Here is a 111,672-nt window from a genome sequence, read left to right on the forward strand (position 1 = left end):
AAAAAATGACAAAATGACTCAGAAAACCCAAAACAGCAACTAAAACACAAAAATGTGAGATATAATTATGAAATGACTCCAAAATTACACAAAATGACAACAAAAATGCACAAAATGACTCTTAAAACACATCAAACAAGAATGAAAATGCGTAAAATTACCCTAAAATCACACAAAATGACTTTGAAATCACACAAAACAATTAAAACACAAAAAATATGAGAAATAATTATGAAATGACTCCAAAATTACACAAATTGACAACAAAAATGCACAAAATGACTCTAAAAACACATAAGACAACAATAAAAATACATTACATTACTCTAAAAACACAAAAAATGACAACAAAAATACACAATCACTCTAAAACACATAAAACTAGAATGAAAACACAAAATTAGTGCACAAAGTGAAAAGATGGGCCGGCTCAGAATTTTTTATACTGCATTTTATTTGAATTACAATTATATTTGATAAAGCGAAAGTATAAAATACAGTTGTTTAAAATTGTTTTGCGTGTGTGGTGTAATAATTTGAAAAAGTATTATAATAAAAAAATTTAAATACCTTTTTAATCAGTATTTCTTTTTTAATTTTTAAGAATTATTAGACATTTCAGGGACCGCAGTTGAATTCCAGGCAACCCCACATGGGGTTTGAACCCCAGGGTTACGTTATGTTTTTTAAGTGTGAGATTGAAGCCGGGCCAACGATACGACTGGCACACGGCTCAGAATCCTTCCTCCTTTTTCCTGGAAGGTCGACTAAAAAACAGTTTACCCACTATTGGTGTTCATGGACTTCCAGTGCTTTACGCTGGTTTCTAAATGGTTGTGAATGGTGGGTGTTCTTGTGTCACTGTTGCAGGGTACTCCGGTGTTTGTCCATGCCGGGCCGTTCGCCAACATCGCCCATGGAAACTCCTCCGTGCTGGCAGACAAGTTGGCTCTGAAGTTGGTGGGAGAGGACGGCTTTGTGGGTAGGAGGAGGCGCTCTGCATACAGATTGATCACATGACCAAAAACACTCAGAGAATCAACCACAGTCACAGACTCTTACATGCTAACCTGATGTCACGACTACAAATGTTTCAGACCATAATTTCAGATATTAACCGTTATGTATATAAATATATACACATACACCCGTTCCCCGCCCCTTTTAATGGGATGGTCACGACAAAAACACACAAAACAACAACTAAAATACAAAAAAATCAGAGAACTGTTCAGGAAACTACTCTAAAATCATGCACAATAACAAATAAAACACACAAAATTAGAGAAATGTTCATTAAATCACTCAAAAATACACAAAATGACAACAAAAATACACAAAATGACTCCAAGAACACACAAAATGAGAAAAAAATTCACAAAACGACTTGAAAAACACGCATAACTGCAAAAAACACAAAATGCAATGACAAAATGACTCAGAAATCACACAAAACAACAATTAAAACACAAAAAGAAATGTTAATGAAATGACTCCAAAAATTTACAAATTGACTAAACACGCACAAAACAACAACCAAAACACAAAAAAAATCTGAGAAATGTTCCAGAAATTACTCCAAAAATCACACAAAATGACTCTAAAAACCCCAAACAAGAATGAAAACACAAACACAAAATAAGAGAAAAAAAAATATTGGAATTAATCTAAAATCACACAAAATGACCACATCAACACACAAAATTAGCGAAGAAATTACGAAATGACAACAAAAATTAAAGAAATGGCTCTAAAATCACAAAAAACAACAATATTACTCAAAAAACATTCATAATTATTACAAAAACACTCAAAACTACAACAAAAATACACTGAATTTAGGAAAAAGGAAAACAAAAAAAAATAAATCAACATTGCAAACCCTTTGTTCTTTCCTGTATCAATGAATAGATTGATCATCATAGTAAATGCTGACATAAATATTGATCATGTGACCCTCAGATCAGATAAAAGTTTCCCATCTGTGAATAAAAAAACACCTTTTCTTCACAATTTAAATCTAAAGCAGTTTGTGGCTCCGTTGCCTTTTGTAGCATTCCAAGTCCCTGGTTGAAAGATTGTAATAAAACACACACACACACAGAGAGAGAGAGAGAAAGTGGAAGGATGCAGAGTTCCTGGAATGCCTTTACGTAAACCACACTAATCCCCCTCGCTGTCAAAGCATACTCTAATATTTCCATTTTTTTTATTATCGTTCTATCTCTCCTGCTGCTCTTTTTCTTGCTTTCATTTACTTTTCCTGCTGAAAAATGCTTGGAATGCTCATGTACGTACGTCTTTGGGGTTTTCCAGGTGTGTGAGGAGTACGTGCAAATCATCTCCAGGCTTACGTTTACATATACAACACACGTGTGTTTACTCAGTTACAACTTACGCTTGAAAACTTACCAACTTCTTCTTCTTCTTCTTCTTCTTCTTCTTCTTCTTCTTCTTCTCTCCCTTCCTCGTCTGTCTCTGTGTGTGTGTGTTTGTTACCTGACCTGGAGGTTTGTCAGGAACTCATCCTCCCTTCTTTTTCCTGCCCTGTCAGCTGGAATCAAAGTGTTTAATTCCTCACAAAAATGACAGAAAAATACACAAAACAAACTGATGATTACAAAAAATAACTGAAAAATATAGAAAATGATACCAAATATACACACATAAAACAGAATGACGACAAAATGACCCCGAAAACACACACAGTAACAACAAAAGCACGCAAATTTTCTCGGAAAATAGCTGCAAAATGTACAAAACGACACCTAAAATATATATAAATGACTCAAAAAAAAAAAAAAAACTCCAAAACTGGACTCACTCAAAATGACAACAAAAACACACAAAAAACATGCAAGATTATACAAAAGATTATAGAATAACACCAAAAACATGCAATATTATACAAAATACTATAAAATAACTCCAAATCACACAAAATGACAACAAAAACACGCAAAATCATGGAAGGACTCCAAAATACACAAAATAAAAATACAAAAAACATCTCCAAAATGACATAAAACAACAACAAAAATACACAAAATGACTCCAAAAATACACAAAACTACGGCGCTCCTAAAACTCACAAAAAGTCAACAAAATGTAGAGGAAAAAAAACTAAATTATAACATTTTCAGCTTATAATGATACATTTTAAGATGGATCACCATTCTAAATGCTGACATGAATATTATTGATGTGACCCTCAGATCAGATACAATCACCAGTGTTTGTTTGGCCCAGTTGTCTATAGCAGTGTTGTTATTATTATTATTATTATTATTATTTATTAGTTCTTGTCTGTAGTTCAGACTCGTCACGTTGAGCAGGAAGTTCTGAAACGTTTCCTCCTCGTCACATGTTCAGGGATCATTCTGCTGCTCCATGGGAATCCTGTTGTGTTTGCTGTTGTTGCTGCAAAGCTTCTTTTGTCTTGTCATTCTTCCTTATTTGCTGTGTCGCTCTAAACGGTTTGTGCTATGCGAACATGACGTGTTTTTATTCAAGGCTACCCTCACTTTGTTCTTCTTCTTGTTGTTGTTGTTGTGTACACTCGTTAAAATCACTACTGCTCTGTTATTGGTGAACGGATCAGACTGAAACCTGGTAGATATAATCTATGGATGTGTACGCATCCACGCTTGGAGGCTGATTTTTGATTTGGGGCCCAGGGGGACCCCAAAAGAAAAAAATTTCTCATTTATTTGCGAGTCAAATATCACGACGGTTAATTCAGAATAATGACAAATCTGAGCATCAACACAGGAAAGAACAAAGTGTTTTGCGTGTTTTTTCTCTTCATTTTGTATATTTTTGTTGTTTTGAGTGTCTTTGGAAACATTTAGTGTATTGTTTCTTAGTTTTAGGAGTTATTTAGTGTATTTTTTTAAATATTTAGTGTGTTTTTAAAATAATTGTGTATATTTTTGTTTCATTTTGTGTATTTTTTATTGTCTTTATGTATTTTTGGAGTCTTTTTGCATTATTTTAGTTGTCATTAATGCTAATGTTATAAAACTGCTATTTTTTTGTTTTTTTGTAACCGCCTTGTGTATTTTTCTTGTGTATTTATGTTGTCTGTGTGTTTTTGGAGTCGTTTAGTGTGTTTTTTTTTTTTTGCGGCTATTAATGCTAATGTTGTAAATTGGTTATTTATGTATTTTTCTTGTGTATTTCTGTCCATTTACAGTAAAGATAAGGTACCTGCTTAACCTATAACATCAATTTAATTTAATGTTTCCTCACATGCTTCCGGATTTCTCAGAATAATCATGCTTTTAATCAAATTTACTGTTCAAAGGGTTAGCTGCTGTTCACAATGTTCCTTATGACTGCCCACACACACGCACGCACACACACGCACACACACACACACACATGCACGCACACACACACACATGGATGGATGGAGCTGTTTTGTGTAATATCTAATGTCGTTATTTTACCAGCTATTTTCTGTTGGAGCATCTTTACAGTGAATGTTTTAAAATATTATCATGTAGTTTCATGCTGAAGTGTAATCCCACCCTTAATTTTATTGGATTAAAAAAACGTTTGTGCTCCTCCTTGGTCAAAGGCAAAGGCACATGCGACAAAATAAATGCAGAAATTAAATTGAAAAACATATACTAAAAAAACTCCAAAACACACATGCTGTACAGAAAAATTGACAATATGACATTAAAATTGCACAAATGTGTGAGAAAAAGTTAAAACCAGCAACATTATTACACAAGAAGATAGGAAATACATACAAGATAACTAAAATACACAAAATGACTCAAAAACCCACAAAAGGACAATAAAATGCTCAAAATGGTAAAAACAGGTACAAAAATAAAAGTAAAATCTTTTAGACAAAAAATTACAATAAAAATACACAAAAGGACCCCAAAAAGATTAAAAAAAAACATTAAGTCAAAAAAAAAAATGACAACAAAAATGCACTAAATGAGTCAAATAACACACTAAACTATAATAAAAAAAATAGGTGTGGAAAAATTAAAAAAATGACAACAAAAATGTACTAAATGAATCCCAAAATCAAAAAAAAGAACATACAAGAATAAAAGGAAAAAATACAAAACAACAAAAACACACAAACCCTGTGTTGTTTCCTGTGTTAATGCTAAATGTACTGACTGACAGGAAGTTCTGCTCCACTGAAAGGCTGTAATTAGTCTTCCTTGGTGGCCATCAAGACGTCATAAAGATTTATCTAATGTTTATCATGGTCAAAAATATCATTGCACAGCATTTAACAAATAAAAACCCAAAGATTTTAGATTTAATTTCCTACTTACACAAAACAAATGTGTTTTTTCTGGATGACAATAATGGATGTTCTCTGTGTAAACTCTACGTTAGAGCCAATGATGTGTAGTTGTTGTTCAGCTGATATTAACAGCGTTTGACAGCAGCCACATATTTTAGCGCCGTGGTACGAGAAGCATTGAGCAACAGAGAAACTTATCTGAACATGGCAAATTCTTCAAGGTGAAGTGTTTGTTTTGTTTGGATGAAGAGGCCAGTCTGGAGGACTATTCATATTAGTGAAGTCCAACTCACTGTCTGTCAGTGGTTCTCAACCTTTTCAGCCCACGGCCCTCCAAAATAAAAGTCCCAGAGAGCCGAGGACCCACACTGGAGCTGAAGGTGGTTGAACACAGACATGAACATTGGAGAAAAGTCATAGACATGTGCAAAATTACAATAACATTTCACAAAATTATCATAAAAATGCACAAAATGAAAATAAAATTTCACAAAATGACAATAGAACTGCACAAAATTACAAGAAAAAGGTAAAAACAGCAACATAATGCAAAAAATAACTCTAAAAACACACACTATTTAAAAAACAAAATACACTAAATGACTCCAAAAACATAGAAAGCAAAAAAATATTGTTCTACTAGTGAAGGTTTGTGGGGTTTTATTCAGTTTACTAGTACAACTATCAAAGGCAAAAATTCACTAGCAGTACTAGTAGGAGGGATTATTACTAAATCCAGCTTTGTGATTGGTTGTAATGTTTTCAAAAGCCAATGGGAAGCCTGTATTTTCTTTTCCCTGCCCTCTATTAGCATATGAGGCTAACTAGTAGTACTAGTGAGACTTTTTTCTTTACTAGTATAGTGTACTAGTAAACCAGTACTAGTAGAGTTTAACTATGGTTGATTATAATTGTAATCATGTAATATGGCGTAGTTATAACTGTCATTTTTTAAAATCAGTTGCTGTCGTAATCTTAATTAAATTGTAATTGTGTTTAGAAAAATGCCATGAAAATTCTATAAAAATTGTCAATTGTAATTTAACGCAAAACTGTGGAACCATGTTTCAGTTCTATGTTGTACAGTTCTACAAATATGTTGTTAACAATTATTAACATATGTTTCATATCAAGCTTTCTCACATTCTATTTCTTAAAAAAAAAAAAATATATATATATATATATATATATATATATATATATATATATATATATATATATATAAGGGTATACTGACAGAAAAAAAGATCAGACGTCCACGGCAAAAATATTAAAACCTATATTTTCATTGATTATGAACCCTAACAATGTAACCAATAGATAGGAAATAAATTAGATGATAGATCTTAGTTTTTAGTGTATTTTAAAGCTAATTTAGGACCCGTTAGCATTAGAGATGCTAACAGAAGGCTAACACAAGAGGAACTTTTATTAAGTTATTTATTTTAGGCTCAGTAATTATGATTGAGAATGTAATTGACTTTCTGAGGATAAAAACAATTGTAATTGGAAAATATGCTGGTCACTGTCACCGTAATTTAATTGTAATTGAACATTGGTTATTCAAAACGTAATTGTAACTGAAAAATGTAATTAACCCCAACCCTGATTCCTATATCTACCAAAGGAGATGATCAATCACTGGTTCACCACAGCAGCTGTTAGAAATGTTGACATGCTTTATGTTTATGTACGTTATGTGATGTTTTCCCGCAGTGACTGAAGCCGGCTTCGGCGCAGACATCGGGATGGAAAAATTCTTCAACATCAAATGTCGAGCTTCAGGCTTGAGGCCCAACGCGGTGGTGCTCGTGGCAACGATTCGAGCGCTGAAGATGCACGGCGGAGGCCCCAGCGTAAGCAGTTAGACGACTCTGACGTACTGTAGTGCAATTAAATATATTCTTCCACCACAATCATGATGAAGTGTTTGATCAATTACAATTACCAGTACATGATACGAGTCTGGAGGCTTTGTGTGGACGTTTGGGTTGAATACTACCAACCACATCAGCCACTAATAGACACAATGTACACATCAGAGATGGGCCACTTTTATCACAACGGGAGGGGCGGGGCCACAAGTGTGTGGTTGAATATGATTTGAGGGCCTCATTATCAACATTAATCTGACAATCTGAACATTATCACAGGAAACAACAAAAGCTTGTGTTTTCTTTTTTTTGTTGTGTGTTTTTGAAGTCCTGTAGTGTCGTTTGGCCTTATGGGTGTTTTTGTTTATATTTTGTGTTTTTTTTAGTTGTCGTTAAATGTTTGTCTTATAGTCGTCTTGTGTATTTTTGTTGTCCTTTTGTGTCTTTTTGTAGTTGTCGTGTGTGTGTGTGTGTGTGTGTGTTTTGTATTCATTCTTTCTGTGATTTTCTGCATTTTTAGGAGTCATTTTGTGATATTTACTTGTTTATGTTTTGAATCTGGTATTTTTTATTATTTTTTTCAATTGTCTTGTGTATTTTTGTTGTTGTCCTTTTTTGTATTTCTTCAGACATCTTATGTATTTTTGTGTGTTTTTCACTTACTTCGTATGCGTTATTTAGTTGTCGTTAATGTAAAAATTCTGTTGTTTTTGCAGTTGTTTTGTGTATTTTGTCACTTACTTCGAGTGCCCGTGTCTGGTATTGGATTAATTTTATACATAATACAGTGAAAACTAAAGTAGAACAGTTTAAAAGTCTTTCCCCAACTTTTTGTGGTCGTTTGGGAAACAAAATAACCAAAAAGTTTCATTTGAAGTTTCAAACTTTTCAATCATTGCCCGTTTCAGTAACAATTCTGAGTTGTTTCATGAAGTGTTTTTCTTGCTTGTGTTTCAGGTTTCAGCAGGAGCTCCTCTTCCCACAGAATACATCAGTGAGGTACCAGTTAATGCTACACTTTTCTAGTGAAACATGTGAAAATCACTTAACTCGAGTGTTTTTCTAAAGCGAAAACATAAAGCAGTAATGGGATTGACATGGAAACGTTTATAAGCTGCAGCCCACACATGTTGCATAACTGGCTTTCAGTACATTTACGTTTTACATCCTTAGTGTGGGATTCGTTCCAGGACAAACATGGGAAATGAAACCACATTCGAGCAGTTAGTGGGAACGCCATAAAGAACATTTAAGATTGTTTTGACCTAATGTGCCTTAAATGCCACTAAATTGCCCTTCCATGTGCACAAATAACTCTTCTGCTAACATGTTTAAGAGTCCTTCTGTGATTAATAGCACAAATAATAGATTAACATGTGGTTTGTGTGCGTAGAGGTCAGGGTTTGGAATCAATTACATTTTTCAGTTACAATTATGTTTTTATCCTCAGAAATTCAACTACAATTATGTTCTCAATTACTAATATTTAATTACAATTGACCACAATGACTGAGCCTGAAATAAATAACCTAATAAAAGTTAAGCTAGCTTTCTGTTAGCATCTTTAATGATAACTGGTCCTAAATCCGCTGTAAAATACAATAAAAAAAAAACCTAATATATACCATTTAATTTTTTTCCCATCTATTGATTTATTCTAAATTGTAAAATGTGGGAAAGCTTGATATGAAACATATTTTAATAATTCTTAACTACATGTGTTAGAACTTTAACATGGTTCCCAGTTTTGCGTTAAATTATAATTGAACATTTTTATAGAATTTTCATGGCAATTACAATTACAAAGTCAATTATTTAAATTAAATTACAATTTAATTACCATTATGACAGCAATGGATTTTAAAAATTACAATTGCAACAAGTTTCAGGGTTTTCAAGTCCTTTAAATTTGATTAAAAATCATTTTTGATTAAAAAACCAGACTTCCTGTGTGTTTTAGAACATGGCTTCGACAGACTTTTTTGTGCGTCTCAATAGATTCTATAAGAGGCCCGCCCTCCTCCCACCCACTCTGTAGTCGAGCTCATGCTGCTTTATAAACATGAGACAGAGCATGGGGGCGGAGCGTTCACCGGTACATACATAGACTGTAGAAAATACATACATAGCACTGTGTGAAGGACGCTGAAATGCTCACTTTCGTGGGCGTGTCTGTTTACATGTCAATCACGGCCTGGAGGCGCGGCTTCTCCAGCTCAGTGCCGCTTCAAATTCATCATCAAAGTTGGAACGCGTCATCAAATTGTAGCGAGATGTTTGTGCTCACCCTGCAGTAAGAAAGGAGCAAATCACAATCTAACTAACGATTCATGTGTATGAAGCCCTAATGGTACTGTAATATTGTTTAAAGCACAGAAAAGTTGATTTACCGTAACATGGGCCCTTGGTCTGAGGAGATCCAGATCCGCGAGGACAACAAACTGGAATCTGAATAGATGGGGTTCAACTCCCTACAGCGTCCTTGCTAAAAGCCAGAATATATGAAAACACAATAGTTTTACATTTCACAACAAATCTAAATGACCCTGACGTCCCCCCTTCAAACACATCCATGAAAAAGCTACTGAACCTCCCACTTTTCTATATGAATACATACTGCACTTCGTACGGGCACTGCACTAGTAACAGTAATAATAAGAAAAGTCAGTACAGAAACAATAAATATAATTGACCACAACCCTGGTGGGGACGCTATAAAGAACATTTAAGATGGTTCTGAACTAATGCTCCTCAAATGTCACTAAAGTGCTCTTCCATGTGCACAAATAACTCTCCTGCTAACATGTTTAAGAGTCTTAATGTGATTAACAGCACAAATAATAGGTTAGCGCGTGGTTTGTGTGCGTAGAGGAGGTTCATCTCTATCGTCCTGGGATCGCTGGTATAACTGGTCTCCTACGCAGTCACAGCTGAGTAAATAATGAAGCCTTGGAAGTTAATTGTGAAACCTGTAATAAGAACCAGAAGTACTGACGACAACAGAGTGGGGGAAATGGATTTATGGAACCTGGTTGACCCCACGACTCTGATCCTGCAGTGCACACACACACACCAGCACACACACACACCAGCACACATACTGTAGATTCTTGTGGTCAGACTTGGATCTGCTTCCATATGTGGTTGGAGTATCTGACATGGTTCAGTTTCTTAGTCACATATTTCAACTAATATTGTGCCGTCGTTTTGTAAATCATACACAGAACGAAGGAATCTATGGACGCACAGGTTGACACGTGTCATTTCTCTTAGTTTGGATAAATCTGAGCTAAAGGAGGAAATGATGGTGTTTAAACTGGAATCCCAGTGGAATCATGGATTTCCTGTCAAAACCTTTAAATTGCATTTAAGCAAAAGAGTTACCCATGAAGAAACCCATCGTCCTTATCCATATACGTACATGTCACTTGCACATTGCTTTTGTCATAATGAATTATTATTGGTTGTGTAAGAATGAATACATCAAAAGAAAAAACTACAGGACTTATTGAACAGCTTTTATCTGCACAAATAAAAGTGCAGTTAACCCTTTCAGATACAGCCAAATGGTTAGCGTAGCAGAGGTGCTAATATATAGATGATTATTGGTTAGAAAAGTAGCAGTTTGTGATTGGGTGACACTTTAAATACTTTAAAATAATGTTTTTGTTCAGTTGTATTAAAAGAAAATGTTTCTGCATCTGTTAAATTACTTACACTAAAAACTATATTTTGTTCCCTGGTTGAGTGACTGTGTGAAAGGATTAAAAGTTATTTCATGTTCATGAAATGGACAGAATAACATTTTCTATAATATATGAACTGTATAAATAGGTCAATGACGTGACGCCCGAATATTCTGTCCAATTGCATTTCTTTCAGTTAAAAAAAGGTTTAAATGCATAAAAAGGTGCCAAATATGTAGTAACTTAGTAAATATACAATTTCTTTCTTTTTTTTACTTACTGAATTACTCCTGTAATTTATTCTGTTATTCAAAGTATCAAAATATCATGACTAAATTTATTTTCTACCTTGTTTTACTTATATTATAGTCCTGTATATGATTTCATAGTATTTATATTTTTATTTATAAGATTCTTGCAAACTTTGATGATGCCCATTTTATTAAATATCATGAGGTGAAATCGTTATGCGTCATTGATTCAGATATTAAAATAATACAAAACTTGATAAAAACATAAATTCTTGCTTTGTCTGGACAGAAGCATCTGCTAAATGAAATTGTAGACATTTATGTAGAATAAATAAAATAGAAAAACACATGTATGCACCAAACAAGTGTCACAGCCCTATTTAATAAAAATAAATAATAAAATAAATCTAATAAGAAGAAACGATAGATTTAAAAAATACATTTCTTATTGTTTGCATTCGTTGATTAGAAGTGCTTTACCTGTAGGTTTGACTTTAGCACCTTATTTTTTATTTCATTTAATGGATTATATGATTTTTTTTTGTTTGTCTTTAGAATCTAAACCTGGTCTCAGGCGGTTGCCAGAGCAACCTTAAAAAGCAAATCCAGAATGCACAGCAGTTTGGAGTCCCAGTCGTCGTGGCGATCAACGTTTTTAGGTAAGAACGACACGTTGGCGCACAATAACGCAGCTTTAATCAGTCGTGGTGTTTGTTTCTGAGTTTTTCTTTGTGATCTCACAGAACCGACACCCCAGCAGAGATTGACCTGGTGTGTCAGCTAGCGAAGGAGTGCGGTGCGTTCGATGCTGTGCCGTGTCATCACTGGATGCAGGGGGGGAGGGGGGCTGTGGAGCTGGCCCAGGCTGTGAAGGAGGCCACCAGTAAACCCAGTTACTTCCAGTTCCTCTACGACCTCCAGGTGAGTGGGAAAGCTCCTCACAGCTCAGATTTAGAGTAGATCTTCACTAGTAGAGGGCAGTGGTGGCCTAGTGTTCAAGCTAGCGTGTAACTGGAGGGTTGTTGGTTTGAATCCACTGTGGGATGTTGAAGGAGTCCCTTAAAGCTGCAGTATGTAATAACCTTTGAGCATATTGTAATCTAAAGTATTCAAAGAGGATTCTGGATCTCTGCTCCTTCTCTCGGCTTTCTATTCAAGCTTCAAAAATCAAAGAGCGGACGCTCTTATATCAGCCAATCAGAGATCTTTTTACAAACCAAGTGCTCCATGAGCTGTTATGGGCATTATTATAGTTCACGTCCTACCGGTAGTGATGATCCAATGGTGGATGTTCCAGCAAGAAAAGTTCCCATCGCGGCATTAGGTACGATAGTTTAAACGGCAAGGCAATCCAATAAAAGTGAGTGATAACAGATGGAATAACAGACGTGGGAAACAGGAAGTAAGCCATGTTCAAAACAGGAAGTAAGTCATGCTTGAAACAAGAAGGGGAGACATGTAGCATATGTACTTACCTGTACATATATGACAATAAAGATTATTACATTATTATTGTTACTACTTGTTAGCCTTGTATGCTAATAAGGGGGCAGGAAAAAGCAAATTCAGGCTTTCAAAAAATTAAACCAATCAGGGAGCTGGATTTGGTTATAATCCCTCCTACTTCATTTGCATTAGGCCTACTAGTACTACTAGTCAGATTTTGAGTGTACTAGTAGTGCTAGTAAGCTATTCTTTCTACAAGTGCATTTTATTAGTTAACAGTAATAAGTGACAAGAGATTATGATTTGTTTGTTTATTTAATCATTTGGATACGTCAACAAAAACGCACACACACACACACACACACACACACACTCTGCAGGAAAATGTGTCCGATGTGTTAAGGACAATCTTACCAACACAATTCCAATTTTAATACTAATTTAATATATTTTATATTTCACCACTGTTGACTCTGACTCGGTATCCAAACAGTCCGTCATAAAGATGTAGCATCTTTATAACTATCATATCACAGTAGAGTGATATGATATGTAAGAAGTCCCAGTGATGTTGTTACTCTATATATCAGCACTACAAAAATGTAGAATAATAGACTTGGGAAAATGTTTAGTTCAGTAAATCAATGTTTTGCATTATTTCTGTGTGTAAAGTATCAGATAGTGTTTGTGTGGGACAACGTATATGAAATGAATATGAAAGTTGTGACTGATACTGTTACACTGTTGTAGCGTGAGTGGAGCTGCTTTTAAGATGCCTTCTAGTTTATTTTAGCAGCATCTATAATACTTTGGAGTATTCTCTTTATATGATGAACTTTTTATCTCGTAGATGCCGATTGTGGAGAAGATCCGAACAATAGCCAAGAGAATTTATGGAGCCGACGACATCGATGTGTCAGCAGAAGCTCAGAGGAAGATAGATTACTACCATGAACAAGTGAGCTCACCACTAGGGTTCATCACTGACTCATCCTGTGTCTTCTCCACACTCACACACACACACACTGTCTTCTCTGAGCAGGGTTACAGCACACTGCCCATCTGCATGGCTAAAACCCATCTGTCCCTGTCCCACCTGCCTGAGAGGAAGGGGGCGCCCACTGGCTTTGTGTTGCCCATCAGAGACGTCCGTGCTAGCGTCGGTGCTGGCTTCATCTACCCACTAGTGGGGACGGTACGTCATCCACACGCAGACACGCAGTGTTTAAGATGAGTTCAGAAAACGTTCCCCAAAAACCAAATGTCGCTACATTTACAAACTGCTGACTAATAACATTCTACGACACATTTTACACAATCAACAAGTTAAACTCATGAGTCACGATCCAAGCACTGTAATGACATTTTAAAGCTGCTGGAGACGATAATTTTATGTATATACTGTCTACTATATACTATAAGTATGGTTAGGATGATGAGCGTTCCCACTGAAGGATACTTCCTAGTTTCCCAAGATGCATTTGGAACCTACAAGGGCAAAAACCTGAATCACACTGAGGCTAAATATTTCTGTTGATTCTCCACCTTTACTTTAAAAGTTTTGAAAACCTTTGAAAATAGAAAGTGACCAAGTAGAACATCAACATGTGCTCATTTGATCCATAAAACATAAGACATTTTGGAGACCCTCTGTTGTTCTCCTGACTAAACTTCCTGTTAACTTCAAAATAAGAGCCCTATTCACAAAAGAGTTAAAAAACAAATGGAAGACAAGAAGAGATGCTTTTATTTTGAAAAGATGTTTGATTTTTAGCTTGAAGCCGGTCCTAAGACCATTTTACATTCCGCTCACAATGCATCAGTACACATCCGGATGTTTCTTGTGTACTCCATCTTTTCATACTATCTAATGTGAATGCACTACGTACTCATTTAGAAGTCAGACTTCACGACAACGTTTTCAAAACGATCTCTGTTTACATGAGACCGCTGGAAGTATAAAAAACAATGTAGTGAACATGCCAGGCCAATAGATGGAGGTGTGGTTTTGCAATGAACCAAAATAAGCAAACACAAGTAGGAGTGTTTGTGTGTGTGTGTGTGCGTCACTCTTTGGATTTAAACTGAATTCCTCCAACAAAGTGTTAATGACTAGTTTTTGACTCGTTGTGTAGCTGTGTGTGTGTGAGTCGTGTGTGTTACAGCATTAAACCGCTACGTAGCATCTGTAGCATCACATGAAGCTGATTGTCATGTTTACAGTTTAATGCAGAACTAGTGGCTATTAAATAAACCTGAGTTATTGAAGAAACTCACCTACATTCTGACACTACGGGCTAATTAAAGCTAGCAGCATCAGTGCTAGTTTTCCTGTTCACACGGCATTTTCAAAAACTTCCACTCTGGAGCCCGTTTTTAAAATGTCGTTGCCGTGTAAATAAATCACCAAAGCACAATAAAATTTTTGCGTTTTCACTAGAAAACATTCTCGTGTAAACAGACTTTACAGTGCAGATAAGAACAAACTTTTGTTGCATTGGCTCATATTGCAGAATAAAAAACCAACAGGATGAAAAAAACAGCAGCAAGGTAAATAAAATAAGTAGTATTTAAAAATAAGGTGCATATATAAATAATAAGAGAAAGAAAAAGGACAATACATTAAACAACAAAATACAGAAAGTGACAGAAAAATACAAAAAATTAGAACAAGAACACAGAAAATAACAAAAACACACATAATGACTCCAAAAAATGACTAAAAACTGATAAAACAACAAAACCAGACAAAGATGAAACCATTTTCCCCCTGTGTTAATGCTCAGATGGGTCATTATTCAAAATGTTGACATGAATGTTGATAATGTGGCCCTCAGATCAGGTACAATTACATTCTTGTGGCCCCTGCTGTGATACAGTTGCCCATCCCTGGCTTAGACATTGTCGGTTTTTTACATATTTGGTATTTTATGTATACATAGAAGTGTAAACTCGAAATAACTCGTTTTCCTGCATAAAATCTGTGGAGATCAAACTGTTCCATATTTGGCCCCTGAACTAAAATGAGTTAGAGTGAAGTGCTCTGGTTGGAGCTTCCTGTTTGATGATGGGCTTCCTGAGTGCTTTGCCTCCCTGCTGTTTCACCACAGCAGCCCGAGGGCTGGGCTCTGATTGGCCGTAACCGAGGGAGTGGCCAGTCCTGTCCTATCGTATCGTGGCGTCAGTCCACACACTTTGATGTTCTGGGGCCCCTGGAGCAGCAACACATTAACCCTGTTGGTTGTGATTGGATGTCAGATTCAATCAGGGTTGGGGTCAATCATACTTGTAATCACATAATTGATAATTCATTTAAATTATGGCATGATTATAATCATAATTGTAATTTTAAGAATCTGTGTTTTTGAATCTGAGTAATTTTGTGTATTTTTGTTGTAATTTTGTACATTTCTCTCTCATTTTGTGTTTTTTTAGTTGTTATTTTTAATGTAAATCTGTTATTTTTTTTTGTTTTTTTGTATTAATTATGTGTATTTTTGTTGTGCATTTGTGTATTTTGTAATTTTTTATGTTTTTGGAAGTCATTTTGTGTATTTCTGTTGCCATTTTGTACATTTTTGTGGTTTTTGTTTGTTTTTTGAGTCATTTTGTGTATTTCTCTCTCATTTTGTGTTGTTTGTTATTGTTATTTTTTATGTAAATCTGTTATTTTTGAGTTTTTGTTGTCATTTTGTGTATTTTTGTTGTCATTTTATAAATTTTGGTAGTTTTTTGTGTTTTTAAATGCAAAACAGGTCTATGGCTTACACATAAGTAGTTAACAAATACTGTATATAAATGTGTTTCATATTAAGTTTTCCCACTACCTGTCAGTGTATTTTCACATTAATACAGGTGGTCAGGGTTAGAAGAGTTAGGATATAATAGAAGGGTTTGTGTTTGTTGTCCTTTTGTACATTTCAGTTGTATTTTTTTCTGTATTTTTGGAGTAATTTTGTACATTTTTGTTATTTTTTATATTTATCTCTCATTTTGTTTGTTTTCTTTTTAGTTATTTTTAATGTAAATCTGTTATTTTTGAGTTTTTTATATTTATCTTGTGTATTTTGATTGGCCATTTGTGTATTCTGTAATGTTGGATGTTTTTGGAAGTCACTTTGTTTGTTCTTGTTCTCATTTTATAAATTTTTGTTGTTTTCTCTGTGTTTTAAGAGTATTTTTGCGTATTTGTCATAATTGAATATGTAATTAATTAAATAATTGAAAAATGTAATTGACCCCAACCGTAGAAGGGGAGGAGAACTTTGGGGTCTTCACTGGGTTGAGGGACCAGGAAGTAACTGATGTCATACTTTAGATATGTGAGGGTGGGGCAGGAAGCACAACAAAAGATCTTTATAGATCTATTCTACATGACTTACCAACAGGATAAACTTATCAAGAAAAAACATTACATTTTAGTTTTAATGTATTTGAATCGACTTCACTTTGTGTAACAAATACGCTTCATTGATTTATCTAAAGTTCACTCACCCTCTCCTCTTGTTAGCGAGTGTGATGTTTATTTTATTTGATCATTTAGGGTAATGAGCAGTTTTAGCTTTAGCACACGTGTGTTTTTGTCGTCCTTTTGTACATTTAAGTTGTTTTGTGTGTGTTTTTGGAGTCATTTTGTTCATTTTTGTTATGGTTTTTGAAGTAATTTTGTGTATTTTTGTTGTCATTTTGTATATTTTTCTCTCATTTCTATATTTCTCTCTCATTGTGTTATTTTTGAGTTTTTTTGTATTAATCTTGTGTATTTTTGTTGTCCATTTGTGTATTCTGTAAATGTTTTTATGTTTTAGGACGTCGTTATGTGGCCTTATTTTAGGAGTTGCACAAACTAATCACATCTTAGCCAAGAATGGCTAACAAGCTAGTTTAATTTTTTTTAAACTGTATTTACATTTCTATTAGAATTGGTTCCAGAATGACATAACACCTGCCAGTAATTGACCATCTTTTGATTTCGTAGCATCATGAATTCTGCATCAGAATGTGAAGTCATGCTGAGTAATGCTAATGTGGAATATTGCATTCCACTCCCTGCTTGACTCATAGATGGACAAAAGCAAACTGACGGACTTCTCGGAAACCCTTGTTGGCACTTAACCAGTAACAGTGAGCAGCTCCCATCTGATCTCAGATTACATCCAGATCCACAGCACGTCCTGGTTTTATGTGTTGGTTTCCATGCAGACAGGAAACTTTCTGCTCACTTCCTCCTATGTGTTTTTGGAGTCATTTTGTGTATTTCTCTCTCATTTTGTGTTTTTTAATGGTTATTTTTAATGTAAATTGCGTCAGATTGCGTCCTGGTTTTGTCTGGGTTTGTTTGGTTCTGTCCATTGGTTTTATCCATTGGTTTTGTCTGGTTTTATCCACTGGTTTTATCCATTGGATTTGTCTGGTTTTATCCACTGGTTTTGTCTGGTTTTATCCCTTGGTTTTGTCTGGTTTTATCCACTGGTTTTGTCTGGGTTTGTCTGGTTTTATCTGGTTTTATTCATTGGTTTTATCTGGTTTTATCCATTGGTTTTGTCTGGTTTTATCCATTGGTTTTGTCTGGTTTTATCCATTGGTTTTGTCTGGTTTTGTCCACTGGTTTCTATGCAGAACCACATTTTAGACAGGAAACTGTCTGCCCACTTCCACTAATAGGCCCATAAAACATCCCTCTGGGTCAGAAGAAGGAAGGCATCCAGAGAATGTTCCTTCCGTCTGTCTAATGAGAGACATCATTTACTGCTCGATGAGGAGGGGAAAGAAGTTTTGGAAAAGGAAACTGGTTTAATGAGACGCACAGTGGCCTTTGATCAGGTGTAGTGTTAAAAAAAACGCTGGCAGACATGACTAAGCGCTCACTGAAGAGTGGATGATGATGTCATGACCTTTCTTTCACATGCTCAACATGGATGAGGTCACAAACCTTCTTTCTTTCATTGTAGTTTATTGATGAACCAAATTGATACGATCACCAATCTTTAAAAAGCCTGACCTTCCAATCCCGATTTTTTGTTTGATGTAAGGGCCACATTATCAACATTCATGATCAACATTCATAATAATGACTAATCAGAGCGTTAACAAAGGAAACAACAGTTTTTATAGTGATTTTGTGTTTTTTTTTTTCTGGCATTTTGTGCATTTCTGTTGTCCTTTTGCGTATTTTTCCTGTAAAATGTATGTTTTTTTTAAAGTCGTATTGTGTATTTACTTTGTCATTTTGCATTTTTTTGAGTATTTCTGTTGTCGTTTTGGTTGTTTTTTTAGCGCTGTGGATTTGCTGAGTCATTTTTTGTGTTTTTCTTGTCTTTTTGTGTATTTTTGTTGTCATTTTCTGTAATTGTTGTCCTTTGTGTTTTTGTTGTTGTTGTGTAGTTTCCCGGTCATTTTGGATGTCTTGTATTTCTTGGTATGTATGTTGTTCTTGGAATTTTGTTATCCCATTGTGTGTTGTTTCTCCCTCTTTTTGTGTATTTTGTGTTGTTCTTTTGTGTATTTCTCTGTTAATTTGTATGTTTTGTTGTAAATTTGTGTTTTTTGTTGTAAATTCGGGTATTTTTTGCTGCCATTTTGTGCATTTACTTTTGGGGGTCGCTAGTTGCCCATGTTTGTGACCCACGCACAAGTTTTTTGTTTTGTTTTTTTAACCAATTTTAAAGCACTGTGATGTTATTTTAGCCTGTGTGGCATTTTGAATCAGCAAATTTAACCCAGAATTGTTTTTCTGGTAAGACTAAATTTGAATTTAAATGATTGAGAATTATATTGTATATCGCCATTTTGAGAAAATATATCAAAATGTGAATTTTGGTCCATATCACCTAGCCAACTCTTCAAAATGTAGCTTTGATTCAGTCTCACTCCACAGACTTTGCACTGCTCTCCACCCTTTTGTTCTCTGAATTATGAGAACAAGGCGACCATTTTCCCCAGCCCAGTTCATCTCCGCTAACAGCAGTGTCACATGGGGGCCAGATTATAGTTATTGAAGCAGCGTGGGCTGGTCCGCAGCAATTTAATTCACAAGTTTTTGGGGAGGGTACTAAATCCGAGCTGTTTCGTCTGTTGTTCGGCGCTGAGCAGCTGTGTTAGGATGAAGATTTTAATATGAGGTGCAGTTATTATTATTATTATATAGATTGGGATCTCGCATTCTTCCTTGATTTTTTTTGTGGCCATTGACAGTTTTATGAGATTTACGCAAAGCCAAGAAAGTGGAGGATGTAAAACAGCTGCTCATCCACACGTTTCAACTTCAGGAAATAATGAAACTATGACAGTGAATGAAAAAGATAAAATATGTATCTTTTATCTCTTTTTATTTACTTGTTTTACATTGTGAGTGCATGATAAACTACTGAACACTATCTTATATACTGTATCTACAAAACAAGGAAAGTCTGTGTGTGTTTGTGTGTCTGTGGCTCCAATATCTCTGTGGTTGAGGGACAGACAGAGCTGAGACTTTCAACATGGCTGCTGCTTGGTTCAAGGGTGTGCAACGTCAGATTTGTTTGGATGCGCACCACAAGTTTTTGTGTGTGCAAGCAGTGTGTTTGTGTGCACGCATCACAAGTGTTTGTGTGTGGGGGCACGAGTGATTGTGTGTTTGTGTGCGCGCGCGCACGCGAGTATTTGTTTGCGTGTGAGAGACACTTTTCATTGAGTTTAATCAGCTTAATCAAGGTTTAAATGTGCTTTATAGATAAAGTTTGTTTTAAAAAAACAAATCTGATTAATGGATTAATTTATTGATCGATTAATCGATTATGAAAATAATGGTTAGTTGCAGCGCTACGTGTTAACGTCTCATTTCTTTGCTGATGTTGATGTGTTTGTCCGTCCACAGATGAGCACGATGCCAGGCCTTCCCACCAGAGCCTGTTTCTACGACATCGACATCGATCCCATCACAGAGGAGATCTCTGGGCTGTTCTGAGCGTGCTCAGTAGCCACGTTGTCCTCCTCCAGGGTATCATCTATCTATCTGTCTAATCTGTATCTATAAAAACAAAGAGCTGCCTGGCATCGCATGTCATCAGATCAATCTAAATAATTGATAAGCAGTCATTGCCAATATGGTTTTTGTTACACGAGCCAACGTTGTCTCTAACAAAGAGTTTAGTGTTTACTACCTCCTGACCCAGTGTTCCCAATGTTCCCAGTGATGTCTCAGGATCTCTGTCTCCATGCAGACTCATTTATCCTCTGCACGTCTGACAGGAAGCGAATTAACCTGTTATGAGAAAAAGATTGATAGAGCATTACGTTTACACTTTATTTGCATGTGTCGTTGATGCTAAGTTCAATTTTTTATTCTATTTATTTTTCTTTTTTTCTCTTTTTTTATTTTTTCCTTTTTTTAATTTTCTTTCCAAATGTTTTTTCTATTTTTTTTCTCATTTTTCTCCTTTTTTGTTTTTTTTTAAAAAAAATTTTAAATACTAAATTTGATTCTTTTCTTTTACTTATATGCTAAATTCAATATTTTTTTTGTACGCTAATGATACTTCAGACACTGTTTCACTAACTGCATTTCACTCTTTAAGTTACAATGTTTTTACTTTGTGTTTTGTTTACCATTGGGGCTGAAAAATGCAACGGTATTTCAAGTGTGAATGAGATTTTTTAATCCGTTATAACATTTTAAATGAGAAGATACTGCAGCACAAGTCGTGTTTATTATGTTTCATTCGTTCTGAGGTTTTGTTCCATCATTAAATGTCAACTGAGGAGATTTGTTACACACTCTGACCTTTGCTGAGAAGTGCCTTTCCAATAAATATTTTAATTTACTTACCACTATGTGTTTGTTTTTCACTAATGCTAATTTTTAATGTACGTCACATTGATCAATAAATCCAAGGTCATTTGCTAGAAATAAAAGATGGAAAAGGTTGAAATTCCCACTTGAAAGATGGTATTCATCTCCACTGCAAAACACTCAGCTTTTTGATTTTGGTGCATTGCATTGTGGGATGTGGAGTCCCGTAAACGGACGCATTGAAATGTTTTTCCTTCATTCTTACTGTGATTTCTTGTGTTTTCCCCCCAAAAATTCAGCCAAAGTGACTTCCCAACACATTTCTGGTGATTTTCACTGAAAGTTGCGACAAGACAATGGTGGATGATTATTTTAGGGTTAACAGAAAGATTCGTATCCGGCTGAAATTGAATTTCTGGTGGAAGGAAGTGATATCACTGGGAATAAAAATGGAGTTAAGCCAATCTCCATGTCTGATGAAGAAACGCAAGAATAACAGTACTCACACTAAGAATGACGTAAAAACGCTTCTATGCATCTATCTACAGGACTCTAAATCCCACAATGCAATGCACCAAATTTTTCTGACAATGTCAATAAATGAAGTGTTTACAGTGGAGATGAAATAAAACTTTCAATCATAATCAACCTTTTACATCTTTTATTTATCTTGGATTTATTAATCTATGAGTCCAACACTATGTCTTCATCTAAATAAAATATCATCTGCATTTTTGCATTAAGTTGTTTATTTAAATGGATCCTCCACTGTTTTTACAAATGTGGCCTAAAACCTATAAAATGTCCTTATTAGTAGATTTATGCCTATCAAAATACTATTTTGCACCATATTCTTTTAATTAACTTTTAAAAATGGGACTATTTTACAGTTTTAGAGCCTGTGTTCCTCCATCTTGAAATCATGTGACTGATGATGTCACACGGCCCCACTGCCTGTAAACATCCCATTATTTTCTATTGGAGTGAAACATTCAGCCTGATTTTTTTAGGTCATTTCACAGCTTTTTATAACATTTAGAGGCTATTTAGAATATTTAGTAGCTTTTTAGATCATTTAGTAGCTTTTTTGGTCAAAATGACAAATCGTTTTGCTTTTGGTTATAAAGATGTCAATGTAAACCTCTTTTTTTTTTTCACAAAAAGAGGATAAAAACTACAGTCACTGATTTATTTTTTGGGTCACAACCATTTTTATTCTCAGTAAACAAGAGGTTTACATCGGCATCTTTAAGGTGCCGATGTAAACCATCTTCAAGATGAACACGGGCTCTAAAACTGTAGTCACATTTGTAAAAGGCAATGACATGAATAACAATAATAAGACATTAATCTTCTAATAAGGACATTTCAAAGGTTTTAGACCAAACTTGTAAAAACAGTGGAGGATCCATTTAACACAGTTATAAATGTTTCTTTCCCATCTCGTATTTAATACATTTGTTTCTCTACTTGCTAACTAATACAATACCCAAATGTGGCCCCTCAGTTGCCTAGAAGCAGATGATTGGGGGGCCCTGGCAGCACCCCGGGGTGCTGCATCTATCATTACAAGGTGTTTGTTTTTGCAACATGGAGCCAGAGTGCATGTGTGCACGTGTCATATCTGGCATTCCTCATCTGTTCACTCTGTGCGTTCAGGCCGTAGCGTAGCAAGGCTCTCATTTATTATTATTTTCACATACGTTAGTTAGAGCTGACGATGGATTTAACCACGACGGTGATGAGTAGTGGTAGTAGTAGTAATGGTAGTAGTAATAGTAGTAGTAGTAGTGGTAGTAGTAGTAATAGTAGTAGTAGTAATAGTAGTAGTAGTAATGGTAGTTGTAGTAATAGTAGTTGTAGTAATAGTAGTAGTAATGGTAGTAGTAGTAATAGTAGTAATAGTAGTAGTGGTGGTAGTAGTAATGGTAGCTGTAGTAGTAGTAGTAATAGTAGTAGTAATAGTAGTAATAGTAGTAGTGGTAGTAGTAATAGTAGTAGTGGTAATAGTAGTAGTAGTAATAGTAGTAGTAGTAATAGTAGTAGTAATAGTAGTAGTGGTGGTAGTAGTAATGGTAGCTGTAGTAGTAATAGTAGTAGTAATAGTAGTAATAGTAGTAGTAGTAATAGTAGTAGTAGTAGTAGTAATAGTAGTAGTAGTAGTAATAGTAGTAGTAGTAGTAGTAGTAATATTAGTAGTAGTAATAGTAGTAATAGTAGTAGTAGTAATAGTAGTAGTAGTAGGAGTAGTGGTAGTAGTAATAGTAGTAGTAGTAATAGTAGTAGTAGTGGTAGTAGTAATAGTAGTAGTGGTAGTAGTAATAGTAGTAGTAGTAGTAGTAGTAGTAATAGTAGTAATAGTAATAGTAGTAGTAGTAGTGGTAGTAGTAATAGTAGTAGTAGTAGTAATAGTAGTAGTAGTGGTAGTAGTAATAGTAGTAGTGGTAGTAGTAATAGTAGTAGTAGTAGTAATAGTAGTAATAGTAGTAGTAGTAGTAATAGTAGTAGTAGTGGTAGTAGTAGTAGTAGTAGTAGTAATAGTAGTAGTAATAGTAGTAGTGGTAGTAGTAATAGTAGTAGTAATAGAAGTAAAAGTAGTAGTGGTAGTAGTAATAGTAGTAGTAGTAGTAGTAATAGTAGTAGTAGTAGTAGTAGTAATAGTAGTAGTAGTAGTAATAGTAGTAGTAATAGTAATAGTAGTAGTAGTAGTAATAGTAGTAGTAGTAGTAGTAGTAGTAATAGTAGTAATAGTAGTAGTAGTAGTAGTAGTAGTAGTAGTAGTAGTAGTAGTAGTAGTAGTAATAGTAGTAGTAGTAGTAGTAGTAATAGTAGTAATAGTAGTAGTAGTCGTAGTAATAGTAGTAGTAGTAGTAATAGTAGTAATAGTAGTAGTAGTAGTAGTAGTAATAGTAGTAATAGTAGTAGTAGTAGTAGTAGTAATAGTAGTAATAGTAGTAGTAGTAGTAGTAGTAATAGTAGTAGTAGTAGTAGTAGTAATAGTAGTAGTAATAGTAGTAATAGTAGTAGTAGTAGTAGTAGTAATAGTAGTAGTAGTAGTAATAGTAATAGTAGTAGTAATAGTAATAGTAGTAGTAGTAGTAGTAATAGTAGTAGTAGTAGTAGTAATAGTAGTAATAGTAGTAGTAGTAGTAGTAGTAATAGTAATAATAGTAGCAGCCCTCCGTCACTGCTTTACAATGTGACTGTGTAGCTGTGGATGATCTCATTCATCGTGTGGTCTTTACATTTATATATTTTTATTGACTTCAGTACCAAGGACAGGTCCTTTTCAAACATAGATCTCAGATATAATAGTTTCAGCGAGATTCATTTTATTCTCTTTTTGAACAGTTTTCCGTTTATTCAGACAAGGTTTTTCAGGATTTTTTCTTGACATGTTTGACTGTCAACTGCCAGTCTTCCTCAGAGGAAGCAATAAATGACAATTCCTCAAATTTATGACCAAAAAATTGTGTAATTTTCTGCCATTTTTTGTAAAAAATTACAGGATTTCACCAATTGTGATAAAAACTTGAGATTAAAAATGACCAGTCAAGCAAATTTTTGTGTTTGCAGAAACTGAGATACTGTATCTACAGTATCTAGGCCAGATTTGGCCCCCGGGCCTCGAGTTTGACACTTTTCTTAGAGCAGGGGTTCTCAACCTTGGCTTCAGGGCCCCATTTGGGGTGGTGCGACACTGGGAGGGGGTTGCCTGATGTTTTTAAGAAACTAAGACTATTTTTCCTGAACAATTTGAGCCCATTTTTGCTTATTTTTGTCCTTTTTCTGCAACTTACACCAAACTTTCCATATTTTAACTTATTTTTTGTCGATATTTTTTCTCTTCTTAATGCATTTTACTCCCATTTCTGATACTTCTCCATCAAATTTCAATGCTTTTTCTGCACATTTGTTCCACTTTGAAGACATGTGCAGCACTTATAAACCCTTTCCACCACTTTTTCACCTAATGTCACATATGTTGACCATTTATTGTCACTTTTAACCTCTTTTCACCAGATTTCATGCTTATTTTTTTCCTATTTAACCACATTCACGCCCATTATTTGCCAGGTTTAACTAATTGCTACAATATTGATGCTTGGAACCCTTTTTTTACCATATTTTCTGTCTGTTTTTGCCGACTCTAATTTGCAATTTTTAACCAATTTCTGTAGTTTTTAAAATCCCCTTTCACCACCTTTTCCACCATTTTTGGTCACTTTTATTTTTTGTTTTATTTCTGATTAAAACAAGGATTTACATCTTAAAGCTGACTATGTACGATGGAACAAATAAGAAGAGAGTGTGTGTGTGTGTGTGTGTGTGTGTGTGTGTGTGTGTGTGTGTGTGTGTTTAATGCGTACTCGCGTTACAGTTTTATTGACACACACACACACACACTCTAAGCTTTCACTCTAATGAGAACCTTCTTCCATAACCTTAACTCCACTCCACACTACTTTTCTCAATGACATCATCAGCCTTGCTGCTGATTGGCCGATTGTGCTAAAAGGTAATTTATTGACAGATTAATCTGCCTTTGTTTTTATTGTTTCTGTTAAGTGTAGTAATGATATAATGTTTGTCTCTCTGATCGTTGGTTCTTGCAAATATAAATCTTTATATTAATTATGTATATAAGAAAGATAAATAGTCTACAGGTCATTTTCTTAGGTGTGTGCGTTCGAACTGACAGTTTAAGACGTTTTACTGAGCCTGAGAAATTTCCTTAATTATGCTACAACAATGTTCTTATTGAATAATGGACACACACACATTAAAGTACATTTAAGTACTTGAAAATCAAGATTATTGGGATTTTAATGTTTTTCTTCCGTGAAACAACCAAGCAATACATTCACGACAGAAAGGTTTTGACAAATCCTTTGCAGTTTATGATAAATAAACACTTTCAGTATTGATCGGTAAAGCTTTGGTTAACTTAATAATAATTGATTACCTTCACCAAAGAAGTCACATTTTTATTTTACTAAATTACGTCAAAAGTACTTTAACAGATTTTGACCAAATTTAAAGCAAAAATAGACCTTAGGCCAGACATAGGCAACTGACGGCCCGGGGGCCACATGCGGCCCTCGCTCTAATTTTGAGCGGCACTTAAAGCAAATGCACAAAATAACTTTAAAAAAAAACATTCAAAATTACAGAAATATACACTAGACAACATAAATACGCAAAATAATTCCAAAAACACACAAAAGGGAAACAAAACAGCAACACAAACTTAGAGAAAAATTAAAAACAACAAAAACACAGAAAATAATACAAAAAAATATCACCAATTACAACAAAAATGTACAAATTGACTTATAACACACAAAAAACAACAACAAAAGTACGGAAAAATACACAAAACAACATAAAAAACACACAAAGCAAAAGCAAAATGAGAAAAATACACAAAACAACCACAAAAAACTAAAACAAATTACTCCAAAAACACATGAAACGACAACATAAACACAAAATTCACATCCCCATCACTCATTATTGGTGAAATTTTAATAATATCTGGGTTTTTACTGACTGATCTTTATAAAATTTGGCTCAGTTATGTCGGATTGGTTCCTCAAATATCCCACAGAAATTTCATTTGATTGGATGAGTATTGTGCATTTAAATGCGATTTTTCTAAAATGAAATGGTGGTGTCCACATAAACGGACCTACTTTATGATTATTAATGAGGATATACATTTTTACCAACCCTTTAACGTGTGAAGGATCACCGTACCATCATCCAGTGCTTGTGTTTTAAGCTTTTAATTGTTTCTTTTTTTTTAATTTATTTATTCAGCAATTTAAAAACCATCCTTTCATAATACAATTGTAAGTCCTACTAATTCTGCTGAATCTGGAGCTAAAAGGGTTTAAATAATGAGAAAACTGTAAGTGTAAAACATCCTTTCTCTTTATTTGAACCTTGATGTTTCTAATAAAACTATTGGATGAAAACAATAATGATGGTTTCCAGTGTTTGAAATGTTCTGAATGAGGGGATTTTCTGCTCTATTTATTGTTGCTTGTGTTTGAGACGAAGCAGATGATCGTACCGTCATGTGTTTTTGGTAAATGTCATTTTTTTCACATGTATTTTGGTCTGGGATCTACAGTATGGAGGTAGGTTTATGTCTTTATTATTCTATTAAAAACAACAACAACAACAACCTTTTCAATCACAACTAAAGTTTACTTCAATCAAAAATAAATATTTTCAATCAAAGAAAAAAAAATGTTTGAGACCCAAATAATTGCATTTGTACAGAAGCCCATTTCCACCAGTAAAATAAAATTAAAAAACTAGGAAAAGTAAAAATAATAAAAATTGAAAAAAATATACAAGTCATAATTATGAGAAAGTATCTCATCATTATGAGACAGGTTAGTTTTACCCTACTGATGATGTGTTGTTGCAATAGTAATCATCATTATGACATATCTCATAATTAGGACTTAGGTGCACTTTGGTGCATAAATATTTATAATTATGGGATAGTATCTCATAATTATGACTTATGACTTTTTTATTTTACTTTTTCTAGTTTTACTCATCTTGTTGGGTTTTTTTCTTTCTTATTATGAATTTTATATTTTGATAAGCGCATTGAGATGACTGTTGTAAATTACGCTATACAAATAAAGTTGAGTTGAGTTGATTGATGTAAACTTATTTTTATTGAAAAGGTTTTTTATATTTGATTAAAGGGATTTTTTTTGATTGAAATTATTTTTTTTTTTTTTTAAGTAAACCTTTTTTTATTTTATTTTTTTTTTTTAAATAAACTGCTTTTTATTTAAAGGTTTTTTTTTTTCTTTGATTAAAGTGATTTTTTTTTCTTTGATTGAAAATGTATATATTTTTTTTAAGTAAACCTTTTTTTGTTTTTTTTTATTAAAGTGATTTTTTTTTCTTTGGTTGAAAAAATACTTTAAGTAAACGGTTTTTTATTTAATTAAAGTGATTTTTATTTTTTTTAAATATTTATTTTAAGTAAACTTTTTTGATTGAAAAGTTTTTTTTTAAAAATTGAAAATAGTTTTGAATTAATAATAAAGACATTAATCGAGCTCCATATTGATCACCTTCTCTCCTCCATCAGATGCAGCTGCAGGGCTGTGGTCATGTGACGCGGCGTGGAGGGAGGAGGGCGTCCCAAAACAGAGTGAGCAGGTCCCGGGTCCTCATCAGTCCAGCTCCACCTCAGGCAGGTCGGACGTTTTCACCGGATGGTCGCTTTGGTGAACTGGACTCAGGACTGAATTATTGCCAAAGAAGAAGAAGAAGCAGCAGCGCGTGTGTTTGTGCTGATTTGTTGCCGAAGAAGAAGAAGCAGCGCGCGCGTGTGTGTGTGGGCCATGGGAGCGGAGAGCTCAGCGCAGCGGGACGAGAAGAGTCTGGAGGAGGAGGAGGATGATGGTGGTGCACCAACCTCAGCTACATCTTTATCCGAGGAAAAGCAGCTCCAGGACGGCCTCCATAAGGTAGGAACAGACCCTCCTTTACCTTTAGCTACACCTGTGTGTGTCAGAGCTTTAGTTTTCCTGCTTTCTTGCTGCTCACGCACTCTGTAACCTGTCGTGAACGCGCATCAGTGCTGCGCCTTATTTTTGCTGAGTAACGATCTGCGGTCCCGCAGTAATAAAACCATCTTAGAGCTGGACTTTAACACACACTCTGGATAACATACATGCTAGGGATGTGCGTTCACTCAACTTTCTTTATCCATTTATTGTTTTAATTTGATTTATTGAGCTTGTTTTTCAGGGTCTTTGTAATGTATTTTCCTTTTTGTTTCATTCAGTTGTAGAATATTATATTCTCGGTTTTAAGGCTGTACATTGCCATCAATCTGGCGATACGATTCCATGTTGGCATGTCACAATACGATATATCCCCAATATGAAACGATACGATATATATTGAATATATCACAATATCAACAATGTCAAATTTCACCTTTGCATGGTATGGTATGAAATACAATTTATTTATTTATTTTTAAACTTGCGAGAACAAGTAAATGGTAACTAACTATTAATCTGTAATTTTTTTGATTAAAGTAAACTTTTTGATTGAAAATATTTTTTTATTGTATTTTTATTTATTTGTTTAATTGAAAATATTTTTTTTAATCTAAGTGATTTTTTGAAGTTGTTTACAATACGATATATCCCCCTGATATTAAACCATACCATAATATATATATATATATATATATATATATATATATATATATATATATATATATATATATATATATATATATATATACTGTATATAGTGATATATCGCAATATCAATAATTACAAATTTCACATTTACAAGTACCAAATGTTATGAAATTCAATTAATTTCATTTTTTTTTTTTTTAAACTTGCAAGAACAAGTAAATGGCAACTAATTGTAATTCAAGTACAAATCTTTTTTAAAAAGAAAATGGAATGTTCATTAAAGTGTCAGATTACATTTTTCAAAAAAGTTTAACTTTTGCTTTAACAACCGATTCTGATTCTGTTAAATTCTTAATTTAAAAAAATAAAAAAGTAAACACATACATCTATAAAAGTGTTGAGTACATTTTATGAAAATAAAGCTAAAATACATGAGGTAGTTTAACAAGGTCTGATGGTGCATTCACTGACACCTAGTGACTGGGAGTTTACATGCTATGCTAATGTTAGCGCAATTACAATGTTTTTGTTGTTGTTAAAATCATGATTGAAAAAAATCGGGTTTTGAATCAAGACAATAATTGCGGGGTGAAATATCGCAATATATTGCTGAATTGATTTTTTCTTACACTTTTAATATACAGTCTCATACACTCCCAACATTCCATATTTGCATCTACTGTATAGACATTATTAGTCAGAAGATATTGCAATCTATTATCACATGGAATGTTCTCTTACGATTAAACTGAAGCTCCATCCAACGATACCCAGTGACTGACGTGTACCTAACGATGTCATGTAGCTGAGCTCGTATGGTGACAAAGCACGCCCTCCACGCCCAGCACTGACTGTCACATTCTTCTTTTGTCGTCCATGCAACAATATTTATTGCATCACGCTCCGTGTCACACCCAAAGCAGTTTTGTGTGTGTGTGTGTGTGTGTGTGTGTGTGTGTGCGTGTGTGTGCGTGTGTGTGCGTGTGTGTGCGTATGCGTGTGTATGCGTGTGTATGCGTGTGTATGCGTGTGTGCGTGTGTGTGTGTGTATGCGTGTGTATGCGTCTGTATGCGTGTGTGCGTGTGTGTGTGTGTGTGTGTGTGTGTGTGTGTGTGTGTGTGTGTGTGTGTGTGTGTGTGTGTGTGTGTGTGTGTGTGTGTGTGTGTGTGTGTGTGTGTGTGTGTGTGTGTGTGTGCGTGTCTGTTTGTAGCCGCCTGCTCATTAAATGTCACTTTTAATTCACAACAAGAATCCCAAATGTAGGCGGGGAAATGTATTCTCACAGGTAGGCGCACCTCACCCATGGAGGATGTACTTTGATTACATTTTACTTAAGTAGGAGTAAAGTTACTGGTGTAAAAATCTATTCAAGTAAAAGTAAAAAGTATCTGACTTAAAAATGTACTCAGAGTAAACGTTACTTAGTTATTTATTTTATTTATTTATTTATTTTTTTTTGGGGGGGGGGGGCAATCTCTCCCATGCAATAAAAAAATAAAAAGACGTGTATACAGATCAAACTAGGTTCTTTTTTTAATTATTATTATTAGAGAACACCATTTGAAAATAACGTGCATGAGAACAAGACATGGTGTGACTAACCTGGATAAATAAAATAAAATAAATGTCAAGGATGTCAGTTCGATGAGTAGGGGTGAGTATTGGCAAGGATGTTGCAATACGATACGTAGGTGTAGTGGGTTCGATACAAGAAAATGATATGGCTTAGTCAGACTCGTGTTTGGGTGAATTTATTGTGCAGGTCCACCCAAAAAGTGTAAACAAAAAGATGACTTTGCTAACACCAGATCCAAGTGCAATTCTTTATATAATATTTACAATATTTACAGCCTGCTTCGTCTTTTCCCAGGAGTTGGTACCTTCCATGTACTCAGCTCCCCTTCAAGCACACACACTCCTCCTGTAGTGCTGAAGGCCCTTTATATAGCCTGAGGCCCCGCCCCCAACACAATGAAAAGAAAGATAACCAACAGTCTCTCTACACACAGAAACCAAATCACAAGATAAGTAATTTTAAAAAATTACAAAAAGAACTAGCAACAATAATATATTTACTAAAGGCTCAACATTCCCCCAAAAGAGAAAATAAAATAATTCTGTACTGAAACCGTGAAGTCACATGGCGTCCCGTGACGTCACTCATGCGCGCCCTGCAGCTGACGGGGCTACTCCGTCACAGTAGGTCACGATGCGATATTATGGCGAGATTGCGATATATTGTGATATTCTACCCAGTTAATATCAAAATTAAACGTAGAGATGACAAATCAAGTTGCTGTATATGTTCATCAGAAGATATTGATCATTCAGTGGATAAATTGAGTCAAAACATCCTATTTATTATTAGTATTTTTGCACATTTTCACTGAAAAAAGAAAACACAGTGTTACACACTGACATCATAAAATAAAGTGCAACAAGTTTCTTTTCACTAAACTACTGTGTAGAAGTAACCATGACAACATAATGATGGCATTGTAACAACTGTAAGTGAGAACATTGAGGATAAATCATCCTGAGTTACTGATAAAGCACAAAAATAAGAAAAGTTATCTTATTGTATCAGTTTAGCACTGATATGAACAGATATTATGAAAATAAAATGTCTGTACATACTGTACATTAATATTGCAGGCATTACACACTACCAAATATTAATAAAAACAAAAACAAAATCGATTTTTTATTTAAAAAATCAATTTTTTTTCCTCCAATGGAGTTTTCCACACCCTTCATTAATGGAGGGAATTTGTTCCCACTTGAAAGTCCAGCACCAGTGTAAACCAATATTACATTTAATTTCAAATATTGCCGATTTCTAAATGAATAAACATTACATTTCTAAAAAAAAAAACAAGATACATGACTCCAGAGCCTTTAATACTTTTTTAGTTTTAACAGTAACTCCTGATCTTTCTCATGTTCCATGTCCCCGTTTAATCATTTTTTTCACATGTAACTGTATTAAAGTTCCTCTGTGCTATTTATAGCTAACTGTGCACTGTTACCTCTGTGGAAATTACTCAGCATCGTGTGAATGAATATTTGTAAAGTACTCACTAATAACTATGATCGTCCTCTACCTGCTCCCAGATAACCTTCAGTGTGTCTCTCATATTTGTTTCATCGTCTTTACCTGTTTATTTGACTTTACTGGCTATTAAACTCCCTAAAATGTACCAAACATGCTAAATAAGGTTAATAAAGTCAACTGCTGTTATGTCACAAAACTTGCATGTGAGGCATTTCAATCTTATATTGGTGTTTTTATTTTAAACAAAACGTGGATTCCACGTAGGATAAATTAACCATTTCACACTCTGTCAGTGTGTTGAGTAAGAACACAGTGTACATGTTATTAGATGGTGACCCAGTGTTGAAGCTTTTCTATTTAATAAATGCTTGACAATTATCCTCCTCACTACACGGAGGAATCTTCACCCTCTGTGGCAGACGTGGGAAACTGGAGGCCCCCCAAGAAGAATACATAAAATGACTCCAAAAACACACAAAAAGACAGAGAAATATACAAAATGCACTCCAAAAACACAGAAAAACTTACAAAACTACAAAAAAATGCCTCCTAAAAGACAAAGTTACAATAGGAACAACAAAAAATGACTACAAAAACACACAAAATAAGACAAAATTTACAAAAACACAAACAAACCTAAAGAACAACAAAAAAAACCCACAAAAATAAGAATACACAAATAAACTTAAAAAATACACAGAAAAATACTGAAGGCAACAAAAATACACAAAAATGGTCCCAAAAACATAAAATCAACACATGATGATTGCAAAAATACTTTAAAAAAAAAAACAACTGATAAACACACAAAACAACAACACAAACGCACAAAATGAGAGAAAATACACAACATCACAACAAAAATACACAGGACACAAGAAATATACAAAACTACAACAACAAAAATTACTCACACAATCAACACAAACTCACAACTTCATCCTAAAATCACTCAAAACCCACAAAGAACAGAAAAAAATACCAAACAACAACAAAAATACCCAAAATGACTCCATAAACTCACAAGATGACTAAAAGAAATACATAAAAAAATGGATATACACACAAAACAACAACAAAAACACAGAAAATGAGAGGAAATATTAAAAAAATAACAACAAAAATTGACAAAATGACCCTACAAACTCACAAGATGACAAAAAAATACACAAAAATAAAAACATATATACAAAACAACTTGGGATGCACTGAATATTTGGCCGAATATTCTAAAAAATCCACATTTGGCGTTCGGTTTTGTGAGTTAAAATCAAGGCCGAATAGTTGTGTGTGTGATGCAATCAAGGATTTCCATTGGCTGCCAGGCAGTAAAAATGTAACTTAAGATGTGTGCTGTGCATCCAGTGGGACACGTGTATGTGTAGCAAACATGACAAACAACAACAGTGATAAATAGCCAAAGCCTGCATTGAGCTTTAAGCAGCACCAAAATTAATTTACTTAAAGTAAACCAGTTACTAAAATCACTGTAATGTAGTTAAACTGGTACATGAATTCAATTACTGGTATTTGCGGTTACATACAAGCACACTGTAGTGAGCATTAGCTTAGCATGTGTTAGCTTAGCCTGTGAGTCGTAGCAGAGCTGTGATGTCATTTTGTGTGTTTGTATCTTCTTCATTAATGGAATGTTGTTTCTGCTCATGTTACATTTGATTTGACTTAATGATGTAAAGTTTCCAATGGATTTAAAGGTAAAAAAAAAAAGTAACACACATGCAGGAGAGATGTATCGTGCCAACAGTTAAGCTTTAATGGGGCAATATTATGACAAAAATTAACTTTCTTTTTGCTACAGTGATAAACATTCCTTTAGCCTCATTCAGAGGCACAAAGTTGAAAAAGTTCCTCCCTCCCTTGTTATTCCACATTTTGTAAAAAGTCAGCTCCAAACGGGCCAGTTGGATTTTTCTCGCTTTATGATGTCATAACAGAAACTCTTCTTCCTGACAATCCTGGCTCCTCCTCCCCTATATAAGAATGTGAGTTCCTCCGTCTCAAACTTCCTCACAGCTAAAACAAACAGCGTTTTTTATATTTTATTGTCATATATGTAAAGCTACATACACTAAATGTGTTCTCTGCATTTAACCCCTCCATGAGGAGCAGTGGGCAACCACGATGTAGCACCCAGGGATGGGTTCCACTTTTAGTATCCGTTATATCGCCTTGTATCGCCTTTGACATGATCTGACGTGTCTGTGACCCAATGCGACTCAGCGGTTGGACATAACAGTCGACTATCGTCTTAAATGGAATAGTTCTGTGCTCAGAATAAGTGAGGATGACGAGAAAACGACGTAGCAGCTCTGGTGAGTGTTTGAAACATCTAACTGACTCCGCTGCTGCTGCTGCTGTGATAAACACACACCCTGCAACAGTGTTTGTCTGACTCACAATCACAATAGCCTCTTACATATCCATGTGTTTTACTGTAATGTGCAGTTTTTTGGCTGAAAGCAATAACAAGAGTGCGTGAATAGCAAAAGAAAATTGCCATGATCACCCTCTCAGAACAAGGCATGAAGTCAGCGTCTACAGACACGCCCACTCATACATATGATGCATGAAGGCCCCAAAACAGCCTGTTTTTAGAAGCGTAATTAAACTGACTTTTCAGAGGGATAAAACTCCAGAAAACGTTCTTAGAACAAATGGAGATGGGTGAAAAATAGCATAATATTGGACCTTTAACTCAGACATAGTCAACCAGGACCCGGTCAAGCCAACAACACCGTCTGATCATGCCCAGGACACGACTCAAAACAATGGGCGACAGGGCCTTTGAAGCCACTGCCCCCTGCCTGTGGAACGCCCTCCCAGACCACCGCAGGGCCCCACAAACGGTGGACATTTTTAATAAAAACTTAAATATCACCTTTTTACAGAAACTTATTTTAACAGTTAATGCCTCTTTTTGTCCCGTCTTTTAATATATGTTGTGTTTCATTTTTTAATCCTGTAGCACTTTGTGGTTTGGCATCAAATGTAAAGTGCATTACAAATAAAATTTATTATTATTATTATTATTATTAATAACTGGTGGCCCGTGGGCCATGTGTGACCCTTGGACTAATTTTGTGCGGCTCCCAAAAGTAAAGGCACAAAAACATACAGTACTAAGATCACGGCGAAATACAGAAAAGGACATCAACAAAAAACTCACAAAATGACTATATAAATACACAAAACTACAGTAAAATATACAAAGGAATAACAAGAAATTACTACAAAAGTACACAAAAATTATAACAAAAATACACAAAATGACTCATAACTCTCAAACCCAAAGGAAAATAAATACACACACAAAGAAAACAAAAGCACACAAAAATGACAGAAAACTATGCGAAATGACCACAAATTATACAAAATTACTCAAAATTACAGAACAGAGTCTCTAACTTAATCAAATCAAATGTTTTGCTGAAGATAATTATTTGCTAATTTTCGCTCCCTCTTAATAATTTAAAATTTACTGTAGAAAAATCAACGTCCATCACACGTGGTCATTCTGGTGTCAGTAGCAGACAGGTGACTCCAATGATCCCACATGATGTTAATGGTAATGTTATGTAACAGTGTAACTGTGTGCGTTCCTCTATAATGAGCAGTGGATGATCACACGCTGCTGTGCCTCTGATTATCCCCTTTAGAGGAGGGAGGAGGACGGCCTGAACAGAAGAGCCATTGATCATAGCGGAGATGGGGGGGCAATGAGCAGAAGAGCTGAGTGAGGATGTATTTTGGGTGGGTGGGCAACAGAAGAGAAGAAGAGAAGAGCCCAGAGAAAGAGAGAGTGGTAGAGGTACAAAGAAAGGTGCATGAATGGGAAGATTGTTCTCCTGGTTTTTTTTTTAGGTTTTTTTTTTTTTTTTTTTAAAGTAAACTGTTGACAGAGATTCAGAGAAAATGGTTGAGCTCCAATGAGCAGAAAAGCTGTGTGCTGAAAGTGAAGGAACTCACAAAATCTCACAACAAATGAAATATATCCACCAAACAAAGTGCTTTTATTTCAAAAATGTAGAAACGTCAAAAGTTTTGGAAAGTTGCACTTTTTAACCTGAACTTAGACCGAAAAAATGTGCCAGTATTTTCAAAATAAAATGTGTTTGTGATACTGTTTTCATCCACTAGTACAAAAAAACAGGAAGAACTAGTGAAACTAACTCTAACTAAAAGGATTCTATTCTACATCTACACGGACGCTCAGGAAAACAAAGAAATATAAACCTTTCCTAACTTTTTAGGCGGGGCTACCAGAATCAAAACGCCCTCACTTTGTTCTTTCTGTTGTTGTTGTTGTGTACACTAGTTAAAATCATTACTCCTCTGTTATTGGTGAACCGATCGGGCTGAAATTTGGTAGCTATAATCTATGGATGTGTACGCATTGATGCTCGGAGCTCAATTTTAGATTTGCCCCCCCCCCCTCGATTTTTCATTTATTTGCGAGTCAAATATTATGGAGTGGTGGCCTAGTGGTTAAAGACGCTGGGCTTGTAATCGGAGGGTTTCCGGTTCAAGCCTCACCTGGGCCGTCACTGTGGGATGTTGAGCAAGTCCCTTAACCCCGAACTGCTCCCCAGGCGCCGCAAAATGGCTGCCCACTGCTCCTCAGGGATGGGTTAAATGCAGAGGACAAATTCCATTAATGTACTAACATTACATGGCCAATTAAAGGCGAAAGCCCCGATTTAATCTTTAATGACAGTTGATGGTACCAAATCATTGGCACATATCAATATATAAATGGGGCCCATTACCCTGTACGTGTCACGGGGTCCCCATTTTCTAATGACTACTCCTCCGTTAGTTCTCGTTAGATCAGAATGCAGTTTGGTATGAATGAATATGATGAGACGCGCGGAATCCTTTTTTTTTTTTTTTTTAAATGGGGCACGGAAGCCCACCCCCCATTTCTGGCTATTTCCAAATTTATGGGAACATAGTCGTGTGATATATCGTTTCAAAGGTAATTCAACGTAGATTATGATTATGCCTCGCACAATTGGATTAGGGGCCCTTGTTTTTGGCAATTTTCATTAAAGTAATTTTCTCATTTATTTGTGAGTCAAATATTACGACAGTTGGTGGTACCGAATCATTGACACATACCAATATATGAATGGGGCCCGTTACCCCGTATGTGCTCCAGGGGTGCCAGGGAATGTATTCTCGGGAACGTGGTACGTGCTATTCGGTGTGGAGACGTTCCGTGGGCCCGGCCGTAGTTTATCCAAACTTGTTATGCTCAGATGTGAGAAAATTTAAGCATGAGTTGCAGATAAACATTCAGCTTCAATAATTCATTCATTCTTGTCCATTTGAAAGATGTTAAGTGAAAGGAGAACTTTCAGACGACATTAGTGAAGCTGTGTGACATTGCGACAGGACGACCATGTGCAGAACAAACGGAATTGATTTAAAGCGGAATTAAACGTATACAAGAAAGAGGAGTTATTTAATTTGGAATTAAAATCAGAATAAATAAGCCACATACTTCAGATTTAAGTTTAATTCGGAATGGCCATTTTCAGTCGGAATGAGGTCTTTACAAGGTTATTTTAAAGACCTGGTTTCAGTTTAATTAGAGGTTAAGGTAATAAGTTAGGCTAGCAGTGACTTAAAAAGGTAGGAAATGTTTAAGTTTCAACATGCAACACCGTATTACTTCTATTTTATTCAACTGTTTTATTTTCAACATTTCATAGAAAATCCCCATCTTGCTATTTTTACTAGCTACAAACAATGACTTTTAACTAATCGTAAAATGTGTAAAATCCACTTTGAGTTTAAATTTTTTTTTTTAATTTATATAATATTATTATATATTATAACATGCCACAACCCATACACCATATCTGCAACATTTAAAAACATTTGTCTCAATGTTTCAGTGAAAGTAAACATTTAAAGATGGATAATTTAATACTAAAACCTTACCACATTCAGCAGTATTTGACTTTACTAAGTACTAACTACATCTGTCATCTGTTTTTATGTTTGAACCCTGGAAAGTCAATCAGATTTTAGATGGAGCTCATTGGTGACTAGAGTTCCTGAGGACCCCTCACATGGTCAATGTGGACTGCCTGGGGTCCGCGGACACCGTGTTGGTGACCCCTGGTCTATTTTATCTGCTAACTTGTAAGAACCTGTAAATCAACTAGTTTTTCAACACGCTGAGGCTGAGCGTCACAAAGTATCCAGGATCCCGTTACTTTGTTCAACGTTTTGGCTCAAATCCACTTCCCAACAAAAGTCTGAAGCCTTTGAGTGAACAATGCATCTGTTTGTCTGTAGCGTCAGTTTGTAATTCTATATCATGTCGATTAGAGTTACTGTATGTTTGTAGAAAAGTCCTGGATGTTGATATCGTAGCTACTGTAACACTGCTGCACTCGTTCACCTCATCGCTCTATGACGTCACTTTTTCTGCACATCCATATTTCATCAGCTCTGGTCCTGATGCAGCACTAACGGCCTTCTCACAGCGTGCGTGCGTGCGTGTTTGTGTGTGTGTGTTGTCAGGGCGTTTAAAGGACAAACAGTGCGTCACAGCTGAGGTGCAGCAGCTGCTTTTTTTTGGTGCATCATGTCTGATCTGCAGCTTCACTGTTTCAACATGGATACAATGTTTTAATATTTAACACTTTACGTTTTCCATGTGTTTTTATCAGACATTCATTTATTACCATAGAAAGGAAAGACTGCTTTAATTAATATTGATATCAACACTTTAATAATGAATGATTTTACATTTTTTTGACCATCAGAACAAAAATGTATTCCTACTAATACTTTTAATTGCTTTTTAATGATTGCTCGCAGCTCCTTAACGTAAAGTAGCAATGAAAAGAAAACACTGATGTGAGCTAAAACACATAAAAGCGACTGTTTCATTTCGTGCGGCCCCAAAATAAGCACACAAAAAAACATAAATACACAGAATGACTCCAAAAACACACTTTACAGCAACAGAAAAAAATATACAAATTGCAAACAAAAATATATAAAATGAGAATTAAACTGCACTAACACACAGGACGACTACAAAAATACACAAAATGATTAACACATGAAGTGACGACGAAAAACAAAAAAAAAAAACAGAAAACAACAAACGCACAAAAAATGAGAGGAACATATACAAAAAAGTTGAGGAAAATACACAAAACGACAACATGAATACACAAAAAGACAGAATAATTAACCAAACGTCAACAAAAATACACAAAAGGATTTAAAAAATGCAAAACGATTAAAATAACATGAAATGACAACAAAAACACACTTAATGACTGAAAAAGAAAAAAAGCATACACAAAATGAGAGGAAAATAGCACAGCCAAAATACATAAAATGACAGAAAAATATTCAAAAAGATAAGAAAAATACACAAATTCAAAAGCACAAATGACGACAAACGCACACAAAACCCTTGTTTATTATTCTAAAAGCATAACATAAAATCTTTATGATCTGTTTTGATTATTAGATCAAGGCTGGAAAATGACAATAAATAGCAAAGATATCTGTTAACTCCTTTATCTTTATGAATTGTGTCTACCTGTGCTTTGAATCATAGTGAATAATATTGATATAAAAGTTGAAATGACTAATTTAATACCTTAGATCAGCATTAATTCCAGCTGTATTTGGGTGTAGACAGGATTCAGCAGCAGAAACACGTTTATTGCACTAAACACACAGTTACAGTATATAGAGTGGGTCTAATGATGATAATCAGAAACATGCGCTACAGTGAATCAGATAGTCATTATTATTATTATGACAGGAAACAGCTGCTCTGGCTTTTATTGACTTTCAGGGAAATGTAGAAGGAAAGAAACACAAAGAGGAAACATGTGAAACAAGCTGCGACATAATAAAATTCAGTGCTTTTCACGCCTCTCGTCCATGTGTTGGGTCCAGACGACAATAAAAACCCCAATAAACACCATTACGATTAGATCAGAGGGTCATGTGATCAATATTTATGTCAGCACTTAGAATAATGATCAATCTGCGCATTAATACAGGAAAGAACGACGACTTTGTGTTTTTCTTGTAATTTTTTCAGCTTTTTTTCCTCATTCATTGTACATTTGTTATGTTTTTTTTTAATTAATTTTGTGTGTTTTTGTTTTTGTATAATTTTCTCTCATTATGTATGTTTATTGTTTTCCATTTTTTGCCATCGTCATGTGTGTTTTTGTTGTGTGGGTTTTTCTTGTCGTTTTGTATGTTTTCCTCTCATTAGATGTGTTTCGGAGTCATTTTGGGATTGTTGTGTGTTTGTTGTTTTATGTTTTTTTTGTGTATGTTGCTAGTAACCTTTCTGTATTTTAGTTGTCGTTTTGTGTATTTTTCTGTTCTTTTGTGTATCTTTGTAGTCGTCTTGTATGTTTTGCGAGTGATTTTGTGTTTTTGTCATTTTGTAGATTTTTCTGTCATTTTGTGTATTTCTGTTGTCGTACTGTGTATTTTTGTTGTCATCTTGTGTGTATTTTTAATTTTATTTTGTGTATTTTATGTAATTTTCTGTGTTATTGGGGTCATTTTATTTATATATAAAATAAACCCTGGACAAACAATTAAGCAGAAAACAAGTCAAATCATTCATGATTTTAAAAACACATGATTTCGTGTTTATGAAGTAAATGTATACTATCCTAAAATTATGAGACAGACCCTCTAAAGTCATGTGGACCCCCAGGTTGAGCTGAGCTGCTTTAGGTGACATACTTGACCCTGAAGGTTGTTTTTGTAGCACAGCAGGGATCAGTTGTGTAGACATTAACATTAACAGAGAACTGATCTAAAACAAAGTCTGCTTTAAGTCCTCCACTAATTAAAATCAGACGTTCGGGACTTTTTTTCTGTCCACGTTGTATTTTTTCACTTTATCAAACCTCGGACACGCACACACGCACACACACACATTTGTTACTGTTTGGGAAAAGGCTTTGCAATTATTCAAAATTCAATTATGATTTTGATTATTACACTTAACGATTACAAAATAACAGTCAATGAAATAATTAATATTTAAAAAATTAAAAATAAGTTTTTTTCAATTTATTCATATTTTTTTCTTTCAATTATGCATATATTTTATTTGCTAAAAACTAAAAAATAAGCATTATAAAACCCTATATTTTTAATGCTTTCATTTGTTAATTTTTCTCTCTTAGGTACCCCCTGTAGCGTACCCCCATTTCAGTAATACTAGTTTAATGCACACGCATGCATGCGAAGCTTTCAAAGGATTTAAATGTTTAAAAAATATATTTTACATTGTTTTCTACAAAAAATAAATAACTTTTTGGTTGACAAATAATCGTGATTTCAGTTATGACTAAAATAATCCTGATCATTATTTTTTATATAAAGGAGCAGCCCTAGTTTGGGCAGCAAAGAAGAGGCTCCATTTGAGGCCCCCAGGGTTCGATGCTTGTGTACTGGGGGGTCTATGATTGTTGTTGTTTGTTTATGTTTAGATTGGGCACAGATGAAGCATGAGGGGAGATAAAAACAGACGAATGTGGGTGGTAAAGAGACGGAAGTGTTGGCAGCAAACAGGTGTGTGTGTGTGTGTGTGTGTGTGTGTGTGTGTGTGTGTGTGTGTGTGTGTGTGTGTGTGTGTGTGTGTGTGTGTGTGTGTGTGTGTGTGTGTGTGTGTGTGTGTGTGTGTGTGTGTGTGTGTGTGTGTGTGTGTGTGTGTGTGTGTGTGTGTGAAACGCTGTGAGGATTTTCATTCAATCCTCTTTAAAGTGTGGAAAAATGTCTTGAGGGCCGCTAGTATCACGTCCTCCCTCTGCCATGTCTTCTTTACAACATAAGAAGTGCACGCAGCGCATGCGTAGGCAGACTGGTAAACATCTCACGAGTTTCCCACACTGTGATATCAACCGCAGCGGTTACCATGGTAATACAAACAAAAACGGTCACCTTCACCGTCTGAATTTTTACCGTGATACCGGTTACCGTTACATCCATACACAAAAGACCACACGTGAGAATTGTTTTCACCTTTATTTTGATTGTAGTTTTGAAGTAGCAGTTCGACTATAACACACGGTTTTGCTTTGGCCCGCGGAGCAGAACTAATCTAAATAAACTAAACTAAATAAAGCCCAGTAAAACTCCGGAAAACAATAACAAGGACATATCATACACCAAACAACACTATAAGTAATTAATAAGTATTTCTAACTTGTACAAATACATGGCAGTTCATAAAAATAACTAGAATATTTGCATTTCCTGAAGAAAATGCAAGTGAGGATGCATGTGCTGAACCACGTCACACTACATTAGTCTAGTGTTAGCATTCGCCTAAAATTAGCACTAACCAAGAATTAGCATTTAGGTTGAAAAAGGTTGAAAAAAGAAGAAACGGGTTGAAAAATTTGAAAAAAAAAAAAAAATTGAAATGGGTTGAAAAAGTTGAAACCCTTAGCATTAGCCTAGCTTTAGCATTAGCCTAGGAATCTCATTCGTCGAGAATTCACATCAGCCTAACATTAGCATTAGCCTAGCATTAGCATTAACATTATCCTAGCATTAAGCTAGCAATTCAGTGCACTTCTTTGTGTAGTTACAATGTCTCCTGCAGTGGAAAAGACTTTCCTGGTTAAAAAAAGGTTAAAAAAAATTCATAATTTAAAAAAAACAAAAAAAAAACAAATCAATAATATGGATGCATTTTGAAGCGATCCGAGAATCGCGCGACGTAATGTGATATATCGCAGAATCAATTTTTTCATGACTCATTGAGCCCCGCCCCCCCAACCCCCTCCTCTGAGGGAGGGACTTTGGAAAGTTTGGAGGCAGGGCAAGAGAGCAGACCTCAATCGTTCACTGGTTGAGGCACAGAAAGACCTCAAGGAGAACAACTGCATCATTGAAGACCTCAGCAATAAGAACTCTGACCTCAAACATTTACTGGAGAAGTCAGAAAATTAATTAGAGGAGACAAAGAAGCAGTTAAATAAACACCTGAGTGAATTAAAAATACAAACCAACTGGTGGAAGAGAATAAAATATTAGAGGAAACTCACTCCAATTATATGAGCTAGTCCCAACAAAAGCTGGTGCAACTACAGACCAAGCTGGATAACGCTGAGAGAGAACTTAAGGCCAAAAATGTTCAAATGTCTGACCTAAAGGCCACCCTCACTAAAACAGAGGACATCCTTACTCAAACAGAGGACGAACTCACTAAAACAGAGGACAAACTCATTCAAACACTGCACACCCTCGATCGAACACAGGACCGTCTCACTAAAACAGAGGACATCCTCACTCAAACACGGAAAGCATTACGGAGCTTGCAACAGCAGGAGCAGGAGAAGGCTTCTAAAGTGGAATCATTCTTTAAACGGTTCCGTCAACGGTTAGTTATTCCAAAATAAATCATTTGGAATTATAGAGTTCTGCTTTGGGGCGCCTCACAACAAGAAGGTTCTGGGTTCAAGCCCTGGGGTGGACTCCTGGGTCCTTTCTGTGTGGAGTTTGCATGTTCTCCCCGTGCTGCGTGGATTTCCTCCGGGTTTTCCGGCTTCCTCCCACAATCCAAAACCATGAGTTTAAGGTTGATTAGAGTCTCTAAATTGCCCATAGGAGTGAATGAGAGTGAGTGGTTGTCTGTCTGTGTTGCCCTGCGATGGATGGCGCCCTGTCCAGGGTGCACCAGCGCCCATTGAGAGACGGAGATTGGCACCGGCAGACCTCCGCAACCCTGACAAACAGGAGTAAGTGTGTCTAAAAATGGATGGATGTGTGTAATGTCGGCACACTTATTCTATGCCCACTGTGAAGCATGGGGGTGGAAACATTATGCTTTGGTGCTGCTTTTCTACCAAGAGGACAGGAGGACTGCTCTGTATTAAGGAAAGGATGAATGGGACCATGTATCGAGAGATGTTGGCCAAAACTCTCCTTCCATCAGTGAGAGCAGTGAAGATGAAATGTGACCAAATATTAAATTTCCGCACCATTTTACAAATAAATTCTTTGAAAATCATACATTTCTATTTCCTGGATTTTTCTCCCCACATTCTGTTTCTCACAGTTGAAGTGTACCTATGATGAAAATTACAGACCTTTCTCATCTTTTTAAGTGGGACAACTTGCACAATCAGTGGCTGCCAAAAACTGTTTTTGCCCCACTGTTCATTATTATGCTTTAAATCAGGGATGTCAAACATATAAAACCAGTAATTGTTACACTAGAACTCTGTGGTGCATGTGTTGTTTGTGTGTCCAGTCCGCACTGTAAATAACCTCAGGTACATCTCTTGTGTGTAAACAAGGTTTAAAGTGTTTTATTTTGGTGCTAATCACTATGTTTTACAATCAGTTGTAGTTAACTTCCTGTTAAATGTTTGATGCTTTTCTTTTGGCGGCATCACTTCCTGTTTACCGTTTGATGCTTGAGGTATCTTGATGTTGATGGAAAGACGGAGAAGTACAAGAAAAAAACACGGAGCAGCTTTAAAAGTGTTTTATGTTTAGCTGCCCCCTTGAAGAGGCACAAGGTACATTTAAAATGTTTGGGAATACTGCATGAATGTTTGTTGTGTTTTTTGATGTTTGTCTGAACGTATGCACATGTTTAGCATTGCAGGGATGTAAGAGCTTAGCATTTAGCTTATACTTTGTTTTTGTATATTTTAGCTCTTACGGTGAATTAAAGGTTTACTGCCAATAAACCTGTTTCATCAGTAAAGTCTTAACCTTCATTAGGGGGGTATGCTACAGTCACACTTTAAGACAGGAGTTCTACACCATTTACTTTCATAGTCATCTTGGATTCTTTTTACTGCACACAGAAACTTCTACTGCTTGAGGTTTTTTGCACCAAAATACTCGGATCATTGAAAATGGAGAGAAAATCACCCAACTTGAAGCCTCCTCAGAAGCGTATCACAGAGAAACCAGCCAGTCAAAAACGATCTGCTGCTGTTATTGCTCCTCAAGTGGTTCTGAAGGATTCAACCTACTGCAAGGTTAAACCAAATAAAGCTAACTGCAAACATGTTTTGGGCAAAACTAATCCAGACGGTATCCTATGTGCTCAAAAACAAAGCGACTGCATCATTAAAAAGCAGACGGAGGAAATCGCCGACCTCAATCGTTCGCTGGTTGAGGCACAGCAAGACCTCAAGGAGAACAACTGCATCATTGAAGACCTCAGCAATATAAACTCCACCCTCAAACATTTACTAAATAAACACCTGAGTGAATTAAAAATACAAATGGATGAAATACTAATGTACCAGAGAGAACAAGGAACCATCCTCCAGGCTCAGAAGAAGATAGCTCATGCAAAGATCATCCAAGGAAAAATTTATGATTCTTTAAAGCGTTGAGCTCCAGGTTGTTCTGGCTGCACCAGGACACCAGCCGGTCTCTCTCCCACCTGTAGTCAGACTCGTCTTCATCAGAGATGAGACCGATGATGGTCGTGTCGTCTGCAAACTTCAGGAGTTTGACCGACTGGTGAGAGGAGGTGCAGCTGTTGGTGTACAGGGAGAAGAGCAGAGGAGAAAGAACACAGCCCTGAGGAGATCCAGTGCTGATGGTCCGGGGAGCAGAGATGGTTTTTCCCAGCTTCATGTGCTGCTTCCTGTCAGACAGGAAGTCTGTAATCCAGTCTGTGATCCACTTGCAGGTGGAGTCTGGCACGTTCAGCTGGGAAAGCTTGTCCTGAAGAAGAGCTGGGATTATAGTGTTGAAAGCAGAGCTGAATTCCACAAACAGGATCCTGGCGTAGGAGCCTGGGGAGTCCAGGTGCTGGAGGATGAAGTGGAGAGCCAGGTTTACAGCATCGTCTACAGACCTGTTGGATCTATAGGCAAACTGCAGGGGGTCCAGGTGGGGGTCGGTGATGTCCTTGATGTGGGAGAGCATGAGGTGTTCAAAGGACTTCATGACCACAGATGTCAGAGCGACGGGTCTGTAGTCATTAAGTCCTGTGATCCTCAGGTTTTTAGGGGGATCTTCTCCCTCTTCCTGTCTGAACAAAGGAACAGGAGAATCCAAGAACAGTTTTGCTCATGTTATCACCTCTGTGCTACATTACGATCAAAAAGAAACAATCAGTCAATGTTTACATGCTAAGTTTTCAAACTCTGGGCTCTGACCCCCTGCAGATGTAGTCACCTCCAGAACCCAAACCAGTGGTCACACAGGACGTTGGAATAACACTAGCTCTCCTGCTCAAATGAGAGCAAAGAACATGTGCTTGTTTGAAAAGTCACAAAAGAAAGGATTATTGGTACAGTTCCTGCAGAAATTGAAATTGCAAATATTGTCTGTCCTATGCCACTCTTTTCATGTAATTCAATAACCAACAGAATGCTATTTTAAAATGTTTATCATTTAAAAGGTGCTTGAAATACTAGAAAACATCACAAAGCTTAGTTCAAGGTACCCACTGTTAACCATATGATAAAGAAAATTCCTTAACCCGAATTTTGACATTCAGGTTTATTAAGTACTAACTATGCTATTTTTCAGCCGTGTCTGGTATCTAACTGTTTCATAATAGATGATATATTAAGATATGATGTTGAAAAATGTTTTGAAATATGTGGAATTAATTATTAGACATTCTTCTATATTTAGGAACTCCCTCTGTTGTCTGTCATTCCATTTCACACCCACACTTGAGACACACCCACAAGCTGAAAGCGGAGACATTGACCAATCACCGACATGATCTCAGAATGATCAACCAAGACACCTCCTCCAAAAGGCGTCTCCAAATTCTTTTAAAAAAGACGCGCTACCCGAAACTTTAGTTTTGGACACGAGCGTTCAAGCTCACACGTGTTCCCTCATGTTTCCAGTCTTTCATTTCATTTTTCTTTTATTTTTAGTTGCGTCAGTTAGACTTTTTAAGAACCTTGCTTGCAGCGAAAGCCTAAGATGCAAAAGAGCGTGCCTGAAAGCCGACCTTCCAACATCTGAATCGTGGACCAAACCGTGGTCCCTCTTAGTCCGAAACCGGCTGCGATCATCCCAGAAGGGGTTGTGGATCGGCAAATAGAAACCCTGTTGTTTAACGAAACAGAACTCAAAGGTGGCACGCCAGCGCAGCTATACTGCTACACGGACATTGTTCCTGCAAACCCAGAACGTCTCCAGGTCCAACCCAGACCGCATCTCAAGGTATGGACCAGTGAACAATGGACCAGCAGAACTGACTCACTTAAACTACAATACAACCCCATACTTACACTCCACTCACAATCCACCACATATACGTTTGTCCGTCTGCCCTCTCTCTCTTCCCTCTGTGTTTTATGATTTCATTCTTTGATTTTAAAAATAATTAGTCTAGATTAGTTTAGAATAGTGATTCACTTTACTACATGTAATCCTCACTTTTATTAGCTTACAAATGCATTTCATCATTGTTTAATCACCGCATTGCTCTTGTTTCTTACTGGATTATGCAAATAAAAGGTTAAACATAATCTTTGATTCCTCTGATTAATTAAATCTGTGATGATGGTGTAGATTTGCTGTTAGAATTCATTCCCTGATTTAATACTTTTAGTCTAAAGAAAAACTTAAACATTTTTCCTCTTTTTAAGAGGTGGCACCCAGTAATTCGTTTTGCTAATATTAATGATCATAATTAATATCCTCATTCATATAACCCATTATTAACTACCCTTATCCTCCTACAAACATATAAAACCAGTTTGAGACGTATAGCATACATTTAATTAATTTATTAAATGTAACTGCATTCCTAATATCCAATGGGCACTGATTTAGTGATCACACAAAACCAAGTAAAAAATAATAATTTCACCGTATAGTAAAACCTTGCATTCCTAACTGAAAAAAAAATCCTATTGTCATTGTTTACAGTAAGGATGGGCAACTTTATCACAGCAGGGGCCACAAAAGGGCACATACATTTACAAGTTCATATTTTTAACGAGAAGATGTTTTACATTTAGAAATCAATCAATCAGTTATTGTAGTTAATTAAAGATGACATTTACTGGTGATTTAAAGGGGCGGTAATATTCTATTTTTCACCCATCTCCATTTGTGGTAAGAACCCCAACAACATAGTATTTTAGTTTTTTTTTTTTCCTACTTATGCATATTCATCAGTAGGGGTGTCTCTAGACGCTGACTCCACACAACAGCTGATCACTAGCAATTTCCTTTTGCTATCCACACACTCTTGTTTTTGTTTTCAGCCAAAAAACTGCACATTACAGTATAGTTTCACGATGCCCACGGTACCCCACGGTGCCAAATTGTAACGTTCCTACTATACCAGAAATTCTACACGACGGTACTACCTTGGATTACGATACTACCGGTGCCAGTTTCCGCTATGTAGCGGATGCCTCTACTTTCCTCCTGGCTTCTCACTGCACAGTCTAAACTCACTGCATGCTATTCATTTGAAAACGTACCAACATGGCAACCAAACTCCACAGCTGCTGAATGATTGGCTGTTTGCCTGTTACTGGTGACGTACGTAGATATGATAGGCTGTTTCCGCACGCTGGGTCCGCTTGTCTGTTAGCTCATTGGTTGTTTGTGTGTTTCTGCCGGCATGAAGGAACTGAAGACAGCTCCGCTTCGCCAGAATCTTGCTTCAAAACAAACAAGCTAAAGTTCTGTCTCACCTGGACGCGTGCGCGGCTTACAGTCACAAACACGAGACAACATCTGTATATGATACTGAGTGACAATAAATCCTGTTTTATTAACAAAAATCTGTAGTCCGCCCCCAAAAAACTAGAGATTTACATCAAGTATGAAACCAATTATCATTATCAAAGGCTGTGAAAGCAGGAAAAATTCAACTAATGTATGGACATCAACTGCAGCAGGTTTGATGATAATCATAACCATTAGGCCAAAGATACACGTTTTTGTACAAAAAAGTTCAGGTGGAAAACCACTTTACCACAACTGTGCCAAAGTTCGGAAACAAGTTTGTAACAGTAACATGTCAGTCAAATTGATTCCAGTCATTATTAGTCTTATGTTTGACCACTAGATGTTGCAATTTGGCTTGAAATAAACACATTCTACGAGCACTGCACTAGTATACTCAATGTGCTGCCGGCTCCTTTGATGTGTCACCAGCTCCCGATGATGTCATCAGCCGAAGAATATGGCACTGGTTCTAAAACGCGACAACTAAAAAAGATAAAAGGCTTTGATGTCACAGTTCAAAAGACAGGAGTTCTATTGACTTTGATAGTCACCTTGGATTCTTTTCACTGCACACAGAGAGTTTTACTGCTTGAGGATTTTTGCGCCAAATACTGGAAAAATGGAGAGAAAATCACCCCACTGGAAGCCTACTCAGAAGCGTATCACAGAGAAACCAGCAGGTCAGAAACGGTCTGCTGATGTTGTTGCTCCTGAAGTGGCTGTGAAGGCCTCAACCTACCAGAGAGTCCAAAGTAGCAGCCTCCAGGCTCAGAAGAAGATAACTTATGCAAAGATCATCCAAGAAAAAACTGATGATTTAGAACGGAAGAATCTTCTAATTTCAGAAATGAAGGCCACTCTCGAGAAGATGGAGAGTGATTTAAAAATCCAGAAAGACCAGTGCAACCAACTGGTGAAGAAAAATAACATATTAGAGGTAGCTCACTACAATTATGTGAGCCTGTCCCAACAAAGCTTGGTGCAACTACAGACCAAGCTGGATAACGCTGAGAGAGAACTTCAGGCCAAAAATGCTAAAATAGCTGACCTGAAGGCCACCCTCACTCAAACACAGGACGACCTCACTCAAACAGAGGGCAAATTAACTCGAACAGAGGACCTCGTCACTCAAATGGAGGACGACCTCACTCAAACAGAGGACACCCTCACTCAAAAACTACACGAGCTCGCTCAAACACAGAGCTACCTCATTCAAACAGAGGACAAGTTAACTCGAACAGAGGACAAGTTAACTCGAACAGAGGACCTCGTCACTCAAATGGAGGACGACCTCACTCAAATGGAGGACGACCTCACTCTAACAGAGGACACCCTCACTCAAAAACTACACGAGCTCGCTCAAACACAGAGCTACCTCATTCAAACAGAGGACAAGTTAACTCGAACAGAGGACAAGTTAACTCGAACAGAGGACCTCGTCACTCAAATGGAGGACGACCTCACTCTAACAGAGGACACCCTCACTCAAAAACTACACGAGCTCGCTCAAACACAGAACTACCTCATTCAAACAGAGGGCCAATTAACTCGAACAGAGGACCTCGTCAATGAAATGGAGGACGACCTCACTCAAACAGAGGGCAAATTATTTCAAACAGAGGACACCCTCACTCAAAAACTATACGAACTCGCTCAAACAGAGGACTACCTCGTTCAAACAGAGGGCAAGTTAACTCGAACAGAGGACCTCGTCACTCAAATGGAGGACCTCATCACTCAAATGGAGGATGACCTCACTCAAACAGAGGACACCCTCACTGAAACATGGAACGCGTTACGGAGCATGCAACAGGAGAAGCAGGAGAAGGCTTCTAATGTGAAATCATTCTTGAAACGGTTCCGTCAAAGGTTCGTTATTCCAAAATAAATCATTTGGAATTATGGAGTTCTGCTTTGTGTTTACTTGTTAATAGTAATTCCAAATTGAGCTTTACGTGGAAAACACGTTTATTCTGCTTTATTTAATTCCACTTAAGGTCTGGGGGTTGTGAAGGGTTCTGATTGGACAGATTAGAACGTGACATAGTCACGTCTATTGGGAAAAACACACAACAAACCTTTTATTATTGGCTACAACACAGAAGACCACACGTGAGAACTGTTTTCACCTTTATTTTGATTGTTGTTTTGCAGCAGCAGCTCGACTATAACACACGGTTTTGCTTTGGCCCGTGGAGCAGAACTAATCTAAATAAACTAAACTAAATAAAGCCCAGTAAAACTCCGTAAAACAATAACAAGGAATAAATATTTGCTCCCTGGTAAAGATTGTAGCTCTAACAACAGGTACAATGATACACTTGGAGATATTACAGCCTGTGCATGCAGTACGGGGCAGAATTTACTCCGTGTCTGGGTTAGTATCACCCGTCCGATGAAGCCTGCTCCGTTTGCCGACGTCCGTGTGTGTAATAAGTCCGTGTATCAGTGTGAAATGTCCGCACGTTTATTTCAAAGGAGGGAACACTTTATTTATTTTTTCGCACGGACTCAGAGCGATCTTTTTTATTTTATTTTTTAATTACAGATATTTAATATATAATGTACAAACAATATTTAAAAAATATTTACATACAAAGGAGTGATCACATCCAATCTCATAAAACACCAGTGCCGTCACCCAGAAAATGCATTCAAATATAGTTTTTTCAGGGAATCATTTCCTGTTTATTGTATTTTATCCTCTATGGTTTTTATATTGGAGAAGAATTATTGTCAAATAGTTAAAAAAAAAAAAGGGTGGATTTGTTATCCTAAGTTGATTATTTATGTTAGTTAAACATACATTGATGTGCAAAGGAAACTGAATTATATTTTTTTAATTTCAACCAAATCAATTCCAACTTCATTTATTAGTTTTTTTATTGGTGATATGCTTTTGTTCATGTACTCATATCATACACCAAACAACACTATAAGTAATTAATAAGTATTTCTAACTTGTACAAATACATGGCAGTTCATAAAAATAACTACAATATTTGCATTTCCTGAAGAAAATACAAGTGAGGATGCATGTGCTGAACCACGTCACACTACATTAGTCTAGTGTTAGCATTCGCCTAAAATTAGCACTAACCAAGAATTAGCATTTAGGTTGAAAAAGGTTGAAAAAAGAAGAAACGGGTTGAAAAATTTGAAAAAAAAAAAAGTTGAAATGGGTTGAAAAAGTTGGAGAAAGGTTGAAAAATGTTGAAACTTTTAGCATTAGCCTAGGAATCGCATTCGTCGAGAATTCACATCAGCCTAGGAATCGCATTCGTCGAGAATTCACATCAGCCTAACATTAGCATTAGCCTAGCATTAGCATTAACATTATCCTAGCATTAAGCTAGCAATTGCATTAGATTAGCATTAGCCTAGCATTAACAATTTAACTTAGCAATAACATTAGCCTAACATTAGCCTAGTGATCGCATTAGGCTAGCAATTGCATTAGTCTAGCATCAACATTAGCCTAATATTAATATTAGCCTCACATTAGTATTAGGCTAGCAATTGCATTAGTCTAGCATCAACATTAGCCTAATATTAATATTAGCCTCGCATTAGTATTAGGCTAGCAATTGCATTAGTCTAGCATCAACATTAGCCTAATATTAATATTAGCCTCGCATTAGCATTAGCCTAGCGTTAACAATAGCCTTGTATTGGCAATAGCACTGACCTATCATTAGCATTCACTTAGCAATAACCTAGCAATAGCTTAATATTAGCAATTAGGTTGAAAAAAGTTGAAATCGGTTAAAAAAGTTGATATCAGTTAAAAAAGTTGAAATCGGTTAAAAAAGTGGAAATTGGTTGGAAAAAAGTAAAAAATGGTAGAAAAAGTTGAAATTGTTGAAATGTGTTAAAATGTGTTGAAAAAAGTTGTAATGGTTGGATGTAGTAGTAGCTGAACATGTTAAAGGTTGGTTTGAATCAGTTACAAAATGGCTGAAGGGGTTAAAAGTTCCAATAAGGGGAGAAAAGGTTTGAGAGAACCTGTAAAGTCCACACAGAAAGGTGGATTTAAAAGATGAAGTCATAGGTGAAAGGTTAAATAATGGTCTGGAAGATTAAAGTTTGATTTAAAAAAATAAAAAACACTGGGAGAACATGTAAATCACACAGAAATATTGCATCATCAGGGCTGTCAGTTACCTAGTTACCATGGTAACAGCACTAATCACACGTACCTGTGGGAGATTGTATGTGCAGGATGACAAGGCAGAATTCAGGCTGTTACAGCCAGGGGGAACTTGTGTAAAACGCATCACAACTGAAAAACTGTATAATTTACAGAAAAACCGAGCAATTTGTGAGAATCACAAGTCTTTAGGCTACAAATGAGTTAAATTTTATGTTTTTAGGACAAAAGATGAGGCCAAGAGGACGAGAGAAAGACCATGGATTTTAAGCAGTGACCTGATGATTCTCCAGTGCAAACAACCCTGTAGATTTGTAGGATTATGTCCACTTCAGGCTTGATAAATCAAAAACTGCTGAACCTTTGGCTAAAATGTTGTATTGTGAGCGGCTAAACACATATATCTACTACTTATGAGAAAATTAGGTCTCTGTGTTCAATATTTTGGAAGTTATGACAATTTGTTTGCAGATTTTTGAGTTAACGAGCACTGCGCTCTAATTTGAGGAATTGGATGATTTAGTGGTTGTGCTTGAAGCTTTATAGGTCAAAAACAGTTGAAGATAGAGAAAATGTGAAGATAGAAGTGAAAAGACAACAGAATTGTGAACATTTTAGAAGTTTAATGGTTTAAAACGGCTGAAAAATGGCTGAACAGTGAAACTTCAAAGTTGGAGGCTAGAAAGTTGAATTTTCTCAAAAGTGGATGGAAAAATGAATGGGAAAGTGAAAATGTTAAATATTTTAAAAAGTTACAAAAAAGTTGAAATATAGCAGAAGAGAGAAAAAATAGCTGAATGTTTTGACACCAAACTTGTTTAAATGGGTTGAAAACTGTTGGAGTTATTTGCTATGGTGGAAGAATAACTCCTACTATAATAATAAAGTTTAACGATTACAATAGTGAGGATGCCAATGCAAGGCTTCAGTATCGTGATTTTACCTGGAACCGTGATACTTTGTCTGGTATAGTATCGTGGTTACTCATTTTGGTATCGTGACAACCTACTTTTACCTCACATTGATGCAGACACACTTGAGGGGGGGTTCTTGTCTGGGCATTGATCGTTGGTATGCACTGAATGTTGGGGTCAGAAATAACAGACTGAGGGTTGAGCAGACACAAAGAAGAAAAAGTGACGCAGAAGATGCTCAGAAACGTTGCATTTTTTAATTCATTTTATGTATTTTTACTGTTGTTTTGTGTCTTTTTGTTGTTGTTTTCTGTTTTTTTTCCAGTCATTAAGTGTGATTTTCTTGTGTTTTTGGAGTCATTTTGCAGATTGTTGCTGTCGCTGTTAATATTTTTCTTTCATTTTGTGTGTGTTTATTGTTGTTTTCTGTTTTTGTATATCTTACGAGTAACTTTTCTGCATTTTAGTTGTTGTTTTGTGTATTTTACTGTCCTTATAGTGCATTTTTCAGTCATCTTGTGTGTTTTGCAAGTAATTTTGTAGTTTTTTGTTGTTTTGTAGTTTTTCTGTCATTTTGTGCACTTTTGTGTCTTACGAGTAATTTTTTGTACTTTTATTGTCACTTTGAGTATTTTTGCCAGGGGTGTGTATTGCCTGGCATCTGGCGATACATAAGTCACGATACAATGCGATATATCCCGATATTAAAGTATAAGCCGATTATTGCATGTTTTTTTAATATATGACTTAAGAAACAACTAATCTGTAAATGTCTACACCTTCATAAGAACATTATGTATGAAATATACACTCAAAACATTGTCTTTAACATGCCATGTGTCAACGACTCAAACTAAAAAAAAATAACATAATCTGCCTGTGGCTTTTAAACCAACTTTGACTTTAGTGTAACTTAACTGAGGTACAGTATTTGCCGAGAACAACAAATAAATGTAGAAAGTGAATTCTTTATTTTTGGATTTTATTGAAAAAACACAAGCTGGTCAACATGCCCAGGTTTCAGTGCACTTTTTTGTGTAGTTACAATGTCTCCTGCAGTGGAAAAGACTTTCCTTGTTAAAAAAATTAATAATTAAAAAAAAAAAAAAAAAAATCAATATGGATGCATTTTGAATCGATATATCGCAGAATCAACACCCCTAATTTTAACTGTTGTTTTGTGTATTTTTACCATCATTTTCTGTGTTTTTCTTGACTTTTTGGAGTCATTTTGTAGATTGTTGTGGGCACTTTGTATATTTTTTGTTGGTTTTGTGTGTTTATTGTTTTCTGTTTTTTGCATATTTTACGAGTAACTTTTCTGTATTTTAGTTTTCGTTTTGTGTATTTTTGTTGTCGTTTTTTAGATTTTTCTTTCATTTTGTGTACTTCTGTTGTCATAGTGTGTGTTCCATTGTCACTTTGTGTATTTTAAACGTGATTTTATCTTTATTATGTAAATTTTAATTATCCTAAAATCCTCTGACGAACCCCTAATGCATGCAGAGGTTGCTCAGAATGTCTGCGTGCTGGAGAAAGTAGCACTTACTCTTAATACCTCCTTGTGGTTGTCATCCACTCTGTCTGCTCTGGGACACTACCCACACATCAGAGGTCAAAGGTCAGGGGATTAACTGCGTATAAAGATACGAGTGCACAGAGACGGCAAAATGAAAGAATATGCAAAATGACAACAAAAACATAAAACGAGAGTAATATGTAAAACGACAACAAAGACACATAAACCGAGAGAATAATATGCAAAGTGACAACTGTCACAGCAAATTTACGGTTGTCCTCGTTTGTAAACATAATTTGTGCTCTGGTTGAATGATGAATTCCAGTCAAAGCATGATTTTAGAAAAAAGGATTTATTATAAACTAAATGAAAAGGAGTACAAAAACGGGTGTTCCATCCTGCAGGAGGGCAAGGCGGCCAGCCACTAACGCAAAGTTTTCTGAGCACCAACTTTTACAGATAGGAGGAGCCCCACCTTAAGGTAAGAGGCAAAGAGTTGGTGAAGGGAGGAAGGAGTGGAAAATCACTGTTACAGAGTTCTGCTTATCCGAGTTTTGGTATGAGACCTTGAGCAGAGACTGTTTGTTGCTGGCACTGTGAATACAGCACAATCTGTCTGTACTGCGGGTAATCTAATCTAACATGACTCAGCAAAGGAGCAACGTCTGTGTTCAAAAGTACAATGATATAATGCAGTCGTCGTGTATAAACACATGACAAACTACACATGAACACACATTTGATGATATGATTATTGATATAATAAATGCCATAACACAACTAAAACACATAAATCGTGAGACTAATGTACAAAATGATAACAAAAACACATAAACCGAGAGAATAATATCTAAAATGACAACAAAAACACCTAAACTGAGAGAGTAATATCTAAGATGACAACAAAAACATGTAAAACTGAGAGTAATATCCATAATGACAACAAAAACATGTAAAACGAGAGTAATATCCATAATGACAACAAAAACACATACGAGAGAGCAACATACAAAACGATAAAAATACACAAAATTACTTCAAAAACATAAAAAATGTACAGAAAAATACACAAAACCAGTCCAGAAAACATACAAAATGCATTATCAGGACGACAGATGAAACCCTATGTCTGTCTTTGACCAGGTTAGCTGTGGCTACATGTAGCTTAACTTAGCTTAGGGCCAACAGTAGCGCTGTATTATAAATGATTAACCATTATTATGGTTTCTGTAATGCTTTGAGTTTCCAAGCCTCTGCCATGCCATTGAACATTCACACAAACTCCTTTTTTTAACTGCTTCAGTAAAACAATGAATGCAATGTGCACATGCACACATTGCATTCATTGTTCGTATCGTGTTACGCTCTAAAAATAGCTGAAAGAGAAGTCGATTCATAAAACATGAATTACAGCATTTAATCATTTTAAAAAGGAAATAAAAATAATAATTAGAACAACACTCAATGAAACTTGTCGTAGTTTCAAATACATTTCAAAAACTGTCTACCTGAAGTATTTTTTTTATTAAAGTTACTTATTTTTAGGTAATACTAGAGACTGCAAAAATCTTGCAAACTCCTTTAAGCAGGAAAATATTGTATGTTGAGAATAAGATTGATGTGACTTTAATGTAATGCTTGTGATATACAGTATAATATACAACATATTCAAATGTTGTATATTTGCTTTAATTAGGATTTTATTAAGCAATTGAATGTGTGTCTGATTATAAATGCAAGCTAATGTCGTTAATCTGGACTGGGCAGCGTCAGTTGTCTGATCGGTATTTAAAGTGGGCAGCATCAGGTGTCAGGGAACCTGTGCATTTTCACTGAAGAGACAAATGAATGCAAAAAACTTAAGGAATGCTGGGAATGTCAGTCATAGGAGGGGAAAAGGGGAAGAGGAGGGGGTGGGACCGCTACAGATCTGGGGATCAAACACCAAATCTGATCCAAATGTCTTTGGGACAAACGTGACCGCCCGGGCTTTGCTGTTCATGTCGGCATTTGGATCATGGAGATTTGTATGGGTGCGGGAACAGGTGTGAATACTTTCAAAATATTCTGTTTTCATTGTAGTTTGTAGCTTTTTCAAAAGTCAGTCCTTATTTTAGATATAATCTATGAGCACTCACAGGCGATGGCGGTAACACTTTCAACGGATAGCTCATGCTTAGAAGATCGTCCAAGACAAAAATGATTAATTAGAACGGAAGAATCTTCTCATTTCAAAAATGAAGGCCACTCAAGAAGACTAAGAGTGACTTAAAAATCGAGACAAACCAATGCAACCAACTGGTGGAGGAGAATAAAATATTAGAGGAAACACCCTCCAATTATATGAGGTTGTCCCAACAAAAGCTGGTGCAACTACAGACCGAGCTGGATAACGCTGAGAGAACTTCAGGCCAAAAATGCTAAAATGTCCGACCTGAAGGCCATTCTCACTCAAACACAGGATTCCTAATGCTGCGTTCACACCGGACATGGCATGAATTTTCGAGACACAGGCACCGTGCGAAAGCTTCCACAGGATTGAAAAAACATTTTGTCTTCCCCCTCACCAAGCTGTAACACTGCCCTCTCTTTTTTATTCTCCCTTTAATAAATGTTTGTTTGTTTCTTGGTTAATGGCGTGTTGCAACCAACTTGAATAGGTGCATATCGCCACCTACTGTACTGGAGTGTGTAAATCTTGGTGCCATCTACTTCAGGTGACTAAAAATAAGAAAATACGAATGGTGGTACTTAGCGTACGGCATTACCATGGCACACTCAATGTGCATATATCTGTCTATAAAAACAAGGAGTCTCTGTCTGTCTGTGTGCTCCTCAAATATTTCTGACTCAGGATCTGACCGACCTGACAGTTTCAACATGGCTGCTGCTTGGTTTAAGAGTGTGTGATGTCGGATTTGTTTGGACTGCAATGATACCGTTAATAAATTATTTCATAAATGCCACATTGTCCCCCGGAGCCACCACATTCACATAGTAAAGACAGCTGGCCTTGCAGAGAATGTTGCTGAGAAGATGTTTCATTTCTATGTCTCCAAATGCATCATCCACATTTTCACAAGAAGGACTTCTGATAATCAGGATTTGGTTTTTGTCCCATTTTCTATTTTCCCGACCAAGGATGACAAACACCAAATGTGGTCTGAGGTTTATTGAGGGTGCCTTCACACCAATGGACCCTAGAGCGGTTAAAACGTTCAGTTGCTCTGATATTAAAGGGAAACGCACAACCGAGTGCTCACGGAAACTCACGATCAGGTAAGTTACCAATGCAATAATATGTCTTGAACAACTTTAAATAAACAATCTAAAACCAATATCTTATTATTTGTAAGTATATGGATCTGTGGACAGGAATCAGAGACATTTTTCACCATATTATGTTTTATTCAACATAAATCATATTCGTGAGTGGAAGGTTAAGGTGTGAGCAATCATTCTCAATGTGACATTCTTTTAGTTTCACTTTTGTTCCTCGTAGCCTGGTAGCCTCTTTTCCTTTGATTTACATTTAAACCGTGAGATTTTTTAGATTATATCAGCGGAAAGTGTTATAAATGTGCTTTTAGTCAATTTTCGGAAATTTGTAGTTATTTTTCCACGGCAGACGTCACTAACCTTCACCGCTGTCAGATTATTATGTCACCTAGTTGAAGTGCATCAGATTGTCAAAACAAACGTGATGGCCTTTTCCTAACTCCTCTCCTAACACAGTTCCTTAACCCCGTGACGTCATCCACTGGGTTTTAGAAAAGTGGATGGGAAAGGAGATAGGAGGGACTATTCGGACGCAGCCAAAGAAAGCTTTTATAACTAGAAAAGCACTCGGAGAGCGCAGACCTGCACCAAGCAGCTCAAGCTGAGAGAGAGAGAGAGATTTTTTTTCATCACCAAAATGTAATCACTTGTTCCTTGTCCCATTTATCAATTTTCCTGAAAATTTCATCCAAATCCATTCATAACTTTTCAAGGTATCTTGCTAACACACTGACACATAACTTTACCGCTCTGCGCTTCGTGCTTGGCGGAGGTAATAATATAAGAATGCTAGTATAGTTTCCAGGTACATAAATTACAATAGAGGCCCAACAAGATGGTGTGTGCCCAGGGCCCAAAATGTGGTGCTACAGCCCTGATGGCACAGCACATTGCACAGTGATCTTTCCATTCTTTGCTTTTTGTCCTCTCTAGGAAGTACTTACAGACTCCTTTTATTCCATCTTTCTACCCACTGACTGATTCCTTTCTCCTTCATGTTTGCCTCTTTTACTTTTCTTCACTTTTTTTTAACTTTTCTTCACCTAAAGATTGTCTCCGACGTGGTGTCGTTTTCCAGGGCTTGTTCTGCAGGAGTTTGGGGATGCTGGGAATAGAGTCAGGCTTGTCCATTAGGTGTATTAGCACTCTGGTTCCCACCCCCCCAATGACTGGGACACACAAAGACTCGGGTCCGCCTCCCATTATTGGGCTGTCATTTGAAGCTGTCACAGAAACTTTGTCGGACCTCAGATTGTCTGATAAAAAGCGCTGTAAGCAAAGCGCTATGTTGGTACTTTGTTTTTTCTTTATCCAGGGATTTTTATTGTAACATATTGGATTTATAATAATTTTTAAGAACAATATAAATGAGCTGCATTTGACTCATTGAGCTCTTGGTTAAAATGTTTCTACCTGTAAATCAAACTTTTTAGTCAAGGGCAGACATGGGCAACTAGTGGCCTGGGGGCCGCATGTGGCCCTCGGACTAGTACTGTGCGTCCTTTGAAGGTTAACACACAAAATGACTCCAAAAACACACACAATAACAGAAGAATACACAAAACTGTCACTAAATTTCAATTACTTTTTTCTTCCTTATCTGCATTTCTCATTTTGGGTCGATATTAGATGTAGTGCATGTTTTTTCTTGCAAAAAAAAATATATTATTACATAATTGTGAAAGAGAGGGTGGTGTGTTACAGGACAGTTTATTTAATTAAACAAAACCAAAGGTCTTGCTGGTTTATCTGACTTTTAAAGGCACTAAATTTGACTTTATGCACTTTTTGTTTGGTATTTCATCTCAATCTGTGGTAAATTCTGTGAAACTGACACTAAATTGTGACAAATATTGAAATGTTTGTTGTGCAATTTTCTTGCAATATATTGATTATTGCATGTGTTAAAATTGGTATCGGGAACAATGCATCGTGTGTATATATATATATATATATACAGTATATGTTTATGTTTTTTGTTGTTGTTTTAAACAATGGCAGTAAAGACCTATTAGTTTTTTGTTTTATTTTAGCAAAGAAAATAAATAAATACACTTATTTTATTGCATAATTGTGACCACCACTAGCCCTCCATAAGGTAGGGTAGGCTAAACTTTATTAGAGGGAAAGATATAGAAAGAGAGGACAGTGTTACGCCCTAGTGAGGGAGAGGGAGTTAGGGTGGGAGCTATTTTGGGTTGTGTTAAAAGTGTAATGTGATGTTACTATTGTGCATATTGTGCTGTTTCTACCACTCTTTCTATTTGGATATTAGCTTACAGGGGTGGACTGGCCATCTGGCATACCAGGCATCCTCCTGGTTGGCCGTCGACCCGAAATAGGCCGGCCCGTTTTTTTTTCTTTTTTTTGACAAGCGGGTGAAGGTAGGCAGAAAAGTGGCAAAAACATGGCAAGAAAAGAGTGAATAAAAATGGATCAAAAGCAGTCAAGAGTGGCCAAAAACAAGCAAATAAAGAGGAACCAGGTGGTATGTAATGACAAAGGGTAGCTTAAATGGCCAAAATGTGGCAAACACTAGTGAAAAAGGGCAAACGTGGAACAAAAAGAGGCAAAATGTAGGGAAAAAAGGAAACAAGTGGTATTTATTGTGCAAAAGTTAGCTTATTTGAATGAAAAAAGGGAAAATAAATTATAGAAAAGACAAAAATCGGTGTCAAAAGAACTTGCAAAAATGGACAAAAAATAGGAAACAAGGGATTTTTATTGGTAAAATAAGAATCAGAATCAGAAATAAAAATGGTAGCTAAAGTCTGAAAAAAGTGGAAAAAAGGGCCAAAAATGGCCAAAGAAAATCGGTGTAATAACAGCTTCTACTTGTGTCTGATAATATAGTGGGCTGGACTGGACACAAAATGCCAGGGCTGGATTTTTGTCCCAGTCCCCCCCTGTTAGCATAGCACACATGCTAATATTAGCTACTGTATATATTGTGTGCATCACTTGAAGACAGATTTTAAATGCATTCTGTGTCTATAATATGAAAAATAATTTTAAAAAAGCTAAAGCTACTTATGTTTTGTTTTCAGCCTTTGCAGAAAAACGGACAAATCTCCAGCCTGAGCAGCTTGAGCCGACTCTCAGAGGACCACACTTTGGCTGAAGGTGTGTGTTTGTGTGTGTGCGTCTTGTGTTTATCGAGTGTATTTGTTTGTGTCTCCGGGCGCAGACTTTGTGTATCAGTTGGTAAGGTATGGTGAGTAGTGCTGGCGTTTGTGTGTGTGTGTGTGTGTGTGTGTGTCTCTGGCAGAAGCTGAGCTTGAGCTTGTTTGTGTGGGGTCGGCTTTCAGTGTGTGAAAATTCTCCTTCGCAGATGTCTTTATGGTCGCCTTGATCTAGAACTAATCCTTTTGTCAACACACAGGAGACACCTACATGGGCTTTTTGTTTTTTTTAACTTTGGAGCCACACACACACACACACACACGCACACACACACACACACAGTCTTTTCTACTTTAAGTCTAAACCTCTTTAGTTGATTGTATGTAAATGCTGACACACCTGTTTTCTAAATTTAAAGAGGGATGTTAAAGGCGAAAGGATTACCGTACCTTACCCACTACAATACATTTGTGTGAGAAGCCGTGTTAGCCTAGCACAGGGGTCACCAATACGGGGCCTGCGGGTGCCTGGTAGCCCGCCTGGACCATGTGAGGGGCCCTCAGCAGATCTAGTCACCTATGAGTTCCATCTAAAATCTGATTAACTTTGTAAGATTCAAACTCACAAAGATAAATACAGATGACAGATGTAGTTAGTATTTAGTAGAGTGTCATAATGCTGCACTTGAGTTAACATTGTGACAAATGTTTTTAAGTGTTGCAGATTTGGTGTATGGTCAGTGGTATGTTATATATAAGATATAGATTTTAAAAACGCAAGGTGGACTTTTGTAAAATATGACATAATTTTAACATTTTACAAATGTTGCATGTTATACAATTAGTTAAAAGTTGTTTCTTAGTAGCTAGTCAAATGAAATGTAGAATGAAAATGCATAAATTAGGAGGAATAAAGTGTTTCATGTTGAAACCAGAGTTCTGTTCTCGTTTTGTTTATGCTGAATTGTTCTCAGGAGAGTGAAGCAATGCTACATCCGATTCTCCTGAATGATTTGCTTTTTTGGCGCGACTACAGTCTCGACTTAAACAAACCTGCCACGTCTATTATTAAAGCCGCGCTTGTGTATTTTTCTTTAGTGTTTTCTGTGGAGTCTCGTCCATCTGGGGAGGTTGCAGGGGTGCGCACGCCCTGCTTAAATATGCAGCAGGCCGTGACCCGGGCCATGCACAAAGCACCCCGTGCACTTCATAACACAGCCCAGGGGGGGAAGAGTAACCTTATCCTGCTTAAAACATAGAGATATGTCACATACCACTCCTCCACATATCCCATTTAATGAGTTATTTAATGAAGCGATTCTGAGCGTCCCATTGAGAAACCCAATACTCTCCTCAGAGCAGAAAGAAGTGGGAGATGATGAAGAGTCATTGAGAGTCTCCAATAGCAGAGCCTGTGTGCACATACTGTACACAAAGTAGTGATGTGGAAAGTTATGAACAGAAAAGAAGGCGGTGCAAGTATTTACCTTGTGTGGAATGCTTAGATCTCAATGAATGGAAGCGTATAAACGACAGAACTTTACTTTAAAGGGGTCCTCCATCGTTTCTAGAGATATGGCCTAAAACCTTTGAAATGTACTTATTATTATTAGAAGATCTATGTGTCAAACCCATGGCCTGGGGGAAAACCTGGCCCTTTACCTTTAGCATCCAATTTGGCCCGCTGGAGAAAAAATAACAATAAAACATGAATCATTCAGTAAATTACCAACAAATTCAGTTGTGGACATCAATGAAGGTTCACAGTATTTGGTGTGTTTTCCCACGCTTATATCACATGACTGGAGTAATTTTTAACTGCAAAATGTAAAAAAAAACTAAATTTTTCCCCAAATCCTGCAATTTTCCTCAAATTATTTCACAAAATGTCCCTAAATTATATAAAGAATGGTCTCAAAATCAGGGACATTTAGGTGAGATCCTGTCACTTAACACATTTCAAAGGTTTTAGGCCACATTTGTAAAAACCAGTGAAGGATATCTATAAGAAAGTGACTTAGAACGCCACCTGAAGTCGGAGCTCCTGCTCAGAATAGTCGTGAAAAAGCTACCAACCTAAAACTATGATACTTTTATTGCCATGTTAGAGATAAATCCACGTGCTGCCACTGAACTCGGAGATCGAATGCCGAGTTGCCTCGAACGCAGCATTACGTGTTTCTCAGTCAGCTGCTTCTCGATTGGCTACATTCTGTCACAAATGACATGGTCATGAGTCGGGAGTCGTCTCCTTTTCTCACACACACACACACACACACACACACGAGCAGTTGTGGTCGTAAATACTGAACAAGTTTAATATTTACGATTGTTTTACAGTCGATTATCAGAACAAACTCACTCTTAACAAACCTCGGGCCACAGGATAATCTCATAAAACATAAGATAATCTGGTGTTTACCGTCCTTGGTTGGAAAGGAATTAAATCTGAACAAAAACTGCCCTATTGTCGACTAAAGCTTACAGAAATCCGACCAACATGTTCCAATGTATTGTAGACTTTCTGTAGGGTTTTTGGGGAGTTCAGGCTGTTATTGTGTGTGTTCAGATAGAAGAAACACTGAACTCCATTCCTCTCATACCACCTGGTGCTCCCACTATCAGGCTACTAAAACAGAAGATAACATTTACCAAAACCTCAGATGTTGGTCCTCAAGGCCACAGGTGAAAAGAGTTGAGGGGAGTGAAAAGAAGAGACATCACAATGGTAAAAGAGAACGTTGCGTCCAAACGCTGCGTTACCTCCTTTACGCTCTGATAAAGGCAGCAAACAGGACAGGAAGAGGAATTCCTCTTTGATAACAACAAAGCAGCTGCACATTAAAACACTCTGTTAGATATGGTGCAGTGTTCACATATTTGACCAAAACTTCACTCCTCAAACAAATTGTAGGAAACCTGAAGCCAAACCAAGCTGTTCCTACCTTTGATTTTAAAAAAAAACAATGGTTAATATTATTCAAAGACCTTTGCTTAACACCTCTATGGACTTGATCTGCTTTTCAGTAGAAAACCTGCATTTAGAGATGATGGAATTGAATAAAATATGTAGTATTCATTGCAGTAAAACGTTTCACACTCTAAAGTTTGTTTAAAGATCCTTGATTCTCCAGTTTTTCTGTAATGGTCTTAAAGACTCCAAAATCACATAAAACTATTTTTTAAAAAAACACAAAATGACTCAAAACATGATAACAAAAGGACTCTAGAAGCACACAGAATACAAGAAATTACTCAAAACAAGCACATAACAATAACAAAAAAAATCATGAAATTGGAGAAAAGTATACAAAATGACAACAAAATGTGCTCAAAAATAACTTTAAAGGATACAAAACAACAACGAAATGACTCCAAAAGCCCATAAAACAATGAAAAATACCAAGAAATTACTCAAAACAATGACAAAAACACATTAAATGGGAGAAAGTATATAAAATGACAACAAATCTACATGTAAATGAATTAACAAGATACAAAACTGCAACATAATGACTTTACAAACACTCAAAATACAAGAAATTACTCAAAACAATAACAAAAAAAACTCATGAAATTGGAGAAAAATATACAAAATTACAACAAATGTGTGCAGAAATATACAAAATGACTGTAAAACCACACAAAATGACAGAAAAATACACAAAATGTGCACAAAAAATACTTAAAAAGATACAGAGCGACGACATAATGACTTGAAAAGCCCATAAAACAATAACAAATACACAAAATGACTCAACAAATTGACAAAAAAACCACATAAAATAGGAGAAAATATACAAAATGACAACAAATGTACACATAAATAAATTAACAAGATACAAAACTATGACTAAATGACGCTAGAAGCACACAAAGTACAAGAAATTACTCAAAACAATCACAAAAAACAAATAAAATTACAGTCGTGAGTAGCACAAAGCACACTTTTTTTTGGCGTTCTTTTGTGAAAATGACAGATGTGTTGTTTTAGTTTTTAAATACGTCATGCAGTATTTTGGGGTGCGACATTTAAAAAAAAAACCTGTTTTTCGCTATGTAGAAAGAGTATTTGAATAGAACAAGATGAATAAAAATACTTAAAAGAAGTAAAATAAACTATATGTATAAAAAAGGGGGTAAAAAACATTGAAACGTACTATGAGAAGAAAATGAAAAATTACACACACAAAATAAACAATAAACGAACTATTTTGTAAGTATTCATACATTGAAACAGAAGAAGGCTTTTATTTATTTATTGATCAAAAAAGCAGTTACAATAAAACTTATTTTAGCAGCAGTTAAAAGAAACATTAAACATGAATATAGTATAGTTTATCAGCATGGGGAGGTGTTTAAGAATCCATCTGTTGTGCGGCATTATCATACAGCCTGTGATGTTAGCATGTTGCTAACCCCTGCTTTGCTCTCATTCCTGATTTGGCGCAGAGTTGTAGAAATAGCTCGTGTTGCTACGTTTTTACGTCTCTTTAAGTTGCAGGTGTTAACTTTTTACGAGGCAGGTTTCACAGTGAAGAGGCATGTGTGCACGAGTTTTTATATGTGCAGCCATGATTTCATCCAACGATGGATCTAGTTAGGATGCTCTCTGGGGACTTTTGTGTGTGTGTGTGTGTGCGTAGCACAGCTGCCAAAGTTTGCATCATGTCAATGGCAGGGACCTCTCCCTGTGTGATTGCTGCCAAAAAGACATCATGACGTGTGCTAGCAAAGGTATTTCTGTTGATGTTAAACTCACATTTACGCTCTCAGGGGCAGATTGACTAAGGTCTGAAATAAAGGGTGATAAACCAGTTGCTTCTCTAAATCCTTTGATGACACAGTTTCATCACCTGCTGCGAGGAATTCACTATTGCAGCAATGATTAGTGCACGTGCAGAAGTGGTGCAGACCACCCCTATTTAAATGAACGTTTTGTACATGTTGTGTTGAACATGGAGCGTGAAGGAGAGCTGAGTGTACGGAAGTGAAGAAGTTTATGTGAAACAGCAGAATTGGAGGTGTTAGTAGAGGGAGATTATAAAAAATGGATGAATTACAGCAAAGACATAGATAGATAGATAGATAGATAGATAGATACACAGATAGATAGATAAATAGATAGATAGATAAATAGATAGATAGATTCTTTATTCATCCCGCAGTGGGGACATGTGAGTGACGGATAAGTGCATGTGATAAGCGTGCATGGGATAAGCGTGGCTGATGCGCGTGCAACTCTACAACAACAAAACAGCCTGTTCTTCCTACGCGGTGCCATCTTTAACAAGCGTGAGGTGTACGGGATTGATCCCTGGAGGAAAAGCAGCCTCCGGCCATGGAGAGGGCGGATCTCCATGGGCGCTGTGTCCCCCCAGTTTTAGCACGTTCTTAAAATTGTTAATTCATTCATCCCTAATATGATTAGTCACGGTCTGAAAATGCGACCCCTCGGCCGTCTTTCCTCTCCCCTGCCGCGCCTCCTCACAAATATCACTGCTGTCATCACTACGCTAAAAGCTTTGACAGTTACCACATGGTTGTGGTTCGTGGTAAATTTATACAGAAAAATAGAGGCAGCAGTGAAGTCCAGATTTGATGAATTGCATTGCTTCCACTTTATTCAATTATTTGTATGTCCTCCTCCCATTTTTTGCTCCCCTTCTGAGCTCCGCCTACTTTACATATTCATTAGAAGGAAACGCACTAAATGGATTGAGGGCGTATTGTAACGCGCAGCAGCTGCACACTCCTGATTCCCTGGGGTTATTAGCACAAGGAGTGATGTTTGCATACGTTTTAATAGCCCTAAACCTTTAGTGAATCTGCCCCTCAATGCTCACATTACGCCCTGTGATTCTTCTTCAGTTGCATTTGTGGTTTGTGATTGGTCTGTTATTTGTCAACGATCTCTACCGAAATCCCGTTGAAAAGCTTTGGAATGCCAGATTTCACAGATTCCTTCGGGAACCCTCAGGTTTGGCTCGGATCTATTAAACTGGGCCACATGTTTGATACAGTTTATAAAACAGCAGTTTTTTTTAAGCAGCACAACTCAAAGCTTTGAGAGATCCTGGCAGATAAAACCAAGTAACAATCTGGACAACAGTAATGCATTTTAAGCCAGGCTGAATTGAGTCATTGATGCTTTTTAAACCAATCTAAGCAGATGTCTGTCCGTCTGCAAACATAGTTGGAATAATATTGAATCAGCGTTAGCTAATCCTAATAGATTCCCTGTGAGACTCTTTTAAGACAGTGTTTTGTTGTGTTAAGTCCAGTTTTTTCCTGTTATTTAGCTTCAGTGATTTGCATAAATTGAAAAATTGAAACAACCCCACCTTGAAAAGATCGTTGCTTCTTGGCAAACTTTATTACAAATTTAAATATTGTACCTGATATGTGCTGTTTGCATATCCTTCAATAAACAGTGAAAACCAGAAAGCCATAAATAAATATGTGATTATTTAACGGCTTTCTCTTTACAGTATTTAACAAGGAAATCGCCAAGAAAACTACAACAAAAACACACTCAATGACTCTAAAAAACACAAAAAGTGAGAAAAACATACAAAACGACAAGGGAAATACACTAAATAACTTCAAAAACACACAAATCGAGAAGAAAAACATACAAAAAGACAACATATACACACTTCAAAAACAGATAAATATAGTAAATGGTAATTACTGTTAAAAATCTGCAAAAACATACAAGAGAAACACAAGAATTAGAGAAAAATGTACACCCCGACAACAAAAATACACTAAATAACTTTAACACACAAATTGACAAGAAAAATTTACAAAAACCACAAAATGACTCAACACAAACACACACAAAATGAGAGAAAAATATACTAAATGCCATTAAAAATCTGCTAAATTACTCCAAAAACACACAAAACAACAGGAGAAAGATGAAAAACATACAAAAAGACAACGAAAATATGATTAATGACTTAATAAATGCACAGAAAGTTAAAGAAACGTATACAAACTGACAAAAGCACACAAAATGACTCAAAAAACACGAACAAAAATATTCAAAATGACAACAAAAACACACAAACCTTTTTGTTGTGTCCTGTATTAATCATTAGAAAATGTGATGTTTGTGATGAAAATTGCCCGTCTTTGTGGATCCATTATCGCCGTCACGTACGTGTACTGGGAGCTTTTTGTGCAACATTTGTAGATGAACTTTATTTAAAACATCTGTCTGCTTTTGCAGCTGGAGAGAAGATTACTGAGAAGTCAGAATGTAACTGTCGTCGCTGACAAATCCAAAAGTGTAGTGTAACTGATACAGTCCATCCATCTTCCTGTCAACCAGGGTTTTTCTTCTGTTTCACGCACGTTCCGCTTCGCTCAAACGGTGAACATTACTTTCACATGTTACACCTTTATCAGCACAATGGAGACGTTTAATGTGTATGACAGACTTTGTGATAAAAATGTCAGAAATGTGATTATTTTGAAATGTTATAGTTCAGATCATCTAAGGCAGGGATGGGCAACTCTATTACAGTGGGGGGCACAACATTGTGATTGTATCTGATCCAATGTGTGCTTTTGGAGTCATTTTGCAGATTTTATGAGGCTTTTTATAGTGTAGAGTCATTGAGACATCTTATGGTTTTTTTGTGTTGTTTTGCATAATTTTTCGTGTTTTTCTTGTCTTTTTGTGTGTTTTTGAAGTTGTATAGTGTATTTTTGTTGTTGTTTTGTATGTCTTTCTAACATTTTGCTTTTTTGAGAGTCATTGAGTGTGTTTTTGTTGTAGTTTTTTATGTTATTTTTTGTGTTCTTGTAATTATGTGTCATTTTGTTAACAGTTTGTGTGTCTTTGGAGCTATTCTGTAATGTGTTATTGTTTTTTTGTATTTTTGTAGTTATTTTGTTTGTTTAAGTGGTTGTCGTGTCTGTCTTTGTTGTTATTTTGTGTATTTTTAGGATTTCTTTGTGTGTTTTCGTGTACTTTCTTCATTTTGCTGTCGATTTGTGTGTTTTGGGATTTATTTTGTGTATTATGTTGAGCATTATATTCCTTCCAATTTCTTGAAATACAATTTTTGGGGATTTGTTTTGATGGGAGCTGAAATGATTGCCTGTGTCTGATTTAAGGTAACATTTTTATTCTGAAGAAAACCTTTTTAGAACAGTTTTATTGAACAGTACAGGAACAAAGTCATGTAATGATGACCTAATAGTAGACCACCTCACCCCCCAGGATAGACTCGTCCACACAGGCCCTCCTCTCTCATCTTCCTCAGCATCAGAAACCTTAACCCCGCCCCCAGGCACACAGGGAATAGAAAGAATGGACCAAGAATGTGGCTGACCCCTCCTTTTCCTTCTTTATCAGCTCTGTGGTCGTTACTTAAAGGATACACAAACAACGTCCAAATTTTTGTTGAATTACTTACATAAAATAAATCCAAGCATCTCCAGTTTAACTGAATTTATTATTGGGCAACTTTTATCACAGCAGGGACCACAAAAATGTGATTTTTGCCATTTTGGTCAGTGTGTAGAATAATGACCAATCACGTTTCTGTTGTTATTTTGTATATTATTCGTTCACTTTTACATATTTTTGTTCTTTGTGAGTTTTTATAGTCATTTTCTATATATTATCGTTTTGTGTCTTTTTAACATATTATTGTGCACATTTGTTGTCATTTTGTATATTCTCCTCTCATTTTATGTGTTTTTTGTCCTTGCTTTGTGTTATTTTGTGTATTTTTTTATTGTTGTGTGTCCTTTTCAAGTCAGACATTTTGTTGTCGTTTTGTATATTTTTAAGTAATTTTTATGCACATTTTGTGTATTTTTCTGTCATTTTCTCTGTTTTTGGAGTCATTTTGTATATTCTCCTCTCATTTTATGTGTTTTTTGTCATTGTTTAACCATTTTGTGTATTTTTTTTATTGTTTTGGGTGCTTTTGGAGTCATTTTGTTGTCATTGTGCATCTTTTTTAGTTATTTTGTGCATATATGGTGTCATTTTGTGTGTTTTTCTGCTATTTTGTGTGGTTTTAAAGTCATCTTGTTTATTTTTTTCCAATTTTACATGTTTTTTGTTATTGTTCTGTGCTCGTTTTGAGTTGTTTCATGTATTTTTTGTGTTTTAGTCTGCTTTTGAAATAATTTTGTATCTATTTAAAATATTTGTGCTCATTTGTTATCATTTTGTATATTTTTCTCCAATTTGATGTGTTTTTTTTTGTTATTGTGAAATCATTTTGTATCTTTATATGTTATTTTTGTGCACATTTGTTGTCATTTTATGTTTTGTTCTGTCATTTTGTGTGGTTTTGGAGTCATTTTGTATCATTTTCTCTCATTTTATGTTTTTTTTGTTATTGTGTGTGTTCTTGTGAAATCATTTTGTATCTTTATATGTTATTTTTGTGCACATTTGTTGTCATTTTATGTTTTGTTCTGTCATTTTGTGTGGTTTTGGAGTCATTTTGTATCATTTTCTCTCATTTTATGTGTTTTTTGTTATTGTTTTGTGCTTGTTTTGAGTACCTGTGTATTGTTGTTGTTTTGTGTGATTTTGCAATACTCTAAGTTATTTTTGTGCATCTTCTGACATTTTATAGGTTTTTTGTTTTAGTTTGGAGTTTTTTTGTGCCCATTTGTTGTAATTTTTGTGTATTTTTTTTATCGTTGCGTGCCTTTATCCTGAGGGCTGCACAAAATTACTCCCACTTACTGTATTCTATGACTACTAAATCCTGAATTCAGGAACTCCTTAGATCGCATTCTTCACATTTTTACATTCCATCTGACAAGCTAACGCATAACCACAACAACTGCTATGTCAAATGCATCTAAAAGAGGAATGCAGAGAAAGAACAGCTGCTAACAAAACAATAATGCTTATTTTGGGGGGTGAATTATAGGATCTAACGTTCACTTCTTTAGTCGTGGTCATTGGTTGACCAACATAAACACAGCAGCACGTCTCATCTCCTCACGCGACCTTACGTCACGACCGTTCTTAGAAAGTAAACGGAAGCTCGTTGGAAGGAGCTGCAGAGTAATGAACGCCTGTAACTTACAGGAAGAGGAAGTCGTGATGTCAAGACATGAGCGTATTTCCTGTCCGACATTCTTCTGCATCTCTCACACACACACACACACACACACACACAATGAAAAGTAAAATGTGAATATTGTTTTGGGTCAATTTATTATTTGTGAGAAATTAATTACACAACAAATATACACAAAAATGTCTCCAAAAACACACAAAGTGACAAAAAAACCACAACCAGAAAAGACATACAACTATATAAAATGACGGAGAATTTTAGAAAATGACGACAAAAACACATAAAGTGACAACAAATATACGGTACACAAAAATGACTCCAAAATGACAACAATAATACACAAATTACCTTAAAAACATTAAAAGGACAATAAAAAAATACATAGAATAAGAGAAAAATACACAAAGTAACTTCAAGATGACCACAATAATGCACAAAATAAATTCAGACACACAAAACACAAACAAAAATACACAAAACGACAACAAAAAAGCACAAAATTAGAGAAAAGTAGACAAAATTATTACAAAATAAGAAAATGACAACAATAATACACAAGACAACAACAAAAACATATCTAACAGGAGAAAAAAAACACAAAATAACTCAAAGATAATGACCACAATAATACACAAAATAGCTTCAAAGACAAACAAAACAACAACAAAAATGCATGACAACAAAAAAAAACATAAAATGAGAGAAAAATACACAAAATAACTCCAAGATGACCACACTAATACACATAATAACTTCAGACACACAAATCGACAACTAAAACACACAAAATCACACCAAAAACATAACAAATGACAATAACCACAAAATGGCCCCAAAAACATGCACAAACCCTTTTTTCTTTCCTGTATTATTGCTCAGATCTGTCTTTTCTTAAATGTGATTATTAAAGTTTTAATAAATTCCATATTTATTTTACTGACAGTTACATGTTGATCAGGACATTTCACATTCCTGGCTTTGTTTCCTTTTCCTCTGATTATTTCAGCGTCATTCCTTTCTTAAGAAGAGAAAAGGAGGCGTTTTCCTCTGTCTGACCCAATGATGTCATTCACCATAGAAAGATCCTCCACCCAACCCCCAAACACCCCCACCCACCCACCCACCCACCCACCCAAATCGTGACCACTCCTCAGAAATTCCTGAAGACAGACGCATTTGCTGACTTATCTCCACACGTTCACGTTCACACACTTTAGTTTGGTTTTGTTGAGGCTCCAAAGTTAAAAGTAAACTGTTTTAACCCCACATTAAAATTCATGAGTTCACCTTTTGTTTTCAGGCAGGCATAATTGACTTTTTTGAATTATTTTACATGTTTTGGTTGGGAATAAAGTAGTCAACACATAAAATATTACACATATGAGCCCCTTTTCCTCCTTAACAGTCAAATAAATAAAGACAAAACCATCAGCAGAGACGAGAACAATAAACGTCTCTGACAGAAACCAAACAGAAAAGAGCAAGAGAATAAAATGATTCATTTAAGTTAAAGACAAAAAAATATACAAAACAACATCAAAAGTGGACAAAAATAACCTCTGAAGCACAAAATCACCATACAAACAACAAAAATTGTCTAAAAAAATACACAGAATGACAGGAAAAATTTATTAAAACAACAAAAATAACTCAGGAAACACAAAATCATTACATAAATATATAAATTAATTCCAAAATCATGCAAAAAACAACACAAACAAATAACGGAAAAAAAAAAAACTAAATGACAAAAATACTCACAAAATGTTTTTAAAAAAAAATAAATAAATAAAATTAGCACGTGAAAATAAATATGCAACGGTATCATTCATTAGACGTAAAATGGATCAATTCATGGGTTTGAACAAAAAAAAATAAATAAATGAATATATTTTCACTAAAGTCAACTTACAGATCAATGGAGGAAAATTACATGTTTATCACATTGTTTTAATTTGTTGTATCCATAAAATAAAGTATCCAAGTTAGAAATTATACAATAAATCAGTACCTTAATGTTATTTTTTTTCCTATACTATATTAATACATTAATAAATTATTTTCATTGCATTTAGTTCTCGGTGATAATTTAGGATAACATGTAATTTAATTTTTCATTCAAAGCATACAAAGCATACATTCTCCACTGTGAAAATTCCGTTCTGTCTGGTGAAACTGGAGAACATAAGGGAATAAAAACTAAATGAAAAATAATATTATTTAAAGTCGTAAAAAAAGTATTCCACTGAAACATTTCTGGCAAATAATAGAATAATTCCACTTTCTCTAATGAAGGGCTTATTTGATGTTAATAAAGGCAATTTGTGGCTTTCATAGTGATTCCTGGAAGTCCAGGAATGTGACGGATGTGGATGAGTCACAGGAAGGAAGTGAGGATAGTAAAATATCTTTAATTTCCCCTCGTCTGACTCACGTCCACTCAGCAGTTCATACGTGTAGTACACACTACAGTGTGTGAAATGCCTGTTTGCTGAGTCACAGCATGATTTACTTTACATTGATAAAATAAAATAATGGAAGATTAAAGTCTTCATGTGGAATGTTACATAGAGTCATTTTGGTTCTACTGATGAATGTGAATAGATGTATTTAGCATCACTCACACCCTCCTCCTCTTTTCATACTGTTGTCACGTCTGATGAATTAAACATGAGGTGTTCACGATTCTTTCAGCTCAGTTCAAGAAAAACCTCCTCGCCTCATGATTTTTCCAATTCACAGCTTTCAATTCACAGCTATTTGCCCCCATTTACTTTCTGAGTAACACATAAGTTGGAGGTATTTCCTCCTTATTCTTCAGTGGTTTTGAAAGACAAAAGTTTTAGGTTTTTTTAAGCGGCTGCTTCATTTCCAGGCTTTGTGAGGATTAGTTTCAGTCCAGAGTTTTAGAATAATGTGTGAGAAATGTTAGTGAAACAGTGTATTTATGTTGACAGGGTTGAACAAGTAATTATGAGAATCTCTCCCTGCTTTCAGCTTTAAACTTGACAGGAAGTACAACAGGAAGATCATTCCAAGAAAAAACACTTACAGCTACTTTACAAGTGCCACTCTAACTTTGTGGGACCCCTGAATTAAACACACTTCAAAAAACAGACAAAAATAACGAGACAACAAATGTACACAAAATGTCTGCAAAAATACCCAAAAAAACTAAAAAAAAATTACAGAATATTTACTAAATGAAGAAATTGACAAAATGACAGGATAAACACACAAAGTGACCGAAGGGAAAAAAAAAAAAGACAACTTTACCAATTGATGGAGAAATTTAAAAAATGACAACAAAAACGCTCAAAATTACAACAAATATACCCTCAAAAACTAAAAAAATTACAGAAAAATGTACAAAATGACAAACTAATTTACAAATTGACAACAAATGTACACAAAATGACTTCATATCCACAAAGTGCCAACAATAATAGACAAAATGACTTCAGACATTGAAAGTGACAGCAAAAATACACGACGACAACAGAAACACACAAAATGACAAAAAAAATATACAAAATGACTACAAAATAACACAAAATGACAAAAAAAATAGACAAAATGACTACAAAATAACACAAAATGACAAAAAAAAAATAGACAAAATGCCTACAAAATAACACAAAATGACAAAAAAAATAGACAAAATGACTACAAAATGACTACAAAATAACACAAAATGACAAAAAAAATAGACAAAATGCCTACAAAATAACACAAAATGACAAAAAAAATAGATAAAATGACTACAAAATAACACAAAAAACCAAAAACATAAGAAATGACAACAACACACAAAATGGTCACAAAAACATGCGCAATCCCTTTTGTTCTTTCCTATATTAACGCTCAGATCAGTCATTTTTCTGAACACTGACATGAATGTTAATAACACACAAAACAACAGCAAATTAAACGACAGGAAAATACACTAAATTATTGGAGAAAAAAAAGAGCAAAATATGACATTTAAATAATACCAAAAGACAACAAATGTACACAAGACAACAACAAAAATGCACAATATGAGAGAATAAATACACAGAATAACACAAAATGACACTAAAACACACAAAAAAAAATACAAATCAAATTGTACTTTCTACTGCTTTTGTGTAAAACCTAGTTTGAATTTGTTGATTGTGCCTTTAGACGTTTTATTTGATTACTGTGAGACACCTATAGGATTTGTTTTAAATCCTGATATCTTTAAAGTGACAGTACCTGTTTGCGGCTGTTGGAAGTTTTCCACATTCAATTCACACATTGTTGCAGGACAATGTGTGAATTGTGACAGAAGTGATCATGCTGGTATTTACCTGTGGAATTATCTGCATTCCTTCCCGTCTGTCTGCCCCCGCCCCCACCCCCCACCCCCCACAGACTATTTCAACATGTCTGCATTGGTGCAACAACAGAGATGTCATTAGAATTTACAGAGAGCGGCTTTTTACATTAACCCACTGCTGTCACAGCAGGGCCACAAACATGTGATCCAAGGGCCACGTTATCAACAATCACGTCAGTATTTACTGTAAAATAATGACCAATGTGAGCATTAATACAAGAAAGAACAAAAGGGTTTTGTCTGTTTTTGTTTGTTTTGTGTATTTTTGACGTTGGTATATTTTTCTGTGATTTTTATACATAAAAAATCATAGTCTTTTTTGTATATTTTTCCTTTTTTTGTGTGTTTTGTGTAATTTTGAGTATTTTTGTGGTAATTTTGTGTTTTTGAGACACGTGTCGTATTTGGCATTATTTTGTGTATTTTTGGTGTTGTCTGCTATATTTTTCAGTGATTTTTTTTTTGTTATTGTCGTCGTCTTTTTTTTGGTATATTTGTTCCTTTTTGTGTTATGAGTAGTTTTTAGTATTTTTGTGGTAATTTTATGTTTTTGGAGACACTTAAGTGTATTTTTTGTATCGTTTTGTTTATTCTTGGGCTTGTTTTGCATATTTTCCAGTTAGTTTTCTGTATATTGTAGTATTCTTGTGTGGTTTTATAGTAAATTTGTGTATTTCTGTTGTCCATTTATGTGTACTTTTTTGTCTTTTGGTGTCGTTTTGTGTATTTTTGTATATATTTGTAGTTGTCTTGTGTGTTTTTAGAGTTAGTTTGTGTGTTTTTGTTGTACATTTGTGTGTTTTGAGAGTAATTTTGTGCTTTTTGTATATTTTTCCACCATTATGTGTTTTTTTGTGTGTTTCGAGTAATTTTTTGGTGTCATTTTGTGCATTTTTGGTGTTTCTATACGGCCTACTTCATGTCTTCATCCTGTTAAGAAATGTGTTTTGTAATGCATTTGGAAATGATAAATGGTTATCCTGGAGGATCACATGATAAGCTCCAGTCATCCAGGGTGGACGTGAAGGTCTGAAGGAGTGTGAGCGGATAAAGCCAGAGGTGGAGGAGGCTGTGTGTGTGTGTGTGTGTGTGTGTGTTGGGGGGGGGGTGTTCATTCAGAACAGCTGAAGAAAGCCGTGGGAGGGGGAGGCAGGGGTGGTCCTAACATGACATGTGTGTCAGCCTGTTGAAATGTGTGTGTGTAGAGCTCATTCTCTGGGAAACACTGAGGAAAGAGGAACACACTCGAGACGCTAAAGAAAGTTAGCAAAACTTGATTTCTCAGTCAATTATAAAGAGAAAGATTCTTAAAAAAAACTTAGATTTTCATCATTTTAAATCCTTTTTTTTTTTTGGAGAACAATTTTTTTTTGGAATGCTTGGAACCATTACTTTAACTGGTAAGAACAATTTATTTAAAACTTCAATCAATTCATGGTTATCTTTTAAAAACAAGTTGTATCATTTCTTGTCCTTACACAGGATGCAGCTCATTTAATTTATGCACTTTATGGTTAATTTAAATGAAAGTGTTCCAAGTTCCTGAAAAGCATGAGCGCTGCCAGAGGCTTTGTATCGTAGAGGGTGTGGTTAGCAGTGGTTTGTGTGGTTTATGAATGAGTGATTCCACTTTGGAGATGTGATGCTTTTGCTTTTAATGAAACCATCCTTTATACAAATCCCTGCCGTCAATCATTTAAAACACAAATTATTCCCACAAACGTTCCCATGTAAAACAATGTATTGGTAGATATTGTTCTAAAAAACCAAATCCACACGAGTTTTTTTTTTTTTTAAAGACTTTGACCCCTTCTCTGCATCCCATCATGTGAAACACTTTATTTGATTAAACTGGGATCCTAATTCCCAGTGGAGAGATAGAGAGTGATGTGAAGGAGGCGTATGGAATTAATTACTACGTGCCAGGACTAATTCTTCTTCTTCTTCTTCTTCTTCTTCTTAACTGGTAGTGATGGTTCATATGGAATGTTTTGCTTTGCTATGACCTCCGGATTTTGTTTTGTCACAGGAATGTGATCCCCAAACCTCGTACTTTATCTCCTGGTTTAGATTATTCATTATTCACCTGTAATTTTGACCAATGGAGAGGGTGTAACCTAGTAATAGCCTTTTACTAGGTTACACCCTCTCCACTGGTAAAAAAATAAATAAAATACTCTTGCTAATAAGATGTGGCCTGGAGCCGTGGAGACGCTCTGACCGATGACCACACCTTTGATGCAGATGAAGGGTCTCCTGTCTCCAAAAAATGAGGGGGAGGGTGTGTGTGTCCTTGTTTTTTTTTAACTGACTTCTATTGTTTCAAGGCTTGTGATCCAGACTAGTAATTGCAGGCGAGGATTTGCATATATTGAACCCAGTGTGTTGACCTATTTACATACAAACTGAAGTGATGGCAGTTGTTGAAAACAGGCTTGACAGAAACTTTCTCCAAAGTGAGGATTGTTGTGTTGGGCCTGGTGAGGATATTTAATCCGTGAGTGTCTCCTTTCCACATAAACAAAGCTCGTCTCCTGCAGAAAAGAATCGGCTCGCCTGTGATTGTGCAACTACGGAGACATGCGACACCCACGAAATTGAGTTAGGCTGGACTCCCCTCTTCCCCTCTGCCACTCCCTGTCCCCCCCTCCCACACCACCCAACCACTCCTCCCTCACCCCCTGCAGCCCTCTCACCCCTTGCATTCTTTCTGGGTACAGTCGTTCCTCCTCCTCCTACTTCTCCTCCTTCCAATCAGTCTTTTTAACAGTTGCGTGTCTTTGTTTTTCCCACAACTATGTGTGTTTTTTGAGACATTTTATGTATATTTGTTATTGTTTTGTGTATTGTTATCTTTTTGTGTTTTTGGTGTCACTTATGTGTATCTTTGCTTTCAAATTGGAGTAGTCTTAGTGTTTTTAGAGTTAATTTGTGTATTTTTGTTGTCTTTTTGTGCATTTCATTGTCATTTTGTCGATTTTGTGCATTTGCAAGATGCCCATTCTTTGTCATCGTTCTTCCTCCTCCTCCTCCTCCTACTTCTACTCCTAATAGTCAGTCTTTTTAACAGTTGTGTGTCTACTAAACGTTACCGAAATAACAACAAAGATCAAAAAGGGTGAGAGAGGTGCCAGCAGTCTGTTAAATCAACAGGATTGCTGTTTTATTATGTAGATACACACTGACACTGTGGTGTAGACCAGTGGTTCTCAACCTTTTAAAAAAAAGGAGCAAAAATATGGCAAGAAAAAGTAATGCAAATGGGTTAAATTTTAACCCATTTTAACCCCATTTTAACTTTTTCTGCAACTACACCAAACTTGCCATATTTTAATCGTTAAAATATGGCAAGTTTGGTGTAGTTGCAGAAAAGTCACTTAAGTATAGTTTTGGTGTTGTTTTGTATATTTTTCCATTAATTTTATGTGTATTGTAGTAGTATTGGTGTTTTTAGAGTAAGTTTGTGTATTTTGTATGTCCTTTTGTGCATTTTATTGTGATTTTATATGTTTGTTAGATACATTTTGTGTATATTTGTTTATGTTTGTCTTTTTGTGGTCATTTTGTGTTTTTGGGGTCACTTATGTGTATTTTCAGTGCTGTTTTGTACATCTCTCAGTTAAATTGTAGTAAATTTGTATATTTTTGCCGTCTTTTTGTTCATTTTACTGTCATTTTCTCCATTTTGTGTATTTGCAAAATAGCTATTGTTCCTGGGTTCAGTTGTTCCTATTTCTACTCCTTTGAATCAGTCTTTTTTTAACAGTTGTGTGTCTACTAAACTTACCGAGAGAACAACAAAGATCAAAAAGGGTGAGAGAGGTGCCAGCAGTCTGTTAAATCAACAGGGTTGCTGTTTTATTATGTAGATATTGTTAACTAACACTGTGGTATAGACGGCCTCTCACATAAACACGCCTTTGAGTTTGAAGCATCATTTAAAACTGAGAAAGATGTGTCGCTTTGTGAAAGAAACTTCATATTCTATTGAATTTAATGAAGTTTCTAATGATTAACATGTCAAATAAAACCTACATGTTGAGAAATGAGAGTCCACGACCATGTGACGCCACATTGGCTGTGTTTCTTTAAATATTAACTTTTGCATCAAGTTTGGTAAAAGCTACTGAAAAAGTGGATTTCCGACTTCCTCTGAGCTTTTCTTGATAATAGCAAAACTTTACCAACCCCCTTTCCTTTATTTTCAGAGGCCAGCGAGGGTTAGAGATCTATTGTGTTTGCGTGCGTGAGTGTCTGGGGATGGGGGGTGTGTGTGTGTGTGGGGGGGGGGGGGGGGGGGGGGGGGGGGGGGGGGGTCCCCATCCATCCATCCTGCTGTGGCGGAATTTGGGTCAAGGGGATTGAGACTTTATTTTAAGGAGGGGCAACAGAAGCCCCGTATTGTTTGGTTTGAATGAAGCACAGAGCTGATGGAGTTTAACTGAAAAACAAACATTCACCAAGATACACACACCAGGGTTGGGGTTTTTTCAATTACAATTAAATTACAATTGTTTTTTATCCTCAAAGTCAATGGCATTTCCATGGTCAATTACTAAAGTTCAATTACAATTAATCACAATTACTGAGCCTGAAATAAATAACCTAATAAAAGTTAACCATCCTCTTATGTTAGCTTTCTGTTAGCATCTCTAATGATAACGGGTCTTAAATCAGCTGTAAAATACACTAAAAACTAATATCTATCATCTAATTTATCTCCTATCTATTTGTTACCCTGTTAGGCTTCATAATCAATAAAAATATAGTTTAATATTTTTGTTGTGTCATTATACTCCTAGATTTTTTTTTAAATGGGAAAAGGTCGGAAAGCTTGACATGAAACATATTTTAATAATTGTTAACTATATATGTGTAGAACTGTACATAGAACTGTAACATGGTTCCCCCAGTTTTGTGTTAAATTATGATTGACAATTTTTATAGAATTTTCATGGCAATTACAAATACAAAGTCAATTATCTGAACTCAATTACAATTTAATTACTATTACGACAGCTGAAGATTTTTTAACTTACAATTACAATTATAATTACACCATATTTGTTTTTTGTATTTTACTGTTTTTAAATGTAGTGCACTGTTTTTATTATTCTGTTTTTATTGTAAAGTGTCCTTACGTGGCCTGAAAGGCGCTTTTTAACTATAGTGAATTATTATTATTATTATTGTTTTAATTAATTATCAATTACGCAATTACATTTAATATGATATAAATCACAAGAATTGTAAAAAGAGCTCAGTATTTTAGATTTTAAGCTGAAATAAGAGAAATTTCAACATTAACGTGCCCTAGTTTGCATTTCCAGATATACATTTTATATAATATATATATACAAAACAGACAATATCTAAGCATTAAGTGACCTTAAACTTCAATCAACTTACATTTCCTTGATATTATCAACAATTGTTATTTGATTTAGTAGAAAATTTTAAAAAGATTTTGCAGGATTTTGAAAATAAGGGAGTTTGTTCATCAATTTGAGATTAAAAAATGACTATCACGTGATAGAAGCGTGGGAAATTTGTATATTTAACATAGGGTATATTACTAATTGTATTTGTAATTTGAGATATTGTAGTTGATGTGATTGTTTTGTATTTTTTCTTGTTCCTGTTTTTATTGCCGTTTGGTGCGTTTTTGGAATAGTTTAGTCGATGTTTTCAGTAATATTTGTGTACATTTTTAGTCATCTTGTGTAGTTTTAGTATAAACTTGTGTGTTTTTGGTGTTGTTTTGTGTGTTATGAGTCATTTTCTGTGTTTTTGTTGTCAGTTTGTGTTTTGGTGTCATTTCTGTGTATTTTTTGGTGTTGTTTTGTATACTTTTCAGTTATTTTGTGTATATTTGTTGTGTATTTTCCAACTAAAGCTGTGTTTTTGTTGAGCTTCTGTGTGTTTTATTGAGCTTTTGTATGTTTTTGTAGTCATTTTGTGTATTTTTGCTTCAGATTTGTATATTTTACCATCATTATGAGTGTTTTGGGAGTCATTTTGTGTGTTTACTTTGGGGGGGCGCACACTACTAGACCTAGGGCCGCCAGTTTCCCATAACTGATCTAACTGCTAAGCCCTGAGCGCTACAATCTAATGATTTGAGGATTTAATATCAGGATTACATCACTCCTCTTCTAGTCTGAGCACTCAAATTAAAGGAATCAAATTTAAAATTGTGACATTGTCCTCCTCGTTTGTGTTTTTTCTTCTTTTACCTTCTTTTACTTCTTTAAGAGATACTTTTTAGCCTAAGCTTTTGTGTTTTAAACAATAGCATATAAAAGCTGTGGGAAGTGTAAACTGGCTTCAGATTTAGAAAAAATGCTGCATATTGAATAAGGATGGGATGATACTGTATATCATGCCATAAGATTTCACAATGTTAAAAAATCCCGTGTCTTTTTGTTTTCCAAAAGGTCTCAATTGCTACCAGAAAATGTAGACACTAATATTGTTGAAAAAGAACACATTTATGTTTGTTCTACTGTTCTAGTTTAATGTTTTAGAAATGTTTGTGGTGATGGCGTGATTTGTGTACTTTTAGTTTTAGACTGGCATGAATCGTCAACGATTTCACGTTCTAATTTTCAGAGCAGCACTTTTTGCACCTAAAACAAGAAAAAAGTCTATTTATTTTAATTATCAGTTATTGGTTTATATATATATATATTCCTATTGAGTTGAAAAGGTCAAACCCAGAGTATATTTAAGTATGGCCTGAATTAGTCAAATAAAAGCTTGTTTTTTCTTCAAACTGCATTTTTTCGCTTTCTGAAAATATCTCGTATCGTTTATCGTCTCATCTTCTGATCTGTGTATATACCCCCACCCCAAATACTTAGATATTCCTTTTTAAGTTTGAAAACCAATTATGACATTTTAAAATTGGTGGACATCAGTAGATTAACTTAAATGTATTAACCAATTTATTATCAATGCATAGGCAGTAATTATAGCTTTTCCTATTAATCTCCATTAAATTTGAATAAAGAGGTATTTAAGGTATTAGATATCTTATTTGTGTATAATAATAATAAAGCAATTACTGAAGGTACAGCAACATATGGTTAATATTAACCTACAAAGGCAGATTTTGTTTAGATATTTTTCTATCTTTTTGGGTGTAATTTGTGTCTTAGAATAATCCTTCTTTCTTTCTTGACTATTCTGAACCTTTGGCTTCTATTTTGGAAAAGAATTAGTGCAAATAGAATTACATTTGAATGTGATTAAATACTGTAGTCAAACACTTCAGCCTAGGAATACAGGCTTTCTTCTTCTCTTACTTGATGCTTATCAACATCTGGGCTATCTTTGCTATTCAAGATTTCCTTCTCAAGTGATTATTTTTATTAGATGCAGATTGATTTAAGTTTTATCAGCCAAAGATGTGATTTTCTCATCCATAACAAGTTTGTTTAATTGAATGTTACTGGGAAAAAGGCAAGAATGCTTGTACTGCACTAGATTTCATCTAAAAAAGAGAAATTTATTCAACGGCTGACAAAACGTTCTTTCTTTTTTTGTAATTTCAGTGGGCCAGCCAGATGGTGTATCTGTAGCTCCGAAGGAAGACGTCCCTGAGACCATGGAAACCGTCCAAGACGTAGTGACCCCTGAAGCAAATGGTGAGAAAGTAGAAAAAGAGTCTCCCGATGCAAATGAGATTTCCACCATGGAGGAGAAGGCGGCGGAGGAGAAACCTGATGAAGCTAGCGAAGTGGGCTTCAAGAAGATCTTTCGCTTCGTTGGTTTCAAGTTCACACTGAAGAAGGACAAAAGCGAGGAGAAAGACCCCGTCAAGCTACTGACGGTCAAAGACAAAGAAGAAGAAAACCTCAATGGGAATGATGACTCAGCAAAGGAGGACAAGGCCACAACTCCCGAAGAGAAGACATCTGCTGAAGAAAAAGACACTGATACACAAGCCTCTACTGATGAAGCTGAAGCGACTAGCGATAGCAACAAAGATAAAACCACTGACGCTGATGGCGAAGCCCCGAATGCTGATGTTAAAGATGAATTAGCCAAAGAGGAAGAGGCTAAAAATGAAGAAGAAACCTCTCCACCATCCCAAGAAACCACTGTGTCCCCATTTAGGAAATTCTTCAGTGGAGGTCTGTTCTCTAATTTACGGAAGAAAGCTAGCATTAAGAAGACAAAAGAGGAACAGGACAAAGAGGCAAGTGTGGAGAAGGATGCTGGAAAAACTGACGAAACTGTGAATGAACAGGAGGACAAAGACACATCTGAGCAAGAAACTAATCAGGAAGTTCCAGCAGAAGAAAAACCTGAGGCCAAGGAGGAGGTACAAGCTTCTCCAGATGAGGCTACAGATGAAGCTGCCCCAGAGCAGGAGGTCTCAGCTGAAACACCACCACCGACTGAAGGTACTGCTGACGAAACCAAACAAGAAGACCAAGAGGCCGAAGAAAATGTAGTAGAGGAGAAGGCTGTGACAGAGGTGTCCTCAGAAGCTGAGCTGCTGTCATCACAGGAGAAGACAAAGCCCCACGGAAGCCCTCTGAAGAAGCTCTTCACAGGAGCGGGTTTGAAGAAACTCTCAACAAAGAAACACAAGAGCAAGAAAGACACAGAGTCCAAGGCAACAGAAACCTCGGAACAAGCTGAGCAGCAATCCTCCACCGAGTCGGCAGAGCCCCCCAAAGCCGAGAGTGGGCCGTCATCTCCAGAGGAAACAGGAGAGCATGTTCTGTCCGTGGAGACTCAGATTGAGTCAAGTCAAGAAACTGAGGGTGAAGTTGTGTCTGACGGAGAGAAGAAGAAAGAAGGCATCATCGCTTGGTCATCCTTCAAAAAACTAGTGACTCCCAAAAAACGCGTTAAACGACCATCAGAGAGCGAAGATGAAGCTGCAGGTGACAAACCAGCAAAGTCGGCCACCTTGTCTTCATCTGAGAGTGCTCCTCTTGGAGATAAAAGTGTAGAGGAGGAGACCAAGGAGGAAAAGACCTCTGAAGAGGAGCCCAAGACGGAAAACACAGAGAAACTGGTCAGTAGCACAGAGGAGCCTAAAAAGAAAATGGACACATCTGTTTCATGGGAGGCTCTGATGTGTATGGGTGGTCCAAAAAAAAGGACAAGAAAGACTTCTGACTCTGATGATGATGATGATGAGACAAAGATTGAAGAGGATGTCCCAGCAGCAGAAGGAGATCAGGAGAGAAAAACCGAGGAGGCAATTCTCACTTCCCAGAAACCAGAGAGTGAAGGAGAAGGTGTTTCCTCACCTGAACTTCTATGTTCCTCCGAAAAAGAGACCACCTGGGACACACTGAAACGCATGGTCATGTCAAAGAGTAGGGCCAAGATGGAAGAAAAGCCTGAAGAGAATGTAGAAACAGCCCTGTCAGATAGTGAAACACCAAAAGATGAGTCATCTTTCTCCTTGAGAAAGTTCTTCCCGGGTCGCAGAAAGAAGAAGGCTGACAAACAAGCATCGGTTGAGGGTTCAGGGGAGGAGGACTCTGACACACCAGCTGTGGTTCCCCTCTCAGAGTACGACAAACCAGAGGAACCTGAACCAGAGGCACCTGCAGAACCACCAGCAGCAGCCCAGACCACAGTGTCCTCCGAGGAAAGATCACCATCATGGATCCAAGCCGTTGTGGAAGATGATGTACGCGATCAGTTAAGTGACATCCCAGAGGAAGCTGCTACACCAAAGTCTGTTGACACTGACATTGCAGATGATGAGAACGAAGACCGCGCTGCATTTCTTAGAGCTTCTGGACGCTCAGGACGTAGACTGTCCACCGCTGAAATGAAGCCCGTTGATCAAGCTCCAGATGCAGCTACGACGCCAGTTCCTCAAAGCCCCAAGTCGGAATGTGCAGTAGATGTTATTCAAGGTATTGAACCCCAAATCCATGATATTCCAGCCCAGACATCAGCCACAGTAGAAGATGTGCCACTTGAGGTTGCCTCAGAACAAACTGAGTATGAACCAACAATGGAGACGGCCAAGTCTATCACAAACACCCTCCTGAAGCCCCATGCTCGAGAGGAGGCAATGGCTATCTGCACTGGTCTGGGGACCAAGGAAATTGCTAAAGTGTCTGTGGAGAAGCCAGTGATGTCCATTGTAGAGCCGATAACTGTGATACGCGATGCTTTGACCACAGAGGTATCAGTGGACGAAAAGCAAGAAAGCACAGAGGTGGCAGATCTAATCGAGGACCACATGTACACAGCCCAAGTGTTTCAAGTACAAAGTACCGGGCTCGAAGATGTTGTTGAAGAATCCAAAAATAATATATTGGATCTTCAAGCCGCCACTGGGGCTCTTGAACCGCAGATTGAGAATATCGCAGTTGTCAGCACCACTCTGGAGGAAAGTGGAGTCCTTCGACTGCCTGCAGTGAATGCAAACTCGCCTAAAACCGAGATAGTCAGTCCCATAGTACCCATCTCTGAAACAGTTGTTTGTACCCAAAGCGTAGTAGTCTCTGAGTTAACCATCGAGACCAAGGAAACCAAGATGGAAATGGAGCAGCTTGAAGCCATCGGGGAAAACACTCCTGTGAGGGAAATAGTTCAGACTGTGACTGAAGAGATATCATCCACCATCTGTGAAACGGCAACATCTACAACCACAGAAGAAATCGAGCCAGTCATTGCTGAATCGATACAGAACACAAAAACTCCTGTTATCACAGAAGCAAAGATCCTTGTAGCTCCTCTCAGCACAGAATCTGACACAAAGGCAGCATCAGACTCAAAACTAGAACAAGTTCATGCTGAGCCAACCCAGGAGCAGGAAACCAGCTATGTGTTGGAGACTTCACAGGAGACCACCAAAGACGAACCCCTGATCAGTGACGTAACAGAAAATGTAGAGGAACTCAAAAACGAAGCCAACCAGACAGTTGAGATTGAAGCTCAGAGCATGGCCATCACACAGTCCATCATCCAGGATGCTGTAGATACGGTCTTAGAGGATGCACCAGAACCCCAAACGCCTGTAGCTCCAGCATCTCCAGAAGCTCCCGTTCCAGAGACGGCCCAGGCAACATCAACAATTGAGGCAGAGATTGACACATCAACTGAACTCCCCGTGGTCACTGACACACCTGTTTTGGTTCTCTGTGAAAATGCAACATCACCTCAAATCCTTTGTGCTGCAGTGGAGGTCGTTGACACCACTGCTATCGAGGTCACCAAGAACCTCGAAGAAGAGAAGGAAGAACCAACAGAAGAAGTAAAGAAAGCTGTGGAGGTCAAAGTAAGTGAGGAAATCATCATATTGGAAGAGGTCAAAGAGATAAAAGCTGAAAGTCAAAGTGATGAAAAGCTTGGACAGACCAACAAGGACGCGAGCAAAGAAATAAAGGAAGTAGCCGCTGAGGATGTGAAATCAGACGAGGAAATGCCAGAGGCTCCATCAGAGGAAAGCAAAGTGAAAGACTGTGAGATGATGATCCACATGCCAGTCCAGGTGGTGCTGCAGACGGCCCAGGTGTTGGAGGAGCCGTCCGTCCAGGAGGAGGCCGCTCAAGAGTTTGGCACCAACGGCCACGACAGCGAAGACGCCGTCCCGGAACCAGGGAGTAAACTCCCCGTGGTGACAGAAGAAGCTCTAGACGCGTCAGTGGAGGAAGCTTCAGGTGCAGCAGAGACAGAGAAAATTCAGACAACCAAGTGTGCGGAGGTGATGGCGCAGGTGATCGAGGTGATCGAAGAAGCGGTGAAAGAGATCGAACCGGTGTCCTCAGAGATCACCGCAGCATCCTGAGCAGGTGAGGCTTCACTTCTTCTTTCTTTCTTAGTTATTGGTGTGTTGCAACAACTTGAGTAGGTGCATATTGCCACCTACTGTACATGTTTTATTTCATTACATTCAACTTGATCTTTTCTTTCTTAGTAATCCTCAACTTACTAGTAATGCTGAACTTCTTCTTCTGTGTAGTTTTACAATCCTTGGCAACAAAGGCAAGGAGCATTACCGCCCACAAGGCTGAACTTACCACTCACTGCACTTTTTATGGAGATGGTGCTAGTTTAGAGTTACCGTGGCTGGTTTTTGGTCTACACAACTTTAATCATAGTGGGAGCCACAAAAATGTGATTGTCTGATATGAGGGCCTGTTGTTTTGTTTGTTTTTTGTGTATTTTTGTTATCATTTTGTAATTTTGAAGTAATGTATGTCTATTTTTGGCGTCTTTTGTCTGTTTTTTGTGTAGTTTTGTATATTTGAATTTATTTTTGTGCATATATGTAGTTGTCTTGTGTGTTTTTAGAGTAACTTTGTCTATTTTTGTTTTCCTTTGGTGTTATTAGTGTCATTTTTGTGTATTTTTCGTGTCTTCTTTGGGTTTTTTGTCGTTTTGTGTATTTTCAATTATTTTTGTATATATTTGTAGTTGTGTTGTTTAGTAACTTTAGTTGTATTTTTGTTGTCCATTCATGTGTTTTTGGAGTCATTTATGTGTACTTTTTGTCTTTTCTATTTCTTTGATGTTGTTTTGTCATTTGTGTGTTTATTTGTGCATTTTATTGTGATTTCGTATTTTTCTTTTGGGAGTCTCGTCTTTTTGCTGTTGTTTTGTGTATTTTTCCATCATCATGTGTGCTTTCATTGTTTAATTTTTAAATTATTATCATTATTATTTATTTATTTTTGCTATAATGCTGCTGTATAAATAAATGACTGGCTTTGCTTGCTGGTTTCAGGCCTTGATACTGTAATATACAAAACTGGGAATAATGGTGAATAATGGTATTTCCTAAACTCCCTTAATCATCTTTATCTCACAATCTTGTCACCGTGACTTACTTTAAAAACATCAGTGGGGCTCACTTTTATTGGGGGGGGGGCAGATGAAACAGGCTTTGTTCTGGCTGTGAGTTACCAGGGGACCTTTGATATCAAAGCAGGAATGTCGCTGTTGACCCCTTCCTCGTAGGCAGGGGTCTTAAAGGGAACCGGAGTGTGTGTGTGTGTGTGTGTGTGTGTGTGTGTAGGGGCAGATGAAGTTGTGCTGAAAGGCTGATTATTATGATTCCTTCTCTGCCTTCCTCTGTTTTCCTTCCATCACAGGCTCAGTATGAAGTCAAGGAACTACGTCAGAATATACAACACGTTAGCTTCAGTTACATAGCTTCAAAGAAACCTTCTATAAAATATGTGTTTTTTATATACTGTATAGTCAGCTTTTCTTTGGTGAACCGCTGTTTTCAGCACACTGTTGGATGTTATCTGATAGAACGAATGAGAAAGGACGCAGTTCACTTTCATATTTCTTAAGCAGACAGGAAGGTCAGGGAAGGAAAAACCGTATGAAGTTACAGCAGATGCAATCGAATATTAAGTAGCCCCCAAAGGGAATACAAAATAGCAGAAAAATGCACAAAATGACTTCATAGGAGAGGGGAAAAAAAACAAGCAAAATGACAGTGAAATGCACAAATTGACAATAAAAATGTACAAAATTATTTAAGAAAAGTCACTAAATAGCAATAAAAACACACGTGACTCAAATAATACACACAATTACAGAATAATTTAGAAAAATACAATAAAAAAATCCAAAAACACACAAAATGAGAGAAAAATATACAAAAATGTGAGAAAAAATACACTCCAAGGACTATTTCAGGTATAGTCTAGTTTTAGTCACAATTTAGTCATGAGGATGTTTAAAGAAACATTAAATGACAACAGTATTGAGCATATTGTCAATATCAACAAAAATAATAAAAAATTAATTACATTATATAAAAAAATACATTAGGCTCGTCTTTTTCATTCTTTTTTCTTTTTTGTTTATACATTTTTTTAAAGAAACATTTACATGACAACAGTATTGAGCATATTGTCAGTATCAACAAAAATAATGACACAGTAAAAATAAATAATAATAATAATAATAATGAATTAAAAAGTTACATTAAATTTAAAAAAATAATAAATGAATAATAAAATTTAAAAAAAATAGATCAAAAAGGCTGATCTTTTTGTTTCTCCTTTACAGCTACAGAGAGGACGACGCCCCCTGGAGAAACGCCATCTTAACCAGGAAGTGATTGACGAAGGAGAGAGAGAGAGAGAGAGAGAGAGAGAGAGAGAGAGAGAGAGGAACAACGCTGATCCTGGACCTGGACCAGAGACTCTCCAGCTCATTCCACCTGTACTCTATCCCACACCTGAGCATGAACAATCCCACCTGGTTTGTAAACAGTGCAACGTGTGTGACTTTCCTTTCCTTTGCCTTTTGCTGAAGAAGAAGAAGAAGAAGAAAAGAGTCCATGTTTATTAAGAGAATAGAAACCTGAATGAGAAGCTGGGCAGGATTATTATGTTGTATATTGTATTTATATCATGAATAACTTCCCTACGTCTTTGTGTTTTATTTCCTGGTCATATTTAGTTTGTGTGTGACTGTTTTCTTTGACACATGAAGCTGTTTTACGTGGCTTTTTTGAGATTATTGTTATTAATGCTTTTAGATGAAGAAACATCAGCTAAAGCTAGGATGTGTTTCACAGCTTTATATTTCCTACAAAACCCAAGCCGCGGTACAAAGTCTATGAGAAACACACTTGATAAAAAACAATCACTGCCTAAATGACTGTGATGGAGTTCACTTTACACCAAATACTCACCTGATGACGAGTCCTTTTGGGATTTAAAAGCTATAAAGAAAGCAGGTGACAGGGTGTTTAAAGGCCTCGTAGATCAATAAATCAAAGATCATTCACAAACAAATGTAAAAGGTTGAAATTGACGCTCGAAATGTTTGTTTTCCTTTCGTTCGGTTTATTGACTTTGAATAGAAATGCACAAAATTACTCAGAAAACACACTAAACGGCAACAAAAACCCACAACTCCAAAAATTTCACAAAATGACAATTTAAAAAAATCACAAAATGAGATTAAAATACAAAAATTGACTCCAAAAAGTTGGAAAACAACATAAAAAATTCACATAACTCCAAAAATGTACAAAATGACAATTAAAATGCATAAATGACCCTAAAACACTCTACAATACTTAAAATGGCAGCAAAATCACACAAAACAACTCCAGTAATACACAAAACTACAACAAAAATACATAAAATTATTATTTTAGAACAAGAATATGCAGAAATGTTAGAAACGTTTCCCACATTACATTGTGGGATATGGAGTCCCGTAGACGGATGCATGGAAGTGTTTTTATTTCATTCCCACCGTGATTTCTTGTGTTTTCCTCCCAAAAAACTCTGACAAAGTGACTTCCCAAAACATTTTTGGTGGAAAAAAGACATAATCGGTATCAAAATGACATTAATAACACAAGAATAACAATAATGATGTGAAGAAATAAGAAATCACAGTAAAAATGAAGTAAAAACACTTCTGTTCATCTGTCTACGGGACTCCACGTCCCACAATGCACTGCACCAAACTGTCAGTAGACCGAGCAGAGATGAAAACAAACTTTCGAGCGGCAGTTTTGTCTTTTTTTTCCTAACATATGATCTTTAAATGTATTGATTTATGAGGCCTACGCTGTCTTTATCTGATAAATAATGATAATTCCTCCTCCTGTTTATGACTGCATGAGTTGAAAAAAAAAAAAACACCATCTTCTCACCAGTGTTGTTGTTTTCAAATATAACAAGTAGTTCATCATGATTTAGACGTGCACAAACGCAGAAATAAGAACATGAAGCTTGTTTTCGACTTGATTTTCTCTTTCTGCCAAATTGAGTTGGAACTAATCAGGAAGTCATGGCTTGTGCATTGCTCACAGGATTGGACAGGAGTCGTGTCCAATTAGAAACCCCCAAAGAGACTGCGTTATCTTTGATTCTGGCGTCTAATCTTAGCTCGGCTCACATGGCGCGACATGTTTCAGGAACGTTAGAAACCAAAATAATACAGCATTGCTTCTCATTTCTTAGTAACATCGTGTTCTTGGATGTTTCAGCTAATTATTTGTATGACCAAACAAGCCACGGATCAGGATTACTTTAGAAAAGCATCCACTTTATGTAATATAACTGTTTGAAAAAGACTATTAACTCATGTTTTTGTTGTTTTTCTGCATCATGTCAAATGTTTGAGTCGTCCCTGCTTTTCTGAATCACTCCTAACTGTGAACCTCTTTAACATTTGTACAGATTGTATACCTACTGTATGTACCTAAAGCATATTGTTGTAATATTAACAAATTACCTGCAGTCATCGAGCCTATTATTCACGTAGCATGGTCTCCTCCTGTCTTTTATATTGTCCGAGCTGTTCATAGTAAGGATTCAGAAAACCTGTCTATATTTCATTCAATAAAGCTAGAGAAAAATAAAAGTGGTGTGACGTTTGCTTTATTACATTTCATTTTCAGATGTGGATAAATATAAGACAAACACGTGAAAGTAATGTCAGCATTTCTTTTTTTTTTGCTGTTTTGTATCTTTTTTTTTGTTAATTTTGTTTCTTTTGGTAGTTTTTTCACTTATTTTTCTGTAATTTGCTGTTTTTCTCTTTTATTTTGTAGATTATTTTCTCACTATGAGTATTTGTTGTCCTTTTGGATATTTTTTCTCATTTTAAGTGTTTTCTGGATTGTTTTTTTCATATTTTTCTCAAATTTTATTTATTTTTTGTTTGGCGTTTTGTATTTTGTTTCTGTTTTTCTGTTTGTGTTTTGTTGGTGTTTTGTGTATCTTTCTCATTTTATGTGTTTTTTTGCTTTTATATTTTGCTTCTTTGATTTGTCTCTGTCATTTTACTTTTTTCCTCATTTTATGTGTTTTTTGTTGGCATTTTGTATTTTTTTCATGTGTTTCTTGCTGGCATTTTGTGTTTCTGTCTTTCATTTGATATGTTTTTGATGTAGTGCTCATTATATAACACTAAAAATTAGTGCAAATATTATGCACACATTTAAACTAGGGTGCAAATTCAGTATGGCATTAAAAATGAGGGAAAAAAATAACTATCATCCAAGAGGTAAGGCATAAAAATGGAAAACTTTGGCTTTTTTTTTTCTTTTCATTTTTTTGAGATATGGCTATCACAAGACCCTAAAAACTAGTGCTCCTTTATTTATCTAAACCTAGGCTCCAGAAAACACAACTTTGGGTCTAATGATGTTTTTTTTTTTTTTTTTTTTTTTTAATTTTTGAAAATATTAAAGCCTTACTAAAGCCTTATTTCTGATTTTGGGTGACTTTTTATTTTTGTCATTTTTTGTCCCTTATTGCATTTTTAGCCCATTTTAAATATATGCATTATATTTGCAGTAGTTCTTAGAGTCTAATAATGATCGTAACTCAATTTTTTTTTTTTTAATTTTTGCAAAATATGCCTTACCTCTGATTTTGGGTGATTTTCGATTCTTCTCATTTTTTGTCCCTTACTGCCCGCTTAGCCCATTTTAAGTATGTGGATCATATTTGCCGTAGTTTTTAGGGACTAATGATGGTCCCAACTAAATTTTTATTTTTTGAAATTTTTGAAAAATATGCCTTATTATGTATTTTTGTCATTTTTTTGTGCATTACTGCATTCTGAGCCCATTATAAGTATGTGCATTATATTTGCAGTAGTTTTTATGGTCTAATAACGATCCTAACTCTATTTTTTTTTTTTTTTTTTTTTAATTTTGTTAAAAAAAAGCATTACTAAAGCATTATTTCTGATTTTGGGTGATTTTTTATTTTTGTCATTTTTTTCCCTTATTGCCCTCTGAGCCCATTTTAAGTATGTTGATCATATTTGCAGTAGTTTTTATGGTCTAATGATGGTCCTAACTCAATTTTTTTGTTTTTTTTTGTTTTGAAAATCATGCCTTTTGGATGACGTTTGATTTTTGACATTTTTTGTGCATTACTGCATTCTGAGCCCATTTTAAGTATGTGGATTATATTTGCAGTAGTTTTAATGGTCTAATAATGGTCCTAACTCAATTTTTATTTTTTGGAAATTTTTGAGAAAATATGCCTTGTTTTGATTTTGGGTGATTTTAGTTTTTCGTTGTTTTTTGTGCCTTACTGCTTTCTTAGCCCTGTTTAAGTATGTGCATTGTATTTGCAGTAGTTTTTAGGGTCTAATGATGGTCCTAACTCAATTTTTATTTTTTTGAAATTTTTGAGAAAATATGCCTTGCTATAGCCTTACTTTTGATTTTGGGTGATTTAAATTTTTTTGTCATTTTTTGTGCCTTACTGCTTTCTTAGCCCTGTTTAAGTATGTGCATTATATTTGCAGTAGTTTTTAGGGTCTAATGATGGTCCTAACTCAATTTTTATTTTTTTGAAATTTTTGAAAAAATATGCCTTGCTATAGACTTACTTTTGATTTTGGGTGATTTTTGTTTTTTGTCATTTTTTGTGCCTTACTGCTTTCTTAGCCCAGTTTAAGTATGTGCATTATATTTGCAGTAGTTTTTAGGGTCTAATGATGGTCCTAACTCAATTTTTATTTTTTTGAAATTTTTGAGAAAATATGCCTTGATTTTTGTGCCTTACTGCTTTCTTAACCCTGTTTAAGTATGTGCATTGTATTTGCAGTAGTTTTTAGGGTGTAATGATGGTCCAAACTCAATTTTTATTTTTTTGAAAAATATGCCTTACATTTTATTTTGTTGATTTTAGTTTTTTTTTTTTTTTTTTTTTTTTAAAGGATTTTTTTTGGCTCTAGTGGCCTTTATATGACAGTTGCTTGACAGGAAGGGGGTGAGAGAGAGCAGGGAATGACACGCAGGGGGGGGTCCCAGGCCGGGAATCGAACCTGGACCCGCTGCAGGTGAGGAACTACAGCCTCCGTGCATGGGGCGGGCGCTCAACCCACTGAGCTACACACCGCCCCTGATTTTAGTTTTTTGTTGTTTTTTGTGCCTTACTGCTTTCTTAGCCCAGTTTAAGTATGTGCATTGTATTTGCAGTAGTTTTTAGGGTCTAATGATGGTCCTAACTCAATTTTTATTTTTTTGAAATTTTTGATTACTTTTGATTACTTTTGATTACTTTTGATTTTGGGTGATTTTTGTTTTTTGTCATTTTTTGAGCCTTACTGCTTTCTTAGCCCTGTTTAAGTATGGTCATTGTTTTTGCAGTAGTTTTTAGGGTCTAATGATGGTCCTAACTCAATTTTTATTTTTTTGAAATTTTTGAGAAAATATGCCTTGCTATAGCCTTACTTTTGATTTTGGTGATTTTAATTTTTTGTGCCTTACTGCTTTCTTAGCCCTGTTTAAGTATGTGCATTATATTTGCAGTAGTTTTTAGGGTCTAATGATGGTCCTAACTCAATTTTTATTTTTTTGAAATTTTTGAGAAAATATGCCTTGCTATAGCCTTACTTTTGATTTTTGGTGATTTTAGTTTTTTGTCATTTTTTGTGCCTTACTGCTTTCTTAGCCCTGTTTAAGTATGTGCATTATATTTGCAGTAGTTTTTAGGGTCTAATGATGGTCCTAACTGAATTTTTATTTTTTTGAAATTTTTGAGAAAATATGCCTTGCTATAGCCTTACTTTTGATTTTTGGTGATTTTAGTTTTTTGTCATTTTTTGTGCCTTACTGCTTTCTTAGCCCTGTTTAAGTATGTGCATTATATTTGCAGTAGTTTTTAGGGTCTAATGATGGTCCTAACTCAATTTTTATTTTTTTGAAATTTTTGAGAAAATATGCCTTGCTATAGCCTTACTTTTGATTTTGGGTGATTTTAGTTTTTTGTCATTTTTTGTGCCTTATTGCTTTCTTAGCCCTGTTTAAGTATGTGCATTGTATTTGCAGTAGTTTTTAGGGTCTAATGATGGTCCTAACTCAATTTTTATTTTTTTGAAATTTTTGAGAAAATATGCCTTGTTATAGCCTTACTTTTGATTTGGGGTGATTTTAGTTTTTTGTTGTTTTTTGTGCCTTACTGCTTTCTTAGCCCTGTTTAAGTATGTGCATTATATTTGCAGTAGTTTTTAGGGTCTAATGATGGTCCTGACTCAATTTTTATTTTTTTGAAATTTTTGAAAAAATATGCCTTGCTATAGCCTTACTTTTGATTTTGGGTGATTTTAATTTTTTGTCATTTTTTGTGCCTTACTGCTTTCTTATCCATGTTTAAGTATGTGCATTGTATTTGCAGTAGTTTTTAGGGTCTAATGATGGTCCTAACTCAATTTTTATTTTTTTGAAATTTTTGAGAAAATATGCCTTGCTATAGCCTTACTTTTGATTTTGGGTGATTTTAATTTTTTTGTCATTTTTTGTGCCTTACTGCTTTCTTAGCCCAGTTTAAGTATGTGCATTGTATTTGCAGTAGTTTTTAGGGTCTAATGATGGTCCTAACTCAATTTTTATTTTTTTGAAATTTTTGAGAAAATATGCCTTGCTATAGCCTTACTTTTGATTTTGGGTGATTTTAGTTTTTTGTCATTTTTTGTGCCATATTGCTTTCTTAGCCCTGTTTAAGTATGTGCATTGTATTTGCAGTAGTTTTTAGGGTCTAATGATGGTCCTAACTCAATTTTTATTTTTTTGAAATTTTTGAGAAAATATGCCTTGCTATAGCCTTACTTTTATTTTTGTGCCATACTGCTTTCTTAGCCCTGTTTAAGTATGTGCATTGTATTTGCAGTAGTTTTTAGGGTCTAATGATGGTCCTAACTCAATTTTTATTTTTTTGAAATTTTTGAGAAAATATGCCTTGCTATAGCCTTACTTTTGATTTTGGGTGATTTTTGTTTTTGTAATTTTTTGTGCCTTACTGCTTTCTTAGCCCTGTTTAAGTATGTGCATTGTATTTGCAGTAGTTTTTAGGGTCTAATGATGGTCCTAACTCAATTTTTATTTTTTTGAAATTTTTGAGAAAATATGCCTTGCTATAGCCTTACTTTTGATTTTGGGTGATTTTAGTTTTTTGTCATTTTTTGTGCCTTACTGCTTTCTTAGCCCTGTTTAAGTATGTGCATTGTATTTGCAGTAGTTTTTAGGGTCTAATGATGGTCCTAACTCAATTTTTATTTTTTTGAAATTTTTGAGAAAATATGCCTTGCTATAGCCTTACTTTTGATTTTGGGTGATTTTAGTTTTTTGTCATTTTTTGTGCCTTACTGCTTTCTTAGCCCTGTTTAAGTATGTGCATTATATTTGCAGTAGTTTTTAGGGTCTAATGATGGTCCTAACTGAATTTTTATTTTTTTGAAATTTTTGAGAAAATATGCCTTGCTATAGCCTTACTTTTGATTTTTGGTGATTTTAGTTTTTGTCATTTTTTGTGCCTTACTGCTTTCTTAGCCCTGTTTAAGTATGTGCATTATATTTGCAGTAGTTTTTAGGGTCTAATGATGGTCCTAACTCAATTTTTATTTTTTTGAAATTTTTGAGAAAATATGCCTTGCTATAGCCTTACTTTTGATTTTGGGTGATTTTTGTTTGGGTGATTTACTGCTTTCTTAGCCCTGTTTAAGTATGTGCATTGTATTTGCAGTAGTTTTTAGGGTCTAATGATGGTCCTAACTCAATTTTTATTTTTTTGAAATTTTTGAGAAAATATGCCTTGCTATAGCCTTACTTTTGATTTTGGTGATTTTAGTTTTTTGTCATTTTTTGTGCCTTACTGCTTTCTTAGCCCTGTTTAAGTATGTGCATTGTATTTGCAGTAGTTTTTAGGGTCTAATGATGGTCCTAACTCAATTTTTATTTTTTTGAAATTTTTGAGAAAATATGCCTTGCTATAGCCTTACTTTTGATTTTGGGTGATTTTAGTTTTTTGTCATTTTTTGTGCCTTACTGCTTTCTTAGCCCTGTTTAAGTATGTGCATTGTATTTGCAGTAGTTTTTAGGGTCTAATGATGGTCCTAACTCAATTTTTATTTTTTTGAAATTTTTGAGAAAATATGCCTTGCTATAGCCTTACTTTTGATTTTGGGTGATTTTTGTTTTTTGTCATTTTTTGTGCCTTACTGCTTTCTTAGCCCTGTTTAAGTATGTGCATTGTATTTGCAGTAGTTTTTAGGGTCTAATGATGGTCCTAACTCAATTTTTATTTTTTTGAAATTTTTGAGAAAATATGCCTTGCTATAGCCTTACTTTTGATTTTGGGTGATTTTAGATTTTTTGTAATTTTTTGTGCCTTACTGCTTTCTTAGCCCTGTTTAAGTATGTGCATTGTATTTGCAGTAGTTTTTAGGGTCTAATGATGGTCCTAACTCAATTTTTATTTTTTTTGAAATTTTGAGAAAATATGCCTTGCTTATAGCCTTACTTTGGATTTTGGGTGATTTAGTTTTTTGTCATTTTTTGTGCCTTACTGCTTTCTTAGCCCTGTTTAAGTATGTGCATTGTATTTGCAGTAGTTTTTAGGGTCTAATGATGGTCCTAACTCAATTTTTATTTTTTTGAAATTTTTTAAAATATGCCTTTCTATAGCCTTACTTTTGATTTTGGGTGATTTTTACATTTTTGTCATTTGTTGTGCTTTACTGCATTTTCAGCCCATTTTAAGTATGTGCATTGTATTGCAGTAGTTTTTAGGGTCTATTGATGGTCCTAACTCAATTTTTATTTTTGAAATTTTTGAGAAAATATGCCTTGCTATAGCCTTACTTTGATTTGGGTGATTTTAGATTTTTGTAATTTTTTGTGCCTTACTGCTTTCTTAGCCCTGTTTAAGTATGTGCATTGTATTTGCAGTAGTTTTTAGGGTCTAATGATGGTCCTAACTCAATTTTTATTTTTTTGACATTTTTGAGAAAATATGCCTTGTTATAGCCTTACTTTTGATTTTGGGTGATTTTAGATTTTTGTAATTTTTTGTGCCTTACTGCTTTCTTAGCCCTGTTTAAGTATGTGCATTGTATTTGCAGTAGTTTTTAGGGTCTAATGATGGTCCTAACTCAATTTTTATTTTTTTGAAATTTTTGAGAAAATATGCCTTGTTATAGCCTTACTTTTTATTTTGGTGATTTTAATTTTTTGTAATTTTTTGTGCCTTACTGCTTTCTTAGCCCTGTTTAAGTATGTGCATTGTATTTGCAGTAGTTTTTAGGGTCTAATGATGGTCCTAACTCAATTTTTATTTTTTTGAAATTTTTGAAAAAATATGCCTTGCTATAGCCTTACTTTTGATTTTGGGTGATTTTAGATTTTTGTAATTTTTTGTGCCTTACTGCTTTCTTAGCCCTGTTTAAGTATGTGCATTGTATTTGCAGTAGTTTTTAGGGTCTAATGATGGTCCTAACTCAATTTTTATTTTTTTGACATTTTTGAGAAAATATGCCTTGTTATAGCCTTACTTTTGATTTTGGGTGATTTTAGATTTTTTGTAATTTTTTGTGCCTTACTGCTTTCTTAGCCCTGTTTAAGTATGTGCATTGTATTTGCAGTAGTTTTTAGGGTCTAATGATGGTCCTAACTCAATTTTTATTTTTTTGAAATTTTTGAGAAAATATGCCTTGTTATAGCCTTACTTTTGATTTTGGGTGATTTTAGATTTTTGTAATTTTTTGTGCCTTACTGCTTTCTTAGCCCTGTTTAAGTATGTGCATTGTATTTGCAGTAGTTTTTAGGGTCTAATGATGGTCCTAACTCAATTTTTATTTTTTTGAAATTTTTGAGAAAATATGCCTTGCTATAGCCTTACTTTTGATTTTGGGTGATTTTAGTTTTTTGTCATTTTTTGTGCCTTACTGCTTTCTTAGCCCTGTTTAAGTATGTGCATTGTATTTGCAGTAGTTTTTAGGGTCTAATGATGGTCCTAACTCAATTTTTATTTTTTTGAAATTTTTGAGAAAATATGCCTTGCTATAGCCTTACTTTTGATTTTGGGTGATTTTAGTTTTTGTCATTTTTTGTGCCTTACTGCTTTCTTAGCCCTGTTTAAGTATGTGCATTGTATTTGCAGTAGTTTTTAGGGTCTAATGATGGTCCTAACTCAATTTTTATTTTTTTGAAATTTTTGAGAAAATATGCCTTGTTATAGCCTTACTTTTGATTTTGGTGATTTTAGTTTTTTGTTATTTTTTGTGCCTTACTGCTTTCTTAGCCCTGTTTAAGTATGTGCATTGTATTTGCAGTAGTTTTTAGGGTCTAATGATGGTCCTAACTCAATTTTTATTTTTTTGAAATTTTTGAGAAAATATGCCTTGCTATAGCCTTACTTTTGATTTTGGGTGATTTTAGTTTTTTTGTCATTTTTTGTGCCTTACTGCTTTCTTAGCCCTGTTTAAGTATGTGCATTGTATTTGCAGTAGTTTTTAGGGTCTAATGATGGTCCTAACTCAATTTTTATTTTTTTGAAATTTTTGAGAAAATATGCCTTGTTATAGCCTTACTTTTGATTTTGGGTGATTTTAGTTTTTTGTCATTTTTTGTGCCTTACTGCTTTCTTAGCCCTGTTTAAGTATGTGCATTGTATTTGCAGTAGTTTTTAGGGTCTAATGATGGTCCTAACTCAATTTTTATTTTTTTGAAATTTTTGAGAAAATATGCCTTGCTATAGCCTTACTTTTGATTTTGGGTGATTTTAGTTTTTTTGTAATTTTTTGTGCCTTACTGCTTTCTTAGCCCTGTTTAAGTATGTGCATTGTATTTGCAGTAGTTTTTAGGGTCTAATGATGGTCCTAACTCAATTTTTATTTTTTTGAAATTTTTGAGAAAATATGCCTTGTTATAGCCTTACTTTTGATTTTGGGTGATTTTAGTTTTTTGTAATTTTTTGTGCCTTACTGCTTTCTTAGCCCTGTTTAAGTATGTGCATTGTATTTGCAGTAGTTTTTAGGGTCTAATGATGGTCCTAACTCAATTTTTATTTTTTTGACATTTTTGAGAAAATATGCCTTGCTATAGCCTTACTTTTGATTTTGGGTGATTTTAGATTTTTGTAATTTTTTGTGCCTTACTGCTTTCTTAGCCCTGTTTAAGTATGTGCATTGTATTTGCAGTAGTTTTTAGGGTCTAATGATGGTCCTAACTCAATTTTTATTTTTTTGAAATTTTTGAGAAAATATGCCTTGCTATAGCCTTACTTTTGATTTTGGGTGATTTTAGTTTTTTGTAATTTTTTGTGCCTTACTGCTTTCTTAGCCCTGTTTAAGTATGTGCATTGTATTTGCAGTAGTTTTTAGGGTCTAATGATGGTCCTAACTCAATTTTTATTTTTTTGACATTTTTGAGAAAATATGCCTTGCTATAGCCTTACTTTTGATTTTGGGTGATTTTAGATTTTTGTAATTTTTTGTGCCTTACTGCTTTCTTAGCCCTGTTTAAGTATGTGCATTGTATTTGCAGTAGTTTTTAGGGTCTAATGATGGTCCTAACTCAATTTTTATTTTTTTGAAATTTTTGAGAAAATATGCCTTGCTATAGACTTACTTTTGATTTTGGGTGATTTCAGTTTTTGTAATTTTTTGTGCCTTACTGCTTTCTTAGCCCTGTTTAAGTATGTGCATTGTATTTGCAGTAGTTTTTAGGGTCTAATGATGGTCCTAACTCAATTTTTATTTTTTTGAAATTTTTGAGAAAATATGCCTTGTTATAGCCTTACTTTTGATTTTGGGTGATTTTAGATTTTTGTAATTTTTTGTGCCTTACTGCTTTCTTAGCCCTGTTTAAGTATGTGCATTGTATTTGCAGTAGTTTTTAGGGTCTAATGATGGTCCTAACTCAATTTTTATTTTTTTGAAATTTTTGAGAAAATATGCCTTGCTATAGCCTTACTTTTGATTTTGGGTGATTTTAGTTTTTTGTCATTTTTTGTGCCTTACTGCTTTCTTAGCCCTGTTTAAGTATGTGCATTGTATTTGCAGTAGTTTTTAGGGTCTAATGATGGTCCTAACTCAATTTTTATTTTTTTGAAATTTTTGAAAAAATATGCCTTGCTATAGCCTTACTTTTGATTTTGGGTGATTTTAGATTTTTGTAATTTTTTGTGCCTTACTGCTTTCTTAGCCCTGTTTAAGTATGTGCATTGTATTTGCAGTAGTTTTTAGGGTCTAATGATGGTCCTAACTCAATTTTTATTTTTTTGAAATTTTTGAGAAAATATGCCTTGCTATAGCCTTACTTTTTATTTTGGGTGATTTTAGTTTTTTGTTGTTTTTTGTGCCTTACTGCTTTCTTAGCCCTGTTTAAGTATGTGCATTGTATTTGCAGTAGTTTTTAGGGTCTAATGATGGTCCTAACTCAATTTTTATTTTTTTGAAATTTTTGAGAAAATATGCCTTGCTATAGCCTTACTTTTGATTTTGGGTGATTTTAATTTTTTGTGCCTTACTGCTTTCTTAGCCCTGTTTAAGTATGTGCATTGTATTTGCAGTAGTTTTTAGGGTCTAATGATGGTCCTAACTCAATTTTTATTTTTTTGAAATTTTTGAGAAAATATGCCTTGCTATAGCCTTACTTTTGATTTTGGGTGATTTTAGATTTTTGTAATTTTTGTGCCTTACTGCTTTCTTAGCCCTGTTTAAGTATGTGCATTGTATTTGCAGTAGTTTTTAGGGTCTAATGATGGTCCTAACTCAATTTTTATTTTTTTGAAATTTTTGAGAAAATATGCCTTGCTATAGCCTTACTTTTGATTTTGGGTGATTTTAGTTTTTTGTCATTTTTTGTGCCTTACTGCTTTCTTAGCCATGTTTAGGTATGTGCATTGTATTTGCAGTAGTTTTTAGGGTCTAATGATGGTCCTAACTCAATTTTTATTTTTTTGAAATTTTTGAGAAAATATGCCTTGCTATAGCTTTACTTTTTATTTTGGTGATTTTAATTTTTTGTGCCTTACTGCTTTCTTAGCCCTGTTTAAGTATGTGCATTGTATTTGCAGTAGTTTTTAGGGTCTAATGATGGTCCTAACTCAATTTTTATTTTTTTGAAATTTTTGAGAAAATATGCCTTGTTATAGCCTTACTTTTGATTTTGGGTGATTTTAGTTTTTTGTCATTTTTTGTGCCTTACTGCTTTCTTAGCCCTGTTTAAGTATGTGCATTGTATTTGCAGTAGTTTTTAGGGTCTAATGATGGTCCTAACTCAATTTTTATTTTTTTGAAATTTTGAGAAAATATGCCTTGTTATAGCCTTACTTTTATTTTGGTGATTTTAGGTATTTTGTGCTACTGCTTTCTAGCCCTGTTAAGTATGTGCATTGTATTGCAGTAGTTGTTAGGGTCTAATGATGGTCCTAACTCAATTTTTATTTTTTTGAAATTTTTGAAAAATATGCCTTGTTATAGCCTTAACTTTTGTTTAGGGTGATTTTAGATTTTTGTTGTTTTTGGTGCCTTACTGCTTTCGTAGCCCGTTTAAGTATGTGCATTGTATTTGCAGTAGTTTTTAGGTCTAATGATGGTCCTAACTCAATTTTTATTTTTTGAAATTTTGAAAAAATATGCCTTGTATAGCCTTACTTTTGATTTTGGGTGATTTTAGATTTTGTAATTTTTTGTGCCTTACTGCTTTCTTAGCCCTGTTTAAGTATGTGCATTGTTTTTGCAGTAGTTTTTAGGGTCTAATGATGGTCCTAACTCAATTTTTATTTTTTTGAAATTTTTGAAAAAATATGCCTTGCTATAGCCTTACTTTTGATTTTGGGTGATTTTAGATTTTTGTAATTTTTTGTGCCTTACTGCTTTCTTAGCCCTGTTTAAGTATGTGCATTGTATTTGCAGTAGTTTTTAGGGTCTAATGATGGTCCTAACTCAATTTTTATTTTTTTGAAATTTTTGAGAAAATATGCCTTGCTATAGCCTTACTTTTGATTTTGGGTGATTTTAGTTTTTTGTAATTTTTTGTGCCTTACTGCTTTCTTAGCCCTGTTTAAGTATGTGCATTGTATTTGCAGTAGTTTTTAGGGTCTAATGATGGTCCTAACTCAATTTTTATTTTTTTGAAATTTTTGAGAAAATATGCCTTGTTATAGCCTTTCTTTTGATTTTGGGTGATTTTAGATTTTTTGTAATTTTTTGTGCCTTACTGCTTTCTTAGCCCTGTTTAAGTATGTGCATTGTATTTGCAGTAGTTTTTAGGGTCTAATGATGGTCCTAACTCAATTTTTATTTTTTTAAATTTTTTGAGAAAATATGCCTTGCTTATAGCCTTACTTTTGATTTTGGGTGATTTTAGTTTTTTGTCATTTTTTGTGCCTTACTGCTTTCTTAGCCCTGTTTAAGTATGTGCATTGTATTTGCAGTAGTTTTTATGGTCTAATGATGGTCCTAACTCAATTTTTATTTTTTTGAAATTTTTGAGAAAATATGCCTTGCTATAGCCTTACTTTTGATTTTGGGTGATTTTAGTTTTTTGTCATTTTTTGTGCCTTACTGCTTTCTTAGCCCTGTTTAAGTATGTGCATTGTATTTGCAGTAGTTTTTAGGGTCTAATGATGGTCCTAACTCAATTTTTATTTTTTTGAAATTTTTGAGAAAATATGCCTTGCTATAGCCTTACTTTTGATTTTGGGTGATTTTAGTTTTTTGTAATTTTTTGTGCCTTACTGCTTTCTTAGCCCTGTTTAAGTATGTGCATTGTATTTGCAGTAGTTTTTAGGGTCTAATGATGGTCCTAACTCAATTTTTATTTTTTTGAAATTTTTGAGAAAATATGCCTTGTTATAGCCTTACTTTTGATTTTGGGTGATTTTAGTTTTTTGTTTTTTTTGTGCCTTACTGCTTTCTTAGCCCTGTTTAAGTATGTGCATTGTATTTGCAGTAGTTTTTAGGGTCTAATGATGGTCCTAACTCAATTTTTATTTTTTTGAAATTTTTGAAAAAATATGCCTTGCTTACTTTTGATTTTGGGTGATTTTAGTTTTTTTGTCATTTTTTGTGCCTTACTGCTTTCTTAGCCCTGTTTAAGTATGTGCATTGTATTTGCAGTAGTTTTTAGGGTCTAATGATGGTCCTAACTCAATTTTTATTTTTTTGAAATTTTTGAGAAAATATGCCTTGTTATAGCCTTACTTTTGATTTTGGGTGATTTTAGATTTTTTGTAATTTTTTGTGCCTTACTGCTTTCTTAGCCCTGTTTAAGTATGTGCATTGTATTTGCAGTAGTTTTTAGGGTCTAATGATGGTCCTAACTCAATTTTTATTTTTTTGAAATTTTTGAGAAAATATGCCTTGCTATAGCCTTACTTTTGATTTTGGGTGATTTTTGTTTTTTGTCATTTTTTGTGCCTTACTGCTTTCTTAGCCCTGTTTAAGTATGTGCATTGTATTTGCAGTAGTTTTTAGGGTCTAATGATGGTCCTAACTCAATTTTTATTTTTTTGAAATTTTTGAGAAAATATGCCTTGCTATAGCCTTACTTTTGATTTTGGGTGATTTTAGTTTTTTGTCATTTTTTGTGCCTTACTGCTTTCTTAGCCCTGTTTAAGTATGTGCATTGTATTTGCAGTAGTTTTTAGGGTCTAATGATGGTCCTAACTCAATTTTTATTTTTTTGAAATTTTTGAGAAAATATGCCTTGCTATAGCCTTACTTTTGATTTTGGGTGATTTTAGTTTTTTGTCATTTTTTGTGCCTTACTGCTTTCTTAGCCCTGTTTAAGTATGTGCATTGTATTTGCAGTAGTTTTTAGGGTCTAATGATGGTCCTAACTCAATTTTTATTTTTTTGAAATTTTTGAGAAAATATGCCTTGCTATAGCCTTACTTTTGATTTTGGGTGATTTTAGTTTTTGTAATTTTTTGTGCCTTACTGCTTTCTTAGCCCTGTTTAAGTATGTGCATTGTATTTGCAGTAGTTTTTAGGGTCTAATGATGGTCCTAACTCAATTTTTATTTTTTTGAAATTTTTGAGAAAATATGCCTTGCTATAGCCTTACTTTTGATTTTGGGTGATTTTAGATTTTTGTCATTTTTTGTGCCTTACTGCTTTCTTAGCCCTGTTTAAGTATGTGCATTGTATTTGCAGTAGTTTTTAGGGTCTAATGATGGTCCTAACTCAATTTTTATTTTTTTGAAATTTTTGAGAAAATATGCCTTGCTATAGCCTTACTTTTGATTTTGGGTGATTTTAGTTTTTTGTCATTTTTTGTGCCTTACTGCTTTCTTAGCCCTGTTTAAGTATGTGCATTGTATTTGCAGTAGTTTTTAGGGTCTAATGATGGTCCTAACTCAATTTTTATTTTTTTGAAATTTTTGAGAAAATATGCCTTGCTTATAGCCTTACTTTTGATTTTGGGTGATTTTAGATTTTTGTAATTTTTTGTGCCTTACTGCTTTCTTAGCCCTGTTTAAGTATGTGCATTGTATTTGCAGTAGTTTTTAGGGTCTAATGATGGTCCTAACTCAATTTTTATTTTTTTGAAATTTTTGAGAAAATATGCCTTGCTATAGCCTTACTTTTGATTTTGGGTGATTTTAGTTTTTTGTCATTTTTTGTGCCTTACTGCTTTCTTAGCCCTGTTTAAGTATGTGCATTGTATTTGCAGTAGTTTTTAGGGTCTAATGATGGTCCTAACTCAATTTTTTTTTTTTGGAAATTTTTGAAAAAATATGCCTTGCTATTGCCTTCCTTTTGACTTTGGGTGATTTTTGTTTTTGTAATTTTTTGTGCCTTACTGCTTTCTTAGCCCTGTTTAAGTATGTGCATTGTATTTGCAGTAGTTTTTAGGGTCTAATGATGGTCCTAACTCAATTTTTATTTTTTTGAAATTTTTAAAAAAAATATGCCTTGCTATAGCCTTACTTTTTATTTTGGTGATTTTAATTTTTTGTCATTTTTTGTGCCTTACTGCTTTCTTAGCCCTGTTTAAGTATGTGCATTGTATTTGCAGTAGTTTTTAGGGTCTAATGATGGTCCTAACTCAATTTTTATTTTTTTGAAATTTTTGAGAAAATATGCCTTGCTATAGCCTTACTTTTGATTTTGGGTGATTTTAGTTTTTTTGTCATTTTTTGTGCCTTACTGCTTTCTTAGCCCTGTTTAAGTATGTGCATTGTATTTGCAGTAGTTTTTAGGGTCTAATGATGGTCCTAACTCAATTTTTATTTTTTTGAAATTTTTGAAAAAATATGCCTTGCTATAGCCTTACTTTTGATTTTGGGTGATTTTAGTTTTTTGTAATTTTTTGTGCCTTACTGCTTTCTTAGCCCTGTTTAAGTATGTGCATTGTATTTGCAGTAGTTTTTAGGGTCTAATGATGGTCCTAACTCAATTTTTATTTTTTTGAAATTTTTGAAAAATATGCCTTGCTATAGCCTTACTTTTGATTTTGGGTGATTTTAGTTTTTTGTCATTTTTTGTGCCTTACTGCTTTCTTAGCCCTGTTTAAGTATGTGCATTGTATTTGCAGTAGTTTTTAGGGTCTAATGATGGTCCTAACTCAATTTTTATTTTTTTGAAATTTTTGAGAAAATATGCCTTGCTATAGCCTTACTTTTGATTTTGGGTGATTTTAGTTTTTTGTCATTTTTTGTGCCTTACTGCTTTCTTAGCCCTGTTTAAGTATGTGCATTGTATTTGCAGTAGTTTTTAGGGTCTAATGATGGTCCTAACTCAATTTTTATTTTTTTGAAATTTTTGAAAAAATATGCCTTGCTATAGCCTTACTTTTGATTTTGGGTGATTTTAGTTTTTTGTCATTTTTTGTGCCTTACTGCTTTCTTAGCCCTGTTTAAGTATGTGCATTGTATTTGCAGTAGTTTTTAGGGTCTAATGATGGTCCTAACTCAATTTTTATTTTTTTGAAATTTTTGAAAAAATATGCCTTGCTATAGCCTTACTTTTGATTTTGGGTGATTTTAGTTTTTGTCATTTTTTGTGCCTTACTGCTTTCTTAGCCCTGTTTAAGTATGTGCATTGTATTTGCAGTAGTTTTTAGGGTCTAATGATGGTCCTAACTCAATTTTTATTTTTTTGAAATTTTTGAGAAAATATGCCTTGCTATAGCCTTACTTTTGATTTTGGGTGATTTTAGTTTTTTGTAATTTTTTGTGCCTTACTGCTTTCTTAGCCCTGTTTAAGTATGTGCATTGTATTTGCAGTAGTTTTTAGGGTCTAATGATGGTCCTAACTCAATTTTTATTTTTTTGAAATTTTTGAGAAAATATGCCTTGCTATAGCCTTACTTTTGATTTTGGGTGATTTTAGTTTTTTGTCATTTTTTGTGCCTTACTGCTTTCTTAGCCCTGTTTAAGTATGTGCATTGTATTTGCAGTAGTTTTTAGGGTCTAATGATGGTCCTAACTCAATTTTTATTTTTTTGAAATTTTTGAAAAAATATGCCTTGCTATAGCCTTACTTTTGATTTTGGGTGATTTTAGTTTTTTTGTAATTTTTTGTGCCTTACTGCTTTCTTAGCCCTGTTTAAGTATGTGCATTGTATTTGCAGTAGTTTTTAGGGTCTAATGATGGTCCTAACTCAATTTTTATTTTTTTGAAATTTTTGAAAAAATATGCCTTGCTATAGCCTTACTTTTTATTTTGGTGATTTTAGTTTTTTGTCATTTTTTGTGCCTTACTGCTTTCTTAGCCCTGTTTAAGTATGTGCATTGTATTTGCAGTAGTTTTTAGGGTCTAATGATGGTCCTAACTCAATTTTTATTTTTTTGAAATTTTTGAGAAAATATGCCTTGCTATAGCCTTACTTTTGATTTTGGGTGATTTTAGTTTTTTGTCATTTTTTGTGCCTTACTGCTTTCTTAGCCCTGTTTAAGTATGTGCATTGTATTTGCAGTAGTTTTTAGGGTCTAATGATGGTCCTAACTCAATTTTTATTTTTTTGAAATTTTTGAGAAAATATGCCTTGCTATAGCCTTACTTTTGATTTTGGGTGATTTTAGTTTTTGTCATTTTTTGTGCCTTACTGCTTTCTTAGCCCTGTTTAAGTATGTGCATTGTATTTGCAGTAGTTTTTAGGGTCTAATGATGGTCCTAACTCAATTTTTATTTTTTTGAAATTTTTGAGAAAATATGCCTTGCTATAGCCTTACTTTTGATTTTGGGTGATTTTAGTTTTTTGTCATTTTTTGTGCCTTACTGCTTTCTTAGCCCTGTTTAAGTATGTGCATTGTATTTGCAGTAGTTTTTAGGGTCTAATGATGGTCCTAACTCAATTTTTATTTTTTTGAAATTTTTGAGAAAATATGCCTTGCTATAGCCTTACTTTTTATTTTGGGTGATTTTAGTTTTTTGTTGGTTTTGTGCCTTACTGCTTTCTTAGCCCTGTTTAAGTATGTGCATTGTATTTGCAGTAGTTTTTAGGGTCTAATGATGGTCCTAACTCAATTTTTATTTTTTTGAAATTTTTGAAAAAATATGCCTTGCTATAGCCTTACTTTTGATTTTGGGTGATTTTAGTTTTTTGTCATTTTTTGTGCCTTACTGCTTTCTTAGCCCTGTTTAAGTATGTGCATTGTATTTGCAGTAGTTTTTAGGGTCTAATGATGGTCCTAACTCAATTTTTATTTTTTTGAAATTTTTGAGAAAATATGCCTTGCTATAGCCTTACTTTTGATTTTGGGTGATTTTAGTTTTTTGTCATTTTTTGTGCCTTACTGCTTTCTTAGCCCTGTTTAAGTATGTGCATTGTATTTGCAGTAGTTTTTAGGGTCTAATGATGGTCCTAACTCAATTTTTATTTTTTTTGAAATTTTTGAAAAAATATGCCTTGCTATAGCCTTACTTTTTATTTTGGGTGATTTTAGTTTTTCGTGATTTTTTGTGCCTTACTGCTTTCTTAGCCCTGTTTAAGTATGTGCATTGTATTTGCAGTAGTTTTTAGGGTCTAATGATGGTCCTAACTCAATTTTTATTTTTTTGAAATTTTTGAAAAAATATGCCTTGCTTATAGCCTTACTTTTGATTTTGGGTGATTTTAGTTTTTTTGTAATTTTTTGTGCCATACTGCTTTCTTAGCCCTGTTTAAGTATGTGCATTGTATTTGCAGTAGTTTTTAGGGTCTAATGATGGTCCTAACTCAATTTTTATTTTTTTGAAATTTTTGAAAAAATATGCCTTGCTATAGCCTTACTTTTGATTTTGGGTGATTTTAGTTTTTTGTCATTTTTTGTGCCTTACTGCTTTCTTAGCCCTGTTTAAGTATGTGCATTGTATTTGCAGTAGTTTTTAGGGTCTAATGATGGTCCTAACTCAATTTTTATTTTTTTGAAATTTTTGAAAAAATATGCCTTGCTTTAGCCTTACTTTTGATTTTGGGTGATTTTAGTTTTTTGTCATTTTTTGTGCCTTACTGCTTTCTTAGCCCTGTTTAAGTATGTGCATTGTATTTGCAGTAGTTTTTAGGGTCTAATGATGGTCCTAACTCAATTTTTATTTTTTTGAAATTTTTGAAAAAATATGCCTTGCTATAGCCTTACTTTTTATTTTGGGTGATTTTAGTTTTTTGTCATTTTTTGTGCCTTACTGCTTTCTTAGCCCTGTTTAAGTATGTGCATTGTATTTGCAGTAGTTTTTAGGGTCTAATGATGGTCCTAACTCAATTTTTATTTTTTTTGAAATTTTTGAGAAAATATGCCTTGCTATAGCCTTACTTTTGATTTTGGGTGATTTTAGTTTTTTGTCATTTTTTGTGCCTTACTGCTTTCTTAGCCCTGTTTAAGTATGTGCATTGTATTTGCAGTAGTTTTTAGGGTCTAATGATGGTCCTAACTCAATTTTTATTTTTTTGAAATTTTTGAGAAAATATGCCTTGCTATAGCCTTACTTTTGATTTTGGGTGATTTTAGTTTTTTGTCAATTTTTGTGCCTTACTGCTTTCTTAGCCCTGTTTAAGTATGTGCATTGTATTTGCAGTAGTTTTTAGGGTCTAATGATGGTCCTAACTCAATTTTTATTTTTTTGAAATTTTTGAAAAAATATGCCTTGCTATAGCCTTACTTTTGATTTTGGGTGATTTTTAGTTTTTTGTCATTTTTTGTGCCTTACTGCTTTCTTAGCCCTGTTTAAGTATGTGCATTGTATTTGCAGTAGTTTTTAGGGTCTAATGATGGTCCTAACTCAATTTTTATTTTTTTGAAATTTTTG

General features: G+C 35.1%; 2 protein-coding genes across 3 annotated transcripts in view; both read left to right on the plus strand.

The window, feature by feature from the left end:
- mthfd1l (methylenetetrahydrofolate dehydrogenase (NADP+ dependent) 1 like) overlaps positions 1-21,010 on the plus strand; it is a 45,920-nt gene extending 24,910 nt beyond the window's left edge. Inside the window, exons 21-28 of the mRNA XM_028439200.1 lie at positions 871-982; positions 6,998-7,137; positions 8,113-8,154; positions 11,648-11,751; positions 11,836-12,013; positions 13,389-13,496; positions 13,581-13,733; positions 20,397-21,010. Coding sequence (XP_028295001.1) covers positions 871-982; positions 6,998-7,137; positions 8,113-8,154; positions 11,648-11,751; positions 11,836-12,013; positions 13,389-13,496; positions 13,581-13,733; positions 20,397-20,486 — 927 coding nt within the window. The 3' untranslated portion in view covers positions 20,487-21,010. The remainder of the gene's footprint in view (positions 1-870; positions 983-6,997; positions 7,138-8,112; positions 8,155-11,647; positions 11,752-11,835; positions 12,014-13,388; positions 13,497-13,580; positions 13,734-20,396) is intronic.
- A 7,471-nt stretch (positions 21,011-28,481) lies between these two features.
- On the plus strand, positions 28,482-93,054 carry akap12b (A kinase (PRKA) anchor protein 12b). Of its 2 annotated transcripts, XM_028439198.1 has the most exons (4): positions 28,482-28,819; positions 62,209-62,284; positions 84,273-88,496; positions 90,733-93,054. In XM_028439198.1, the coding sequence occupies exons 1-3, from the start codon at positions 28,694-28,696 to the stop codon at positions 88,490-88,492; spliced, it is 4,422 nt and encodes a 1,473-aa protein (XP_028294999.1). In that variant the 5' UTR covers positions 28,482-28,693; the 3' UTR covers positions 88,493-88,496; positions 90,733-93,054. The 2 variants fall into 2 exon arrangements, with proteins under 2 accessions (XP_028294999.1, XP_028295000.1); XM_028439199.1 differs by lacking the exons at positions 28,482-28,819; positions 62,209-62,284 and adding an exon at positions 77,940-78,116.
- The last annotated feature ends 18,618 nt before the right edge of the window (positions 93,055-111,672 follow it).

Source organism: Gouania willdenowi, chromosome 24 (genome assembly GCF_900634775.1).
Source record: "Gouania willdenowi chromosome 24, fGouWil2.1, whole genome shotgun sequence".
Lineage (NCBI taxonomy): Eukaryota > Metazoa > Chordata > Actinopteri > Blenniiformes > Gobiesocidae > Gouania > Gouania willdenowi.

Coding starts and splice junctions, on each gene's coding strand:
- akap12b (XM_028439198.1), top strand. CDS start 28,694: ATGGGAGCGGAGAGCTCAGCGCAGCGGGACGAGAAGAGTCTGGAGGAG. Junction 28,820..62,208: donor TCCAGGACGGCCTCCATAAG/GTAGGAACAGAC, acceptor TTTTGTTTTCAG/CCTTTGCAGAAAAACGGACA. Junction 62,285..84,272: donor GGACCACACTTTGGCTGAAG/GTGTGTGTTTGT, acceptor TTGTAATTTCAG/TGGGCCAGCCAGATGGTGTA.